Source organism: Rhineura floridana, chromosome 8, assembly GCF_030035675.1.
Source record: "Rhineura floridana isolate rRhiFlo1 chromosome 8, rRhiFlo1.hap2, whole genome shotgun sequence".
NCBI lineage: Eukaryota > Metazoa > Chordata > Lepidosauria > Squamata > Rhineuridae > Rhineura > Rhineura floridana.
The window spans coordinates 29,523,288-29,637,763 of record NC_084487.1 but is presented as its reverse complement, the minus strand read 5'-3'; the positions used below and the strand labels follow the sequence as shown (position 1 = coordinate 29,637,763).

The 114,476-nt window shown below is 44.0% G+C and overlaps 2 protein-coding genes across 3 annotated transcripts in view; one reads left to right on the top strand and one right to left on the bottom strand.

Moving 5' to 3' along the window:
- Window positions 1-11,652: 11,652 nt before the first annotated feature.
- Window positions 11,653-90,110, top strand: SLC13A4 (solute carrier family 13 member 4). 2 transcript variants are annotated; one of them, XM_061638746.1, is made up of 17 exons: window positions 11,653-12,231; window positions 43,886-44,014; window positions 46,341-46,477; window positions 47,703-47,884; window positions 47,959-48,075; window positions 48,585-48,639; window positions 51,159-51,198; window positions 54,026-54,103; window positions 56,876-57,066; window positions 61,076-61,195; window positions 72,931-73,032; window positions 73,913-74,014; window positions 74,964-75,061; window positions 82,654-82,784; window positions 84,583-84,744; window positions 86,964-87,101; window positions 89,418-90,110. In XM_061638746.1, the coding sequence occupies exons 1-17, from the start codon at window positions 12,133-12,135 to the stop codon at window positions 89,556-89,558; spliced, it is 2,022 nt and encodes a 673-aa protein (XP_061494730.1). In that variant the 5' UTR covers window positions 11,653-12,132; the 3' UTR covers window positions 89,559-90,110. The 2 variants fall into 2 exon arrangements, with proteins under 2 accessions (XP_061494730.1, XP_061494731.1); XM_061638747.1 differs by lacking the exon at window positions 47,959-48,075.
- A 17,872-nt stretch (window positions 90,111-107,982) lies between these two features.
- STMP1 (short transmembrane mitochondrial protein 1) overlaps window positions 107,983-114,476 on the bottom strand; it is a 15,817-nt gene continuing 9,323 nt past the window's right edge. Inside the window, exons 2-3 of the mRNA XM_061638749.1 lie at window positions 109,915-109,968; window positions 107,983-108,565 (exon numbers count right to left, since the gene is read on the bottom strand). Coding sequence (XP_061494733.1) covers window positions 108,488-108,565; window positions 109,915-109,968 — 132 coding nt within the window. The 3' untranslated portion in view covers window positions 107,983-108,487. The remainder of the gene's footprint in view (window positions 108,566-109,914; window positions 109,969-114,476) is intronic.

The following is a 114,476-nucleotide window of genomic DNA, read 5'->3' as shown; positions in this document are numbered from 1 at the left end:
CTGGAAATCTGGTAGAAAGTATTATTAAAGCTAGATTCACTAAGCACATAGAAGAACAAGCCTTGCTGAAGCAGGGCCAGCATGGCTTCTGCAAGGGAAAGTCCTGTCTCAGTAACCTATTCGAATTCTTTGAGAGTGTCAACAAGCATATAGATAGAGGTGATCCAGTGGACATAGTGTACTTAGACTTTCAAAAAGCTTTTGACAAGGTACCTCACCAAAGACTTCTGAGGAAGCTTAGCAGTCATGGAATAAGAGGAGAGGTCCTCTTGTGGATAAGGAATTGGTTGAGAAGCAGAAAGCAGAGAGTAGGAATAAACGGACAGTTCTCCCAATGGAGGGCTGTAGAAAGTGGAGTCCCTCAAGGATCGGTATAGGGACCTGTACTTTTCAACTTATTTATTTATTTGTTCCATTTTTATACCGCCTCACTAGCATAGCTCTCTGGGCGGTGTACAACAAAGCAATACAAATATATACAGTAAAATCCAATAATAACATAATACAAAAATACAAAAAGCTAAAAACAATTATAACACATTTTAAAACTGAATTAAGTTAGATTAAAAAGCCTTGGAAAAGAGGAAGGTTTTAACTTGGCACCGAAAGGATAACAGTGTCAGCGCCAAGCGCACCTCATCGGGGAGACTATTCCACAGTTCGGGGGCCACCACTGAGAAGGCCCTAGTTCTTGTTACCACCCTCTGAGCCTCTCTGTGAGTTGGAACTCAGAGGAGGGCCTTCGATGTGGAATGCAGTGTACGGGCAGGTTCGTATCGGGAGAGGCGTTCCAACAGATATTGTGGTCCTGCGCCGTATAAGGCTTTATAGGTCAAAACCAGCACTTTGAATCTGGCCCGGAAGCAAATTGGAAGCCAGTGCAGGCGGGCCAGAACAGGTGTTATATGTTCGAACTGTTTGGTCCTTGTTATCAGTCTGGCCGCCGCGTTTTGCACAAGCTGTAGCTTCCGAACTGTCTTCAGAGGCAGCCCTACGTACAGCACATTGCAGTAATCCAGTGGCGAGGTTACCAGAGCATGTACAACTGATGTGAGGTCCTCCCTGCTCAGATAGGGACGTAGCTGGGCTACCAACCAAAGATGGTAGAACGCATTCCATGCCACCAAGGCTACTTGAGCCTCCAGTAACAGGGAAGGATCTAAAAGAACTCCCAAACTATGAACCCGCTCCTTTAGGGGGAGTGTAACCCCGTCCAGGACAGGGTATATGTCCACCATCCGATCAGAGAAACCCCGCACCAACAGCATCTCAGTCTTGTCTGGATTGAGCCTCAGTTTGTTAGCTCTCATCCAGTCCATTATCGCGGCCAGGCAGCGGTTCAGCACATTGACGGCCTCACCTGAAGATGATGAAAAGGAGAAGTAGAGCTGCGTGTCATCAGCATACTGATGGCAGCGCACTCCAAAACTCCTGATGACTGCACCCAACGGCTTCATGTAGATGTTAAAAAGCATGGGAGACAGAACCTACCCTTGTGGGACCCCACATTGGAGGGCCCACGGTGTCGAGCAATGTTCCCCAAGCACTACCCTCTGGAGACGACCCGCCAAGTAGGAGCGGAACCACTGCCAGGCAGTGCCTCCAACTCCCAGCTCCGCAAGCCTCTCCAGAAGGATACCATGGTCGATGGTATCAAAAGCCGCTGAGAGATCAAGGAGAATCAACAGAGTTACACTCCCTCCGTCCCTCTCCCAACATAGGTCATCATACAGGGCGACCAAGGCTGTCTCAGTGCCGAAACCGGGCCTAAAACCCGATTGAAATGGGTCTAGATAATCAGTTTCATCCAAGAGCGCCTAGAGCTGGCCAGCAACCACTCGTTCCAAGATCTTGCCCAGGAATGGAACATTTGCTACTGGTCTATAGTTGTCAAAATTTTCTGGGTCCAAGGAAGGTTTTTTCAGAAGTGGTCGCACTGCCGCCTCTTTTGGATGGCCAGGGACCACTCCCTCTCGTAAAGAGGCATTTATCACTTCCCTGGCCCAACCAGCTGTTCCATCCCTGCTAGTTTTTATTAGCCAAGAGGGGCAAGGATCTAGTACCAAAGTAGTTGCACGTACCTGTCCAAGCACCTTGTCCACGTCCTCAAGCTGAACCAACTGAAACTCATCCAATAAAACCTAACAAGACTGTGCTCCGGACACCTCATTAGGATCAGCTGCTGTAAACTGGGAGTCTAATTCCCGGCGGATGCATAAGATCTTATTCTGGAAGTGTCCAGCAAACTCATCACAGCAGGCCACCGATGACTCTATCATGTCCTGAGGGCCAGAATGAAGTAGCCCTCGGACAACTCTAAAAAGCTTCACTGGGCGGCAAAGAGATGACTTAATAGTGGCGGCAAAATGTTGTTTCTTTGCCACCTTCACCGCTCCTAAATACAGTTTGGTGGAAGCACTCACCAGCTCATAGTTGCATCCATCGGGAGTTCGCCTCCATTTCCGCTCAAGCCGCCTCCTATCTTGTTCATTAATGACCTAGAATTAGGAGTGAGCAGTGAAGTGGCCAAGTTTGCTGACGACACTAAATTGTTCAGGGTTGTTAAAACAAAAAGGGATTGCAAAGAGCTCCAAAAAGACCTCTCCAAACTGAGTGAATGGGCGGAAAAATGGCAAATGCAATTCAATATAAACAAGTGTAAAATTATGCATATTGGAGCAAAAAATCTGAATTTCACATATACGCTCATGGGGTCTGAACTGGCGGTGACCGACCAGGAGAGAGACCTCGGGGTTGTAGTGGACAGCACAATGAAAATGTCGACCCAGTGTGCGGCAGCTGTGAAAAAGGCAAATTCCATGCTTGCGATAATTAGGAAAGGTATTGAAAATAAAACAGCCGATATCATAATGCCATTGTATAAATCTATGGTGCGGCCGCATTTAGAATACTGTGTACAGTTCTGGTCGCCTCATCTCAAAAAGGATATTATAGAGTTGGAAAAGGTTCAGAAGAGGGCAACCAGAATGATCAAGGGGATGCAGCGACTCCCTTACGAGGAAAGGTTGGAGTATTTGGGGCTTTTTAGTTTAGAGAAAAGGCGCATCAGAGGAGACATGATAGAAGTGTATAAAATTATGCATGGCATTGAGAAAGTGGATAGAGAAAAGTTCTTCTCACTCTCTCATAACACTAGAAGTGGACATTCAAAGAAGCTGAATGTTGGAAGGTTCAGGACAGACAAAAGGAAGTACTTCTTTACTCAGCACATAGTTAAAACTATGGAATTTGCTCCCACAAGATGCAGTAATGGCCACCAGTTTGGATGGCTTTAAAAGAAGATTAGACAAATTCATGGAGGACAGGGCTATCAATGGCTACTAGCCATGATGGCTGTGCTGTGCCACCCTAGTCAGAGGCAGCATGCTTCTGAAAACCAGTTGCCGGAAGCCTCAAGAGGGGAGAGTGTTCTTGCACTCGGGTCCTGCTTGCGGGCTTCCCCCAGGCACCTGGTTGGCCACTGTGAGAACAGGATGCTGGACTAGATGGGCCACTGGCCTGATCCAGCAGGCTCTTCTTATGTTCTTATGTTCTTATCCCCAGCACCTCAAATCAGTATAAGCCATGCCAGATCTATATAAGTAAAATTGATGTTTGGACACTTATTAATCCAGTTTGGTTAATCTGATCCTAACCCTAGTTTTAGGGTACTTTCAGTTTAAACTGAGTGAATGAATCCTTTGGTTGCCTCCAAATGTTACAGAAAGATACAAGGTACATTTTGTGGGTGTTGCTCACCCCTGGCTTATACTTTTGGTGTAACCAGAGATGGTGACAGAATTGCTTTTACAGCCACTCAATGTAAGAGACAAAAAACGAATTATGCAGACCTCATGTTCATTGGAGGTCAGAGATGGTATTAAAAGAAAGGAGGGACATCCGCACCATCCCTGCAAATTAAATAAGGTACCTTTGCAACAGTAGCTTTTGTAAGCACTTTTGCATAGATTCGGTGGAGAGTCAGCATTTATTTTCTGGGAACACTAATATTTATATGTATTTCCAGAAACAGAGCATTCACAGTCAGACTGAAAAGGCCCAAGCAGAGTCAATGTCCTGGTATGGCTCCAAGCCTAGAACTGACTCTGTGTGGGCTCTGACATCTGTTCAGCAATGGCAGATCAAAGACTCTACTAGCTGTGTAATTACACCATGCCTGGTTGTTTCTGTCTTGTGATTGAGTAACTCTATGGCATGAGTCAGAATTCCACTGAATCTCCTGGGGAATGAATAGGTTAGTTTAGGTCACATTTGGTCAGCCAATGAGAGAGACAGCAGCAGGCAGCTGATCTTGTTTGACGTGTGTGAGGGGAAGAATCCAATTATACGTGCATGGTGGGACCAGATTCATGTTGTGGAACCCCAAGGGGTAATCATCTTCAACAGGAGGACTCTCTCAATGTGCAGTACAGAGATACATAGTAGAATACTAGTCCAGCCCAGGACAACTTGCTGCTTGAGGTTCCATATGCTGACGGTCTCATGTGCTGAGTGCTTGAGATTCCATGTGCAGTCAAAGTAAGATTCAACATTGGCGATGAGACTGCATTCTCCATTGCACCTGACAGTAGTAGGCTAGCTTAGGGAGTGCAGGGCAGGAACAGCTCGGCCCTCCAACACCTCACCACCACTCTGCTTGTTTTCTGTCCACTGTCCACTCAACCAAATGCAGCAATGTACCAGCACCACCATGTGTCACAATGAGCAGAGCAATGCATCTGCACTCACAATGCCTGCTGGAGTGCATGGCCTGCTTGAGATGATTGCCTCTCTTTCTGCTCACTTGGTTGGGAGTCTTTTCCAGAGATTCTGTCTGTGGTGCATTGAGAGAAGGCAACCAGGTGAGATAGCCAGCCCAGGCCAGCAGCATACAAGAATCTCCATCACTAGGGTGCTGGCTCAGGAGGATGAGACTAGTTCAACACACACACACTGATAACCCCCTCCACCATCTGCTGCTTGAAGCAGCCACCACACTTTACCTAATGATAGAGCTGGCCCTGGTGGAATGTTCACTCAAGTTCAAGGAGTGTTACACTGGTTTTTCTCAAGCAGCCATTCCTATAGCCAAATGCACGTTGAAAATTTGGGTTTGCAACTTTGCAGGCAGAGGAAGATGGACACAAGGACTGTAGCTGTAACAGGTAGAAGCATCTGTCTCTATTTCTATTTTGCAGAGTTGTGTGAAAACACCATCAGTGAGGGACTATGGGCAGACCTGCATGCACCGGCACTTCTTACTGCCAAAACTTTGAGTGGTTTAGACATCACCAATTACAGAACATCACTGAATCCCAGAGCTTGGAAAAGTTACGTTTTTGAACTACAACTCCCATCAGCCCCAGCCAGCATGGCCACTGGATTGGGCTGATAGGAGTTGTAGTTCAAAAAAGTAACTTTTCCAAGCTCTGCTGAATCCTAGAAGGGACTAAACTGTGATTGCATCTAACCCTCTGCCTAATCCAGATTCTTCCATCCACCAAGGATCCTGCCAGAGATCAACATGTACAGTCTAGGCCAAGGAGGCTGTGTGTGCTACTTAGTCCTACTACACAAATGAAGGCAGTTGCTTCTTCAAACTCACTATTTTAGGAGTCTCTTTCTCATGGTAATTCAGTAAGGTAGCGGTCATATCCCAGTGGTAGAGCCCATGTTTTTTATGTAGAGGGTCCCAGGTTCAGTTCATAGCATCTCCATTTCAGAGGACTCCAGTAACAGGGCTGGGAAATGCCTGCAATAAGACCTTGAAGAGACACTTCCATTCAGAGTAGACAATATTGAACTAAATGAACCAAAGATCTAACACAGAAAAGATAGCTTTGTATCAACTGCAAGCCTCTGTTATATGTTACACTTAGGATGTGACATAACAGTGCACTTCCTTAAGTCATCAGAGCTAGGCGTCAGGCTCTGCAACATTTCGTGGTTGATCAGGTCAGTGGTAGGGAATGATACATCTAATGACAGCCTCAGGGGTTGAGTTGGTGGCCTCCCAACCCCATGAGTCTTTAATGCAGGGGGTTGTTGTTATATGCCTTCAAGTTGATTACGACTTATGGCGACCTTATGAATCAGCGATCTCCAATAGTAACTGTTATAAACCACCCTGTTCAGATCTTGTAAGTTCAGGTCTGTGGCTTCCTTTATGGAATCAGTCCATCTCTTGTTTGGTCTTCCTCTTTTTCTACTGCCTTCTGTTTTTCCCAGCATTATTGTCTTTTCTAGTGAATCATGTCTTCTCATGATGTGTCCAAAGTATGATAACCTCAGTTTCATAATTTTAGCTTCTAGTGATAGTTCTGGTTTAATTTGTTCTAACACTCAATTATCTGTCTTTTTCGCAGTCCATGGTATGCACAAAGCTCTCCTCCAACACCACATTTCAAATGAGCTGATTTTTCTCTTATCCACTTTTTTCACTGTCCAGCTTTCACATCCATGCATAGAGGTCAGGAATACCATGTCAGCCTGAGGGTCACATTCCTTTCTGGGCAACCTTCTGAGGGCCACATGCCATTGGTGGTAGGAGCCAGAGGCAAAAATGGAGAGAGTGACAAATGTCAATCTTGCCCTTGCACAGTAGGCTAGTTTCTACATACTCTCACACACACCTCTCTATCCTCTGTGCAGGCAAGCAAGAGGCAGGATCAGAGCTCAAGGCCACATCCCAGCCAGGCAAAAGCACTTGGGGTGTGGAGCAGGGCCAGTGAGGAGCGTGGTCTGAGGAGAGTCCTGAGGGTCAAGCAGAGAGACCTTGAGGGCTGCATTTGGCCCCTGGGCCTGAGGTTCCCCACCACTGCTTTAATGAGCGAGCCTCCTAGCAAGGCCTTAGTTAAACTCTGAAGCACGTTTTTATAGCACAGCATGATTTCTCCCACAGTCAAAATAAAGTGTTGTGGATTTAAGAGTGATAATTGCTTGCTCTCTGAATAATACATAGACAAACAAAGCATAAAACACCCTGGGGCTCCCAGTAGATCAATGAACCTCAGAAATATCTCTTACAGCCCTCTACTTCCAGCTTGTGAAATAAAGCCTTTCCAGTTTTGTGGTTTCCACCCACCTTCTGTACTGTGGGTAATGTCAGAAGCACAAAATATGGCAATGACATCCCAATAGTTCTGTTTTATTTGCTAAATAATCTCTAACAAAGAAACAAAACAGCAGTGTTTGGTGAGATACTTGGATTTGGGCTATAATTGTCAGTGGAAATAAGCAACAAGACCAGCACAACAAGAAAGCACATAATGTGTTTACAAGTCTTTATTACTAGCATCTAATTTCATTTAGAAAAAACATTCTCCAAGGTTCTATGAAAGCTAGAGAGGCAGTCAGGAGATGGTGAACTGGTCTCTGAGCTTATCTTTAGGGCGGGGATGGAGAACTTTTGACCTTCTAGATATTGTTGGACTTCAACTCACATGAGATCCAACCTGTATGGCCAATAGTCAGGGATGATGGGAGTTGTAGTCCTGCAATATCTGGAGGGCCACAGGTTCCCCAACCCTGCCTTAGAAGTATTTGCATGTTCCGGGGCCCAGAAGAGTATAACTCTTTGCAGGAACTTTTTTTATGAACAGGGCTGCCCTACCATTAGGCAAAGTCAGGCAACCACCTCAGGTGACAGATATTGGGGTGCAGGAGAACCAACCCCCTGGCTTTTCCTTCTTAGCCCCAGTGAAGGCTTATCTGTTAGGATAAATGGGGCAGTGCACCATCAGCCTCAGCCAGCCCTCACCTGCCTGCCTTCTGATGGGAAAAAATGGGCAACAGGAATCCATCTTACCCTTAGCATCCATTTTGTATTTACATATCTCATCTGCCTCATATAGAAGTGATTTCTGAGAAGACAGCTGTGCAAACACTGGCCACTTATGAAAGTAGCCAAGTGCTAGGAATGAATAGAACCATTTGTGGTCAGGCCAGTTAGCCAGGATTTCAAAGTAACTGAAAGGCACACCTGGATTTGGTATGTGAAAAGAACCTTATTTTTGGACTCTGGAAAGTCCCTTGAAATGTATCCCCATGATGCACCTCCTATAGTTTTGTTTCCTCTTTTCATATCTTTTACATACTTCATGACACTGGCTTACCATTTTGTGTATAAATACTGGGCAATCTGCTCATGGAGAGCAGAGAGAGCTTTTCTAATCCTGCAGCAATTGTGTGTGTTTGGAATAAAGTCATAGCAGTCTGTTTAGAGTGGTCAGTCTGTTTTTCCACCATACTTCTTACTTACATCTAGTCTACTGAAGCTGCCTGCCAGCTTGCTCTTCCTTAGCCTCAGTGTTGCCATTGTGGAACTCAGCAGGGAAAAGGCTGGGGACATAACCAGAATTAATTGGCTCTGGCTTCACCCACCGTTGGACCCTTCTGGTCTGTGAAAGCCCAGCCAAGGATCAGGTGTTTTGGTAAACCAAGAAATATTTATTTATATACACAGGGAATAACAAGATTACTGAAAGGTTTAGTCAGCAAGCATGTGGCTTCATAAGATGTGTTACTCTTTATGTTTCTTAGTCATCAATATCCTGCCTCACTATCTGCCTAATCCAATCCACCCAACAACCCTCTCGAAAAACCAGCCGACCCCCTCTCAACTGTCATCCTCTCATTTATACCTCAAACTCTCAGCCAATCATCATACAACACTCATCAACACTCTAACCCATGTACTCCCGCCTCTCACTCAGTCTACTTACCACATATACTCTAATAAACCCACACTTACCATATTTACAGTATTATATATACAGGGACATCACAGGCAGCTATAGTGAATGCACCAGGGAAGCAGGAGACCTGAACTGCAAACACCATTTGGGTTGGTCTTTCACAGTCCAATCCACTTCCTGTGTAGCTTGGAAGAATTTGGTAACATGTGCCTCGGAGCATATGGTGAGTGGTGGCTCCTGCTCCCCTGGTGCATTCACTATAGCTGCCCAATTTCCTTGCTTTTTAAAGTTTGATAGAAATATCTGTGGGCTATAGGTACATTCTTAAACTGCAATATTTTTTGCCTGTTATATATATACATAGTGCTTATTATATAATATATATATAAATGCACACTTTACCCTAGTGTATGCATTTTGGACACAATACTTGCTTGGAGAACCGCATTGCAAAACATTGGAGAAATCTAAATGTCGAAGGATGATTCTCTTCTGGTTCACACATTGTTTCAAGAAAGACAAGACATTTTTCTGCCTAAGGTGGATCAGCAAATGACACCCTCCACGCAGTCCATGTCACCCATTCTCCCTCCCTTGCTGTATGCAGCAGTGTGGATTCATACCTGTCAGCCTGAGGGTCTGAGCAGAAATCTTTGGTAGGCTCCAATTGGCTCTTGAGGCCTCTTTTTTCACCTACTCCATGTTCTTGGCTGCTTGAAGGTTCAATTCCTTTTTGGCTTTCCAGCTGCTATTTATTGATCACAGCTGACAAGCACTGTGGGAACCATGCATGGGAAAATGGGCTTACAAGGTGAGCACCCAAAGGTGAGCACCCAAAAGTACCTGGGGGATGGAGGAGTGTTAGCAAACTCAGTCATGATGGCTATATGTTTTTTCCAGGATCAGAGACAGGATGCTTCTGAATTCCAGTCGCTGAGGATCACAATGGGAGGAAGTGTTGTTGCAGTTGCACTCAATTTCTATTTGTGGGCTTCCCATTGGCATCTGGTTAGCCACGTTAGGAACAGGACATAGGTGTCACAAACTGGTGAGGCTCATTTTGAACTGTTGGTAACGGGTTATGGAACAGTTATGGCTCTTCTTGTTGCAGAGTAGTTTTTTTGTCTTACTTCAAGGGATACAGACATACCTGTTGTTGAGACCCACCTACCCCAAGCACATCAGGGAGAGTGGGCTGAGGAGAATGAGACTTCTGAGAGCTTTGAGGGAGGGGGGAGCATTAGCAGCCCTCCAGTCTCCCTGGACAATCCCCTGGGTGATTTAGATCCTGCTCCACCTGAAGGTGCCTTGCCACCTGCAAGCACTCCGCTAGAACCGTTGGGGAGCGATCTCGCACGCGTGCCAACTCCAACCCCCCAGGACTCCCCGCCTGGACCTTTAAATGTTTCCCCGCCAACTTGCTCCCTGCCTCGTGAAGTCAACCCAGCACCTAGCAAGCCTGTACTGTCCGATGAACAGAAGAAGACTTGCCCCCCCCTTGCCCCATGCGAGATGATGTGAGAAGTGGGACAGTCGGAGGGTGGAACCACGCAGGAGTTGGAGATTACAAGTGAATACCTTCCCTACTTAAGGCAGCACCTCCCTGTTTGAGGTGCGGAGTCAACTTACTCCACACGCCACAGAGAATGCTTAGTTAGCATAGTTAGCATCAGTAGTGAGCCAGCCTAGTTAGGTCTATGAAACGCACTGCTTTTGATGTAACCATGACTCTAATAAAGCAAGAATTATTCACCTCTCCCCCCAAAAAAGCCCCCAAAGCTTTATGTTCATGGGCTTGAGGGCCCCTCCAGACTAGTTTTATTGCAGGTGTATTCTGTAAATTCTTGACACAAAAATCGTGCATTTGTGGTAGGTTTATTATGCTTTAGCTTGCTCTGTAGTGCACCCTCAATGCTACCACATTATTGCTATCCGGAGGGGCTATAGTGCAACAAAAGCGAGACAAAAATAAACCAGAACATTAATGGTATACAAAGATATGGGATTGCAAGCAGGATGTTATGGGGTATGCTCTGATTGGAAATGAAACAAAGTGACAGTTCCAAAACTTTGGCAGGCACAAACGTTACTGAAAGTGGGATTGCGTGTGACCACCCTGGTAGCATCATGAGCATAAATCATGTTGTATGTGTAATAAAAAGGACATCTGGAGGGGCCCTTAGAAAGTGAATCCACACTGCAGGGTTCAGCATGTATCCAAACAGATAGGAACATAGGAAGCTGCCTTATACCGAGTCAGATCATTAGTAGCTCTAATCCAGAATTCTCTGCACTGACTGGCAACGGCTCTCCAGGGTTTCACACAGGGGTCTTTCCCAGCCCTACCTGGAGATGCTGGGGATTGAACCTGGAACCTTCTCCCTGTGAAGCAAATGCTCTGCCACTGAGCTATGGCCCTTCCCCAGAGATGTCTCCACCATAATCACCTCGCCCAGAGATTTAACTTCTTGAGAACCTGAGGCAGGAATTGAAGGCTACAGAATAACGACTACCAATATTATATATGCTACTCTTTGCACACACTTAATTGCAGCTGACAAAAAAAAAGTGAGGTAAAAAGTGGCATCGTTTTGTCGACGGGGGATTCATATTTTCACAGCAACTCCTTGGCCTTGAAACGGTCACGCTGTCCAGCAGCTGAGGTGGTTGGGGGAGGGAATAGCACTCCCGTGAAAGAACATTGGTTTCCTTGTCAGTCATCCTCTTTGGCTTTTGCTAGTGGAGCCTCTGCTCCCTTCCATCCCTCCCATTGGTGAGCTGTACTTACTCCCAAGTGTTTGTCTCAAGATGCAAAGTTATCTGTGTAAGAATTGCTGCTGCTCTTGTGAATTTCCTAAGAATTGCTGCTGGGTGGGAGGGGGAAGAGGAGGGGAAAGATAATCTTTAAGCAGCTCAGAAGTCTTATGGGAAAGAATGCAAAGAGCATAAAGGAAGAGAGAGGGGGAGGAAATCCTTTTTGGAAAGCAGTGGATTTTACTCCATGGTTTAATTTTGTGCCAAGCGGATGCTAACTCTTTTGTTGGGACACCCCTGAAAGCAGGTTATTGCAAGAAGAAAGTGAAACTCAAGATATTTGGGTTTTGGTCTGCCTGATCCGTACCCTGAGAAGCCATGATGGACAGTGAAAAGAAAGCCGACTCCGTGGAGGCAACCTGGTGCTTTACCTGGTTGCAATAAAACAGAAGAACATCATGCTCCTCAGGTGCTTCTGGTTTGGTGGTCATGAGGTTGAGTCAGTCCTACCTAAATGCACAGAGACTTCAGTGCATTAATACGGTTTCCTGAAAGAGAGAAGAAGCAAGAGCAGCAAAGAACTCTTAGGTGGAAGGAGGAAACGGTTTGCCCAGGGCTGGAGGAAGACCCCATCTCAGGGGTTCCCATTGGGGCATCAAGGAGATAAAACAGGGACAGCAGGATGACAGTAGTCAAGGAGCTCCTCCGGGCCAGAAATCTGCTGCTGGTTGTCCTAATCCCACTCTTGTTGCTTCCTTTGCCGCTCTTATACCCCAGTAGCGTAAGTACTTTGCATTTTTCCTCATTTTGACCACAACTGGTTTGATGTGAGCAAGGAAAAGAATCATCTGGCCTACTAGACAAAGCATTCTTGGCAAACAGTCAGCAAAGGGGGGATGGAGCAGGTAGAGTTGCCGCTCAATCCTAACCATGTCTACACAGAAGTAAGCCCTATTGAATTCAGTGGGAGTTACTCCCAGATAAGTGAGGCAAGGATTGCAGCCTTAGCTGTCAGTTTGGCAGCTGGCCTTGTTCCTTGAACTCTGCATCTTTGCCTCTCCTCTCCTGCAAAATATTGATTTGTATCAATAATGGGGGTTTGGATAGCTGGGAGAGCTGCTTTGTGTTGCCCAATGGTAGAAAGAATATTGACAGAATGAGTCAATGAAGAAATTTTAAGAACAGTAGTTTGACACGAAGAGTTTTAGCAGGGAAAGCTTTCCCTGACATGCAAGAGAGCTCACAGGAAAAATGTATTCCCCCACTAAATCGCGAAACTGATGTTCCTGGTCCCTATTCCCTTATCCAACACAGTGGTTAGGATGGCCGCTTACCCACTGCCAAAGAAGAACTGCAACAAAAAGGGGGGACACAGATCCTAAAATTTCAGTTTGTGAATGTATGTGCATAGATGCACATTTAGAAAGAATTGTTCTAATTTAAATAGCATTACAATACATCTCACCTTAATGGAGAAGACAGGTATCCTGTGTGCCTGCTCATTCTGCTGTCCATGTGCTGTTGACAGGCAACTTTAAAGGCCCCTGTTTCCCTCCCTTCTTAGGTCCTTTATTTTTAAGCCAGACTTGGACCAGACATCCCTTCAAACTGAGGACTTCTTCCAGTAGAGGATAGCCCTCTGTACAGCAGAACACATGGCCACCCTGGCAGTGGTGCCAAAGCAAACCAAACAAGGAGGGAATGGAATCTGCACACCCCTGCTCCCCAAAATAAGCTGTGGGCCAATATAGTTGTTATATCCTTGCCAGCAGGAGATTTCTCCACTACGATATGTTCTAGCACTGTATTCAGGCATCCTCAAGAATGGTGTCCACAGGCAAATCATATGCCTTCCTTTGGCAGACAGAGCTCTGAGGGCTTTGGGTCCTGACGTGTTCTGATTCAGCCAAACTCATGCATCGCTGCCACCTGGCGACTGCCCCATACGAGACAGAATCACATCTGTCCCAAAGCTTCCGTTCTGCTCAGTGAGCTCTCAAGCCTGATGGCCACCCACCGGTTATATTCTTTCCTTGCACAAAAATACTGTAATTTGACAAGGAGTGTTGTGCTTGAGAATGCCTCTGGAGAAAATAAAACTATGTGCCCTATATAGTCCCAGGCTCTGTCTCACTGGACAGTCTGCCAGAGGCTGTGGTGAATGAGCTGGGGTGAACCAAAGCTATGTGGGGGAGCAGAGATATGCTGCAATCTTCAGTTCTTCATCGAGGATATCTCTGCACCTTGCTATTGAATAAGAAACTGGGGACAACCAGGAACCTGATTCAGCCTTGATGCTGCTAAATTCCTGCTAAAGGCACTGGGTTGTTGTTTTTTTAAAGTGACAACCCTAAAAAGACAATATGCATGATGGTTGTGCTGGAGAACAGCATAGTCTCTTTTTTAAAAAAAAAAAAGGCAAGGAAAATGCTTGTCTTTAGAACCTCTGAAAAGGTAGAGGGAAATTCCCAAGGAGAACCACAAGTGTGCCTGGAACAGATTCCTCTCATTCAACATGATGAGGCGGGGGGGGGGATGTTTGGGTCCCATGGAAGTTGCCATCCCCAGCATCATTTCATTATAGCTTCTCAACCTAATTTGGCTATTAGCTATGCTACCTAACAAAGCAATGCTGGAGCGGGGGTTGGATGAGGTGGGGGCTCCACCGCCACAGAGATCCTAGCTGCAGCCAGCTAAACTATCAGCAGGCAGAAATTGCCAGCATATGTCCCAAAACGGCCAGCATATGTCCCGAAACAGGTGAAGCTGAATTGGCCAAGGATCTTCTGGGTCCTAAACTGGTCTGGTTACTGGCAACGGGCCCAATCTGAGACTCTCTGCTGCATTAGCCTGGAAACAGATTTTTCCTCCCCCCCCCACTTTCCAACCTAGCTGGCATGAGTGGCAGGGCTGTTGATGTGGCCATTACATTAAGCCCTGTTGCTGCCCACCAGGAGTCTGGATTACTCCTGAAGCCGAGCTTCCGTATTCAGAGGTAGTATAACTCTGCATAGCAGATGCAGGGGCAAAGCACAGAGGTTTATTTCCTTCATGCACTGCTTGTGAGCTGCCTGGCCATCATTGGAAGCAGAATGATGAGGCCTTGGTGGGATCTACCAATGTTCTTCATTGATTCTCTGGCCTGTGAAGAACCAGGAAGAGCCCAAGGGCACATAATGTGGAACCTTGTTAAAGCAAAGTAAATGTCCACCTGGTCAGCCTCTAGATGGGGAGATTGCTTGAAGATTCCAGATTTCCTGCCTGAGACTTCTATGGGAAAGACAAGATATTAAGAGGTGAAAATTCCTAGATTAGGCTGCAATCTGAACCCCACATGCCTAGGAGAAAGCCCTAGTAGGAATTCTGAATAGATATAGTTAGGATACCAGCCTTAACGCTGAAGTGGATTTTCCTTCAGAGATTTGTGTATGCACCACTGCAAACCTTCTGGACCCTCACACCATATTTGTAAGGTACTAGATCCGGGGGGAAAACCAGGAGCACCAACCACCTCAAATTAGGAGACAGATGGTGGTGGTACTGGAACACTGAGAAAGCCCTGTTCTGGGCTGGCCTCTCTTAATGGCCACCTTCTTCTGTGCATATGTGTAAGAGGACTATACTTGCCATGTCTTATCCATTCATAGCCAAACCGTACAAGCAAGAAGATATCCTGAGCTCTGCCCATTTGAGTCCACCACTGGATTGTTACCCCTTTGTTGTCTGGCAGGGTTTAGGTGTCTTTACCAGACAGGTTGAAATTCAATAGCTGAAGCTCTGCCTATCATTGCATCTCCATGCTGAGAAAAGTTTACCTTCCAGGTTGGTAAAAAGAGAGGCACAGGGGTGCTAATCTCGCTGCAAGTTTTATCCTCAAACATTAAGGCCAGCAGCCCCTTAGTCTCAGTTGCATGGGATCTGCACAGCAAGGTACCCAGTGATGACTTACTAAGATGATTATTATGTATTTTTTATTATTATTATTATTAATAATAATAATAATTCCATTTATGAATTGCTTTCTATAAAACATCTCAAAGCAATTTCACAAGGCATTAAAACATGTATAAAATAACAGTGTATATAAAAACAGATACAACACTTGCACATCTAAAAACAATTTAAAACATTGCAAAAATAAAAACTGCTAAAATAGTTACATTAAAACAATTATGTAAAACCAATTTCAAATCCAATACAGATATCAACTGGTGATAAGGGAAATGCACTCTGCACATGCCCAGAAACATGTTATGATTACTTGCAGGGCTGAGCTGGGGTACACCTTGCTCCAGTTACGTTGTGTTTACAGTCTTGGATTCTAGAGTGAAATGTGCAACACTCTTTTATATGTTGGGTAGAGAGGAAAACTATTCTCCTTGGTCTTCTGTGATTATCCATCAAATCATGAGGAAAAAAGGTGGATGAAATTTGCTCATCAAGTTTGGAGATGATTTTTCTTTCACAAGTGAATTTGCACTGTTGCAAAGATCCTTCAGGAAGGAAGTGTGCCTTACCTGGTGGTGTTTGTTTTAATGAAGTCGAAAGGCATCCTTTGATTAATTTGTTTGGAACTTGCTTAATTAATGGTGTCCCCTTGTTTATCAGGGTTTGACTGAACAAATGACCAAACCGGCAAATTAGACAAAGTCGAAGTCAGCTAGAATGGATTTCAACCTCATTAAACAAGTAAACAAAGAGTGGGGCAAAGGAAGATAAAAGAGATTTTTCCTTTCCTTTTGTGTCTCTTGAGGAGGCACGAGTTAAGCAATTAGAAAGTTAAAGAACTGGCGGGATGATGAAGAAGAAATTAAGGAATATTGAATTTTAAAACATTAAACTAGCAAGTAGACAATTTATTTAAAATCAAATTAGGGATATGCATCTGTTTCCAATTCATGTCAATTTTGTATATTTTTAGCAAACATTTTGTTCCATTTCTGCATTATTCAGTACTTATTTCATATTTTAATACACTGAAAGTGTATTTTCTCTCAAAATACTTGTCTAAATGCATGTTTTATTGAATGTAAACATCTAAGAACTGCATCCCAAAATTTGGAGAAGTGTGAAATCCTGTGGATTCCTAACTTTATGATCTACACATTGGTCCAACAGGTGCCAGATTGGGTAATTTCACCTTAAAAATTATCAGTATTTTCAATTGTCACCTTAACGATTTTGTTGTTGTTATGTGCCTTCAAGTCAATTACAACTTATGGCAACCCCATGAATCAGCTACCTCCAAGAGCATCTGTCATGGACCACTTTGTTCAGATCTTGTAAGTTCAGGTCTGTGGCTTCCTTTATGGAATCAATCCATCTCTTGTTTGGCCTTCCTCTTTTTCTACTCCTTTCTGTTTTTCCAAGCATTATTGTCTTTTCTAGTGAATCAGGTCTTCTCGTTATGTGTCCAAAGTCTGATAACCTCAGTTTCATCATTTTAGCTTCTAGTGATAGTTCTGGTTTAATTTGTTCTAACACCCAATTATTTGTCTTTTTCGCAGTCCATGGTATGCACAAAGCTCTCCTCCAACACTACATGTATTTTATTTTTATTTTTTAAATAGTGCCTTATGTTTTAACATTGTACACCACTCTGATATTTTATTCACTAACAGGCAAAAAACCTTGCGTTTTAAGAATGTACCTATATCCAACAGATATTTCTATCAAACTTTAAAAAGCAGGGAACTTGGGCAACTATAGTGAATGCCCCAGGGGAGCAGGAGATGTGACCTCCTTTCTGAGATATTATACTGCCCTACAAATTGTTGGATATGTGTGTACGTGTGTATGTGCCTCACATGAGTGGAAGAGCAGAAACTGTAGTTATGGGGTTAATCCAGCCAGGATGAGCACCAAGGACGTTAGCAGGCAGCTGTGCCCAGTGAGGCCAGTCTTATCTACAAAAGGCTGGAGAGAAACCGAAAGAAGCTCTGTGGGGGAAGAAAGTTCTTGCTAGGAAGGTGTTGTGATCGTGAGGGAAAGAGAAAGCCTTGTATGCTGTTTTGCTGCTTTAATGTCCACAGTAAAGGACTCTTAAACAAGTTCTCTGTCTGTGCTTGGATTTCTTGAACATCTTGCTGTTTGCTGTAAAGAGCCGGACACTCAATTCCACACGCACCAACAGGGTTATGGGCCCAGATCCAGTGCACTTTACAGCACTGTGAAGACTGTTCTGATCCAAGTCAGAGCTCCGGAAGGCAGCTTGATCGTGCATGGAAGAGGTGAGCGACAATGGCAGTGAATATGTCTGCGGGCATGCCGATGGAACATCTCACGGAGACTAACTATGCCAGCTGGAAACTACGGATGAGAGCGTTTCTGATTAAAGAAGACTTGTTTGAAGTTATCGACACCACCCCACCGGAAGTTCCTCAGGCGGCCTGGACACGTAAGGATGAGAAGGCACAGGCTTTTATTACTTTGGCACTTTCTGACTCTCAATTACTATATGTGAGAGATGAACCCACAGCAAAAAGAATGTGGGATGTGTTACAAACTGTCCATGTACAACAAACAGCAGGGAGCAAACTTTGCTTGGCGAGGAAACTGTACCAGATGCGTTTAACTGAGGAAAGCACCATGACCGAGCATCTAACAGAGTTCAGACATTTGTTTGCAGAATTGGAGGACAGAGGGATCGAGCATAGCAATCTGCAAAAGGTGTACATAGTCTTGTCTTCACTTGACGAAACCTGGAATAATCTCGTGATGTCAATGGAGGCTATGCCAGACGGTGGTCTGAATTTGGACTTTGTGGAGGAAAAACTGAACCAAGAATGCCAAAGAAGACAGGCGCGAAGGTCTGAGCTACAGGGAGCTGTCAAAAGCAGGCAATCTAACTTCAAGGAGCAACAGGGACTGAAAACATGTTATTTTTGTGGAGCACAGGGTCATATACAAAGGAACTGTGCAGCCAGGCGGAAAAACAGAGACTGTGGCTGGAAGCAGTCAAGTGTGAACTTTGTAAGTGCAGAAACATCTCGAATCATCAATACTCAATGGGTGTGTGACAGCGGTGCTTCTCATTGTCTTTTAAAGGACCTAAGCTTGTTTCACACATCGAGAGCAGTAAGAGACTCTGTTTTGTTGGCTGACGGATCCAGGAGGGACGTTCTGGCACGAGGCACGGTGAAATTGAGTAAGCTTGGAATTCTGACAAACGTTTTGTATGTGCAGCAATTAGCTAGCAATATACTATCTGTAAAGAAGTTAGTTGATATTGGCTATACTGTAGTCTTTGATAAAGAGAAATGTATTGTGCAAAGAAAGGGCGAGGTCACCTGCAGGGGTTTTATGATGAAGGGGCTGTTTCAAATGACCATGGGTGTGTTGTGTATGAAAGGCGCTAATGACATGAGGTTAATGGGGCATGACGGGAATGACGGACAGGGCTGCAAGACTACTGCTGTCAACAGCTTACTGTCGGTATTTACAGCCCGGATGGAGGTGCCTCATATGGCACATGAGGAGCCATCCTCAATCAGTGAAATCAGGCTAATGCCAGAGGCTGAGCAGCACAAATGGCAGCCGGCCATGCAAGAGGAGCTGCAGGCTATGGTGAATAATGGCACATGGACCCTGAGTAAACTCCCTATAGGTAAAAAAGGCTATAGGGTGCAGGTGGGTTTTCAAGAGGAAACGGTCCAGGGCAGAGGAGGTACAGGGCTAGACTGGTAGCTAAAGGCTTCACTCAACAGCAAGGCACAGACTATGACGCAGTGTTTGCACCTGTTGTCCGATATGAGTCTGTGAGAGTGTTATTGAAGCTGGCAGCAATGCAGGGTTTGCATATAAATCACTATGATATCAGCACGGCCTTCCTCCATGGTGACTTAGAGGAAGAGATTTATATGGAACAACCCCCTGGGTTTGTATCCGAACAGGTGTTGGTCTGCAAGCTGCATAAGTCACTGTATGGCTTGAGACAGAGCGCCCGGTGCTGGAACATGAAACTCGATAATGTGTTGCGAGACATGGGCTTCAGGAGATGCACGGCTGACACTTGTGTGTATGTGAAGGTGACAGGAACTAGGTACACATACTGTGCTGTTTACGTGGATTACATCCTCTACTTTTATAATGATGAACAGGAGGAAAAAGACTTCCATACCCACTTTAGCAAACAGGTAGACACCAAAAGCCTGGGTCCTGTGGCACAGTACTTAGGCACCGATATAGAGCGCACCACTGATGGCTGTATCATACTTAGGCAGGAGGGAAAAATCACATGTCTCTTGGAGGAGTGTAACATGCTGGAATGTAATACGGTGCAAACACCAATGACAGTAACATTCCAACAGGATGTCACTGATACACCTTGTGCTGACCCAGCCGTGTACAGAAGTGTGCTGGGGAAGTTACAGTATCTGGCTAAGGTGTCACGGCCAGATATCTGTAACACAGTCAGCATACTGAGTAGGCAAGTTGCACAGCCGTCAGAGGCCGATTGGCAAGGCATAAAAAGAGTGTTACGTTACTTGCAAGGCACAAAAACCAAGGGGCTATTGCTCTCTGCACATACGCAAGGTGGTTTAGAATGCTATGTAGATGCGGATCACGCAGGTGATATGTCCAGCCGAAAATCAACCACGGGCATAGTGGTGATATTGAATGGATCTGTGGTCGACTGGAGCAGCAGAAAACAGGCAATAGTCACCACATCCAGTTCAGAGGCCGAATATGTCGGCCTGTCGAACACCTGTAACGAGCTCCAATGGTATGACCTGCTCCTACAGGAACTAAACACACAGGTGCCACTGCCCATTCCTGTGCATGAGGACAATCAGACTTGCATCAGTATGGCAACCTCAGAGGCCCACACAAAAAGGACCAAACACATTAGCGTCAGATACCACCACGTGAGGGATCATGTGCAGAAGGGGTTTATTGCCTTAACATATTGCAACACAAAAGACATGCTGGCGGACGTAATGACCAAGCCATTGTGTCCAGAGAAGTTCAGCGAACTGGTTGCAAAGCTTGGAGTGGTTGTGACTTGTGTAAAACCTAAATTCAATGAATAAAGCTTGAAGGGATCTATGACCAAAGTTGCACAGTTGAATGTACTCTGTACTGTAAAAATGCAATGTTAAGATAAGATATGTATTGATTATGTACATGTGAGACACAGATGGGGGCTGTTGGATATGTGTGTACGTGTGTATGTGCCTCACATGAGTGGAAGAGCAGAAACTGTAGTTATGGGGTTAATCCAGCCAGGATGAGCACCAAGGACGTTAGCAGGCAGCAATTTGGGTTGGTCTTTCACTGTCCAGTCTACTTCCTGTGCAGCTTGGAAGAATTTGGTAACACATGCCTCTGAGCATATGGTGCTATGTGGAATATAACCCTTTGGACTTGGAACTCATTCTCTTAGGCTTTGAGAGAGAAATTTGATTCAGTTTGCATTTAAAGCCTACCTAACTCATACTTCCTGAAACAATAAGACAATTGAAACACAGCTAGCCTTTGAAATTTGCACTTCTTCAAATTTTGCAGTGCAGTTCTCCAGCCAAGTAGTGTATACACAAATACATATAGTAACTAAAGTGTGCATTAAAATGTATATATTAGTGAAAATAACATACAAGGGGTGTATTAAGTATATTAAGGAAAATTGCTGTAAAATGTATATTAGGCAAAATTGCATACAAAAAATGTCTATATTAGGAGAAATTTGCACAAAAATGCTGATTCTTTCCATGAGGACTTCTTTTTAAAATATATATATATAGTGAAGTGGTGTGGAAATGTGGAGAACTGAACTTAAGATTGGGAAAATGGGAAAATGGGAGAAACTGAAATTGACAGATTCACTTATCCCTAGCACCATGCACATTGATGCCACTACACAAATAACAACAAGGCCACACAAACAATGGTGTAAGGAGGAAATGATGCTCTCTGCATATAATTCTGGCCATGCTGACTGGGGCTGATGGGAGCTGTAGTCCAAAACATCTGGAGGGCACCAGGTTGGGGAAGGCTGGTCTACACTGACCAGCTGTAGCTCTCCATGGTTTCAGACAGGGGTCTTTCCCAGTCCAACCTGGAGATGCCAGGGATCAAACCTGGGACCTTCTGCATGGAAGGCAGATGCTCCCCCACTTACCCATAGCTCTTCTGGGCTTGTAGTAACTAAGTTCTCTATATATGGAGAGGGAGGTATGAGAATCTAGTCTTGCTTCCCACTTTAAATCTCCAATCTGATACACACCATGAGACTTATGTCTCAGTAGATATGTATAACATTCCATTGTTAAAAGCTGGAGGAATGTATCCCACCTCTCCTGCCCATAATCAGGTGGACTTCAGCGTTGGCGCGAGGGCAGCGGATGTGCCTTTGCACCAACTGAACTGCAGCAACCAGCCCTAGAAAATACTTTGCTGTGCACACCTCTGTATAAAATTATTCTTGGGCATGGTGGACCAGGTGACATCACCGATATGAATGTATTTATTTATTTATTAAATTTATATCCTGCCCTTCCTCCCAGAAGGACCACAAGGCAGCAAACAAAAACACTAAAAGCACACTAAAACATTTTTAAAACAAAATACTTAAATCCATATTAAAACAAAGACATTTTAAAAGCAGCTTTTAAAAAACAGCTTTAAAAACATCTTAAAAAGCAATTCCAATACAGATGCGGACTAGGATCTCTGCTTAAAAGGCTTGTTGAAAGAGGGAGGTCTTCAATACGCTACTCACCTTGTGCAGTCTATACTGTGATGTGGTTGGATTAGACTTGTATGAACTACTGGCTGTATCAAGCCAAACTCCATAAAAGTGCCAGCCAGATGCCTCTGGAAGAACCTGAGCAGGGCAGGACCTTCCTTTATTCTTTGTCAACAGCATTTGGAAGTTAGAGGTATACTGCCCCTGAAGATGGAGGTTCTATTTGGCTATCACTTTAGATAAGTGGTGGCAAACCGCTTCTCTGTGGATTTGTGGAATGATGGAATGGTCTGGAAGCTACTATGCTTGCTGGGGCTGATGGGAGTTATAGTTCAAATAGCTTAATGGCACCAGGTTGGGAAAAGCTGCCTTAGAGTTTTTTATGATTATGATTATTATGATTAAATAATAAGAGTTGAAGGACTGGGAACTGTAACTTAAGCCAGAAATTAAAAACATACTCTCTGTCTCTCTGTCTCTCTCTCTCTCTGTTTATTGTAATTCCTTTGTAAAAGCAAAAAAAATAAATTAATCCCTTCCTGGTTTTTCTCTAGTTCTGTTTAGCAAAGATTTGCATCTCTCTCATGGAGAGAAAAATAAGAGATGTCTCAATCCTTTGCTTTCCCCCTCCTGAAAGTTCAGAAGCTGAAATCAGAACTGCATGGGAACAGTTCTGTGACCTCTCAAGGAAAAGTGCTACAGAGACTGAATGCCGTATTACATAATAGAATAGGCCAGCTTTTCTTGATCTCTTGTCCCTTGCATTTATTAGGGACAACTGATACCGAAACTGGCAATGTTGTTGAAATTTGGAGTAAGAGGTTTGGGAAAGATGAACTGAAGATTCACACACACCTCTTCTACTTATTATTATTTACATTTATTTGTTGCTTACTATATAAATGTTTCAAAGTGACTTACAATTGTACAAACATGCAGAAATCAAAATTTAAACAATGTTTGTAATATCATCAAAAAGACAAAATAGCAAATGCTCATCCTGCATTATTATAAAGGTTAAATCCTTCCCCCCCCCACTAAAAGATGAACACCATAATATTATTGACTAAGAGTGCTCGTGCTGCAGTATCATCAGAAATTACCATCACAAATTAGGCCCTTTGAAGTTTTGTCTTCCCAGCCCATAATGGGCTCAACCTGATAAAAGTCTTTCCTGCTACCACTTCCCCAGGCATTGCCCTTTCCTGGTAATGGTATAGTGGAGGGCTCATGTCAGGGCTGATGTTAGGCTCTAGATCAGGGGTGGGAACCTTTTGCAGCCTTTGGGCCACATGTCCTCATTGGGAACCTTCTGGGGCTGCATGCCAGCGGTGGGTGGATTGGGTGAGACTCTTACCTTTGTACAGTACTTTACAATCCAGCTGTGCAGAAGTCAGAGATTTCAACATCACCACCACCACCACCCTACATAGATCTCCCAGTACAGGCATGCAAGAGGTATTATCACAGTTAAAGGAAACATTCCAGGATAGGTAACAGCATTTGAGGATGGCATGGCACAGGGCTAGTGAGGAAAGTTGCCTTGAAAAGAGGAAACAAAACTATAGGAGGTGCATCATGGGGATACATTTCAAGGGACTTTCCAGAGTCCAAAAATAAGGTTCTTTTCACATACCAAATCCAGGTGTGCCTTTCAGTTACTTTGAAATCCTGGCTAACTGGCCTGACCACAAATGGTTCTATTCATTTCTAGCACTTGGCTACTTTCATAAGTGGTCAGTGTTTGCACAGCTGTCTTCTCAGAAATCACTTCTATATGAGGCAGATGAGATATGTAAATACAAAATGGATGCTAAGGGTAAGATGGATTCCTGTTGCCCCTTTTCCACATCAATGTACACACACACAAAAAAATAACACCCATCCATCCCTGGGGAGGAAATGAAGGTGAGGAGTTGCCTACCAGTCATTTTAACAAAGGATATGTATTAAAAATATTTTTTAGGCTTTTCTGAATTGGTGAACTGAGGCTCTGCTGGGCAACAGGATGAGTGAGGCTACATTCCAATCCAACTTTACTTGTCATGGACAGATCATCGCCTATTGAGGTGTAGGCTCACAATGTTTTCTCCCCTCTGCAAGGGTGGAGGACCAATTAAGATGGTCCGTCCCCGGAGACTAATGAATCCTGAAGGTTTTCAGAAGGCTCTGGGGAGTTTTCCGGCTGATAAAACTGACGCTCCTGTCGAAACCCTGGTCAATCTGTGGAATACGGAAATGACCCGGGCAGTTGACACGATAGCCCCGGTGTGCCCTCTCCTCTGCAGAGCTCAATCGGCTCCGTGGTTTATCCCGGAGCTAAGAGTGATGAAGCAAGAAAGAAGACGGCTTGAGTGCAAATGGAGACGAACTCCTGACGGCTGTGGTCTTGCACTTGTGAAGGTCTCTACCAAGCTCTATGTGAAGGCGGTGAGGGCAGCGAAGAAGCAGTACTTTGCTGCCTCCATTCAGTCATCTTCTAACCGCCCAGCTGAGCTTTATAAAGTTGTTCGGGGACTTTTACACTCTGGTCCTCAGAACGCAATAATACCATCAACAGCCCGCTGTAATGAGTTTGCGAGACACTTCCAAGATAAGATCACGAACATCCGCCGGGACCTTGACTCCAATATTGTAGCAGTTGAGCCTAATGAGGTGTCCGGAGCGCAGTCCTGTCCGGTTTTATTGGATGAATTTCAGTTGGTACAGCTCGAGGATGTGGACAAGGTGCTTGGACAGGTGCGGGCGACCACTTCTGCTCTGGATCCTTGCCCCTCATGGCTAATAAAAGCTAGCAGGAACGGAACAGCCGGATGGGCCAAGGAGGTGATCAATGCCTCTTTACGAGAGGGAGTGGTACCACCCTGCCTGAAACAGGCGGTGGTGAGACCGCTCCTAAAGAAACCCTCCTTGGACCCTGAAAATCTTGACAACTATAGACCGGTAGCAAATGTTCTGTTCCTGGGCAAGGTTTTAGAGCGTGTGGTCGCTCGCCAGCTCCAGGCTCTCTTGGATGAAACTGATTATCTGGATCCATGTCAATCGGGCTTTCGGCCGGGGTTTGGTACAGAAACAGCCTTGGTCGACCTGTATGATGACCTCTGTCGGGAGAAGGACAGAGGGAGTGTAACTCTGTTGGTTCTCCTTGATCTCTCAGCGGCTTTTGATACCATCGACCATGGTATCCTTCTGGGGTGACTTGTGGATTTAGGAGTTGGAGGCACTGCTTGGCAGTGGCTGTGCTCCTACCTCGAGAATCGTCTCCAGAAGTTGGTGCTTGGGGAGCATTACTCAAACCCCTGGATACTCCAATGTGGGGTCCCACAGGGTTCAGTTCTGTCCCCCATGCTCTTTAATATCTATATGAAGCCGCTGGGCGAGGTCATTAGGAGATTTGGAGTGCGTTTCCAGCAATACGCTGATGATACGCAGCTCTACTTCTCCTTTGCATCTTCTTCAGGTGAGGCTGTTAATGTACTAAACCGCTGCCTGGCTGCGATAATGGACTGGATGAGAGCTAATAAACTGAGACTCAATCCTGACAAGACTGAGATGCTGTTGGTGGGGGGGCTCTCTGCCCAGATGGTTGATGTCCGACCTGCCCTAGATGGGGTTACACTCCCCCTAAAGGAGCAGGTCCGTAGTTTGGGGGTCTTATTAGATCCGCTCCTGTCACTGGAGGCTCAAGTAGCCTCGGTGGCACGGAATGCGTTCTACCAGCTTCGGCTGGTAGCCCAACTACGACCCTATCTGGATAGGGAGAACCTCTCCACAGTTATCCATGCTCTGGTAACCTCTAGATTGGACTACTGTAATGCACTCTACGTAGGGTTACCTATGAAGACGGTTCGGAAACTTCAGCTGGTGTAGAATGCTGCGGCCAGAGTTCTTACTGGGACTAAAAAATTTGATCATATAACAGCTGTCCTGGCCCAGCTGCACGGGCTACCAATGTGTTTCTGGGCCAGATTCAAAGTGTTGGTTCTTACCTATAAAGCCCTTAACGGCATCGGACCGCAATACCTGGCGGAACGCCTCTCCCACTATGTACCTACCCGGTCGCTGCGCTCGACGTCGAAGGCCCTTCTCCGTGTCCCAACACATAGGGAGGCACGGAGAACGATAACTAGAACTAGGGCCTTCTCAGTGGTGGCCCCCGAACTATGGAATGCCCTCCCTGACGAGATACGCCTGGCGCCTTCTCTGCTATCTTTTCGGTGCCAGGTAAAGACCTACCTCTTTGCCCAGGTATTTTAAAAATTTAAAAATTTGTATTTAAATTTGAAAATTTTAATTATGTTTCATTGTGTATTGTATTTACATCCACCTGTATTTTAGCCTGTTTTATTATGCTGTGCACCGCCCTGGGAGCTTTTTGCTATAGGGCGGTCTAAAAATGTAATAAAATAAAATAAATAAAAAATAAAAACTTTACTTGGGAATAAGCACCATTTAACAGGATGGGGACAGGGCCAAAAATGCAGATACTAATACCTCAGCCTTGTCTACAGAGAGATTTGTTTTTATATCTGGTATTTGTTCAGGGGAGGGAGACTTTGGTGGATTCATATCCCTTTATTCCATTCTCCATGGTGGCAGGCAGACCCTCCCATTGCATTTACCACTTAAGATTGTGGATGAGATGAAAGTTGCTTCTCCTTGCTGACTCAACCAGAAACCCTATGGAAAGGGGAGGTAACGACTTTAAAAGAGGATTAGACAAATTCATGGAGAATAAAGCTATCAGTAGCTGCTAGCCATGATGGTAAGTTTTCCTTCCACAGTCAGAGGCAGTATGCTTCCGAATACCAGTTGCTGGTAACCACAGGAGAGGAGAGTGCTCTTGTACTCAGGTCCTACCTGCAGGCTTCCCATGAGCATCCGGTTGGCTACTGTGAGAACAGGATGCTGGACTAGATGGGCGACTGGCCTGATCCAGCACGATATTCTTAACTATTGGTTCCACTCTTCTTGTATACAGTCAAGTAAAGCTGAAAGTTGACCTTTGTTTTTCTTTGTATTTTTAAATGGTTTATACTGCCCAGTTTTTATTTGTTGTAAATGGCTGTGATGCTTTTTTAAAAATGAAATAGTGGTATAAAAATATGTTTATAAATAAATAAAATGTACCAAGGGCAATTCTTGACCCAAACAACATAGATATTCAGGAGAACATAGCTAGTCCCACTCTAACTACGGTAGTTCTTTTCCGGAGTTACTGTTTCCAAGCAAAGGTAGATAGGGATGGGGGAGAAATTTGATTCAGTTCACCTTTAAAGGTGAATCTACCTAATTTACACCTCCAATAACCCTAATTCACACCTCCAATACGCAAACTGAAACATAGCAGCCATCCCTCAAAATTCATGCTTCTCTGAATTTTGCAGTGCAGTTTTCTATCCATGTAATATGTACCAAAATACTAGGGCAAACTGTGCATAAAACTACATATACCGGTGAAAATAACATTATATCAGGGTATTGCAAACAAATGTGCATTTTAGGAGAGATTCACACTAAAACGCTGATCAATTTTATTATTTATTTATTTTTATTTTATTAAATTTTTATCCTGCCCTTCCTCCCAGAAGGAGCCCAGGACTTTAAAAAACAAACATAAACTCATGTGGAAAAATGAACATAAGACTGAAAAATGAAAAACTGAGAGAAACCAAAATTGCCAGATTTTCTCATCCCTGATGGTTAGGCCTCACACCAGCACCAAAAAGAAGCATCTCTGTGTGCATGCACATCTCGGGGTTCCCAAACTGTGGTCCATGGACCACAAGTCAGTGGAGACTGTTGACTCCGATGTCAGTGAGGCAGTGAATCTGCTCCAGGTTTTTGTCTGAACTTTTAAGGTGCTGAAACCACCTTGGACAGCTCCTTAAAAGTTCATACTAAAATGTGGAGTGGATTCACTGCCCCACTGACATCAGAGTCACAGTCTCCACTGCCACTAGTGGTCTGCGAGCTTCATTCAGATGGTCTATAAAAATACAATTAAAAATCACACAGCACCTAGCACAATGCATCACAATTGCTACAACAGACAAAAAATAATAATTAAGTGATCTGCCAAAGCCCTCAGCAATTTTCAAGTGGTCTGTGGGAGAAAAAAGTCTGGGGACCACTGCACAATCGCAGTGGTTTCACCAAGGTTTGGGAAAGGGGTCCTCCAAAGAGAGAGGGGATATCTTTTATTGTTGGGCCACTCCCTCACCTGCAACTGAAGCTTTGCCATCTTATGCCAAAATTTTCTCAGCATCTGACTCATTGACAGAATAGAAACACAGCCACAGTGCCCCCTCCCTCTCCCCCCGCCCACCCCCCGGAGAATCTCAAAATGCCAGTTTAGAATGACTAATCAAACTGATCCTTTTGTGTTCTGCATGAAGGACAGACCATAATTTAACATTACATAACTAATTCACTAACAGGCAAAAAAATACCTTGCGGTTTAAGAACATACCTATCACCAACAGATATTTCTATCAAACTTGCGTGTAGGTACATTCTTACACTGCAAGGGAGGTTTTTTGGTTTTTTTGCCTCTTAGTGAATTTCTCTGCTTTTTAATCTGGAAGGTAAGAAATGGGATCCTGTGCAAGTTTGCTGAGAATGTATTGATCATTTGCATGCTTATTGAGTTCAGTGGGATTTCCTCCCCCGCAATCATGCTTAGGATAGGTGAAACTGACCACAGGGAATGGGGAGGGGAGGAGGAGGAAACGGGGGAGGAGGTAGTGGAGGAGGGGGAGGGCAGGAGGAATGGCAGAGGGGAGGAGGGGGAGGGCAGCAGGTGGGAGTGGGAGGGGAGGAGGAGGAGGAGGGCAGGTTTGATCATTTGCATGCTTAATGAGTTCAGTGGGATTTACTCCCATGCAATCATGCTTAGGTGAAACTGACCATGGGGGAGAGGAGGAGGAGGGAGGGAGGGCTGGAGTGGGCAGGGGAAGAGGATGAAGGAAGGGGGAGGAGAGGAATAAGGGAGGAGGAAGGGAGAAGAGAGGGGAAGGAGGGGAAAGGCAGGTCTGATTATTTGCATGCTTATTGAGTTCAATGGGATTTACTGACAATGGAGGAGGGGGGACAGGAAAGTGAAGGAAGAAGGGAGGGGAAGGAGGGGAAGGGAGGGTGAAGGAAGAGGGAGGGAAGGGGCAAAAGGAAGGGGATAGGAAGGAGAAGGAGGGGAGGGCAGGTTTGATCATTTGCATGCTTTTTTAGTTCAGTGGGATTTACTCCTGTGCAATCATCCTTAGGATAGGTGAAACTGATCTGGGGCAGGGGCAGGGAGAGGGGAGGGGAAAGGGGGAGAGAAGGGAAGGGGAGGGGAGGGAGGAAGGGAGAGAGGGAGAAGGAGGGGAGTAGATTGGGTGGGCAGGCATTGGGCAGAGGAAAAGCCTCTTTCCAAAGGAAAACATTGTGAACAGTATCATTGTTTTTCAGGGTTTCCGCCATCTATTTATTCTACAGCAGGCACATATAGATCAAACTTAAACCAAAGCTGTCACTGTCCACATCTGCACCAGACCTTTATTTCTCTTTAGACAGTAATGGCTTCCCCCAAAGAATTCTGGGAAGTGTAGTTTGTGAAGGGTGCTGAGAGTTGCTGGAGAGGCCCTATTCTCCTCATAGAGCTACAATCCCCAGAAAATGTCCTGACTGTTAAACCACTCTGGCTACTAGAGCCCTGTCAGGTGAATAAGAGTCTCCTGACAACTCTCTGCACCCTTCACAAACTACACTTCCCAGGATTTGGGGGGGGAGCCATGTCTGTATAAAGTGGAACAAAGGTCTGGCGTGGGTGTAGCCACCTGATTAGCCAAGCCAAACAACTGTGAGTCTGGCTTTTAGAACATTGACAGTTGGTTCTTACTGAGCATGCCCGACGTTACGATAGACTTCAATGTTAAATTTCTTAAATTAATTAAAAATCAACCATGCTTTTTTTTTTTTACTTTTAACCTGCAGAAGATGAAGTTCAAAGTACGGGGCAAGGTCAATAATAGGATTACAGGTACCTCTGTGAACATGGCTGATTTTTAATTAATTTCAACAAAATGAGACCACTGACAGAAAAAATCCAAGAGGGGTCTGGATTTTTTTCTCTTTACACTTTGAACTCTCAGTTCTCTCTGACTGTTGTGTGTATCGCCATGAAAACTTACAGGGTTGTTAAGCAAGAGTTTCTGAGTTCAGGACTATAAGCTTTCCAAAGTTTTATTTTGAAAGGAGCTTATGGGATCAGTAGAATGGCATGGGGGGTATTTTCAATTTAACATTGCGGAATGCGAAAAATCCATGCTGGCTATAGCATACAGCCACTCTCGTGGTTGTGTAAATAAAAACCCTCCAGGCCTTTTCTTAGTCTTTCTTGGCAGACCAAATGAAACTGAAATAAATTAGTGCAATGCCTACTCACAACAAGCTGGCTTTTAAGCACTTGTTCGTTAAATAGCCTAATTATCCAATAGCCCAGTTACTTGATCATTAAATAGCCTGACAGAAGCTGATTATGGTTTAGCTGAGATTAATAAAACAGCTATCGTGAATTCTTTTTCAGTCTGACTGCTTGCCAGTCAGTCATCAGCTATTGGTTATCATGGCTGCACAGAACCTGGAGTTTCAAAGGAAGTATGAGCTGCAACAGAGTCGCAATGGGAAGGTTCTATTGCCATCACAACCTGCTTGTGAGCTTCATGGAGGAACCTGATTGGCTTCTGTGAGAAGCAGGATGCTAGGCTGGAACATAGATGGACCTTGGTTTGGCCTGTTCCTGGGGGATTCTTCTTCTGTTTGATTATTTGAATCTTTGCTGTGCTTTACTGTTTTGTTTTGTTTTAACCATTTATAGGCTGAATTGCTATTAAAACATTCATGGTTTGCATATGGAAGATATATACTTTAAGTCTATTTCAAATCTCTTCTTAAAATCCAACTTCTGCAAGTCTTTCCTGGTTTAACATCGTCCAAACATGTCTTCCCTCTCCCCTGAATATTTGCTGCCATTTAATGCACCCTCTGACCCATTCTCAATGGTCCAGCCTTATTCCTCCTCTTTCTGGGGCTTCCTGTTGCTGCAGCCATTCCATCATGGCAGTAGAATGCAAACTATAACAATAGGGATAATGTCACATTAGGGATGGATGAATCTGTTCATTTCGGTTTCTCTCAGTTTCTCATTTTTGCAATCCAAGTTCAGTTTGCTACATTTCCAGATGAGTTTGTTTATTTTTAAAAAAGCCACCATGAAAATTCATCAACATTTGATTTTAGTGTGCATTTCCCCTAATAGGCATATCAGGCATGCAATTTTGCCTAATACACATACATCTTTCTAAGTCACTTCTCCCAGTATAATATATTTTGTACCTTATTTTCAGTAATATAAGGCTCCTGCTGGGAGGAAGGGCAGGATATAAATCAAATAATAAATAGATAAATAAATAAATATGTGCAATTTTATGCACTCTTTCCCCAAAACATATGCTTTTTTTACACATTTTTTTGATAGGAGAACTGCACCACAAAATTAGAACTGCAAACTTTGAAAGATTACTCCATTTCGGTTTGTGTATTGTTTCAGCAGGTGTGCATTAGGCAGCTTCACATTAAAATGTGAACTGAACCAAATTTCTCCTCCATCTCTATGTGGTATGTAGGGCTTCACTAAACTTTGGGACCAAAGCCTTTTGGGGTGGGGGGAGGACTTTTGATTTCGAGCTCTCTAGATATATGAAATGCTCGCCACACAAGAACTTCAGTTAATTGGATGCTGCTTTCAAATGGGCCACCTTTGCCTTAGTAACACTGACATAATCACCCAGCCCAGACTTAGCTACATGATGATGTAATTGCTGTTAGGAAGAAGATGTAGCCGGTCATGCTCTCGGCCTTGTGTTTGTCCTGGGAGAGGAGAGAAGTGCTCTGAAGTTGGGAGTGGTTTATTCCACCCCTGTGTCATGGTCATATCACTACCTGGTAAACATAGACTTCTCAATGCCACGCCCCCTCCGCAGGGGTGAAGGACCTATTAGAATGGTCCGCCCCAGGCGCCTGATGGATCCGGATGGATTCCTGACTGCGCTAGGGGAATTGGAACCTGCTGAAGGTCGCCCAGTCGAAACCCTGGTGAGGGAGTGGAATGATGGGATCACCAGGGCATTAGACCGGGTGGCTCCGAAACGTCCTCTCCCCCTGAATAGAACTCAGTTAGCACCGTGGTATACACCACGGTTGCGTACTCTGAGACAGGAGGTGAGATGACTAGAATGCCGGTGGTGGAAATCCCGCTCTGAAGATGTCCGGACACAGGTTAGAGCAGCAGTAGCTGCCTACCAAGTGGCAATAAAGGCAGGAAAGAAGGCTTTCTTTGCTGCCTCTATTGCGTCTGCGGAGTGCTGTCCCAGGAGGCTGTTCCAGGTGGTCCGAAGCCTGGTCGGTCCAGTTGCCCAGGAACCCTTGGAACAGTCAAAGGCCTCCTGTGACATATTGGCAAAGCACTTCGCTGATAAAATCGAACACTTACGGAGCTCGATCCCGTGCGCCGTGGATACAGTAAGTGAACCAGAGTTGGCCAGTTGCATGCCGGTAAGTTGGGATCGGTTTCAGCTTCTCCCTTCTGAGGATGTGGACAAGGTGCTTTCGACTGTGAAGCCTACCACTTGCCTAACTGATCCTTGCCCATCCTGGCTCCTTATGAGCTGCAGAGAGAAATTGGGCAAGGGGATTAAAGCGGTGGTAAACACATCCTTGAAAGAGTGTGTGATGCCATCAGCCTTCAAGGAGGCAATTGTAAAGCCCATCTTGAAGAAGCCCTCCTTGGATCCCCAAGTTTTCAATAACTTTCGCCCAATTTCGAACCTACCATTCTTGGGCAAGGTCATTGAGCGAGTGGTGGCCAACCAGTTGTCGACACACTTGGATGAAACGGATTACTTGGATCCATACCAATCGGGTTTCAGGACTGGTCACGGAACTGAAACAGCCTTGGTTGCTCTGGTAGATGATATCAGGAGGGCATTAGATAGGGGAGAATTCACCTTTCTTGTCCTCCTCGATCTCTCAGCTGCTTTTGATACTGTCGACCACAGTATCCTTTTACATCGCCTGGAGGGATTGGGAATTGGAGGTACTGTATTACAGTGGTTCCGTTCCTTTCTCTCCGATAGGTACCAACAGGTGGCATTGGGGGAGGAGGTTTCAGACCCTTGGCCTCTCAATTGTGGTGTGCCACAGGGCTCTATCCTCTCTCCCATGCTATTTAACATTTATATGAAGCCGCTGGGGACAATCATTAGGAGATTTGGGCTGCAGTGTCACCAATATGCGGATGACACTCAGCTCTATCTCTCGTTTAAATCTTCACCAGAGTTGGCTGTGGAGACCTTGTCCAAGTGCCTGGAATCCGTGAGTGGATGGATGGGAAGGAACAAGCTGAAGTTGAACCCCGATAAGACCGAGGTGCTACTCGTGGGGGACAAGAGAAGGTTGGGAGATGTTGACCTGAAGTTCAATGGGGTGAGTCTACCCCTGAAGGACCAGGTCCGCAGCCTTGGGGTTGTGCTTGATTCCAGGCTGTCCATGGAGGCTCAGATTTCGGCAGTGAGCCGGGCAGCCTGGTATCAACTACACCTCATATGAAGGCTGCAACCCTACCTTCCTGTTCATCAGCTCCCACTGGTAGTACATGCCCTGGTCACCTCTCGATTGGATTACTGTAATGCGCTCTACGTGGGGTTACCCTTGAAAACGGTCCGGAAACCACAACTTATACAAAACGCGGCGGCTCGACTACTTACGAATAGTCGCCGCCGGGATCACATCACACCAGTGTTGTTCGATCTACACTGGCTTCCAGTTGTCTTCCAGGCCCAATTCAAGGTGTTGGTATTAACCTTTAAATCCCTATACGGTCTCGGCCCAGTTTATCTAAAGGAGTGCCTTCAACGCCACCAATTATGCCGCCCGACAAGATCAGCCACACAGGGCCTTCTCTCAATCCCACCGACAAAAACAGCTAGATTGGTGGGAACTAGAGAGAGGGCATTCTCAGTGGCGGCCCCCACCCTCTGGAACTCCCTCCCACAAGATCTATGGCACGCCTCTTCCCTAAATGTATTTCGTAAAGCCTTAAAGACATGGCTCTTTCAACAGGCCTTTGGGATTTCCGGGGAGGGTTAACTTCTATGACTGAAATGCCTCTTACCCTGCACTAGTATTGTTGTTGCTGCTGTATTGTTTATATATTGCATTAATGTATTTTATCCCATTGTATTTTAACTGTTTACATGTACGTCGCCTAGAGTGGCCATCGGCCAGATAGGCGACACATAAATTAAATTTTATTATTATTATTTATTATGTCATTCTTGAAAAAGAAAGACGAAAGTGGTGCTGAAGTAGCAGCTTGATGTGGTTGCAAATAGGCTCATTCTGAAACACCAATGCTATATAAGGTATAACGAAAATGCTATCTGAATGAAAAGTAAAGGGAACATGCTTTAATTAACATGGAATCTTATTTGCCATTTTGTTGCCCATTCACTCTGTTTACAGCAATCCTTATGGACCTCTTTGCTGCCTACTTGGGTTTCCCCACCACTCAGTATCATCCACAAACATCTTGCAGCTCACCCTTTACTGCCAATCATTTGATAATGTTCTAAAACACCGGTCACAATACGGATCCTTAAAGCTCCCTACGCCTTACATCTCTCCATTCTTGAGAGCTGTCCATTTAACCCTGTTCTTTAACCAGTTCCCAATCCATATGATAGGACCTGACCTCTTACCCCATGTATACTAAATAGCAACGGTGCCTGAGGGGATGGAGCAGCAGTGACGCCTACCCAGTGATAGTGGTGCAGTGTTCACTGGGATGATGTGGGGCAAGGCAGTGCAGGGCCAGGGATCAGTTCTGGATTGGTAGCATTGGCGGATGTACCTGCAGGCCCCATCACCAACCTTGAGCTCCCCCAAACTCACTGTTTTGTTAGGAAAAAGAATTATCGAGGAAAGAAGTAGGCCACCTCATTAGTCTTACTCTTCTGCTTAGACCAGCAGTGGAGAACCTTTGGCCAGATGTTGCTGAACTACAACTCTCATCATCCCTCGCCATTGGCTATTCTTGCTGGGGCTGATGGGAGCTGTAATTCATCAACAGCTGGATGGCCAAAGGCTCTCCACACCCGGCTTCTACCCTGCTCTCACAGTTAAAATTTAGAGAATGATGATGACCCATGTGAAGAACAACCCTATTTATTCCTCCCCCCAGTCACTGTGATTTGAGGGCATTGGGGAAATAATTCACTATGATTAAGTTGATGCTTATAGGACTCATAGGGCAGAAGGCAGGGAGGGCAACAGTAGGTGGAGCCAGGCTGCTGGAGCAAATGGCTAGCAGAACTAGAGGCACTGATAGGCAGAGCAAACTGATTCTGCTTTTGTTCCCATCCTCCTCCCTGTTAAAGTCTACAAAAGGCAACACTGAAACTAAGGAGGAGGAGGTTGAGAGCCAGTCCCACTCCCTAGACTAGGCATGTGGTTGGCCAATGTGAGAACAGGATGCTGGACTAGATGGGCCACTGGTCTGTTCCAGCCACATCTTCTTGTTCTTATGACTGGGTGTAAGTAAGGACGTAGGCAGGTGGGAGGTGGCTGAAGGCAGACTGAACTTGGTTGGGCAGTGTCCTAATGGACCAGCCTCCCCTGACCTCTGTCAAAATTACATATCCTGCCCACACACCTCTACAACTCTCCACTCTTGAACTCTAGGTGTTTCCCCAATAAGCTTAGATTGATTTCCCAGAAAATCATTTAACTTTTGGGGAGGAAGGAAATAAGACACAGAGCTACTTTGAAGGTTAGGGACTCCCTGATCCTCCTTGACACCTCGTTAACAGCACAATCAGACTCAAGAAAGTGAAAGTCTGCCCACAGGTACCCCAATTTTCATCTTTATTTGAGGGACACACACAGAGCTGAAGCACACTCCTAGTATCTGCACCACTTCTGCAGAGAATTCATTCAGCTTCTCTCCAATCTCCCTGCCCACCTTTCACTCCCTTGCCATCTAATGGTCTAGATGCCTCTTTGCCCTGTTTCCTGTTTCTGATACATTTAATAGTGATTGGTAGGCTTAGCATTTTTATTTAATGCAGTTTTCATAGTACAAGGTGGCTTATAGATATTTTTGAATAAAGTTGTTTGCATTCAAAATATTTTTTTTTACTTGCCATACTGTCAAACTTGCATTTCTTTGGCCAGGGTTCATGTTCCTCTTTTATTTTCCTTTTTGTTCTCCAAACAGCAAACCTGCATCCTACCCCTCAACTCCATATGACAAACTGCTTTGGAAACTCTTTCAGGTTTCAAGACTTTGCTTGCAATACAGCAGAGCCAGAGGGTGTTGTTTGGAAAATAAGCACAATATTCTGCAGTGTGCACAGGTCTAGCCATGCGCTCCACTGAATCGCATCCAGTATAAACATCCAGTCGCATAACCAAATCATCAACGCTAATAGCAAGTTTAAAAGATCAAAGGAAGAAATGTTTGCAATGAGTAATTTCTATCTCCTGGGGGATAATCTTCATCAGATGTGCACTTATGGGATTTCATCATCATCCAATGTGGACATGTAGTGGAGTTCCCATTGAATTTCACTCAAGGCAGAGATGGGGAATCTGATGCCCTCCAGATATTGTTGGACTACATAAGAGCAGCCTCCTGGATCAGACTGATGGCCCATCTAATCTAGCATTACCTTCTCACAATGGCCAACCAGTTGTCCATGGGAAACCCTCAAGCAGGACCAGAGTGCAAAGAGCACTCTTTCCTCCTGTGGTTTCCAGCAACTGGTATTCAGAAGCACACAGTCTCTGCCTATGGGGACTATAACTATTATCCCCTACCGTATGGCCATACTGGCTGAGGCAGATGGGTGTTGGAGTCTAACACTATTTGGAGGGCCACAGGTTCCCCATCCCTGACTTGATGAAAAATCTGAAGGAAACAAAGAAACGTTCAAAAAGCACAATTTCTTGAGGGCAGTGGGAAAATATTTCACAGATTCCTAACAGTCACCAGGTTTATCCCAAACCAAATTGTGAGGCAGATTTGGAAGTTCCTGCTTGGGTGTGCAACCTCAGAGGAATTTTGGGAGAAGGAAAGCAAGAATTTCAATGACGCTAATGGTATACCTTAGGGACACTTTGCCTATCTTTAACATGGAGCATACCCTATGGGTACAGTCAGATAACCAGGAGCTAAATGGTAATTGTTTAAACCAGCCTTCTGCAAATTGGTGCCCTCCAGATGTTTTGGACTCCAGCTCCCATCAGACCTAGCCAACATGCCCAATGATCAGGACAGGGTGATGAGATTGTATTCCAACAAAGTCTGGTGGGCACCAGCTTGCAGAAGGCTGGTTTAAAAGGTTACCACACAGTATATATATCACAAGGACAGGTAGTCTGTGGGCTCCAGCTGCCTCTTAGGCCCAGTGTTCCATTCTGCCTGCTTCTCTCTGGATTTCTGCCTGTTTGCAAAAGGGTAACAATGATTTTGGGCTTAGTTGCTCCAGCTGGCTGACTCCACTGGAGAGGGACAATAGCTCAGTGGCAGAACACTTGCTTTATAAATTGAAGGCCCCAGGTTCAGTTCCTGCAATCTCCAGTTAAAATGATGTATTCTTTATTTGCTGAATTTGTATCCTCCCTTCCCACCAAATGGTGCTCAAGATGGCTAACAGCAGTAAAACATCCACTGATGTCCCACTCATAGGCAGCTACGGGTAAACTTGGTGACTGCTTCCAATACAAAAAAATCTGGCAGAGTCCCTTGCAGAGTCCTGGCCTACTGCCCATTGATAGTCCATTGAAAGTAAAAATACAAGGGGCCAAAAACAGGCAGATGAAAACATACATTAAACCAATAAAAACAGGATACCTGAAAGACCCTCTTATCCCTTATATACCCAGTTGATCACTGCGCTCTGCAGGTGAGGGCCTCCTGCAGATACCATCTTATCAGGAGGTTCATTCTACACAATATAGGAAACAGACCTTTAGTGTGGCAGCACCTTCCCTGTGGAATTCCCTCCCCTTACATATTAGACAGGCGCCATCTCTATTATCTTTTTGACGCTATTGAAGACCTTCCTCTTTCAACAAGTTTTTTAAGTTGAGACCTATCCCAGTCTGTGTCTGTGTTGGAATTGCTTTTAATATGTTTTTTAAAAACCTTTTTTCCCTAAACAATATGTTTTTTTAACCCTTTTTAAAAGATGTTTTGAAAGCTTTTCTAAAAAATGTTTTTAAAGGTGTTTTGTTTTAATGTATTTTAAAGTCTGTTTTTATTATGCTTAGTTTAAGGTGTTTTTAGTGCTTTTGTTTGCTGCCCTGGGCTCCTGCTGGGAGGAAGGTTGGGATATAAATCAAATAATAAACAATAAATAAATAAATAAACAAAAACATCAGCCAATAGAATAAAAGGCAGTATGTTTACAGTGGCCACAAATGATCAGCTTGGGTGAGAAAGATCTCTGTTTGAGACCTTAGAGAGCCACTGCCAGTCAGAGTAGACTGTACTGGACTAGATGGTCAGACAGTCTGGCTTCATATAAGGCAGCTCCACCAGTTTAACAAACATTCACTGCATCTTGTCTGTTGACTGAATCCTCCTTTGCCCTGATGACAATGAGACAGCGCATGTTTTCCACACACTTTCATCTTGTCCACACATATCAGAGCTTTGGGTCACAAAGCTGCTAGTTCTGTTTGCTTCTCCAGGAACTTGAGAAATGATCTCTGTTCTGTAATACAGCTGGATCCCTAAACTAAGGGATAATAATGAACCCTGTGATGGAGAGCTTAAGGTCTGAATCAGAGTTGCTTAGTGGCTAAGTACCAAAACAAAGTAAGAAATGGAGGATTGTGCCATTTTGAGAGCTGCTGTGTACATATTGGAAGCTGTAGCCACAGGAGCAACCTAGACTAGTTTTTCATCTAAACTATTTGCAATGCCACCCTGGGGGTGGGAAGCTGGGCTTTCCCCGGCACACCAGAGCCTCTGTTTCTTACAAAGCAGCATGAACCTTGAGTGAAGGAGCATCTCTCCCCATTCACTCCTGCCTGGGCTTTCAGGTCAGTTGGGGAGGCTCTTCTGGCTATACAGTCATAGCAGATCTGTGGCTTGCCAGAGGGCCTTCTCAGCAGTAGCATCCAGTTATGGAACACCCTCCCCTCCAAGCTTTGGCTGGCACCAACTTTGGTTATTTTTCAACACCCGCAGAAGACTTTCCTTTTCCAAGTGGTCTTCTGAGTGGGCCATTATACGTCCAAGAGATACTTGGCTATGAACAGAATAGATGGAGACGGTTACATTTTCAAGTATATTCCATTTTTTTTATTGTTTATTGGGTTTTACTTTGTTGTGGCCCAACCTGAGAGATGTATGACAAGGGAGGCAGATTTAGATTCTATGGATGAATACTGTTATGGGTTTGGGGTTGAGATGGATGATTTCTATGAGTCCTCTTCCAGCCTCTGATTTGGAACCCTGCACCTGGGGGTGAGAAACCCACTCCGCTGGTCAGATGAGTCCCCTTTTGTTAGCCTAGTAGAGTGGACAGGTGAGTTGAGGTACGCCTGGCACCAACATTACTATCTTTTCGGCGCCAAGTTAAAACCTTCCTCTTCTCCCAGGCATTTTAACATTTTAACATTTTAACATTTTAACATTTAATGTTTTAACTTTTTAACATTTTAATTCAGCATTTTAGTATACTAGTATTTTCGTAGTTTAGTATGTTTAAATAGTTTTCTTTGTGCTTATTGTATATTGGTGTTTTACTGTTGTGAACTGCCCAGAGAGCTTCGGCTATGGGGCGGTATAGAAATTTAATAAATAAATAAATGGGTCTATCAAGTCCCCATTAACTAGCAAATGAGCCAGGGAGATCCTATTGTTACTGAAACTCTTCAGGAGAGCCTCCCCTTCCAGAGGCCAAGGAGAGGCTTGTGTATTTTTTAGTTGAGTCTTTGGAGGAAAGGCTGGGAACTGGAGGCAGGCATAGAGGCTGGCTCTCTGCACCATGGCTTTAGGGTGTCTCCTGTAAGCTTGATGGAAAATGCAAGATCTATTGGACTGCTGATGCTTTGAACCCCTCCATCTTAAGGTCAGGTTAGAATGTGTGTAAATAAATAAACCATATTTCATAAAGACACCACAGTCTCCACTGACCTTCTTTCCGAGGAAACCAAACCCTGAGTAAGCAGAGGGATCCCTGGAAATATCTCACCACTCGGAAATTCGGGTGGCACACAACAATACCTAAATAATAATATAAACCCTGGACATGTTGCTTGGAACAGATCTTGAGTCCCTCTTTCCTATGCAGCACTATCAACTTTCAACTATTTGCCTGGTGCAGTTTCTTCTGCGCTGGCTGAATAACTAGATAGGAATCTCTCCCAGCAATAAATGAGGGGATGCCTCAGAGTCTCTCAGTGATGGATATGTTTCAAGTCCATGTCAATTTCACATCTGTGTATTCAAAAGTCTGAATATCCTGTTTCACATTAATCTGTATAACTTTTTGAAAAAGAAAATCTATTCAAAATTCATAGTTATATACACATTTTATCTGAATGTATACATTTCTAAGCACATTATATCATAACATACTATTTTCTTACTCATGTTGAGCTGAGAACTGTATCACAAAATTTGGGAAAGTGTGAAAATGAAGGACAGTTGCATTCCAGTCTGTGTATTGCTCCGGGAGGTGCAAATTAAGCCAGTTTGCTTAAAAATGCAGATCAGATAAGGTCCTCCTCCATCCTTAGTTCTCTGAGTTTCTGAAGTAAGAGGAACAGAGGCCTTGGGAGGGGGGGTCTTCTTATTTTGCAGAAAGAGGAGTACCTACCAGACCAGAAGCTGTACCCAAACTAGTAGAGAGAGGTGTGCAGATTCCTAATCTCAGTCTATAGATCTCAACCAGTCAATCTAGACAACTGAGCATATTTTCAAAATTAAGGTGGAAAGAGACATCCTTTTTTTTTTTGCCTTTTAAATTTCTTTATCCGTTATCTTCCAAAAGAATTCTATAGAGAATACATCATTACTGGTGAAAGTCCCATCAGCGTCAAGCAATAAGAGAATGTGATTTCCCAGCACTGTTTGTAACATTCAAAACAGGAATGGGCAAGAAATTTGATTCAGTTTGCATTTCAAGCCGAATCTATCAAATTTGCCCTTTCCAAAACAATATGATAACTAAAATGCAGCCATCCTTCTAAATGTGCACTTATCCAAATTTTGCAATGCAGTTCTCCAACCAACCAATTTTTACAAAAATGCATATATTAGGGGAAAGTGTGCATAAAAACGAATGTATGTAGGGCCGGATTTAAACTTGTTTGGCCCTAAGCTATAACATGAGTGAGGCCCTTCCCTCTTCAACAAATAATACAAAATTTAAATGCAACATACGGGCTGTACAATTAAATGGAATTTGATAGTCGTGTAATATAGGTATTAAAAATGCAAGTTATATGTGTGCACATTCTTTATTTAGGAGTTTGTCAAACACATAACACAATTAAACAACATAATCACCGCCGACATGCTGGCTGTTTTATGCAAGAATCCAAAAGGTCACATGTGTACGATGTTCTATAGAATTGTTTACTGTTTACTGTTGTGGGCAAGCGAGCCGTATCAATGATATTCAATACCTACCAAAAATTATCTTCATTTTGTTTGATTTTTATGGTTTCCCGGTGGCAATGTTGTAAACGCTTTTTCTTTCTTTCTTTCTTTCTTTCTTTCTTTCTTTCTTTCTTTCTTTCTTTCTTTCTTTCTTTCTTTCTTTCTTTCTTTCTAATGTGAGGCCCCCTTGTAATGTGAGGCCCTAAGCTGTAGCTTGTTTAGCTTGTATGTAAATCTGGCCCTGAATGTATGAGCGAAAATAACATGCAAAATGAATTATATGATGAGAAATTGCTTGCAAAAATGTGTACATTAGTCAAAACTGCATACAAAAATGTGTTATTAGGAGAAATTCACAGCAAAATGTTGGAGAATTTTCAAGAGGATTCTTTTTTAAAAAAAGTCACAAATGGCTGCAGAAATGTGGAGAACTGAATTTAAGACTGAAAAAATAAGAAACTGAGAGAATTGAAATGGAAAGATCTTTCCATCCCTAGCTCGAAATGAGCATGTGAACATTAGGGATGGGGAAGAACTTTGGTTTGCATTTTAATGTGAACTTACAATTTCTCCAAATTTTGTGAGGCAGCCTTCCAACCAAAGGATGCATACAGAAATGCATATGTAAGGGAAATGGTCTTACCAAAAATGTGTATAGTCATGAAAATAATGTACAAAAATGCATTGCAAAAAGTTACATACCAGGCAAAATGGAAGGTAAAAAAATGTACTTTGGGAGAAATTACACGGAAATGCATACAGATTTTCATGCACACACACACAAACAAGAATTTGCAAATGTACATGGAAATGGATTAAAACTAAAATCAAGACTGGGATAATGAGGAACTAGAGAAACCGAAATTGATACTGTAGGGCTCTCTATTCCTAATGTACACGAATATTATACAGAGCATCAGAACAATACTCCTTGTTCCATCTGTACTGTTTGTTCATATACATGTTTCCCTGGAAAAATTTCTACTAAAAATTAAAAGAAAACCAGAAATAGAAACTGGCATCCCTTCAAAATTTGTTTTCTTATTAACTATTAACTATGTTCATATACTGCCATTCTGCCAATGCATACATAGCATTCTACAGTTTAAAGTAATGCCTTGCAACTTACTATATTATATATGGTGGGAAAAGGACAGAGAAGAAAGAGGAAAATAAGCAAATTTAGGTACCATGGCCTCTGTGTAAGATCATTCAAGCTGGAATTGGGAGCATATTGAACACATCTTGGACCCACCCATTGTTTTTACAAGGGTAGAGGGCAATCTGTATTAAAATAACTTATTTTTTGATGTTCCAATAGATCAGATACTTAATCTAGGTTCAATCAAGGCAGATCAACAAATGTTATTGCAGCTCAGAATGAACATGATATAAAAACATAAAAAGAGCCTGTTGGACCAGGCCAGTGGCCCCTCTAGTCCAGCATCCTGTTCTCACAGTGGCCAACCAGATGCCCATTATGGGAAGCCTGAAAGCAGACTCTGAGTGCAGCAGCATTCTCCCCTCCCCCTTGTAATTCCCAGCAATTGTATACAGAGGCATACTGCCTTTGACACTGGAGGTAATACACAGCCATACATTCTGTATTTTGGGCTCAGTTCCGTAGAACAACCACCCAGCTGAAATCAGATAGGCCTCCTTCCTGTGGAATTTCAGTCACTTGTCAAAAAACCTTTCTTAAGTAAGTTGTACTATGCTTATTTATTGACCTTATGTCAATAACCTGTGGGTTTTTTTATTGTTTTATGCACCGTATTGTTTGGATTGATGGATTGTTTTATTGATTGTTGGGTTTGTGACCATTGATGGTAAACAGGAGTCTATAAGTAATGGAAATCAATAAAATACATAGTGACTAGTAGCCACTAATAGCCTTATCCTCCGTGAAGTTGTCTAAGCCTCTTTTAAAGCAATCTGTGTTGGTGGCCATCACTGTATTTTGCAGAAGTGAATTCCATAGTTTAACTGTTCTTTAGTGACGTTTACTTATTCTTTCTTTCCTTCCTTCAGGAAGCCTCGTGTGCCTATGTGCTGATAGTGACAGCAGTGTACTGGGTTTCGGAGGCGGTGCCCCTAGGGGCAGCAGCCCTTGTTCCTGCTTTCCTCTATCCACTATTTGGAGTCATGAAATCCAGTGAGGTCAGATCTGTGTACTTTTCTCATCAGTGCAAACTGGAGGCTGATTTGCACATGCATGTGGGTTTTTGAAATATCTGCAGAGCTGTCATGGAGAAGATGGAGCAGCCCTGTTCTCTGTTGTTCCAGAGGGCAGGGCTAGAACCAATGAGTGGAAAATTTAGGGAATCAGATTTTACCTAAATATGCAGAGAAACCTCCTAATGGTCAGAGCTATTTAACAGCAGAACAGATGCCATTAGAAGGTGGTGGGTTCTCTGTTGCAGGTATGTAAACAGAGACTAGGCGGCAGTGACAACTGACAACTCCATGGGAGTGGAGCAGTGGAATCTGCTCTGGGCTTTAGTCCAAACTTTCAAGGAGCTGTCCAAAGTGTTGAAGTGGTTTCAAAACATTGAGCACCTGACAGCTCCTTGAAAGTTTGGACTACAGCCCAGAGCAGATTCTACTGCCCCACTGACATGGAGCCATCAGTCATCACTGCTAGGCAGCCATGTGTCAGGAATGCTGAAGTTGCATCCTGAATTACAAATCCAGCATTGAACTGGAGATTGGTCTGGATAATCTCCAAGGTTCCTTCTAAAATTCTTTGATTCTGCTGTGTCACACCACTCTGTGACTTTATATTTAATGGTGTCAATGGAGGGTGAAAATCCATGACCATATGTTGAAGTGTTCCTCTATGTTCTAATGTGCATTAAGTTTTTAGAGCATTTATGCTTTTTATTTGCAATGACACACTGGTCATCAGATCATGTACATATAGTGGAAAGTGCCCAGCATTGCTCAAGAATTCTAAGAAACCAAAAAAAATCAGTGCAGTTTAGAAAGGTCCAACTGCATCCAAACATAGACAAAAACCTGCTCCTTGATTTCAGGACCCTTCATTCAAAACGTGGTTATGATACTCTAAGAGGTGTCCAAATGCACACAGAACAAAGAGATAAACATCTTTGATATACAGTATGTGTACTAGGGGCAGATTCTTTTCTACATTATTACCTTGTCATCCAATTCTTTAGCCTTCTTATCACCTCATTCACTAGGCAGATCAAGGAGGTTTCATTAAATATTTGGTGCTCTGGTCAATGATATAAAATTTCTCTTGCTCTGAAAAACGACCCAGAGATGTGTCCCCCGTATTCACCCTCCACAACACCCTTGATCCAAAATTTGCAAGAGAAGATTATTCAGGTGCCAGGAGCAGACAGAACCTAATGGGAGTATAGAACAATTATTATGCAAAGTCAGTGGATTATTTTTTCATAGTGACAAATGGGAATTCTCTAAGAGATATGAACAAAAGCAGTGAATCCTTTTGGGATGTCTTACATTTCACAGAACTAGGCATGGGGGAGAAATGTGTTTTGTTTGCATTCCTCAAACCAATATGTGATCTAAAACACAGCTATCTTTTGCAATTCAAACTTCTCTGCATTTTGTGATGCATTCTCCAACCAAAAAATGTGGACAAAAATGCATGTATTAGGGGAAAGTATGCATAGAAATGCATATATCTGGTGCAAATCACATACAAAGAATGCATTACATTAGGGGAATTACCTGCAAAAAGGTTTCTGTCAGTAACAATTTCATACAAAGTATGTTTATTAGGAGAAATCTGCACCAGAATACTGATGAATTTTCATGAGGATTTCTTTTAAAAAATCACAAATTGCTATTGAAATGTGGGGAACCGAATATAAGATTGGAAAAATGAGAAACTGAGGTCACATTCACATTATACATTTATTCCATTATTATTCCACTTTAAACTGTCATGACTTCCCCAAAGAGTCTTAGGAATTGGGGTTTGTGAAGAGTTCTAAGAGTTGTTAGGAGGCCCCTTATTCCCCTCAGAGAGCTACAATTCCCAGAGTGGCTTAACAATCAATCTCTTTTCCCAGGGAACCCTGGGAATTGTAGCTCTGTGGGGAGAATAAGGGGCACCCTTCATCCTTCACCGCTCTGCACCCTTCATAAACTACCCTTCCCACGGTTCTATGGGGGAAGCCATGACCTTTTAAAGTGGAACAATAGTGGAATGAATATATGGTGTGAATATAGTCTGAGAAAAACTGAAACTGACAGATTTGTCCATCATTACACAGAACTCCAGAAAGTCTAATTATATTGCGGCTTACCAATCAGACCGAACTGGAAAAAAACCCAGAGAATTTTAAAAAGAATTAAAATGGAGGAGGAGCAGAGGGGAATAGTATTTTCTCCACTGGCAGATTCTACAACTGCCCCAAGCTCCTAGGATGTACTCTTGCCGGTAATCAACTATACCTAGTGGTTTATCAGCCTCGTCTTGTCTTTTCTGTAGGTGGCTGGAGAATACATCAAGAACACAACCTTGCTTCTCATGGGGGTCATTTGTGTGGCAGCCTCTGTTGAAAAGTGGAACCTTCACAAACGGATCGCCTTGCGCATGGTTATGATGGCTGGAGCCAAACCAGGCATGTGAGTGAATCCACCTTTTCACAGCATGAGGAGACAGAGAGAACTATTAAAAATGAAGACACAAAACTATCATTAAAAGTGCCATGTGATCCTTATTAGCCAGCTACTGTACTGCATCAGGAGTCCAGTGGGCTGACAGAATGCTGGGTACACATCCAATAAATACGTCTCCGGATACATTCCCTGGCCTAAGGAGAGTGTGGAATATGGCCCAATAGGCTGAAAACATTCTTCCCCTTCCTCTCCCATCTAGCTTTTTCTCTCAGGTCTCTCATCTCCTTGACCTGGAGATTCTATTTTCGTTTGTCAATCCAATTAGACCAGGGTAGAAAACCACTATGTGGCCCTCCAGGCCTTTCTATCTGGGCCTCAGGACTTTCCTCAGGCCATGCTCCCCTCCCCAAGCCACATCCCCCATTGACTCTCCTCCTGCTCCATTCTGTCCTTTTGCCTAACTGGAGTGTGTCCCTGAACTGTGATAAATGCCCCTTACATGCCTGCATGGAGAGACCTGGGTCTTTATGTAGAAACCTCTAGCTTTTGCAAGGCTCAAGTGCAGCTTATTTACTTATTTAGACCATGTCTAAGCCGCTTGCGGAGAATTAAAACAACAGCAACAAACAATGTTACAAAACTGCACAATAAAACCATTACTACAACCTATGCATAGATAGATAGATAGATAGATAGATAGATAGATGATTGATTGATTGATTGATAGATAGATTAGCTTTATATCCCACCCTTAATTAATACTACAGCTGACCGTACAGAGGAGTCACATAATAATAGTTTTGTACAGCTTATTGTACAAAGTAAAGAGTCACATTTGTTGCTCCACTCACGTTTGCCTCTGGCCCCTCCCATCCCTTGCCTTTGGCCTCCACAGGGTCACCTACAAGAGAATGCTGCCCTCAGGCTGAAAAGGGTTACCCATCCCTGGGGTTAGACTCTTTCCTCTTTGACACCTCTTTGATTCTGCAGGATTAAGTTCAAACGGTCATGAATCCAGCTGTTTCCGGAAAATTCTTCCCCTCCCTTGATAAGCCAAATGTATATGAACTATGCTTTTGTTTGTAGCAGATTGTCAAAGGCCATACAGAGTGAATCTGCACTGAAGTATTTTGGTAACAAAAAGGGTCAAATGTTGGTAGGAGATTTGTTTAAAAGATTTGTTTAAAAAAAACAATGTCCCCCACCAGTACTTTTCTTTCCTGTACTCTAGGCTGCTCCTTTGCTTTATGTGCTGCACAACTATCTTGTCCATGTGGCTGTCCAACACATCCACCACAGCCATGGTGATGCCCATTGTGGAAGCAGTGCTACAGGAGTTAGTGAATGCCGAGGAAGACTGCGAGCTGAACGGTACCACAGGCAACACCATCGTGGAAGAGCGGGAGACTATAGGTACATGATGACACCCACCAACAATCCCCTGTTGTTTAGAAATTTATTATCATATTTATTTTATTTTATATCAGGGTCGAGGAGCCTATTGCCCACAGGCCAAACTTGGCCCACCAGGACTCCCCATTTGGCACGCCAGGCTGTTTTGGGCAATCCATGCCCACCCGCTCACAACCTCAAATGTGGGACAGGTAAGGGCAGGGTTTCATGGGAACAATCAGGAGCTTAAGGTGAACTTCTGATCATTTCTCTGCTGGAACAAGGTGCACTGCCACTGCCCATCAGCTGATGGGAGCACACCTTGCTTCAGAAAGGGGAAGCCATTTCCATTGAAACCACTTCTCCCTCCCGGTGCTGCTCCATGAATCTCTTAAACCCAGAGGTTCAAAGAACAGCACTGGAGCTGTTTGAAAGCCCTTTTGCAAACAGCCCTACGGCTGCTCTTTGTACTTCTGGGCTTGGGAGTTTTAAAGAGCAGTGCGGGCTGTTTGCAAAAGGGCTGTCAAGCAGCCCAGTGCTATTCTTTGGATCTCCAAAAACTAATGAATATAATATCTGTATATTTAAATCATTTCTATACCACTAGACCTTTCCAGGAAAAAAGAGGGTTGTCCAACCCTATTGTACAAAAGTTCTGAAATGAATATATAAGAAACAGCCACACACACACACACACACATCTCCTTTTCTTTTACTGCAGGTCCCAGTGAAAAACACAGGCAAACATCATTGGAGCTCATTTTCATCAACAAGGAGTAAGAACGAAGCGTGTCTAGCTCTGATGAACATTTGAACCCTTTCAGGTCACAATGAGATAACATATAAAAGCAGGAGTGTCAAATGACACGATTACAAAGATGGTTTTAAAAGAGGAGATAATGGGAAGTATAGCATGAAGCAAGAGTGGTTAGAAGTGATTGATGGTGACAGTGATGGTGATGGTGATGGTCTGTTGTTAGGGGGGAGCTGGAATGTTGTGGGCAGAGTGGCAGCTGGGAGGGAAAAAAAGTTATTTCTTGTCTTTCAAATCTTTTATTTATTTATTTATTTTAGAACTTTTGCAATCTGCCCTTCACTAAAAGATCCTAGGTTGGAGACCAGAAACATTTCTTAAAAATAATACATTAACAGTAATATTATACTGACAACATAATGCAATTATTGTGCTCTACAGAGAATGAGGTTTGTTTTACCCTCCTTTTCCTGGGACCTTAGCTGGGGGGTACCCCACCTCGTTATATACTTTTAACCAGGAGTGGCTGGTGGCTCCATGTCAGTGGGGCAGTGGAATCTGCTCTGGGTTTCAGTCAGAACTTGTACAGCTCCTTGAAAGTTTTTAACCTATATTTTATGGTTTTAATTTTTCTCATAGTTTAATTCTTTTTTAATAGTATACTTCTGTATGTTTTAATTGGTGTTGTTTTTAGTTGTAAGCCGCTCTGAGTCCTATTGGAAAAAGGGCGGGGTAGAAATACAGTTTATTATTATTATTATTATTATTGAAAGTTCAGACGAAAACCCAGAACGGATTCCACTGCCCCACTGACATGGAGCCACCAGCCACCACTGCTTTTAATTCTCTAACACATTGAAGTTACAATGGAAGGAATCCAGTTTTCCAATATTAGGAGGGAAATATATATGGATATCTGAGTGAGAAGGAAGAGCTGTTACATTTGGAGCTGCCTTTATATTTTCCCTCTGCTTAGGAGGTAACTAAACATTATCCACAAATGCATGTTATGGGTCCCCTCTACCCCTCCCCCCACAGACTGAAAACTGGTTTTCTATTAGTTTTAAGAAACAAGCAGTGAAGAACATCCTTGGCCCTTTCGCTGTCTACCATTTCTCTGCTCCTCTCCAAGCTGTTTTTCCCCCTATCAAGTGCAAATTTGCTCAATCAAACACCCACTGGAGACCCAAGGCTACTTGGGGGGATTTTGTGCGCAGATAAAGAATTAAGCACCTCTTCCCCTTGCAACACTAATCTAAATTCTCTTTTCCAAAAACTGATTTTCTTCTTTTAAAAGGACATTAAAGCTCTGTTACATATATTTGCACACAGTGCATAATTAGACCTTTGGGAACAGTTCAGATATTCAAGTACATCATTCACAGCTGAATCTGTGAACTGTCTTCTGTCTATACTGTATGTATGTGCTCAGGATGGCAAAGCCTCTGACACCAGTTGGCTGGGCTGGTATGAGGACTTGGAATGCTCAGTTGCTTACAGAATGAAAACAGATGGCAGTCCAGATTCTCTAAGCAAATGGACAGTTGTCAATTGGCTGGGACCTTTTGCAGGTGATTGCTGAAGATGGGGACAAAATCCTGCGAGATATATGGAAGCTAAGGGCTAGAGATATCATCCAAGCTCACTGGGTTTGCCCCTGAATATGAGCTTAAGGGGCTCACAATGCTCACCTTAAAAGTGAAACAAAAGAAAGAGATGAGCATCATGATTCATTTTGGCTTGGATTTTGGCTGAGAGGACTTCTCCCTCCCCCACCCCATGGGCTCTATCCCAGTTCTAAACTCCTACCCTTCCCTTCTCTTCAAAGATGACCTAGTGAACTGGCAGTGGTGAAAGCACTGTAAGCTACAAGGAAGAAAGAAGAAGGGAGATTGGTCGCTCCCGCCTTACTTCCTGTTGGGCTGGCATGCTCTTCCCAGACCATACTGGTTCTGTGCAATAGTCTACAAATCAGAGATAGGCAAACAGAAGCAAAGTTATGCTGTATCTCATGTTTTCTTTATCTGTATGATAAGAAGTGATGATCTGGATATATCTAGCCTATCATTACAGGGAAGTTTATATAAAGTTATATAAAGAGGCCTGAGAACTATAGGGGTTTCTTCTGATGTTACTCTCAGTGGTGGAGGAGTTAGTGCAGTGCTACGCCTTCCCACACTGTCCAGTAACATTAGAAGCCCCTCTCCATGTGGCAGAGCTACTGATGTGGCTATTTCCCATGCCAGCATTGCCCCTTCTAAATGCTGAGAAGACACTGGAGTGAAAAGAAGCCACAACACTCTTAACCTGTGGCACAGACACAGAGAATCAGTGATTCTCTGGCTTGTGCCAAGATCTCTGCTCAGCCATGAAACTCAGTGGGTCCTTTGGGCCAATTAATGTCAGCCTAACCTTCCCTATAGAATTGTTGCGAGAACAGAGTTGGATAGCCCCATCTGCAACATCATGGTTTCCTTTGAGTGGTATACAATAGTAGGGTGATGAATCAACATTAATTTCCCTTTTTTAATTATTTTGTAGTGCTACAACTGCTGACTTCAGCTCTCTGGTGCATTCCAAGGTATATTTTTGTAGGCTGAACCCACACTTTGTAAAACAATAACTCTGTTAACAGAAAGCAGCACAGGCTAGTATAGTAATGACTGCATGTTTTTCTCCCTCCTTCTAATGTGCCTAGAGGAGCACTGCACTCTGTGCTTTAAGGTAGCCTCTCCCAATCTTTGGGTCCTGCGATGTTGCTGGACTACAGTTCCCATCATCCCTGACCATTCCCAGAGCTTGGAAAAGTTACTTTTTTGAACTACAACTCCCATCAGCCCCAGCCAGCATGGCCACTGGATTGGGCTGATGGGAGTTGTAGTTCAAAAAATAACTTTTCCGAGCTCTGCATTGGCCATGCTGGCTGGGACTGATGAGTATTGTATTCCAGCAACATCTGGGGACACAAAGGTTGGGAAAGACTACTATCAGGAATGCTGTATTTATATACATGTTATAGAGGTCTGATGTGCCTGTAGTACATATTGAGGGATTGTAGTTTGCTCCAGGGAAGGACTGCAGCTCAGTGGTAAGAGAGCACATGGTTTGCATTCCAAAGGCCACAGATTCAGTCCCCAGCATCTCCAGATAGGCCTGGGAAAGATTCCTGCCTGAAACACTTGAGAGTCATTGCCAGTTAATATAGATAAATACTGAACTTTATGGATCAGTGGTCTGACTTGGGATAAGGCAATTATTAATGGACAATTTCTTAGTTGCCTTTATATCTTTCCTATGTAGTACTACTGCTTAACTATAGGCTTGGTGACTTAACCAGAGAACATGTGAATTACCCCCATTGAAAATTATTGTGTCTGAGATTATGTAAAAGCTCTCATAAACTTGAGAAAGGATGCCAGTTACACAATATTTTTTTAATTGGGCCAGCTAAAGTTGCAGTCACTTGGGAATAATGCCTTTCATATGGTTCCAGCAAACAGTCATCACAATTGTGGGCATTAATGTGTCAATAGATTACTTTACCTATGATCAGGTGTTGAATCCAATTCCTCCTGCACCTTCTGAACCTAATGTGCTAACAATCCTTTCAACCCATCAACCAAGCCATCCACACGGGGATAATTTTTTCTCATTTACAATAACTGATCTTAGGAGATGGAAAAAAAACAACACTCTAGTGAGTCACCAAGTGTTGAAGGTTTCAAATGATCAGATGACTACCTGATAATTACAGTAATTCCATCAGTTATATAGTCAGCTAATACCCAGTGGTTCTGTGGGTATGCTGACAAAAGTCAATTTTTACAAGGGTTGTACTGCAGACACTTGGACTGTTTAACCCTGTCTGCATTAGCACTCCAGTGCTTAAAATTAGTGTTGCTTGCTTATGTTATATTATATACTTAGCTGCAGGAATTGGATACAAAATACAGACATACTGTACTTTGAAGCAGTGGGCAGGAATGCAGATGGTGCTGAGCAGTCTCTTTCTACCTTTTCCATTGCTGGGAAAAGCCATGAAAGGGTGCACTGGAGCTGGCTGCATCATACCCCATCCACACCTCAAAAAATGCCTCCTTTCCTCAATAGCAAAGCAAAGGGAGAATCCTATGTAATGCCTTCCCATGGCTTGGTGTTACATGAGCAGGTCTTGGGCTCACATGATCCCCCCTCCTCCTCTTGTGCACTTCAGTACACCCATAGCCTTCTTAGTTGGCAGCAAACCATAGTTTGTTTTTATATCCAAACAATAGTTTGTGCTTACCCCCCCAGCCAGAATTGGAAACCGTGGTTTGACGTGCGTTTCCAATGCTGGTGTGGGGGTGTGGGAGAGTGCAAATTACAGCTTTCTTAATTGGAGAATGTGAAGGGAGGATGGAAGGGGAGAAGGGAGGATATGAACCCAAGGTTTGCTTACATAATGGCAAATGGTGTTTTGATATTATGCATGAAGCACAGCGTGCTCACTTTTATAACTCGGCTCTTCCATGTGCTAGGTGAGCAAAGAGCCTGCTATCTATTCAGCTGCATAAGTGGTAACTGTACGTGGCCCATGGATTTTAAAAGTATGAAGCCAGGAAGAACAGTCTTCACTCAGGCAGGGAAATTTAGTACCTGGAAACAGAATGCTTTGCCAAATCTCATTGCTCAGAAGGGTTTGGTTACATTCAGAGATAACCACCAACATGGGTTCTCATAGGTTCATCCTGGGAGACAGAAGAGAGAGAGAAAACTGTCGCTATGTTTAAGGGTCAAACTACATGTAGTGCTCAATGCATACTGTGAAGCTACATCTCTTTTTCTTAAATTAATTACAGCCGCAAGTGTGTGTTATCAGAATTGAAATGTGCATACAGGGAAAGTTTATCCCTTCCCTCTTCAACCCACAGATCTACGAAAAAATCCCCCAGGCATGGAAATGAGTCTTAGTAAAAAGGTTCCCATTGATGCCATTTTAAAAAAATTAAACATTGTAGCCACACTAGGAGGACGGGAAGTTTTTAAGGGCAGGGTGAGATCACACCTGGGAAGGAAAATGATAAATCTCCCCTCCCAATGGACTGGGATATGGATTACAATCCCCTGCCCCCACATGGCTGTAATTAATTAAAGAGAACGAAGAGATGTAGCTGCATGGTATGCATTTAGAATAACACTTGGTTTGACCTTAATTGTTTGGTAAATGTCATCTTGACATGAAAAGGCCTACTTTATATGAAACTGATTTTTAACAGATTAGGCAGCAGCTGTGACAGTCACAGTAATTGCATGAAATATTTCATGAAATATTACCAGAAGCATCACAAGTTTACTTCCAACTGGTCTCCTGGAATGGCATTAAAAGGGATGCTTTCTAATGAAGGGGGAATTTCTCTTCCTCTGCATAGAACATGAATGGAGTACACATGATTGCCAACACAATTGGAACGGTGAGCTCCAAAACCAATGGGCAGCATTTGCCTCAGGTAAGAACACTCTCCTGTGTGGAGAGAGGCAATAAATAATCCCAGGTTCATCAACAATTCTTGTATAATCTTGTTATCAACATTGCTCAGAAGCAGCAGAACATTTGGTAACACACATGCCATCTTTTTTGCCTACTTGTCCCATTTCTGCCACTCCAGCTATGTGGTTTAAAAGCTGTCCCATGGGTCCAGGATAAAGAAGTTAGCCATTTAGCTTGGGAGCTGCCACCAGTGCAGGGCCTCAGGGAGCGCAGTAAGATGGATGTTGTTTCAGCAATGATTAGGCTGCACCTGATCAGCTTAACGTGGCGTTCCCCCATCCCTACCTGGTCTGTCATCAGAGCCCTGATCCAGAGCATGCTTTCTCTTCATAAACGCGTCTCAGGAATATTTGACAGGCTGTCTGACAGACAATGAGCCTCCTGCTGTGGTCTCTAGCTCCAGGTCTCCACTTGGACACACCTCCAACTCTATTCCTGGGGGTGATCCTGGAGGGTACCAAGAGGGTGATGAGACTAGTGTGGTTCAAACCAAAACTTTTAAAGGGAGGCCCAAGCTAGACATCAATATTTGGACCCTACTGAGGTATTGGGGCCCCAGCAGCTGCCCAAGGTGCTAAGCCTGGCTCATGTTCCATTTGACAGATGAACACTGCATTAGAAGAGAGGGTAATGTGCCCAAGACCATTCCAGACATGATTAATTTCATGTGAAAAAGTCTGCTAGCTATTGCCCTGGCCTTCTCATATGACTTGAGGATTATACATTCCTAACAAAACCTATCTGAACTGACTCTTTCCTTGAGACTGCTTGCGGATCAGCAGCCTGATTACAGTGTTGATCTTTTATTTCTGTAATTGGCCAAGCAGTCTTTGGGGAACTAGAGAGGGCTCCTGAATTTACACTTCTGACAGAAAATAAGCTACAGGTAGAACACAGGCATCCTGGTACACAGAAAGTCTATTCATAGCAGTGCTAAATTTCTGTAATATCTGCTAGGCTAGCTAGAGTTTTAATCCAAGACAGCTAGAGAGCACAAGGTTGGGGAAGGCTGGATTTGTTAGAAGGGGGGCAAGATCAACTCCTGTTTGGTTTCTTTTGTTTGTATTCCAGAAGGAAGATAGAGTTAGGGTCCTCTAGCTGGCTAGGCTTGCCTACCTTTACCTGTACTGTTCTCTACCTAACTTCCTTCCATTGTAAACTGATATGCTCAGGGAAGCTTATCTGCCCCTCCTTCGCCTTCTTCTTTCTCTGTCCGAGGAGAGAGGAGACATCTTTGTCTTTTCTCTCTCTCCTGAGCCATGAGGGCAATACTCATATCTGGGCATTGAGCCTCCAACTTAGTTAGTTAGAACTAGGGACGCCTTTCCTATCTCATTACCTATCCAGTTTGAAGCAGCCTGACAGGAGACTTAGGCCAACAATCTGCTCAATGACTTCACTGAAATATCTGCTTGATGACTTTCTGCAGTGCTTTTGCTTTCTAGTTGCTGTAAACTGCTCTGCATTTTGTTGTTCTTGAAGTATGACGACTTAATATGTAGTGGGACAGAATTTAATTTGGTAGCCTTTTGGCCTTTCCCAGGCTTATTTCATATGTAATTGCCAACAGTCAGGTTGTTGTCTGTTGCTCATCTCTGAATATTCCCTAGACCATGGAGTAGACAACCTGTGGCCCTCTAGATATTGTTGGACTCCAGTGCCATAATCTCCAGCCAATGTGGCCAATGGTCAGGGATGATGGAATCTGTAGCCCCAAAACATCTGGAGGACCACTGGTTGTCCACCCCTTCCCTAGAAGTTGGCTGAACTCCTGTGATGTTGTGGACTGCTCATAAACATTCAAATTTCTGAGGGGGAAGAGATGGTCATAAAACTGAAACAGGGCAAATGCTGTAGAGTAAAGTGAAGAAGTCTATTTGGCAGGAAGTTAAAACCTCACAAAGCCTAAAGATAGGAGCATCTACATTTTGGCAGAGTTTGGAAGACAGGGAGTACATTGTTTGCAGTATGCTGGTGGTTTGGTTTCCATGGACTAATGAAGGCCAAGAAGATGGGAGACAACCTCATACTGCACCGGGGACAGGGGGGTGTAAGAACATAAAAGAGCCATGCTGGATGAGGCCAAAAGCCCATCTAGTCCAGCATCCTGTTCTCAGAATGGTCAACCAGATGCTTATGGGAAGTCTCTAAGCAGAGGCTGAGTGCAACAGCACTCTCTCCTCCTGTAGTTTCTAGCAACTGGCATTCAGAGGCCTACTGCCTCCAGCAATGGAGATAGAACACAACCATTGTGGCTACTAGCCATTGATAGCCTTATCCTCCACAAATTTATCTATCCCCTTTTAAAGCCATCTAAGTTGGTGGCCATCTACTACTTCTTGTAAGAGTGAATTCCATAGCTTAACTATGTGCTGTGTAAAGAAGTACTTTCTTTTGACTGTCCTGAATCTTACAACGTTCAGCTTTATTTGATGGCCCCGAGGTCTAGTATTATGAAATGGGGGGGGAGAGAATATTCCTATCCACATTCTCCACATCATGCATATTTTTATACAGCTCTATCATGTCCACACTTAATCACCTTTTCTCTAAACTGAAATAGCTATGTTCCAATCCTTGCACTGGCCAGGAGTGTGGATCAGGTCAGGATGTATCAAAATTCTCAAAGATCAAATTCCTCAAGCATCTCTCTAGTCTGTTTATTTCTCTGAGAGTTAGGTACCACCAGGGTAGATATTGGTCCAAGTTAAATGTTGTGGTTTCTTTACAGGCTCAGATACTTGTTCTGCCGTCTCAGCCTCAAAATTTGAACCTAAGTAGTAAACATCAGTACCCATCCAAGCATGATCACATGGTCTGCAAGTGCCTCTCACTGAGCATCTCCTATGCGGCAACAATTGGGGGGCTCACAACCCTCATAGGCACCTCCATTAACCTCATCTTCCTAGAATATTTCAACAAGTAAGTAATAAGTGCACAGTGCACATTTAGCAAGAACAATGTGGTTAGCTAGTCTGGTTGCAAAGTGCAGATTGTTTGTTTATTCACTCATTAGGGCCTTTACTCCAAGGAGCTCAAGATGGCATTTTATCCTCTCAACAACCTTGCATGGTAGGCTAGGCTGTTAGAGTGAGCAAATAACCCAAGGTCACCTAGGGAGCTTCATGGCTGAGTGTGCATTTGAATCCAGGTCTACCCAATCTGAATCTGAAGCTCTCATTCCTGCACCACACTGTTGCCCTCTAGCAGCCTCTCAAGCTGTTCATGGTGACCTAAGCAAACTGGCATTTAGGATACACTTCCAAGAAACACCCTGAGAAAAATGGAGCTGACCCTGATCATGCTCATTGAATATAATTAAGCCAAGAAGAGAGTTCCTTCACATACATGTTCTCTCAAGACTTTGAGCCACCTTCAAACAGAGCTCCCCTCGGCAGAAAGCGGTGGACTATCATTTAGGTGCAAAGTTACATCAGGAAGGTCCTTTTCCTCCTGTAGTGGTACAGATGTGGAGCAACTTCTGGATATATAACCAAAGACTCCGTGTATTGGTGGATGGTAGGAGAAAACTTGGGGAGTCAAAATAGCTGCAACCTGCTTTTCCCCAGCCTCATTTGTTGTTACATCTTGAGGGAACAAATTCCACAGCATAACTATGTGCTGTGTGAAGAAGTACTTTCCTCTGTCAGCTTCAGGGAGGCAATGGTAAACCCCTCTGAATACCGCTTACCATGAAATCCCTATTCATAGGGTTGCCATAAGTAGGGATCAACTGGAAGGCAGTCCATTTCCATTTCATCATGTTTCCATGTCACTTTTTCCCTAAAATGAAAAGCCCTCACTGTTGTGGCCTTTCCCTCATTGGCCTTGGGACCATCTACCCCAGTATGGTCCATTCCAGCTGACAGAGGTTCTGCATAATCTCAGATTGAAGCACCTTTCACATGCCCGTTAACCTGAGCTCCTTTTGACTGGAGATGCCATGGAATGAACCTGGGAACTCACACATTCTGACTATGTGCTCTACGTTCTGGCATGGAATCTCCAAAGAAAGTTTCTCCATGAAGACAATCATTTTCCATGTCTCCAACACTGGAGGCCTTCAAGAGGCAGCTGGACACGTGCTGGGTATGGTTTAATTTGGATTCTTGCATTGAGTAGGGGGTTGGACTCGATGGCCTTATAGATCCCTTCCAACCCTACGATTCTATGATTTTCTTGAGAAATAATTGTAGATTGTTTAATCACCGAATTCTCTCAACTGTGTAACTGTGTTGTAAACCACCCAGAGAGCTTCGGCTATGGGGCAGTATATAAATGCAATAAATAAGTAAATAAAATATACATAATAAAAATATTGATAAGACATGGCAAAATTTACAAACCTATTAAAAAAACAACTACACAAATATATTATGATTCTGTCTCAGATGCTTTACTTCAGAGGTGGGGAACCTCAGGCTCAGGAGCCAAATGCAGCCCTCCATGCCTCTTTATCTGGCCCTCAGTACCTTTCCTGGGCCACACCCATCACTGGCCCTGCTTCACACCTCCAGTGTTTTTGCCAGGCTGGAATGTTTCTGTTGTGCCCCCTCACCTTGCTAACACATTTCTTTGAGCAGAGGGAGACAAGTATTCTACTTATACACACACCAAATATAGCAATGCTATGTTAGGGATACTTTTCTGTATTCCCCCAAGCCCTGTTGCTACTTGCTATACTGGCTCAGAACCAGTGTAGTGTAGTGGTTAGAGTGTCAGACTGGGAACTGGGAGACCAGCGTTCAAATTCCTGCTCAGCAACGAAGCTCACTGGGTGACTTTGGGCTAGTCACCGTTTCTCAGCCTAACCTATCTCACAGGGTCATTGTGAGGATAAAATTGGGAGGAAGAGTGCCATATCTGTATGTCACCTTGAGCTCCCTGGAGGAAAGGTGGGTTATAAATGTAACAACAACAATAAAGTCTCAACTTCTGTGTGTCCCTTTGTCTCTTTAAAGCTCACAGCTCTGAGTTGAGCTCCTGTACCACCCTTTCAGGTCCTTGCTGCCACCATAGATACCTGTGTTTGATTCACCTTTAGCGTAGCCAATGATGAGACGTGTGTGTGTGTGGAAGCCAACAATGTTTATTAAACTACAGATGTATTCAAAAAGAGCAAGTTCACTTTGGGATCATAAGCATATGGTTTCAATATGTTTCTCTTGCTCTTTCACTTAAGTTACTTGATGCTCTTTAAGCTCTCTTAAATTTAGTGTCCTTCCCTCACTAAAATATTCCTACACCCTTTTACCACCTAATTCCAAAATAATAAACCATGTTGATCTTACACTTTCTACTCTCAGCACCCAAACAATCCAACTACCAAATTGTCACACCCTCAAATACAAGCCTCCCACCCTCAGTCACTCAGCCAATCACCATCCAGCACACTCCAGCATTCTGCCCACTCAGTTCTTCCTCCCAATGCTCACCACTTACCTTAAACATTCTAATAGAACTTCTTACCATATATAACACATAAGCAATAAATATTAACATATGTGCATGGATATCACAGTGTCCTTGAACTCTGATGATGCCTCTTGCTTCTCTGGATGGAGGATAGAGAGGGATGTGTGAGGGTGTGCAGAAATCACACAAAGGTAAAAACTTACATTTGTTATCCTGCCCACTATTAACAAGTGGCCCCCAGCAGATTGCCCAGAAAGGAATGTAGTCCTCAGACTGAAAAAGGTTCCCCATTGCTGTGTTACTTAATATTTATATATACTTTCCCTCCCCTGACAGCCCAAGTTTAGTCATATTTGCACAGCAACAAGGTCTGTTAATTTCAGTCCAAGTTTTCAAAGTATTTCATATAAAGTATCATAATGACCTGTAGAACAGCCCTGTAGGGAAGCCAAGACTGTTCCTGTTTGTTTAGGGCTTGATCTGTGTGTGTGTGTGTGTGTGAGAGAGAGAGAGAGAGAGAGATTTCTTGGTGAAGTGGAAATTTGAACTGGCTGACTTTCTGTCACAACTTTTGTAACAGTACGCTAGATGGATCAGCCTTCTTTTTCATTTCTGTTTATGTTCTTCTCATAGTTCTTTATCACTACAGGCTCTGGAACTGGAAGGGGAGTGGGGAAGGGAAAGAATCTTTTTGTTTCTGGGATGGCTCCATTTGTTCTAATGATTTGTTCCTCCTGCAAAGTAATAATCTTCCGAGTGCAACTTCATTATGCTTTTTAATGTAGCAAATTATGTTAACAATAGATGGGAAATTAATGAAGCCAAAGGCATCCCTAAACTACTTCAAAAGAAAAACGATCTGATCTTATGAATATTTTCATACAAATATACTTTTTAATGATTAATGAGAGTGGGAGAGAGAGGAAGGGAAATAAAATGCCTGAGAGGAAAAATTGAATTTAAGGACAATACTCTGAATTTCCCTAAACCCTAATATGAGTTCTCCATAATATGAAATAGGATCGTGGTTTCCAGAACTCATCTAGTTTTTCCCTGACTATGGCACGTGGGTTTTTGAAAACCCATATTCTCCTACAGAAACCTGGGTTTGGATGCAGCTTGGGATACATTGACAAATTTGACCCCCAAGACTCCCCCATCCTTTCTATGTATCACTTCACTTTGGGAAAGTGTGGGAAAGTGTTGGGGGTCATGATTGGATGCAATATGTGGTCTATATGTTGTTCTAAAGCATTTAGCACTGCTCCAATCTTTGCAGAGAAAGAAAGCACATGCTTGAAGGATGTTAAAGTTTATTTATTTATTTAATGTGTAATCTAATCTTTGAACTTTGAGGGTTTTGCTTGTTTGCTTTGCCCCCCCCCCCAGCACCCTAAAGCAGACAGGAGGTACAGGTGAACTGGAAAAAGGGAAGGAATCAGAGAGGTCAATGACATTGCCTGAAAAAGTATCAAATGAAGTGGTTGTGAGAGACATGTTTTTGATTTCTTTACAGCCATTATCCGAATGCAGAAGTGGTGAATTTTGGAACCTGGTTCTTATTCAGCTTACCCATCTCCCTTATCATGTTGGTGCTGACCTGGTTCTGGATGCATTGGCTTTTCCTGGGTTGCAAGTAAGTGGGATCTGCAAGGTCTTTGTAAGAGGGAAGGGGCATAGTTCAGTGGCAGAGCATCTGTCTTGCATGCAGAAGGTCTCAGGCTCAATCCCTGGCATCACCAAGTACAGCTGGGAAAAACTCCTGGCTGAAACCCTGAAAAGCTGTTGTGTGTCAGCGCAAACAATACTGATCTAGATGGGCCAACGGTACAAGGTAGATATCTGTGTTCCATTATTTAAAGCAGCCTTTCCCAACCAGTATGCCTCCAGATGTTGTTGGACCACAATTCCCATCTTTCCTGACCATTGGCAATACTGGCTGAGGCTGATGGGAGTTGTGGTCCAACAACATCTGGAGCCTTTCCCAATCTTTGGGTCCCCAGATGTAGCTGGACTACAACTCCCATCAGCCCCAGCCAGCCTAGCCAGTAATCAGGAATAATGGGAATTGTAGTCCAGCAACATCTGGGGACCCAAAAGTCGGGAAAGGCTGGTATAGACCATACCACAGCTTCCTATGGGCTAAAATCTTACACTCACATCACAAATTTGGGTTTAGTTGACATATATAAGCAGCAGGGCTTCATTTGAGCCAGAAATAAAGCAAGTGGAGAGCTGTAATACATTATTTTAAGGAAGGAGAAGGGAACCTTTTTTCAGTCCAATGGCTATATTCTGGGCAACCTTCAAAGGGCCAGATGACAGTGGGGGGGGAACCAGAGGCCCAAATGGGTGAAGCAGTCAATGTGAATTTTATCATTGTCCTTTAGGCTAGCATCTACACATACCTCTGTATCTTCCAGCCAGATAAGCCAGAGGCAATATCCAAGTTCAAGGACTCATTCCAGCCAGGCAAAAATCATTTGGGTTGCAAAGGAAAAGGCCAATGAGGGGGCTGGCTTGGAGAAAGTTCCTTCCAGTGGTGAAACAGAGATGCCCCAAGGGTGACATCTGCCCCCAGGAGTGAGGTTCCCTAGCCTTGCTTTAAGGCAAGGGTGAGGCAAAGGAAGGAATACAGGCGAGTCTGTCCCTCCCTCTCCTCTTCTCTTTCCACATTGTTCCAGAGAAAGGGCAAAGGGAAGGATCGAGGTCACCCATCTGTCAGTGAGGGAGTGGTAGGATTGGGAGTGACATCCCTAGTCAGTGTGGTCTGCTGTGTATGCTCAGGCAGTGGCCTCTGCCACAAGACTCTCCGGTCCTCCCATTTCTCCCTGTGGTGTCAACAGCCAATCCAGGCCACAATGTGCCACAAGCTAGAAGTGGGTGCACTACAGTTAGTGGCTGGCAGAGTAGGTCATTCCAGATATGATTTGAGGAAACATAAGAACATAAGAACATTAGAAGAGCCTGCTGGATCAGGCCAGTGGCCCATCTAGTCCAGCATCCTGTTCTCACAGTGGCCAACCAGGTGCCTGGGGGAAGCCCGCAAGCAGGACCTGAGTGCAAGAACACTCTCCCCTCCTGAGGCTTCCGGCAACTGGTTTTCAGAAGCATGCTGCCTCTGACTAGGGTGGCACAGCACAGCCATCACGGCTAGTAGCCATTGATAGCCCTGTCCTCCATGAATTTGTCTAATCTTCTAGACTAAACAAAGTACAGTAGGACCCCACTCATATGGTGGGTTATGTTCTGGACCCCCGCTGAAAAGCGAAAACCACTGAATGGTGCATGATGCACAAAAACCGCCATAAAAGCGGAACAAGCACCATATGAGTGGGGCTTTTGTCTAATTGCTTCTAATTGAGACCGCCGCATTAGCGAAGCACCATAAAGCAAAGCACCATAAAGCAGGGCCCTACTGCAGTAGTTTCATTCTCCACGTCTCCATGTAAGAACAATTTGTGATCCCCAGCTTCCGTCAGGTAGATGACTGATGATCAGCAACTTGAATTGATAGGACTAAGAGTTTAAGTCTTAACAGCATGGCCCCCATGAAACTTAGAAAGCCTTCATCCAAACATTCTTCCTTATCCCTAAGATTGGAAGGTGAGAACTTGCACTGCACTGCCTCTTGAGCAGGCGTACTGCAAGCACCCCGTTCAACTCCTTACAAGATGGTTCAAGTTGAACAGATAGTCTTGCTCACAGCCTGCAAGCAGGGCCTGCTCAACTCTAATCACAAGTGGCCATCTTTCCTACCTCTGCTGCCCCCTTTCCATTCTCCCCTTTGTCCCAAGGGCCCAGAGACATACCTGTTGCAGAAGGGAAGGCAGCAGCAATGGAGGGAGCTCCATATCCCCAGTGGTGTGCTGATCCCCATCAGAACTGGGAAGGGGACTTGTCCGTGTTTCATCCCCAGCAGGAATCAGCATGGGGATCTGGCACATCCACTGTTGTCTTCACTGGTGACAGCAAGTTGATGAGGCAGCAGGGGGCAGAAGAGAGGGAAGCACCCCCAATCATTTTGCAAGCATTTGTGTTGTGTGCTTTCAAAAGGGCAACTTTTTTTTTTGAACTGCTCATGCATCCTTCCTCTTCAGATGCAAGATTGGTTGGGATATAAGGTAGGGCCTTATCTGATTTGGTACCCTTATTCTCCTGATGCTGATAGGTGAAGATCTTTCATATACAAGAGCTGGCTATTGATACTGATATTGATTCCTTTGTTTCCTTTTTTAATTTTGATGGTTTTGCAGTCTCTGTATACAGATTATATTGGGAACTTTGCATGTATTTATTTATTTATTATTTATTTATTGCACTTGTATACCGCCCCATAGCCAAAGCTCTCTGGGTGCTTTACAGCAATCAAAAACATTAAAACAAATATACAATTTAAAACACATATTTTAAAAACAATTTAAAATTTATTTATTTTTTCTTTATTATCATTATTTTTACCCCGCCCTTTTTCCAAAACTGGAACTCATGGCGGCTTCCAGATAAAAGCACACATATAATTAAAAACATACAAAAGTCTAGATTAAAATCAAATTAAACAATTTACAGTATTAAAACCATTCATACATACAGTTAAAATAATTCAAACTCAGTTTAAAATAATACAGCGAGGCAACAGCAATGCAGCACCCTTCAAGACCTGTCTTTAACAGCTTTCAGTTCCAAAGGCTTGTTGAAATAAAAAAGTCTTTGCTTGCTGACAGAAGGACTGCAAGGAGGGGGCCATTCTTGCTTCCCTAGGAAGGGAGTTCCAAAGCCTCGGGGCAGCCACTGAAAAGGCCCTATCTCACGTCCCCACTAGTCATGCTTTAAAATTTAAAACAATATAAAAACAATTTAAAACACATGCTAAAATGCCTGGGAGAAGAGGAAAGTCTTGACCTGGCGCCGAAAAGATAACAGTGTTGGAGCTAGGCGCACCTCGTCAGAGTGTTGTCATTTCCTACACACTGCTGCATTTTAAATGTTTAATAGTGTGTTTTGTTAGAGATGGTGCTGAATATTTGCAAAATTCTATTTGGTACTGGTATAATCTGCAAATTCGTTTCATCATCGAATAGGCTCCCCCTCTTTGTGTGCATTTGTAGTTGACAGCAGCACTGTATTTTTTTAAAAAAAAAATCAGTGCCAAGAATTGTGTAATCATATTTTGTAATCAGCTGCTGTTGTATACATTATATAAATTATACAGCAGCAGAAGGAATAAAGGGGGAAATTGTTTGGAAAAAATAACAAAAAAAGGAGAACTGGGAATCACAATAGTGCAGAACACAAATGATGGTGAATCAAAACTGGCAGCTCATTTGATGAACTGAAAAACAAAATGGAATCAGATAGAGAACCCCATCCCTAGTTACAATCAACTTAGTAAGTAGTTGATTTTTAAAAATGGCAGTCTTCTGTTTTGCAAGTCACATTGAGAGCTATTTTAAATAAAGAATTAGTTTTCATGCTAGTGCATTAATAGTGGAAGATGGAAATAACTTCTGGTTGCCACTAGACGTATCTAGTGTTGAATGTGGAACTGTGCCATGTGCTTTTACCACTCAGTCTCATAAGTCTTCTGTTCCCTAATGAAAACGGTCTACAGTAAACCAGAAATTATTTATAATCCTACAAGTCCTAACATGATTCACAAAGAGCATTTACATTCCACATTGCAGTTCCAAATATTCACCCTAATAAGGTTTCTTTTTATATCCATAAGAGAATTAAAGCGTTAGCAACCTATTATGAAACATTAGCAGATTCTGAGGCTCATTAATCTCTGACTCCTACTTACTGCAGTTCATTCAAGAATATATTACACTTGAAACTTGATGCAAAATCCCAACAGAAGGAAATATGCAAAGACATGAAAGGTCATTCTTTCTAACACAGGCAGTGGGTCAAATTATATTATTATCATCATTTCACCCATTCTCTCAGAAGGAGCCCAGGGTGACAAACAAATACACTAAAAACACTTTAAAAAACACTAAAAACACTTTTAATACACCTTAAAAACAAGAGACTTTAAAACATATTAAATCAAAACATCTTTAAAAACATATTAAAACAAAACATCTTAAAAACATCTTTAAAAAACAACTTTAAAAATATTTTAAAAAGCAATTCCAGCACAGATGTACGCTGGGATAAGGGCTCTACTTAAAAGGCTTGTTGAAAGAGGAAGGTCATCTCTGGGCACCGAAAAGATAACAGAAATGGCACCCGTCTAATATTTAAGGGTAGGAAATTCTATAGCATCAGTGCCACAACACTAAATATCTGCTTCCTATGTTGTGCAGAGCGGACCTCCTGATAAGATGGTATCTGCAAGAGGCCCTTACCTGCAGAATGCAGTGATCATCTGGGTATATAAGGGGTAAGACGATCTTTCAGGTATCGTGGTCCCAAGCTGTGTAGGGCTTTGTACACCAAAACTAGAACCTTGAATTTGGCTGAAAAATCTGCAAGGCAGAGGATGGAGGCAAAAACGTCCATGGAACAGGATTCAAGCATAAGCTTGATTCTTATTGTTCCAGTGTCAGGGGTTGGTGAGATGCCTCCACACAGTCCTGACAATGTCAATATAAACTTGAGGTGACTGTGGGTACTGTCCCCCATGAGTGACATCATGCATAGGCAATAGATAACCCCAGACTACAGATGGGGGAGAAATTTGATTCAGTTTGCATTTCAAGGTGAATCTACCTAATTTGCACTTCCTGAAACAATATATGAACTGAAACACAGTCATCCTTTGAAATTTGCATGTCTCTTGAATTTTACAATGTAGTTCTCCAAGCATGCAATGTGTACATATGCTAGGTAAATTGTGCATAAAAATACATAGGTACAAACATGCATCATGTTAGCGAAAATTGCTTGAATGTGTATATTAGGCTAAATTGCATGCAAAAATATGTATATGAGGAGAAGTGCACATTAAAAGGCTCATCACTTTTTAGGAGATTTTTTTAAAAAGAGAGATTTGTAAACTGATGTGGAAATGTGGCGAATTAAAAAGACTGGAAAAAGGAGAGAAACCAAAATTGTCAGATTTGTCCATTTCTATTTCTGACCTACCTGGAAAATACCAGGAGGTGTTGGAATGGCCATCATGGAGATGCCTGGCAGAACCAGAGATGGGGCCAGGGTCCCCTTTAAAGAGAAGAGAAACTGAAAGAGAGGAGGCTGTGCAGAGTAAATGCAGCACAGGAAGACAAGAAAGCTCAATTCATCTGGCACCCAGAGACCAGGCAGACAGCCGTGGGCATTGGATGGTGATGACCAAAAAACCCTGATGAGAGAGGTCGGTCACCTTGCTGAGAAGGTCCTCTCCCTCCCCCATTGTTTCCAGATACCTGTTGGTTATGACCGGACGTTAGTATTTGGTTCCACAAAATAAGCCACCTAGGGCTATGTGGGAGGCTGCATCCAAGACCACTTTGTTTAGTTTCTAGCTGCTGCTTGTGGTATAGGGGCAGGGGTTGTGGTGGCATCCAGCCTGGAGAACTACAAAGAAGAAGCACCAGAGAAGGAAGCTACCTAGCAAAGAAGCTACCTAGCAAAGGTGTTCTTGCAACACTGTAATGGGAAAAACAACAAGGTGGAATTCTCCCTTCCACCTGCACAAGTTTTAAAGATACAGAAGCTGGCCTGCACCTGCACCTGCACTTGGCTGACTTTCTCTTCTCCTAAAAATACAGGATCAGTCTCAGGCCCTGAACCTGGCACTCCTAGTTCCCATCATCATCTGACCATTGGCTATGCTGGCTGGGGCTGATGGGAATTGGAGTCCAACATCTGGAAGGCACCACATATCCCTGAGACAGCCCTTTGTTGTTCTTAGGGTTTATAGCATGTTCTGAGGGTTTATAGTGAATGGTGAAACATTGTCAATTCCATGGGTCACCTGACTGACTCCTGAGTCAGTAGAGCTTGGAGAACAAGAGTAGCATTATCTGAAGTTCTGTCTTTTGGCCAGCTGCATCAACAATATTCAAGAATGTCAGCCAGCTGGCTTGATGTACCTTTTTTTCATAAGCTGCTTCTGCGGCAGTGGAGTCTGGTTGCTAGGGTCTCAGCTCGTGGGGCTTAACAAGATAATGTTCAGTACTGAGGTGCAGATTGCACCAGCTTTTTGTGCTATATTCAGGAACACTTATTGTAGAATGTATGTGGTATAGATGTAGGGCCAGCTCATTCTAGCTCAGAGATGAGTAATCTGTAGCCCTCCTGATGTTATTTCACTACAACTGTCTTCAGTCCTCCTGACTATTGTCTAGACTGGCTGGGGCTGGTGGGAATTGGATTCCAATAACATCTGAATGGCCATCCTAACTGGAGTTCCATGGGTAAGTGCTTCAGAAGCGTGTGGGGCTGCAAAAGAGATTCCAAGGTAGTGACTACATGGAGACCCCTTTGTATGAACCAAGAGCAGTAGCGCAAATCGTGGATACTTCATGTACAATGCACAACCCTACATACAGAGCTACCAGCTCATACAAATGGTAGCTTCTCAAGAGTGCTTTTGGCTGAGAGCTTGACAGATTCACAAGCTCCTGATGCACAAACAGTGGTCCATCTAGCCCAGTACTGAGTCAGACCATTGGTCTGTCTAGGCGAGTGCTATGTGCTCCAATTGGAAGCCACTCTTGAAGGTCTTGGACAAAGAAAAGTTTTTTCCCAACCCTGCTATTCAACACCCTTTAACTGAAGATGCTAGGGGTTGAATGAGGGACCTGTGCCATGCAAAGCATGTTCTCTCCCACTGCCACCTTAGCCTCTATGGTGCCATAGAAGTTTTGATTATTCAACTACATTATTTATTTCATTTTTTTGTTTCATGTTTAGCCCACTATTCCACCAAAGAGCTCAGGGTGGTATATATTAGTGTTCTTCAGCCTTGGGTCCCCACATGTTGCTGCCCAGCTTAGCCAATGGTCTGGGGTGATGGGAGTTGTAGTCCATCAACACCTGTGGACCAAGGATGAAGAGCCCTGTTATACATGGTCCTACCTCTCCCATTTTTATCCTCACAACAGCCCTATGAGAGTGGTCATGGACAGGGATAGTGACTGGCCCAAAGGCATCCAGCGAATTTTATGGCTGAGCAGGAACTTCAGTATTAACCACTTCACAACACTGCCATAGCACATGAATCACTGTGGCGAGCAACACAAAACCAAAATAATTGCTTCAGTTAAAATAAGATGCCCAATTCTTGGCCTCAATTCATGTTTTTGATTTGAATATATAAAGAGATTAGATTAAATATATTCAACCATATAACACACTTATTTTCTTTATTAAACAGAAGCATAAACATGTACTCATCAACATGGAAAGTTGTTTCACTTTGACTCTTACCCTCTAGTTACAGTGGGATTGAGCCTAACATGCTCTGGTTGTATGTTTCTGTAAATAATCTAGTTCAGCCTAGGTGACCTCTGATACCCCAACAGTGATATGGTGAATAGAGGCTTTCAGTATGATGGCATATTTCTACATAGTTTCCCTGGGCCTCAGCCCTCAACTATAAATTGAGAAAGAACTATATATTTGTCTAAAGATTATTGGGAATGTTTATGTATTTACCCTGCCGTTCAACAAGACCCTCAAAGATGCTCACAACAATTTTTAAAAATACAATAACATTGTAATAATAAAATGCAATCAACAACAGCTAAAGCCTCTGGTGGTATAATCCTAATTTCAGATTGTCAGTCTAGGAAGGTACAGGTTTAAGATCACTACACTGGCAGGCACTAGGGTTCTTAGGAAGGAACCAGGAAGACATGCAAGATTTCTTCTTTACTAACTTTTCAATGGGCCTTAACATCCATTTTCTTTTAATTTGCTTTTACTTAAGATGCTAGGCTGGGTGTTTTAAATGTTTGAAATAGGGATAGCCAATATGAAACCTTCCAGATGTAGTTGGATTATACCTCCCATCACCCCTAGCCATTGGCCATGCTGGCTGGGGCCAATGGGAGTTGGAATTTGTGAAGAAATCCCATTTATTTAAACTGGGTTGTAATGGGTATTGTGTACTTTATGCTGTCATTTCTGTTGTAACATACATTTAATGTATTTGATGGAGAAATCTGTCCGGTCAGATGAAAATCGGTTTAATTGTCACTGGGGGACCTTAACTGACAGCTGAGGAGGGGTTGGAGAGAGAAGTCTCCATGTGTAAAAGAAGGATAGAAGGCAAGCATTTTCTGATTGGTGGGTGCAGGTGTAGAATATTCAATTAGACAGTATGATTGGCTGTGGCTGGACTAGAGGGGCCAGAAGAAGTGAATATATGGCTGAGTGCTAGTCAGGCAGGGTCAGTCTGTGTTGGTCAGAGAGAGAGTCTGTATTGGTTGCTTCTTGGTATTCGTAGTGGTCAGCCAGAAGAAGATGACAGCACAGGAAATGAACCAAGGAAGAAGAAAGAAGACCTGAGAAGAAGGCAGAATGGCTTGCTGGGGTAGCCAAATCACTTGGCTTAGGCTAAAGAGATAAGGGGAGAAGCTGAGGGAGAAGTGAGAGGCAGCTTGGGCTGCTAGGCCCTGGTGTCTGGTGGGAGAGGCAGCGGAAGATTCCACAAACAGGACAGCAAAAACAGACCTGCCCTTCAATAGCTCAGTTTGTTGTTGTTGTTATGTGTCTTACGACTTATGGCGACCCTATGAATCAGTGACCTGAATCAGTGAAAGGGAGGCTACAAGAACAAATAATCTACTACATATTTTTGAAAGTTCTTTGGGTGGGATTCAATGCTAGTCTTATACAAAGTGTTGTTGTTGATGTTATGTCCCTTCAAGTCGATTACGACTTATGGCGACCCTATGAATCAGTGACCTCCAACAGCATCTGTCATGAACCACCCTGTTCAGATCTTGTAAATTCAGGTCTGTGGCTTCCTTTATGGAATCAATCCATCTCTTGCTTGGTCTTCTTTTTCTACTCCCTTCTGTTTTTCCCAGCATTATTGTCTTTTCTAGTGAATCATGTCTTCTCATGATGTGTCCAAAGTATAATAACCTCAATTTCATAATTTTAGCTTCTAGTGACAGTTCTGGTTTAATTTGTTCTAACACACAATTATTTGTCTTTTTCGCAGTCCATGGTATGAGCAAAGCTCTCTTCCAACACCACATTTCAAATGAGTTGATTTTTCTCTTATCCTCTTTTTTCACTGTCCAACTTTCATATCCATACATAGAGATCGGGAATACCATGGTCTGAATAATCCTGACTTAAGTGTTCAGTGATACATCTTTGCATTTGAGGAGCTTTTCTAGTTCTCTCACAGTTGTCCTCCCTAGTCCTAGCCTTCTTCTCATTTCTTGACTATTATCTCCATTTTGGTTAATGACTGTGCCGAGGTATTGATAATCCTTGACAAGTTCAGTGTCCTCATTGTCAACTTTAAAGTTACATAAGTCTTTTGTTGTCATTACTTTAGTCTTTTTGACATTCAGCTGTAGTCCTGCTTTTGTGCTTTGCTCTTTCATTTTCATCACTATTCGTTTCAAATCATTACTGGTTTCTGCTAGTAGTATGGTATCGTCTGCATATCTTAAATTATGGATATTTCTCCCTCCAATTTTCACACCTCCTTCATATTGGTCCAACACCACTTTCCATATGATATGTTCTGCGTATAGATTAAACAAATAGAATGATAAAATACATGCCTGTCTCACACCCTTTCCTATTGGGAACAAATCATTTTCTCCGTATTCTGTCCTTACAGTAACTTCTTGTCCAGAGTATAGGTTGCGCATCAGGACAATCAGACGCTGTGGCACCCCCATTTCTTTTAAAGCATTCCATAGTTTTTCATACTCTACATAGTCAAAGGCTTTGCTATACTCAATAAAGCACAGAGTGATTTTCTTCTGAAATTCCTTGGTGCATTCCATTATCCAATGTATGTTTGCGATATGATCTCTGGTGCCAACAAAAGTCCTCAGTTATAGTGTTGGTGAGGCTTAACTGGGAATGGAGTACATACAAAGGCAATCTGGCAAAAGAGTTTTACTAAGGTTCCTCAACACTGTCTTGATTTAGTAATAATAGTATAAATAATCTGTGTTCCAGTAACAGATTTACAATGTGTATACCCATTTAAAGAGACAACACTCTGTATTAAAATAACCACATAAGCTTTTGCACTACAAAAACCTGTAATAAACAAATATTAATATCTTTGTTAAATATAGTAACTATATTTAATGGGTTTGTACCATGCCTATATTCCACAATTATCAAGGCTACTAGGAAGTTAAGGGTCCAAAGGGGATAAGTGATGTTAAATGATGGTAATGGTATAGGTTTAGGTAAGCCATTGGAGTGGAAGTTGGGTCCTGTTAATAAAATAAGTAAATAAATATGCCCTTTCCCTCACCACGGAGTTCAACAAATCTGGAAGGCACCACATTAGCTACTCCTGGTTCAAACGGTGCTTTGTTTGCCGACCTGGGCTCCTACTGGGAGGAAGGGCGGGTTACAAATAAAATAAATAAATAATAAAATAAACGGTTATCTCTGTCTTAAATTGTTTTATCAGTTTTGGTGTGCTGGCCTGTAGAGTGTTTTACATTGCTATTTTAGATTTGCAATGGTAAATATATGATTTTAGGGGTATCTTATGTTTTTAATTATGCATTTGAGATACTTTGACAGGGCTGGTGCTGAAAGATGGCATAGATTACTGGAAACAAACTAACACATTAAAAATCACTAACAGCAAACCCCACTGGTTGATCTTGTGCAAATCACTTTATTTCAAGCTCCCATGTTTAAGACAGATGAGCTGCAGAAGTGTTGCTACCTATGCTTCGCTTTGGGCATGTGATGGCCTTTGTGTAAAGGGAAACTATAACCCCAGAATCATTACATGCTGCTGTGCAAATCCCATTCATTTCAGAGAGATATTCACCAGAGATGTTTCCAGTACATCTCTAGGTTGATGTAAGGGAGTGGTGGGGAACTTGTGACTCCAGATATTGCTGGAGTACAACTCCCGTTATCTATGACCTTTGGCCATGTTGGCTAAGACAGATGGGAGTTTTCATTCAGAAACATCTGGAAGTCCACAGGTTGCCATTCCCTGAAGTAAAGCCACTTATTACATTAGGAACCACACAGAAAGATCTACTCCTGTTTATTTTCATTCCTATTAAAAAACAAAAAAAAGAACAGTTTGACAAAATTTGGGGATTTTTTGTAATTGGTTCAGCTGCATCTTATATGTATATTTCAATGTGCATTGAATATGTGTATTTCAGTGTGAATAATGAAAGAGAATAATTGGCTCAAACCAAGCTAATTGTTTTCTATTTCCATGTTTCATACTCTTCTCAGTTTTAAAGAGACATGTTCAATAAGCAAGAAGAAGAAGACCAAAAGGGAAGAGATGTCTGAAAAGAGAATCCAAGAAGAATATGAGAAACTGGGAACTATTAGGTAAAACCATAGAATCATAGTGTTGGAAGACATCTTGGAAGTCACCTAGTCCACCCCCTGCTCGATACAGGATACACCTACATCATCCTGCCCAGTCACTGCTTAAATGCCTCCAGCAAAGGAGAGCCCACCATATCCTGAGGCAGTCTGTTCCACTGTCAAACAGCTCCTACAGTAAGGATGTTTATCCTAAAAGTTTGCCAAAATCTGCATCTCTGCCATTTCCACACCTTAGCTGTATTCCTACTCTCTGGATTAACCAAGAACAAGTCTTCTCTGTCTCTGGTCTTTCAAACATTTGAAGATAGCTGAAGAAAAAAAGTACAGTTTTTGCTTCTCATGCACAGGAATGGGGGGAAGAAATTCAATTCAGTAAAAGTGAATCTACATATGTTGCACTTTCCAAAACAATATGTGATCTGAAACATAGGCATCGCACTGCTCCAAATTTTGCAGTCCAGTTCTCCAGCCAAACAATGTACACAAAAATGCACTAGATTAGGGGAAATTAGTTAGGGGGAAATGAGTATATTAGAAAAAGATTATATAGAGAATGGGCATATTAGGACAAATTTGGACAAAAAGGCTGATGAATTTTCAGGAGGATTTTTTTTTAAAAAAAACCACAAACAAAATGTGGAAATGTGGTGAACCAAATTTAAGACTGGAAAAATGAGAAACTGAGAGAACCAAATGGTCAGATTTGCCCCTCCCTACTCATGCATGACTGTGTGGACTAAGGAGCTAAAAGAGCCACGAGTCTATGAAGCCCATGAAAGAGCTGGCTCTTTACTTTGAAAAGAGTAAATTGCTAATCAGCAAAACCTCTGTTTGTAGGGCTCTAGTATTAAATGATTCCCTTTTTTACTTTCCTTTCTAGCTATCCAGAATGGGTGACTGCATTCTTTTTCATCTTGATGGCTTTGCTCTGGTTTACAAGGGAGCCTGGATTTATACCAGGCTGGTCATCGTTCTTTGAAAAGTAAGTAATCTTTCCAAATGGGATTGGGAGCAACAGATTGTGTGAGAAGGACCCATATGATTTTGGTCCTACAAGTTCCATTTTTAATACTGAAAGGTCTGTGCAAGCTGCCATGCCACTGCTGTAGCATAGAAATGGTGGTAATGCTGATGGTTAGACACTTTTTTTGGAGTTTGCTAGCTGAGTAAAATAAAATAAAAAAGCAAAATATCGGCTGTTTAGGATGGCTAACAAAACACACCTACCTACAGCAAAACTGAATAAAATGGTTTTGTCACATAAAGTTGTCCTTATAAGCTATCGACATAACACTTTACACCAGAGGTGAAGAATTGGATCCAGTCAGTGGGCCATATCCTGCTCCCCTCTGGACCAAGTTTATCAGATGGGTGGGGACACCCACCTGTCAATCACTTGACTCACAAAGTTGTCAGATGACCTATTTTTGCCTACGTGGTTTGAAATCAAATGATATGGGCAAAGCCATGGCACTTTGCAAGATGCAGTGATCAGCTGATTGTTCAGCCCAGCAGTGCCCCACACCTGATGTCATGTAGGGCATGAGGGCGCGGCTTGGCCAAAGCAGCCTGGTGGGTCAAATGGAGAGGCTGGCATGCCCAGTTAGTCCTGCAGGGTGGGGGTTCCCCATCCCTGCATTACACAGTTGTTGTAACGATTACAGATAGATACTGCTTGCAAAGTGCTCTGAACACTTGCAAGCACTATAAGCATGTTAAGTATTTTTATTATTACTTCTCCTATAACATTCACAGAAACATATGGCATGATGTTTGGGGATATAACATGAAATATAACATCCACAAGAGTAAGAGCAGCATATTAGAAGCACTTGCAACAAGCCAGTAAGAGGAAACAGGATGGGCCATACATTTCCCTGCTGCCTATTTCTGCTGCCTACTAGAAAACAACTCTCCCATCTCTTCCCTAGGAAAGGCTACCGGACTGATGCCACTGTCTCTGTTTTCCTTGGGTTTCTCCTCTTCTTGATTCCAGCAAAGAAGCCATACTTTGGAAAGAAGGGGAAAGGTATGAGGGCCTTGCATACAATAGCACTTGATATATCTTTATTAGCTTCCATTGGTCCCCAGCCTCACAAAATATCTAAGTGTGAGTTCACACATTCATATGACATTCAAGTGAGTTCACACAATTAAATCAGTTACAACAGTGAGCTTCAGATTATATATTTTTTTGTTCACATATTGCTCCCGTTCGGGCCATTTGCAGGCAACTCTAGCCATTCAGACTCAGGTTCACTTATGAACTCTGAGAAAAACAGATATTCCTGTAAACTGGTCTTCTCTAAGCTGAGGTCCTCTAGATGTTTTGGACTACAACTCCCATCAGCCCAGCCAGCATGTTTGTTTGTTTATTTATTTATTTATTTATTTATTATTTGATTTGTATCCCGCCCTTCCTCCCAGCTGGAGCCCACAAAAGCACTAGAAAAGCTTTAAAACATCATAAAAACAGACTTTAAAATACATTAAAACAAAACATCTTTCAAAACATTTTTTAAAAAAGCTTTGAAGACATCTTAAAAAAAGAAAAAAGGTTAAAATATATTGGTTGTTTTTTTTAAAAAAAGTTTTAAAAAGCAATGCCAACACAGACGCAGACTGGGATAAAGTCTCAACTTAAAAGGCTGGTTGAAAAAGGAAGGTCTTCAATAGTTGCTGAAAAGATAACAGAGATGTTCATGCTTCCATTAGCTCCATCATTTGACCGTGCTAGCTAGGGCTGGCAAACACCTAGAGGGCACCAGGTTAAGGAAGGCTGCTATAAAGGAAGGTTATGTCTTCTGCCAGATTCATAACTTACTACTTTTTATAGGGGGACCATTGTTTCCCTGTGGCTTTTCTTTTCACCAGATTCTGGTTGGTGCCAGATGCACTTCTGTGGGGAGGGAATTGTTAGAAGTACAACAGCAGGGTTCATTCATTTTGTAACTTAAGGGTTAATTGCGAGTGAAGGGGTGAAATAAGACAAGGACACATCAGCTTGGGTTGAACAAGGGCCACTTTATTAAACTATACAAAAACACCTTTTAAAGTGACCTGCAGAGAGAAACCTAGGTGCGGAACTATCTATAAGCAAGCATCTTGCCATACAGCTCACGGGCGACCAGCCCCTGCTTGGGACAAGGGCAAGCCCCATCTGCTTACCCCTTCCGCCAGCCACACCCAGTAGGTAAGTAGGGGGGCCTTCTCAGATCACCACCCCCGGGGGCCGCACAACCCTCGGGTGGATGAGTTAAGTTGGCCCCAAAAGCAGCCCATATCCTGGTCTCAAGCCGCAAAGCTCTGACAGACAGGCCTCTGGAACTGCCAATCACCTCCAAAGGTGCCTAAGGGGGCCACCGAGCTGTCCTTACCTATTTCCCTTTCCGCACCTTCCCGCCACAAAAAGGGGACAAATCTCTATTTAGTCCCCTTTTACCCACTGCCGAGAAGCACCTCTTGCAGACACCTCTGCAGGTCTTCCAAAAAGACGTTACCTGCGTCAGACAGGTGAACGCCATCGGCCCTGTACAGTTCACCCATCCAATGCTGAATGCAGGGTGTGAAATAGCTAACCCCCCCTGCCCCAGAATAGCCAACTGAATTTGCCGGTTGGCCTTCTTTCGTGCTTGGTCCATCCCTATCGGGCTCCAGACACCACGCCAAACCCTTCGCGGGAGTATGTCTGACCAAAGCAGACGTACCCAAGGCCGACGTTGCCTTATTAACTGCATGCCATGCATGCCTGACAAACTGAGGGCCATGCCCTTTCGTTGCAACTGAGGGCCATGCCCTTAAGTAACCAAGGCCATCGTTGCCTCCTGTACTGCATGTCCACACATGCCTGCCAAACTGAGGGCCATGCCCTTCCGTTGCCTCCTGAACTGGATGTCCGCATTCCTGCCAAACTGAGGGCCATGCCCTTCCGTTGCCTTGCCAACTGCATGTCCGCACATGCCTGCCAAACTGAGGGCCATGCCCTTAAGTAACTGTTGGAAGGCAGAGCTGGGGTCCCAATCCCGGGGAGCTGGATCCCGGAGAGTTGGGAGAAGAGTATTCGGATGGATGGCAGAGGGAAGGGGGAGGAACTTCCCCCCTTTGGAGCGAAGACGAAACAGAGGAACTGCCAGTGATAAGGTCGCTTAGCAACGGGGAGCCTGAGCCCTCCCTGGACATTCTCACGCCTCCCCCTCTTTCAGGCTCAGAGCAAGAGGGAAAAGAGGGAGGGCTGCTCACAGCTGAAAAGCGGGGAGGCAGTTTACCATCAGCCCCTCCCCTATCCCCCATCCTGGAATCGGAAACTTCAGAAGAGGAGGGGGTGATGCTTCCCCCCTCACCGCGCACACGCAGACAGCTGAAAAGACAGGAGAGAAGGGGGGGAAGGTGGGCAGTACCTGAGGGGCAGTTAAGGAGGAGCGAAAGATTGCGCGCCCGTTTGGCCCCTTCTTAAAGAACAGGCGGGAAGAAGTCCCTTGCTCTGTCAACTTTCTCCCAATGCCGCAGGACCTGTATCCCTGTATTGCTTCATGAGAAAATGCAGTCTTTGTTTGGACATTACCCTAATAAAACACGAATTAACTACAGCCGTTGGTCTGGTTCCTGAGTCACATCCTGGGCCTGACAGTAACCAAGGCCATTGTTGCCTCCTGAACTGCATGTCTGCACATGCCTGCCAAACTGAGGGCCATGCCCTTTAGTAACCGAGGCCATCGTTGCCTCCTGAACTGCATGTCCGCACATGCCTGCCAAACTGAGGGCCATGCCCTTCCGTTGCCTCCTGAACTGCATGTCTGCACATGCCTGCCAAACTGAGGGCCATGCCCTTCCGTTGCCTCCTGAACTGCATGTCCGCACATGCCTGCCAAACTGAGGGCCATGCCCTTCCGTTGCCTCCTGAACTACATGTCCGCACATGCCTGCCAAACTGAGGGCCATGCCCTTCTGTTGCCTCGCCAACTGCATGTCCACACATGCCTGCCAAACTGATGACCATGCCCTTAGGTAACCGAGGCCATTGTTGCGTCCCGAACTGCATGTCTGCACATGCCCGTCACTTGAGGGCCTTGCCTCAAATACTGAGGTCATTCCCAACTCGGGGAATGACCACCACATGCGGAGATGTCCGCACTGAACCAAGCTGGAACAAAGTGGGTAGGAGCCCGTCCCAAAGTATTCCTCGCCAGCCAAGCCACCACACTGCAGCCCATTGACTGAGGCCTAACTGTAAGCCCAGGATAGGGTGCGCAGCTGCTCCATCCCTGTCCAGCAACATTGCCGGTCCATCAATGTTATACAGGTACAACTCCCTTCCATGGAGACATCTGATTGCTGGAGGGCCCGTCGAAACAAATCTCCCTTGGATCTGGCCACCACCTCACCTATCCTAAAAGCTCCAAAAACCAGCACAAGGGCTGCTGCCTGGAATAGTCTGGCTTCATAGCTTGAGGAGCATACTGTTTTTCACTGGCCCACCATACTCAATAAAATGTCCCGTGAGAAAGGGCAACAGGGATCGAGAGTGGCAAGGTGTTCTCTAGCCCACCCAGCTAACATATGGCAGACTCTAAAGTCCCTGGAATAAGTAGGGAAATCATCAGCCTTTACCTCGAAGTGCTTGGACTGAGAGGCCCAGTCTCCAGCCATTCACTAGGCAATCCCAGCAGGTGACTCACTGAATAGGCCACTCTGGTGCATAGCCCTTGCCGGCCCAGAAGTCCTGGGAAAACCCCCTCCTGCATTCTGATAGCTGTGGAGCATGCTGGGGCGGTGACAGACCGGCTTATGGCCATCTTTGACTCTGTTCCCCAATCTCCCAATGTGCGGTTGCACAGCACAGCTGAACCGCTCCACCTGAGTGTACCTTACCATGCCCCAAAAGAAAACATTAAAATCTGGGCACTAGAGAACAAAGGAACAGACAAGGGCCATAACCCCACCGTTCCGAAATAGAAGGAAGTCACAGACCTGTCCCATGACCATGTTATCCCACTAAAATGGATGGGAGAGTTCCCAAGCCTCACTGCCTATAAGTCCAAGCCTGCAGCCAGCACAAAACCCCGATGCATCCACGGACTTCCAGTTCTACATCCCAGCCCTACCTAGAGATGCTATGGACCTTCAGCCTGCAGTTCAGAGGCTCTAGCCCTGAGCTATGTCACGTAATTCTACAGCAAGTTAGTTAGTTCTTCTCCAGGAGTGTGGGAAAACTAGACCAAATGATTTGGGCCAGAATATAAAATGTAACCTGCAGTTTGGCTTTAATTTCTTGATCAATATTTGATCACAACAAGCATTAAATTATTATACAGCCACAAACCTGAACCTGTAGTAAGGCTGTGAAAGCCCTGCTACGACCTCATAAACCACCGGAAAAGACCTCTAATACCTGGAGGGCAGACAAGAAACACTTTTTTGGCCTAACTGGCATGAAGCCCTTACTGACTGACCACATGAGTATGATTGGTGGTGAATTAGGTGGTATGCCCAGGAAGGTTAACACCAGGCAGGATGGTCCATTGACACAGCCATTAAGATGAACCAGTTACATAGCCATTCCATAATCTGTGACATCAGGTGTTAACATGCATCCAAATTTTTTACCCTCTCGTCCCGACAGCCCCTTCAAGGAAGAAGCTGAAGTGCTCCGTGCGAGAATAGAGCAGCCTATATGTAATGCTCTACCTCATAGAATTGACTGAAAAGGCAAAAACCCAGCAGCTATAAATCTCCTTGTATCCCCACAGTAGATGAAAAAACAGATTAGATGTCATACTTTCCCATAGGCAGTGCATTAACTAACTGGTAGGAAGCCATTACTGATTGCCATTGCGTCTATGCCCAAGACAAATTTAAGAGCGCAGGCCCTTAAGGCAAGCCCTGAGACTACAATATGGGATCCAGAAACTGAAAGAAAACCCCATAACAAAACAAACCTCCCCAGGAACTGGGAAGTCTGCAAACAAGGTCCCAGTAACAGGGAGGAACACTTTCCTTGAGCAGCTACTGTTGGGTGCTTCTCCTCACTGCTGTGAGGGCCACTGGCCTCATATTTCCCTGTTTCACATAAAACAAGGAAATAATTTATGAGTAAGCACACTTTCCCAGCCACCATTTTAGTGCAGCTAACCCAGTTCCCCAAAGCACAGATACTGGAGATATGGCGCTGCCACCCATATTTGGCCCACTGCAGCGGCCTCCCCCTTGTAGGCTTCCAAACACCTATCATAATAGATGTCCAAAATGCAAAATTAACATCCTATATCCCTTTCTAGTAAATGATATAAATCCAAGAGCAGCAGATGCTGAAGATGTGTTGCTGTCACCAATATGTGGCTGCACTATAGCAGGTTTTCCAACACATATCAAAATAGATGAGCCAATGCAACAGTTGCACGCTATATGTAATTCCAGGTAATGATATCAGAAGTCCTAATGTTTTGTTGTTGGTGCCACAATCCTCAGTAAAGGGGGGAAGAGTCTGCCTGGACCTTAAAAGGCAGCCCTATGTCAATAAGAGCCTAAGATCCTGTAATATGAGGGATCTCTATTAGGCAAATCGGGCTTTCCTCTTTATTCCTATTCCCCAATCAATATGATTACCATCTGCTAAACTTTCCATTCCTAACTAAATTAAGGTAAATGCCTCTTCTGTCTCAGAGTGAACAAATAGCCTGAAATTAACACTTGGAATGCAAAAGGATCGCTCACTTAAGATACAGCGATTTAGGCATTTTCTAGCAAACTGTTATCTCCGCCCTTATTATCATATAACTATGAAAGGCCCGAAGGCTAAAAAGGCTCACTAGGCCCCACCAATATACTAGTATGTAGTATAATAATCATATAATTAAGTACTTCAAACCTCATACATGCCCGGGCCTAGCAAGAAGTTGTACCTATGCCTGGGCCTAGCAAGAAGTCATAAGCCTCACGAAAGGGCTCTGCCATCACATCATGCATCCACCCTGTAATAATATAATAAAGAACCAACCTGTGTATATCATCAGGGGGGGCTAAGCTGGATAACGTGCAGGGGTGGGCAATCCTCCCCCTATGTCTGGGCCTAGCAAGAAGTCATAAGCCTCACAAAAGGGCTCTGCCATCACATCATGCATCCACCCTGTAATAATATAATAAAGAACCAACCTGTGTATATCATCAGGTGGGGCTAAGCTGAACCTGTTGGGGGGAGAGTGCTCAGAGGGAACTTAAACTAGAAGGATTAGATACAATTTCTTTTGTTCGTCCCTTTTATTCTGATTTATTTTTAATTTCCCTTTATGTGCATGAGTCTGTCTTTAACCAGTGTATTAGCATGACTATATTTAATTTTGTTTGTATATCCAGTATAGTCTCATTTATTTTTAAACTTCCTGTGTCTTTCTTTTAACCAGCAGCAGCACTAACGTCGCGCTGCTCAATAAAAAGCCTCAATGAACCCCTCCACAACTGCTAGGTGGGGGGGGTATCGGACGTGCCGCTGCTAGGCCCCACTACGAGGCCCACTGGTCAGGTCCCTTTACGAGGCCTGCCCCAGTCGCAGCCACGCTGCAACACTACCACCCACAGCTGTTGGGGCTCCCAAAACCCTCTCTGGGGGTAACCAATTAGGCCTAATAGGCCCAACCAACGCCGACTGTCCTGCAGCTTTCTCTGCTATGTCCCTCGTCGTCCTCTCGTCGCTCGTTGAAAGAGGAGGTAGGAGGGGCGGCCTGGCCTTAAATAGGCCCATGGCCCCTCCCCTCCCTGCCGCATGTCACGCACACATAACGCTGCGACACACGACATTGCCCTTAATGAAGATGGCCGTGGCAGCATCGCTCCCTCCTCGCAACTATGCCCCACTTATCCATGCTGCGCAGGTAAGTGGGGCTTCATTTCTGTTAGTATTAAAGTCAACTAGCTAAGTGGAGGACAAATGGAGGTGTTGCTTAGCAACCAAGCAGTGACATGATCTTTAGTGAGTTAGCATGTGCTCTGACTTGCTGTGTAATTCTGGGGAAGTTTTCCTCTGTGTGTTTGGTTGTATGCCTCCCTGCTTTGTACAAGACCTGAACTGAAAGACAAAACCTCTCTGTTTTTTCACCTCAAATTATGAACTGCTTTTGTTCAGTTTGCTTAGTAAAGTGTTATCAGGACTGCTCTCTCTGGACTCTGTCTGCGCGATTTTGCTAACAGGAATTCCACAATTTAAGGACTGTTTCTGTCTTGTCCCATAACTCTCCAGGTTTGCTTCAACTGGGCATAATCAGAATTTGCACATGTTTATTTCAACTAATTGAAAGCAGAACAGGAATTGTCATTAAGATAAAAATGTTGGTCTTTCCAGGGTGTTAAGTAAAACAACTTTTGACCTGAACCTTCTCTTTCTAGATGTCTTCAGTGTATGCAGATTCATTTGAGCTCCAGTTTTAATAATTTTTTTGTGTGTGTGTTTAAAGAGTTTAAAGCACAAATAAGGTTTAGGCAGGATGTCTTTGTTCATTTTGGTCCAGTTTTAGAACTCTGTGCTTGTTTGTGAATATTTCTTAACAACACAATTTACACCAACCTGAATTTGCAAAGATATCTGGAAACATGGCAAGCTTATCTTTCTTTGTGCATTTTACTTTGACACAGGAAATGTTACAAATTCTACCGATGTTAACTCAGGAGGACCAATAATCACCTGGAAGGACTTTGAGAAAACAATGCCCTGGGAGATTGTAGTCCTGGTTGGAGGAGGTTATGCTTTAGCAGCTGGATGCGAGGTAACCCAGTTATCCCTAGATAGCCTGCCAGTGACAAAACAGAAACCCATACATTGAAATGTCAGGTCTTTTTTACAAATACACCTCTCTCTTTAAGAGAACACTGGTTTATCTCAGGTCACAACCTCTTCACTCTCATTCCCTTTGGTGCCACCTAAGCTATTGCCATTTGAGCCTCCCTGTTCCTTTTCTCCCTCTAAGTCTACAAATGCCCCCATGACAATGGACTCAAATTATACTCTGATGCTTTGATGATTTTCACTGTAATAGTGGACCTGGTCATAGTTAATGATAGGGTGAATTCAGAACTGCAGGTGTTCAAAATACCCAGTTACCTCCATTTGAAAATCCACAACCCATCTCAAGCCATCTCCGAATAAAGGTCTAGGTTAAAATATTTCTTTCTAATATTTTCCCCAAATTTGTACATCACCCTTCATCATGTTATCATGATCCCCAGGATGGTTTCTAGCAATACATAAAAATGCAGTGAGCAAAAAAATATAAACAAATGTTGTGTTATGTGCCTTCAAGTCGATTACAACTTACGGCAACCCTATGAATCGGCGACCTCCAATAGCACCCTGTTCAGATCTTATAAGTTCACATCTGTGCCTTCCTGTACAGAATCAATCCATCTCTTATTTATTTTCCTCTTTTTCTACCCCCTTCTGTTTTCCCTGAGAGCCAGTGTGGCATAGTGGTTAGAGTGTTGGACTACAACCTGGGAGACCAGGGTCCGAATTCCCACACAGCCATGAAGCTCGCTGGGTGACCTTGGGCCAGTCACTGCCTCTCAGCCTCAGAGGAAGGCAATGGTAAACCCCCTCTGAATATCACTTACCATGAAAACCCTATTCATAGGGTCGCCATAAGCTGGAATTGACTTGAAGGCAGTCCATTTCTATTTTCTGTTTTTCCCGGCATTATTGTCTTTTCTAGTTAATCATGTCTTCTCATTACGTGTCCAAAGTATGATAACCTCAGTTTCATCATTTTAGCTTCTAGTGATACTTCTGATAACAAATGTTAAAACAATCCAATTAATACAACAAAGGCATGAGGCCAAATAATCAGTGGTGGCTGCAAAAAGGTCCCAGACTCAACCCTTAGTCACTGCACCTGGCACAGCTCAAAAAGAGTTCCATCCCTGTCACTGCCAGGTTACACACACACACACAACTCCCCCAACACTTTGGGAAAGAAGAAGAGACAAATAACCAGTGGTAAGGAAGATACACTAGAAATAGGAAGGGCCTTGCTAGTCTCTCATTAAATGGAAATGATGCTCCTAACTTTCCCCAGGAGATGTTAAGGGGGGCATGGGATTACAGTTTTCTGTGCCTCTGGATTCTACTTGAGATGCAGAGGAAACAACCAATTCTGTACTCCCTGGTAGGAAATAATGATATCCTTTCCAGTTAAGGAGGGGCCACCAAGATCTCTTCTGTCTCTAGTGAGGCCTTTCTACCACTGGTTGCCCCATTCTCTTTGCCCTCATATTTGCTTAGAACTAGAGGGAATGATAGGGGAGTTTTACCCATTCCCTCCCCTCCTGAAACTTTCTCAGAAAAACCTAAAACAGGAAAATAGTAAGGAAATCATGGATTTTGAGGCAAGCTAAAGGGAGAGCACTCCTCACTAACCACACAGTCACAAATCTGTTACTAAACTATCTGCCAGCTCAGTGTATTTACATTCTACTGCATCTCTGCAGAATTGAAGGATCAATGTCTGAAAAAGATTCTGTAGGGACTGAGGATGTACCACTTCAGCTTTTTTCCCCCTTTCCCTTCAGACCTCTGGCCTTTCTACATGGATTGGACGACAAATGTCGTCCTTAAGTAGTCTCCCCTCTTGGGCTGTCAGTCTGCTAGTCTGCATCCTGGTGTCCATAGTCACGGAGTTTGTTAGTAATCCAGCAACCATAACCATCTTTTTACCTATTTTATGCAGTATGGTGAGTACAGAGTTTGGGATTATTATTTATTATTATTATTATTATTATATCACCTTTTACATATGTCTCAAAGTGATTTGCAGACATATCAAAGGAACAGCAAAAATAGTTTAACTCTACAAAAACAACGGAAAATAGGTTCTAAAACAAAAAAAAAACGAAGACAACACAGAGACTTTTTCACCAATGTGGAAAGGCATGTAGAAACAAAAATGCCTTTAGTTGTTTCAGATAGTGAGTGCCTGTCGTGTCTCAACAGGAATGCTGCTCCGCGGAACAGGGGCAATCACTCTAAAAGACCTGCTCTGAGTTCCTGTGGAATGGGCTTCCGGTATTGGAAGACGAAGGCAAGGCTATCTATGCCTTGTTCCTCACTCCCACTGCTCCCATGGACGGGTCCATGGTTGCTCATCCGCTGAGCCCACAGACCTGTGCATGCTGTTGTTTAACACCAGATCAGTACACAGTAAGACCACACTCATCCATGACTTGATCATGGATGAGGGTGCCGATCTGGGATGTATTACCAAGTCCTGGTAAGGTGAGCTGAGAGGAGCTGATCTGACCCTGCTTTGCCCACCTGGTTACGCGGTGCAACACCAGCACAGGCTGTAGGGATGGGGGGGAGGGGTTACTGTGGTCCACAGAACTTCCATCTCTGTCACCAGGAAACCACTTTCTCTTGGAGCTGTCTGAGGGCTGTGGAGGAATTTACTTGGAGGCTTTTATAACTGAAGCAGATTTCAAGTTTATTCATGCAGCGTTGAAGAGCCAAGCAGAAAACTGCAGCTGACTCTGACTCTCTACAAAACGGCACAGTCCTTTATAGTTTTTCAAAGGACAAAGACTTCAGCAGATGAAACTCTCACATTTTTAGCATGTGTAATACACATGAAATTCTTTTCGTTCAAAGCATTCTGATTATCTATAAATTGCTAGGAGAGGTTGTTAGAGAGTACCGGGCCATGTTGCTAAGGGAGTACTTGCTAACTAGAGTTGCAACACTTTGAAGCTGGTTATACTGTCACTTCAAGGCCATACAAGAAAACACAAAGGCATGTTTGCTCAGCCATCTGGTCTATTAATTGTTTTCCCACGCTCTGCAGTTTTTTACACTTTCCAGACACATGCAGAACCAATATTTTCAGATACCCAGAATCCTCTACATCCTGGTTATTTTACTTCCACAGGGCCTGCACCTGGTGTCGGGCCAAGCAGACAGTAAACTAGAGTTGCTGCTGGTGTACCATCCCCTTTGCTGCCCAGCAGCTTCTCCGGCTGAGCTGGTGGAGGCTATCTTGGCTGTGGTGCTGGAGAAGTCCAGAATGACAGTCTTGGGTGATTTCAATATCCATGCTGAGGCTGCCTCTAGTGTTCCAGCTCAGGACCTCTGGCTTCCATGGTGACCATGCAGCTGTCTCAAGTTGTCACTGGTCTGATGCATAGGTCAGGGCACACACTTGATTTGCAGTTTGCTTCAGATAGACAAAGGGGTGGTCTAGAGATGGTGGGGTGAATGTCACCCCATTGTTGTGGTGAGACCACTTCCTGGTGAAGTTTAAACATATGGCTCCTATCCTCCCCTGCAGGGGTGGTGGACAGATTAAGATGGTCCATCCTTGGAAACTAATGTAATCCAGTAGATTCCTGAATGCCCTGGGGGGGGGGTTCCAGTAGATAGAGCAGGTGACCCTGTTGATGCCCTTGTCATGCTGTGGAATGAGATGCGTTGGGTTCTTTACACAGTTGCCCCAGAGCACCCTCTTTGGAATTGTAGAGCCCAGTTTGCACCTTGGTAATGACCTACGGGTAATAAAATAGGGCGGACAATGGCTAGAACACAAGAGCAGAAGACATGCTGTGAGGCTGATGAGACATGAATAAAACAACATAACCATGCCTACTGTGTGGTGCTGAGGGTGGCAAAAGAGACCCACTTCTCTGCCTCCATCACATCCTCAAGTAGCTGTCCAGTGGAGCTTTTTTGTACTGTCAGGGGTCTGTTGACATCAGCTCCAGGAAATTCGGTTTTAGACCCTTGAGAAGCCCACTGAATGCACCATGGTGCCTACAGGTGCCACTTTGGGGGTCCTTGCCTTAATACAACACTGTAACCACTATATGACATTGGCTCTCTAATGTAATAGCTTCCTCTAGTGAATCAGTTTTATTAGCATATTTCCTTCTTTGAATACAAATGTACGTTTTTCTTTCTCTAGTCAGAAACCCTGCAAATCAATCCTCTGTACACTCTGATCCCTGTCACCATGTGCATCTCTTTTGCGGTGATGCTACCAGTGGGCAACCCCCCAAATGCCATTGTCTTTAATTATGGGCACTGTCAGATCAAAGATATGGTAAGTACTAAGAGTGATGCAATCAGAACTCATCATCAAATCAGTTAGGTGGGGTGCTGTAATAATAAGAGGATTACATTGTAACTGTTTTATTATAGGGTGGAAACTGTGGTTTCCCTAAATTTGAAATAGGATAACATTTTAAAAAATAATCATTTCAGTTGAGAGGTCAAATTTGATGTCAACATTTCTGTGAATTACTTGAGGAACATGGGATTTAGGAATAAGAAAGAGCTTCTAAATTAGATTATTTCAGTTTGGGTCAGTCCATCTGTCCATCTAGACCAGTGTGGTCTACTTAGTTGCCAGCAGCTCTACATTGTTTCAGGCCTTTTTCATCATCTGCTACATGATGCTTTTGACTGGAAATGCTGGGGATTGAACCCAGGACAAGCTATACCACTGAGCAATGGTGTAACCTGCAAAGTTTCGAGTCATTTCTCAGTCCCATTCTAGTGAAAGCAGTAGGAAAAGCACAAAGATTCACGTCTTTTTCTTGATGCAAGGGTAATGCTTCTGAAAAATATGTTAGTGAATGATATGGTAAGATTGAGTGTAGGCTCTAGAGGTGGTCGGCAGGCCAGATCCTGACTTCCTCCATCCTCAATGGGCCATCTTGACAGGTAGGCAGGGGCCATCCCCCTATCAATCACTTGATGTCACTATGGCATCAGATGAACCAATTTTCCATTCTAGCACAGCAAGATGCTCTAGAAAGGGCTTGAATTTACTGCTGATCAGCTTATCTGCTAGGATCACCTGGCTACGGTTCCCCATGGGGGACTCAGTAGCACAGCCAATCCCAGATAGCTTGCTGTAACTGCCAATCAGCTGATTGGCGTGACAGCAAGCCTCCTTTGCCAATGTACAACTCAGAGCAAACTTGAAGACTCCCAATGGTGCATTAACAACCGCACCTCCACCCGTCCCCTCACCTGAGGAGGTTCCCTATTGCTGCTCTAAAGTCTAGACTAAGCGCAATCAGTTGGGATGTTCTTCTGTACAGAACCTAGGAAGTACTGCTTCCTTCTATTCAATGTGATGGTCACACCCTCTTGAAATGAACGGGAACTCTGTAAGAATATGTTTGCACTCCTTTCATTAGCTAGGGATCATACATCTGATGTCCATATTTGTAATCATATCTCAGCTGCTTGTTTTCATATGCAGGCATCCAGACACCCAAACCAAACACAACAAAGAATTGGGATCAATATATTTATTTATTTATTTATTTATTTATTTATTACATTTATATACCGCCCCCATAGCCAAAGCTCTCTGGGTGGTTTACAGCAATTAAAACAATAAGACAAATATACAAATTTTAAAACACAAAAAACAATTTAAAAACACAATTTTTAAAAAAATTAAAAACAATTTAAAAACGCATGCTAAATACACAGTCAACTCTGTCACCATCACCTCTTCTAGTTACACTTTCCACTCATGCTGCCTGACTGTTAGGATTGTCTTGGGTGCTGCATTTGTAGCTGCACCTCACCAAACAAGGCAAGAGTGGGGAATCTTTTTCAGCCTCAGAGCTGCACTCCCACATGGCAGTGGGGGGCAAGGTCAGAGACCACAGGGGGTGGAGCAGCAGATATGACTCTTACCTTTTTATAATAGGCTACATTCTTGCCACACAAAAGTCAGAAGACTTACATGTGCACACACACACACTCCTCTCCATCCTCCACTAAGGCAAGCAAGATGTGTTACCACAGTTTGAGCACATGCTAGTCAGGCAAAAGCACTTAGGGATAGCACACAAGAGGGCTGGTGAGGGGTGTGGCCTGGGGAAGGTCCTGCGGGCCGGATAGGAATATTTGGAGGATGGCATTTGGACCCTGGGCCTGGGGTTCCCCATCCCAGAAGTAATGCTCCTTCTGGAGGAAGGGCAGAATATATATTGAGCAGGATGAGTTCCTTGGGTATGATATGATGGGAAACCAGGAGGAAAATTCTCTGTGCCCTCACTTCCAGCAGCTTCATCAGTGAAGTTACCTGCACAGTTTACAACCAAACCGGTGCAGATGGAGGAGGGCCAAAGAGGGTGTGGGACTGCCTGTGTTAAAATGGGAAATACAGCCACAATTGAAGAGATTTCTCACCTCCTATAGGATACATGATGAACTAAAAGTCTTCCCTCACCCCCAGCCAATGTTGAGGATATTATCCTAACATTTAAGAAAAATGAAAATTGATCATCTCAAACATTCATTGTATATATGTCCACTTGCTCCCCTGAGATAAGAACTCCTGCCATGTCATAGAATGATCATTATTATGGTTTGCTTGTTTTTTAATTCATAGATCAAAGCTGGCTTTGGCGTCAATCTGATTGGTCTTGTGGTTGTAATGGTGGCGATTAATACTTGGGGAATTAGACTCTTCCAGTTGAACAAGTTTCCAGACTGGGCAGCAGCAGTCAGCAATGCCACTGGTCCATCATAGTCAGCACTGGCAGAACTTGCTGAATCATGGCAAGTTGGAGCAACATATTTGCACATCTGTTGAGAAAGCAAGACACTTGAGTGTATATTGTTCCAGTAACCAGAACTAAATAAGAAGTAACTCTATTGGAAATTCTCCTGAGGATCATCATGTCTCCACCATCTAGCACTAAAGGAACAAACAGACACTTGCATTACTCTTGTTATCTTTCAGAGCCACATTGGAATGGAATTGCTTTGATTTCCCCCCACCCCCAGTCCTTTCCCATAATGTCTACAGAAAATCTGTTTTTGCTCTACAGAACACTCAGCTAATCTTTCTTCTTTACTTGATCGGGTGGGTATATGTAATACACAGTGGCAACAATCCTAACATTTAAAATGTTGTTTTAAAAGCTGTATCTACTTGTGTGTATATAGAGAGCATTTTATTTTTTAAAAAAAGACAAAGTAGAAAGTTGTATGTGGAGTTGTTTACTTTATAATGTGGAGGAACCATTTGATTAGCCAGTTGCTCTGGGTAAGAGGGATATCTGCACAGCAGCCCTATGGTTTAGGAAGAAGACACTGCCCATTTTTATAGGAGGCTCTTTGTGATGGTGGAGCGCTCTCTTCCTCCTTTGGCACCATGGCTTTTTGTATGCTTTGGGAATTGTCTCAGGGAAAGGGAAGTATCTTTTCTCCCTGAGAAATGCCCCTCATTCAAGCTTTCTTCACCTGGTGTCCTCCAGATCTCGATGGACTACAGTTCCCATCATCCATGACCTCTGTCTAAGCTGACTGGAGATCATAGAAGTTATAGTCCAACAACATCTGGGGACCCAAAATTGAAGTTGCAAAGACTGGATGGCTCCCGGGATTCATTGTAAGCTGCATGGATTATTAGCTGCACAACTTAAAAGCAATGAAAAAACTGAGTGCATCTGATCACCAAACTGACCACTATCTATAGAAGTCCTTAGAAGAGTCTTGAGAATAGCTTTGGTGAAGGGTGTTATGAGACCATTCTCAGGGACCAGTCCATACAGAAGGCTTCTTTAGCATGACCAATGATGGGGTGGCCTTTCTACTTGCCTTTCATCAGGGTATTTCCCACCTTTTCTAGTAGGAGAGCAGGCGAAACTGCTGTAGGTATAACAAGAAATGGCCATTAGATGGCTAGAGTGCACACAAATGGCCCTAAGCTAGGACATCCTATTCAGAAGAAATGTCCATGGTCATGGTTGCATGGAAACAGTTTAGGCAAAGCAGGACTTCCACTTATTGGAGGTGCTGCCATTGCAGAATCTGCAGCCATGTAGAGAGACTTGTTTGCACAAAGACTGCCTCTGTGCAAACAGGACCATCAGTCCAAGAAGACTCCCATATGCTCCTAAAAATATCTCATGCACTAGTGCTAAAATTTGGAGTTCAGGAACTTGACAGCATCCGTAGCCCAAACAGAGCCCAAAGCCATGTCACTCTGAGGAGAGTTCAAAAATGGAGGCAGTGTTATGAATTTATTAGACAAGCCTTCCCCAACCTGATGGCCCCCAGATGCTGCTGGGCTGCAGCTTCCATCATCCCTGACCATTGGCCATGCTAGCTGAGGCTGATCGGAGACCTGGGTTCAAATCCCCACTCTGCCATGAAGCTCACTGGATGACCTTGGGTCAGTCACTGTTTTCTCAGCCTAACCTACCTTACAGGGTTGTTGCAAGAATAAAGCGGGGATGGGAAGAACCATGTACACCACCTTGAGTTCCCTGGAGGAAAGGTGGGATGTAACTGTAATAATAATAAATAATAACAACAAAAAGGTCCAGGGGCACCAAGACTGGAGGATGCACCCTTGTGATGTAGTGTTACCATTCAAACTTCTGGTATGAAGAAGGAACCCAAACAAAGAGAAGGAGAAGGAAGAGTATCCAGCCTCTGTTTGACTATTTTCCTTTCTATAACTCTATCCTAACCTGTCACAGACAACAGTGAAACTTGAAAGCCTCGTCAGTACTTTATTCACTTGCTAGAGCAAGGAGAATCCCTCAGTTGTCTGGTGCTTCTCCAGATTATGTCATTGTTCCTCCCCCCCCAAAAAAATCCCAGACCTGTGTTCCCTCTCCACTATACTACCCTGCCTGTGGAGGAAACCTCGAGGGAGCAAACCAGCCTTCCCGAAACAACACCTTACATTCTGGACCTCATCCAAACTAAAGGCAAGGCATGGCACTCCATGCCTTCACAATAAACGTATTATTTTAATAACTAATAATTGCCACCCTGGGCTCCTGCTGGGAGGAAGGGCAGGATGTAAATCAAATAATAAATAAATAAAACTATTCTAACCTGAAAATCTTGGATCTGTACAGAAAATAAAATACAGAGTTTGTTAACCACAGGAATTGTACTATGCTTAATATTTTAAGTTGCCCACTCCTGCTAAAGGTGGGGGGGGGGGCTCTGTTGCTAGTCAAAATGTTTATGCTGTAGAAATGGCTTGTTAATAAATTATTCAAGCGTTGACTATTCTTGTGGTCTGTAGAAATATTAACGGAGATGTTGAAAGCCTCCCCCACTTCAAAATAGCAACTAATCCCACCCCAAGTGAGTGCAGGCATGGTGAATGGCTCCTTGCGGTGGTGATCTATCAGGGTCCCAGGCCTCCTCATTGTCAGGAGGATGAGCTGGGCTCCTGGGGGGTTGTCAGAAGAGGATTCAAATGGCTGGCAGAGGGAGGAGGGAGGAACTTACCCTCTGTGGAGCGAAGCCGAAACAGAGGACATGCCAGAGATAGGGTCGCCTAGCAATGGGGAGCCTGAGAGCCTTGAAGTTTTAGAATCCCCCCCAGATATTCCCAGGCCCTCCCTTCTCCGCAGCTCAGAGCAAGAGGGAGGGCTGATCACAGCAGAAAGGCGGAGAGATGGTTTACCCTCAGCTCCTCCTTTATCACCCATAGGGGAATCGGACACTTCAGAAGAGGAGGAGGTGATGCCTCCCCCCTCACCACGCACACGCAGACGGTTGAAAAGACAAGAGAGAAGGGGGGGAAGGCGGGCAGTACCTGAGGGGGAGTTAAGGAGGAGCGAAAGGTTGCGTGCCCGTTTAGCCCCTTCTTAAAGAACAGGCGGGAAGCAGCCCCTTGCTCTGTCAACTTTCTCCCAATGCCGCAGGACCTGTATCCCTGTATTGCTTCATGAGAAAGCGCAGTCTTTGTTGGACATTACTCTAATAAAACACGAATTAACTACAACCTCTGGTCTGGTTCCTGAGTCGCATCCTGGGCCTGACAGCTTGACAGAGCCACCTAAATCACCCTCAACGCTCTCTTCACTTGACTGGGACAAGATGTCAAAGGGAGCAGCGGGGGGGACGAACCCCACTTCTGAGATGGAAGAAGTGAAACTCTTGAGGACTAAGGTAGCTGAATTGCAGATGGATGTCCAAGCCCTGCTAGCAGCTGTCAAGGCGCTGAAGACGGATAATCAAACCTTGAAGGCCACGATAGACCAGATGCAAACAGCCCCTCCAGCTGCCGCAGTAAAGGTTCCCATTGGATTGCCCCCAAAATACGTGGGACAAAGTGATCAGTTGGCAACTTTCGTGGCTCAATGTGAGTTATATCTGGATGTCAAGCACATGGAGTTTCCAGACGATGGGGCTAAAGTGGCCTTCGTGATTAGCCTCCTGGAGGGAGAAGCTGCAAAATGGGTGACTCCGTATCTCGTGAGAAAAGATACTGTCTTAAGAAGGTACAGAGGATTTATACAGGAGATGACCGAGATGTTCCAAGACCCGCAAAGAGCTGAAACAGTAGTGCGGCAACTAGGCGCTCTGAAGCAAGCTAAAGGGACTGTTTCTGAGTACACTAACGCTTTTAAAATTCTGTCCCAGGAAACTGGTTACAATGACGCCGCCCTGATGTTTATGTAGCGGAGTGGATTAAATGCTGAAATCCTGGATGAGTTGGCCAGGACCTCCCCCCCGCTGACCTACCAGGGCTCATCCGGCTATGCCTACAGATAGATCACCGGATGGAAGGCGCCTGGAAAGGAAGCAGGAGGTCCCGAGATACTCAGCCTCGGCATCTCGCAGCAAGACCCTTCCCTCTGCAGGAATGGCAGGTAATGCAGCTGAGGGACAGGGAGGGGCTAGGTCAAGACTGTCGGAAGAAGAAAAGGAAAGACGCCGCTGAGAACATTTATGCTTTTATTGTTCAAAGCCGGGCCACGTGGCCAGAGACTGTGGACTAAAAGGGGGGAAAGCTGAGCCGTCGGGAAACTAGAACACCCAGTCCACGTGCAGGCCGGTGGACTGGGGGCAGCGTTGTATAAAGGCCCCCCAACGATCCAACCTCCCTCAAAGGGGGTGTTGGTCTTGCCTATTCGGATTACAACTTCCAGAGGAGTGGTGTTTAATTCCACTGCCTTAATTGACAGTGGAGCCTCCACAAATTTTATTGATGCAAAGTTAGTCAAGCGTCATGGAATTTCCCGGTGGAAACTGAACGCTCCCCTAGCTGTGGAGACTATCGATGGGAGACCCCTGAAGTCAGGAGGGGTGACACAAGCCACGGAGGAAGTGAAACTTCAAATCCCCGGGCACGAAGAGTTCATTTCGCTATACGTGTCAGATCTCTCGAACTTTGAGGTGATTCTGGGAATGCCCTGGCTAGCAAAGCATGAACCCACAATAAGTTGGAAGGAGGCGGTGGTGTGGTTCACCTCACAGTATTGCCAGGAGAACTGTCAACCTGAAGGAATCAGGAACACCTTAGCGGGGGCAGTGCAAGAGATCGAGCAAGTGACCCTGCCGCCAAATTATGAAGAATTCAAAGATGTGTTTGATGAAAAGGAGGCAGACACTTTACCCCCCCCCACCGCCCTTACGACTGTGCGATTGATCTAGTGCCAGGAGCCAGCATTCCATCAGGGAGAATCTACTCTCTCACAGAGATTGAGAGGGAGGCCCTGAAGGAATTCCTGGATAAAAACCTGAGACGAGGATTCATATGCCCCTCACAATCCCCTGCTGGAGCGCCACTATTGTTTGTGAAAAAGAAGGGGGGGGGACTCAGACTCTGTAACGACTATCGCGCATTGAACCAGATCACCATCCCCAACAGCTACCCACTGCCCCTGATCTCAGAGTTGTTGGACCAACTGCGCTCTGCAAAAATCTTCACGAAGTTGGATTTGAGAGGAGCGTACAATCTGATCAGGATGAAGCAGGGAGATGAATGGAAAACAGGGTTCTTGACCGCTTACGGACAGTATGAATACCTGGTCATGCCGTTCGGGCTTTGTGGAAGTCCAGGAATTTTTCAAAAATTCATGAACGATGTGTTTAGAGACTTGTTGGACACATATGTAATCTGTTACTTAGATGATATCCTGGTGTTCTCAAAGAACCAGGAAGACCACGACCAGCATGTGAAGACGGTGTTGCAGAGACTGAGAGAAAATCACCTGTATGCTAAATTAGAGAAATGTGGATTTGACCTCAAGTCTCTAGACTTCCTTGGATATCGAATCTCAGCGGAAGGCGTGGAGATGGACCCAGGGAAAGTAAGCTGTATATTGGACTGGGGCCAACCTGTCACCAAAAAAGGATGTACAACGGTTTTTGGGGTTTGCCAATTATTACAGAAAGTTCATTCCAGGGTTTTCCAAATTGACAGCTCCTCTGACTGACTGTTTAAGGGGAAAGAAGAAGTTTCAATGGACAGAGAATGCCACCCAGGCCTTTGAGGAGCTGAAGAGAAGGTTCGCTTCCGAGCCCATTCTGCACTTTGCTGACCCGACCCGCCCTTTCATCGTGGAAGCAGATGCTTCAGATTTTGCTATCAGGGGGGTCCTTCTGCAATTAGACCAAGAAGGAAAGGAGCTGCACCCCTGTGCGTACTTCTCTCGGAAGTTAAAGCCTGCAGAGAAGAATTACACAGTTTGGGAGAAGGAGCTGCTGGCCATCAAGGACTCTTTTGAAAACTGGAGACAATACCTAGAGGGGGCCCCTCATCAGATCGAAGTGCGCTCCGACCACAAGAACCTGGAAAGCCTCCAAACTGCCAGAAAGCTGAACCAGAGACAATAAGATGGTCCCAGTTCTTCACCAGGTTTAACTTCAAGATCACTTACCAAGCCAAAAACCAGAGAGCTGATGCCTTATCCAGACAGCCACAGTACAAAGAAAGTGAATCCGAGGACCAGCCTCAGTACGTGATCCCGCCAGAGAAATTAATGTTGGGATCATGCCAGTCTTCGTGGGAAGTGGAACTCAAAAAGGCACAACAAGAAGATGCAGATGTACTAAAATATGGGCAGGAGACGGGACAAAGTCAAGACTCAGAAGTAACCTTTCACTGGAGGAATGGACTATTATGGTTCAAAACAGCCAGATATGTGCCAGAAGGAGAATTAAGGCTCAGAATCCTACGCCAGTGCCATGATTCCATCACAGCGGGACACTTTGGGATTTACAAGACCATTCAGAACGTGGCCAAGGACTTCTGGTGGCCTAAAATGCGTAGGGATATTGAAAGCTATGTAAAGTCCTGTTCTGTCTGTCTGCGGACAAAAACACAAACAGGAAACCAGCAGGACTGTTACAACCGCTACCTGTCCCACATGAACCTTGGAAGGATCTCTCCATGGATTTTATAACTGATCTACCCAAATCCCAAGGAATGACAGCCGTTTTAGTCGTGGTAGATCTACTCACCAAAATGGCGCATTTCCTCCCTTGTGCAGGGGCCTTAGAGGCTAAGGAAACGGCCAAGTTATTCATCAAAGAAGTCTACCGACTGCATGGGTTGCCAAACAGTGTAGTCTCAGACCGAGGAACTCAGTTCACAGCCAAATTTTGGAGAGCAATGTGGAAACAGTTGCAGACGGAATTAAAACTCTCCTCCGCCCATCACCCCCAGACAGATGGGCAAACGGAACGCTTGAACGCCGTTTTGGAAAGATATTTAAGAAGTTATGTGTCCTATCAACAGACTGACTGGGTATCATATTTGCATTTTGCAGAGTTCGCCTACAACAATTCTCTACACTCCAGCACTCAACAAACCCCATTCTTCGCGAATTATGGATTCCATCCTAAAGTCTTTCCAAGCAGCTCAGAAGGAATGCTGGTACCGGCAGCTGAGGACTTCCTAAAAGAATTGCAAGCGGCGCAACAAACACTGAAACAGCAGTTAAACGAAGCCAAAACAGAGTACAAGCGAGTTGCTGACCTGCACAGGAAGGAGCCCCCCCCCCTTCAACCAGGAGACCAGGTATGGCTGTCCACCCGTTTCCTCCAGATGCCGGGCAAATGTAGAAAATTACAAGACAAAAGGGTGGGTCCTTTTGAAATAGAAACTCAAATTAATCCCATGGCGTACCGGCTGAAGCTACCTGACACGTTTAAAATACATCCTGTGTTTCATCGATCCCTCTTGACGAAAGCTGCCCCTCCCAGTGAGCTGCGGCCGGAGGAGCCTCCTGGGTCCCCACTCCTGATAAATGAGCAGCTTGAGTTTGAAGTTGAGGAAATCTTGGATTCCAGGATCAGACGCCACAAGCTGCAGTATTTGATTCACTGGAAGGGCTATGGAGTGGCTGACAGATCATGGGAAAATGCAGATGATGTGCATGCTCCAGAGTTAGTAAAACTTTTCCATCAACGTTTTCCTCACCGCCCCAAGCCAGACAGGGGGAGGGGGGCACAGCTTGAGAAGGGGGATGGGTTCGAGAGGATGAGCTGGGCTCCTGGGGGGTTGTCAGAAGAGGATTCAAATGGCTGGCAGAGGGAGGAGGGAGGAACTTACCCTCTGTGGAGCGAAGCCGAAACAGAGGACATGCCAGAGATAGGGTCGCCTAGCAACGGGGAGCCTGAGAGCCTTGAAGTTTTAGAATCCCCCCCAGATATTCCCAGGCCCTCCCTTCTCCGCAGCTCAGAGCAAGAGGGAGGGCTGATCACAGCAGAAAGGCGGAGAGATGGTTTACCCTCAGCTCCTCCTTTATCACCCATAGGGGAATCGGACACTTCAGAAGAGGAGGAGGTGATGCCTCCCCCCTCACCACGCACACGCAGACGGTTGAAAAGACAGGAGAGAAGGGGGGGAAGGCGGGCAGTACCTGAGGGGCAGTTAAGGAGGAGCGAAAGATTGCGCGCCCGTTTGGCCCCTTCTTAAAGAACAGGCGGAAAGAAGTCCCTTGCTCTGTCAACTTTCTCCCAATGCCGCAGGACCTGTATCCCTGTATTGCTTCATGAGAAAGCGCAGTCTTTGTTGGACATTACTCTAATAAAACACGAATTAACTACAACCTCTGGTCTGGTTCCTGAGTCGCATCCTGGGCCTGACACTCATGCAGAATTGGTTGGCTTGGTGAGGCCTAACTCACGCTTCACCTCAGCAGACAGGGAGCCACTGCAAACTGAGGGAGAGGGGCTTCTTCCCACACCACTCCACCAGTGTGTAGTATTAGGGACTGGTGAGGCCCAGGTTCAAAGCCCCACTCAGGCATGAAACTCATGAGGTAACCTTGGGCCGCTCACTATCTCTCAGCTAATCTACCTCCCAGGGTTGTTGTAAGGATAAGTGGGCAGGGGCAGGATCTTGCACATAGCCTTGAGCTCCTTGGAGGAATCACAAAGTGTGAACTGGGCTGGTGACACTTAGGCTCACTCTCCCCCACCCCACCCCACCCCACCCCCACTCTTCACACAAAAGGGCTACTAGCTCTCCAGCACTACTCACAGATGGTAGCTCAGGGATCGAGCATCTGCTTTGCGCACAGGTTCAATCCTCAGCATCACCATGTAGGGACTGTCCCTTGCCTGAAACCCTGGAGAGCAGCTGCCAGTTGATACAGACTCTGAGCCAGAATACAGACAGTACGGAGCTAGATGGACCAATGATCTGACCCAGCAGAAAGCAGTGTCCTGTGTTTCTGTTCTGGAGGTGTGCATACTTATTCTTTATGCCCAAAGGGTTTAACGGTTTTTGTGGCCCTTCCCCTAGTGATCGTAGTGCATGACTAGGGTCTTATGGGGGGTGGTCAATAACTCCACCATATCACTTTCAGCTCATTTTAAAGCTATTGCCTCCAGGATAGGGGGCTGGAGGAAGAGAGAGGGGCATATGCATGTAGCTAACCTATGTATCAGGGATGGACAACCTAGTTTCATGTGGCCCTCTGCCTGATTTAGCCTGGAGAAGAGAAGACTGAGGGGAGATATGATAGCACTCTTCGGGTACTTGAAAGGTTGTCACACAGAGGGGGGCCAGGATCTCTCCTCGATTGCCCCAGAGTGCAGGACACGGGATAATCGGCTCAAGTTGCAGGAAGCCAGATTTTGACTGGACATCAGGAAAAACTTCCTAACTGTTAGAGCCATACAACAATGGAACCAATTACCTAGAGGGGTAGTGGGCTGTCTGACACCGGAGGCATTCAAGAGGCAGCTGGACAGCCATCTGTCAGGAATGCTTTGATTTGGATTCCTGCATTGAGCTGGGGGATGGACTTGATGGCCTTATAGGCCCCTTCCAACTCTACTATTCTATGATTTCAAAAGTTCTCTGCAAGTGAACAGTTCAGGTGTCTGGCAAGAGCAATCTGTCCTCCTTTGGCAGTCTGGGTAGAGAACAAGGGGTGCCAGAAAGAGAGAAAAATGGGGGTGTCAGAGAGAGAAAGGGACTGGCCACACTAGGGATTGGTGAGAAATTCAATTAAGTTCACATTTAAAGTTGAATTTATAAAATTCACACATTCTGAAGCAATATGAGAACCGAAAGACAGACAGCCTTCGAATTCTGCATGTGTCCGGATTTTGTGATTCAGTTCTCCAACCAAGCAATGCTTTACAAAAGTGCATATATTAACGGAAAGTGTTGAAAAAATGAATACGTGAAAATATCATACAAAAATGCATTATATTAGGATAAATTGATTGCAAAAATGTGTACATTAATCAAAACTGCATACAAAAATGTATTTACTAGGAGAAATTCACACTAAAATGCTGGAAAAAATTCAGGAGGATTTTTTTTTAAAAAAAAAAAGCGAATTGCTGCAGAAACATGGAGAACGGAGAAAAATGAGAAATTGAGAGAACAGAAACTGACAGATCATTCCATCCCTAGGCCCCACCTACGTTTGGCTCTGACACACCCACCACTGGCTTTTGCCATGTCTCCCACCAGCATGTGGCCCTGACAAATTGCCCGAGGGAATGTAGCTCTCATTAGAGAAAAGGTTTCCCACCTTATTGTATAGCTTGATTCTGTGTTAAACAGAAACCTTCACTGTATTATGTGATGTGGCCTCCCTTTGAGTCCTCCAAAAGTCAATCGTTCTTTCACATTAGCCCAGAAGGGGCTGGCAGCCTTAGTGGGAGAGGAAGGAGTGGCTACCCACTGAGTAGTTATTTAAGAAGCTGATGGGCAACAATGAAAATTCTCTGCATAAATAGAACAAGTTGCAAATAAATGGGAAAAACAACTAAACTAGAAATGTCCTGGGTAATTTATGAGGACACTGGGTTTAATTATCCAAAAGTCAATAGGGGTTATTACAGTTTAAACCATCTCCAGTCTGAAAATTTGGTGCTAAAGTCCTGTCCCAAATGGATGCATGAAAAGGTGCCACTTCTGTTGCCCAAATGGACTATATAAACTTATTATTGCTTTTAATGATGCTTTTATTGTTTTTAAATTTTATTGCCTTTGTATGTGTAAAGCTGCCTTGATGTACTCCATGAAAAGTGCAGCTTATAAATACTTTAATAAATAAAATCAAATATTAAGTGCATGTGAAATAATGTTACCATTTTGCTAAAAAAAAAGAAAGCCAGGCTTAAGCATTGAATTAGTTTCAGTACTACAACTGTAAGTTATTGAATGATTGTAAGTAGTTCTACAGCTCAAGAAGAACAGCAAGCTGATACAACCATGTTGTGAAATGATAAAAGTACAATTTCTTTTTAGAAGGCTTTGGGTTTGCTGTGTGGAAGGACAAGATTATCTCCCCCGCTGCCTTTAATTCAAAGACAGGGGACCAACTCCCATCAGCTCCAGCGAACCACCAGTGAAGGATTATGGGAAATGTAGTCACAGGTTCTCCACCCATAATTTAACTAATGCTCTCAGAACATTGGAATTGTCAGAGCTTGGGATCTTCAGAGCTTAGAAGAATACGTTTAAAAAGGAATAAATTACCATTATAATTACAATTGTTCTGAAAGGAATAAATTACCATTACAATCACAATTGTTCTGAAAGGAATTGATTACTTTATCATTACTCAAAAGTAATCACTACAAATTACACTTAAGTTACTTAAAAAAATACAGTGCCTACAAGGTGCTGGCCTTGGCTGCTACACACCTAAGTCAGCTAAAACAATACTAAATATAAACACAGAGAGAGAGTATAAATTTTTTAACCCATAATATAGTGTTGGCGGTCTCTCCGCTGGTAAGGGAGGCAGGAAGGCAGGCAGAGGCCACTACTCAGATCTTTGCACGTCAAACCAAGTGCAACCCTCCCCCCCCACACACACACACTGCAGAGCTTGGAAAAGTTAGTTATTTGAACTACAACTCCCAACAGGCCCAGCCAGCATGAACACTGGATTGGGCTGATGGGGGTTGTAGTTCAAAAAAGTAACTTTTCCAAGCTGTGCTTCAGCCAGCAAGTATAATCTCTCTCACTTAACCATCTCCCAGATCCTGCCATGCCACCAACTAAGGGACACCCACCTAAGCAAACATTTTCCTGAGACGCAAAAAAGTTAAAACACTACAAATCCAGCAAAGTAGCCAGGGAGAGCAGCCGAGGCCACTTTGTGTGCCTAGTGCAAACACAGTATTCACACACACACGTGTGTGTGTGTGTCACCTTCACCTCCACTGTTCTTTATCTCCATTCTGCTGCTGCCTCCTTCTCCTTTATCCGTGTCCTTGTCCTCCAGCTTCCCCCCCATTCTTCACCACCACCGTCCATTTTTTTAAGCAATTGTTTTATCCACTCCACCCCGTCTCGCTCTCCACCTCCACCCTTGTCGCCTCCTACCCACCCACAGAGCGTGAGGGAAGAGCGACGCTGCACAGAAGCCCAGTTTGAGGCACATGATTTTCATCCACAAATCAGAGGAGCAGAAGACTTTCCCTGCTTTCCCCCTCTCAAGTAATGCCCCAAAGTAATGCTGGAAGCATTACAATTACTCTTCAAAAGTAATAAAATCACTCCTCGTTCTGTTACAATCAAAATGTAAAGGAATTGCCCACTCGTTTCTCATAAAAGTAATGAATTACAAGTAATGCTTTTTTAAAACGAATTACTTCCAACCTCTGCTCTCATTCCTCTCCCCACAAATTCCTGTTTAACTAGGAAACCATCTCATAAATTCTGGAATTGCAGTACATGCAGTATGTTGCCGTTTCCAAATCTTTCGGTCCATTGGCATCATTTCCTTATTCAGTATTACAGATACATTACTAAAACACAGAAAAAAAAGGAATCTTGACATGACAGTACAGATGAATGCATTTAGGGTCTTTTTTTGTGCGGTAGTGGTGCAGCAGTGTGTTAGGAAGATAGGAAGCTGCAATATACTGTGCCAGGTCATTGATCCATCTAGCTCCGTAGTGTTTATGCTTATTGGCAGTGGCTGTCCAGGGTTTTAGACAAGGGTCTCACCCTGCCCTACTTGGAAATGGCAAGGATGGAACCTGGGACCTTCTACATGCCAAGCATGTGCTCTGCCACTGAGCCACAACTGTTCCAGGTCTGTAGTAAATGTGGATTCCCTACTTTACTGATTCACAAATACGCTCCTGTACGTTGGCGAAACATTACTCAAAAAGAATCTTGATGGAACCATATATCCCCTTTTCCTATATGGGAAGCCATCCTGAGCATTGCTATAAATCATCCATCAATAAACAACTCTTGCAAACTCTGCTCATTGGTATTGCACTTGCTACTCAGTCTCCTGCCAAAAGGCATAAATGTGGGAAGAACCTGTGTTCACATTTACTCACATTTCATATAGATAGGTATCACCAATAGGCTGGAACAAGAGAAGCATATCTATTTTGGACTTCGAAGCAGACAAACGTTCTAAGCAGACAAAACCGGAGAACATTTATTTATTTAGTTATTGCAATGGGGAGCAGTTTGCAAGCACACACTCTTCAACAAAACTGGTACTAGCAGACGTGAAACTATAGAGCAATTGCTTGCTCGCAGAAGGTCCTGGTTTAATCCCCAGCATCTTCAGGTTGGGCAGGGAAGGTCCCCTGCCTTAAACCCTGGAGAGCTGCTGCCAGTCAGTGTAGATAGTACTGAGCTAGATGGTCCAATGGTCTGACTCGGTATAAGGCAGCCTCTTATGTTCCAGTGGACAGCGCATGGTGTTTGGTGCCTTGCACTAAAGCTTTTCTAGCCCCACTTTCCATTCAGACATCCCCCACCCCTGGCGGAAGTCACACTGAAGGGTTGGGGGACTCTAGAGCTCCCTGCAATGTGGAACCTGGGGAACAGGAACTGTCCAGCAGGAAGAAATTATTTTTGTTAAAAAGAAAAGAAAAGAAGCCTTTAATCCTGGTCTATGTTTCTACTATTTGAACCTTCATAATTATGTCACCAAGACAAGTGCATGTCCGTATAGAATATGTTCTAGCTCTTCACAAACACATTACTGACTATCAAAAGGAGTTGCCGGTGAAGCTCAAAGGAACTCAAAAGGGACATAAAAAGTCAGTTCAATTCACATTAATGAGGACTGATCAGAATGTCTTTTGGCCTTTGTTTAAAATCAGCTTTGTTGCTGAAAGTCAACTGCTTGGCCATGCTGAATGAGCAAAACTCATGAAAGTGCAACAAACACACCCACCCACCGCTAAACCCTTCTGACTTTTCATGTAACATAAACAGTATGGACACTGCATATTCCTCTGAAAGGAAAAAAAACAGGGTTTTTTTTTTAATGCTCATAAGAAATTCAAGTGATTGCAGCACAAACATTTCATACCCTTTTGAAGAGGGGATTCCTAACACTGTGCTGTGCATCTGTTTTTCATAGACAAGGGCTCAAAAAGAGAGTGCAAAGGAGGAAATTACAGGACCACAATCCAAGTGAACTGTTGATTTCAGTATGTAAGGATGTATAAATATACCTCAAGCTCCAGTCAAGGGTAGAGATGAGATCTGTTGGTCACTGCAAGTTTGAAAGCATTCCATTAACCTGATAGGCCAGCATTGATTCAAGTTCATTCTTTGTTCACTCGCTGTTGCTTCTACTGATCTTTTACTTCCCGTTGCAAAAAATATTGATATTAATGTCTATATTTTTAAAGGAAATAATATTTTCAAAGGATACACTGATAAATCATTCTTAATATTGATTGCAGCAGATTTGTTATTTTTAAAAAGTCTTTGAAAATAGTTGTAGAAAAACGCTACATAAAAATCCAATCTGCCACGACAGAGAGTAAGCAAATTAATGGAAAATCCGGTACCAAATCTGAATAGGGAGAAATTCGACCACATCCCTAGTCGAGGGAATAATTCACTGTGAAGCAAATACCTTTGATTGGTTGAAAAAGCTCACAATTCTTCACTATTTAGTATTGTAAATTTGGGGCTTTTCGTTTAGAGAAAAGGCGAGTAAGAAGAGACATGACAAAGGTGTATACAATTATCCACAGTGTGGAAAAAGCAGACAGAGACCTCTGTCATAGCACTAGAACTTGGGGACATCCAACAAAGTCAAATGTTGGAAGATTCAGGACACACGATGCATCATTAAACTATGGAATTCACTCTCACAAGAAGTAGTGATGGCCACCAACTTGGATGACTTTAAAAGAGGGTTAGACAAATTAATGGAGGGTAAGACTATCTATGGCTACTAGCCATGGTGGCTATGTTCTAGTTTTACCATCAGATGCAGTATGCCTCTGAATACCAGTTGCAGGGAATCACAGGTGGGGAGAATGCTACTGCACTCAAGCCTTGCTTTTGGGCTCCCCATAGGCCCTTGGCTGGCCAGTGTGAGAACAGAATGCTGTACTGCATGGGCCATGGGCTTTATTCAGCAAGGCTCTTCTTAGCTTCTTATTGTCATTTTTCAGATAAATGCACACCATGATAATTCAGATGTCTTCAACAAGTCCATGAGATCTGCAACAATGGCTATGGTGATCGCAAGACTCTGGTTGTCCTGGAGCTTCTGTGGTGGGAGTTCTCCAAGTCCTAGGACAGCAGTGTGACATCCTTGGACTGGAGGGACATGGGCATCATGGGTTTGACTTGTGGAAGTTCTTCTGAGGCTGGTCCTGGCTGCAATTCCCCTTCTGACTCTACCACCTTGTCCGCTGAAGGAGGAGAACCTGACCCCAAGGTCATGACTCTCTCACACTCACACCTCTCTCTCTCTCTCTATTCTCCACCCAGGCAAGCAAAAGGCTTTATCAGAGTTCAAGGACACATTCCAGCCAGGAAAACGCACACTCGTGTAACATGTGAAGCAAGAGATGTGGCTTAAGGAAGGAGGATATGACTGTGGAAGAGGTGTGGCCTGAGGAGATTCCCAAGAGCTATACAGAGGCCTGGAGGACCATCACCCATACTGATGGCCTGGAAATCTGCCCAGCAGAACAAAATGCATGCGCTTCCATGGTGACAAAACTCCTATTTGGGGCACTTAGATGTGGGGTCATGCTCATTTGCACCAGTCCCTCCCCCATATGGTTTATACGTTTGGAGGAGTGTTGCAGGGGGGAAGCCTGCCAACATGTGTGGACTGTGCCTGTGAGTTGGAATCCCAGCATTCAGGTTTCGAACTCACAGAGACCACCTACCGATGTTTGGGAGGCTGCCTTACTGCAGGCACCCACCCAAACATAGGAACACCTTTGGGGAAATCATCCATGCTGTTTTCCCAGCTCACACAGCATTAATGGCATGTGTATGTATGCCTGAGTAGTGGGGAGTAGTCCATTAGAGCTAGTGGGGCACTAACCCACCAACCTTAGTCTGCTCTCACTACCCCCTGCTTACTTATAACTAGTCCAGGTGGGTGGCCCTGCCTATCAGCTTCCTCCTTCTTAGTCTCAGGGTTGCCCTTGTAGAACTTGCATGGAAGAGGATGAGGGCAAAACTAGAATTACATGGCTCTGCCTGTTATTGGCTCTAACTCCGCCTAGTGGTGGTCTCCTTGCTTTCTGCCCTACCAGTCCCAACAAACACAAGCCATCGCTACGTCTAAATAAGGTTAAAGTCTAGGCAACGTTTTCTGCTACATTTTTCTGTGGAAAATGTCCTGTGGAAATATGTTGATTTCATATCAGTGAAACTGGGCAAACTTGTAACTAACTTTTTTTGCTGGTAACTATCTGTGAGGAGCATATAAAAATGTAGACTTCTTTGGAAGTGCTAAAATGTGTATGTTAACAGTTTTCAGTGGATCTTAATATTTAAACAATACAGAGAAAAGTGTTTGCTGCTGAACTGTCATGTCTTAAAATTTTTACAAGTAAAGCATAATTTTTAAATACAGTTTTGACTCTTCATAAAATATTTAAGTCACATTAAGTGTGCTTTATTGATATTTCCCCCCAATCAATTACTTCAGTTTAAATTCTTTTCACTATTGGAAAAACTTTTGAGATGTTTAATAATTAATAAGTGAAAAATTAATGTGGCATTTTAAAAGTGTTTTATTTACTAAATATAAATCAAATGATCAGATTCAGATGATCAGATTCACAATTGGTTTCAGGCTCTGGAAACTTTTTCTCCAACACAAAACTTGATGGAAACCTGGGGACGACTTTATTCTCCAGAATGAAGACTGGAAGTGTATTGTGTTGCACCACTTCACCTCCTAGAGCAGGGATAGGGAACCTGTGGCTCTCCAGATATCGTTGGACTCCAGTTCCCATTAGCCCTGACCATTGGCCAGGCGACCTTGACCTGATGGGAGCTCTAGTCCAACAACACCTAGAGGGTCACAAGTTACCCATCGCTGCTTCAGAGCATCCTTCTGTAATCGGGCGCCCTCTGGACGACTTGAACTGCAACACTCATAAGGCCCAGGCTGCACATTTTATCCCAGCCTTGCACTAAGGGAACAAACCTAAGAGTGCATGAAAATTCTCACATGGATATGCCTGAATAGAACATCATCAAGATAAATGTTTAGCATGCCAGACACGGAACCTATGAAAAACCTAGGTTCAAATCTTCTCTGGCCAAGAACTCCCTGTGTGATCTTAGACAAGACACTAACTATTTCTTTGTTTGTTGAGCTGGAAGAATAACTATCTTATTAAGGTTGTTTGTAGCGATGCATTGAACATGTTCGAATACAGAGATGTATGAATTGACTTATGCTCATGGATTCTCCCACTCGTGGAAGAGGAGGGACTCATTTTCCCTGATTCTCCTTTCCACCTGCATCCCCAGAAAGTCTGCTTTGGAGTGTTTAAGGACCCTCTGGAATAGTGTGGGAAATGGCAGGAGAAAGGGGGTTATCATTGAAATAGACTTCCACTGCCATTCCATGAGAGACAGCCTCTATTCGATCACCAGACCCTCTGCTTACAGAATGGCTACACTGGATTCCATGCAGTAAGAACACACTTGCCAGGTTCTCATATCACGTTATGCCAAACCATGGTTTAGTGCAAACACACAAAGTGTGCAGGCTCCAGGAGAGAGGATAGCAGCCATTTTGCTCCTTCCTAGTTGTTCTGGTGTATGCTGGGTGAGTGTGTCATCTGAAACCAGGTTCATGGTTTATCTCTCTCCAGACTAATCACAAGTTGTAATTAAGGTCTGGCCTATGATTTACAGCCCGCAGTTTGTCCAGGACAGTTAAACGACACACTAAACCAAATCAAACCATGATTTAGCTCAGTGCAGTAGCAGAATGAATGGAAAGGAGCAGTGCAGCCACAATATTCTCTTTGGGAGCCCACTTGCTCATGTGTTCACGCTAAGCCATGGCTTGGCTTAGCATGACACATCAACCAGGCCACTGCAATCTTTGCACAGCCCAATTCAAAAGCTTTGCCAATGACAGACAAATACAGACTCCTAACAACTGTTAATATTGCAAAAGAGTAATAATAGCATACAACAGGTACACCAGTCCTCCACTCTCACCAACTACTTGGATATCCAGGGTTTGAGGCAGAGGACCTTTTCCAGCCCTATCCAGAGATGCTGGGCTTGAACATGGGACCTTCTGCATGCAAAGCAGATGCTCTACCACTGAGGCATGCCCTTTCCCTGAGTTGCCTAACAAAATGCCTATGGTGAAAGCAAGACATGAAACTATTTCAGAGTTCCCTGATTTGCGTAAAAATTCACACCCATTTTGCATGGAATAACTGAGTACACATGGCACAAAATTCAACAAGGTTAAAAGAAAAAGAAAACTTCTCACTTCAGAGAACAAAAAGACAAGGACTTTTATCAATGATTTGGTATGTTACAAATCAGCTGTACAAAAAGTACCGTAAAGCTGTGTTACTGAATAAATTAATATTTCTATCTGTGGGTGTACTTTTAATTTCTTTCATGAGTCAATGTAACAACCAGACCATTATTGACTGTTGTGTTGGAATAATTATAGGAATTTCATTACTCTATGCCAAAATCACATGAATACTGAATACAAAATATTATTCAACAAAAACACTGAGAACAATAGTCCAATCTCTCTGTCTCTCTGCTTTGTTTTTCTTATTACACATGGGTTAAAAAAGAGAGAGAAGAAGCAGTCAAATATACAGAAAGCATTGGAAGGTCCCATGGATCTGGTAACACTTCAGCTTGAGGGCAGTCTAGTTCTTCAAGACTAAACCTGGAGGAAATCCACAAACACCACTTTAAGGTTTGGCATCTGCAAACTACATCATCTACACAATACAGAGGTGGCTAGGCCAACATCATTTGTCACTAGGAGGCTTTTTTCTAGCTTCCACATCTCTCTTGATGTCTTCTATCTTCTTTGCAATGTTCGGAACCTATTTAAAAGCAGAAAAGACTATCAGAATCTTTTAGAATTTACTGCAGATGTGGGGAACCTTTGGTCCACCTGATGTTGCTGAACTACAACTCCCATCAGCCTTAGCAAGCAAGGCCAATGGCTATGGATGAAGGAAGTTGTAGTTCAGCAATATGGGGGGGGGAGAAGGTTCCCCACACCTGGTTTGCAGGATTCGTACCTTTATGATGCCAACCAAAATATCACAAAGCAGCGAACAAGCTTTCAATTTGTCTGGAATTCTTCACTGGTCTCAGTGGTATGAAAGGGCTAAAGAGATGTTTTGGATTGGTTCTGAAACGCTAAAGCAGAGATTGCCAACCTTTTTGGTCCAGTGGATGCACTTCAAATTTTGAGAAAGTGCTGTGGGCACCAGTGACAAAATGGCTGCCGTGGGGATGTGGCATAACACAAAATGGCTGCCACATTTAAAACAGCAGAAAAAGAAGCATGAGCACATCAGTGGGAAAAATGCACCTACATCAGCCACTGCCACACTAGCTCATACAGAGAAGCTCTTTGTACCTTTTCCTCTTGTTCAGACTGGAAGGGCGGGTGGGTGTTCAAATCTGGCATCCAATTAAATGTGGGTATGTTTAAAGGGAGTTTATTTATTTATTTAATAACCCGGTCTTCCTCCCAGAAGGAGCCCAGGGCGGCAAACAAAAACACTAAAAGCACTGAGGAGTTCTGAGGACATATTTACTGTGAGTTTTCACGGGCACCACTGAAGGTACCGGTGGGCACACTGATGCCTGCGGGTGCCACTCTGGCAACCTGTGTCTTACAATCCGCACTAGTACCAGTCTTAAGACAGAGTATGGGCAGAGGTAGCAGACTTCATAGATTAGGCTCTCCTAGGTGCTATTCAGATTGCACCTAGGGATGCTAGGTTAAAGAAACACACGAAGGCTGACCCTCAGTTTGAAAATATAAAATCCAGCAGTTTTCTAGATCTGTCTCCAGCCTTACACGGAACACACAGGTTCCTTGTGGTACAGAACAGCACGAAACACAGTAATTTGTATGATAACAAAGATTAATTTTAGGTGTTTTTTAAAAAAGTCAGTGGAAGCTGAATTGGATAGCTTTCCTTAGCGGTTGGAGGAAAGACACCTTTGGAGAATAAAGTCACACCTTCAAGTGGTATCAAATTCTCTTCCTCCAGTTTAGGATCTCGCTTCTGAACAGCTCTATTGACCCTATATAGGATGAACTTGAACTACAACTAGTTCTCTTTTAAAACGAACATTCCAAACTCTGCCCCTACCACAAAAGCAGTGTTAACAGAAGCTCAACGGGAGGAAAGCAGCAAAAAATAAAACTCACATCATAGTTCTGCGCCAAATACATCCCAACTACATTGCCAAGTGCAAAACCAACCTAAAGAAGAAACAAAAAAGACAGACAAGAAGGATTACACTTTTCTCCCAGATGGTGAATGAACTCAAGAATATAGCTGCTTTTTTAAATAAATGAATAAAGAAATCCTTTTGCCAGCTTCAAAACAAACCTGATCCTCATTAAAGTGTTTGTCACATTCTCAGCCATGCCTTTTTTTGCCAAGTGGTTTCCACTGTTTAGAATGCTTGCTGCTAATATAAGCTACATATCAAACAATTAACTCCTCCAGTCACAATTTTCAATGTGAATGCAGGGATTTTGCAAATTTTTAATACCCCATAGCATTTGACAAGTGCCAATGGGATTGGGGTGTGTGTGTTAAGTAACATGCTCACGGCATTGAGGGGTCTCTCCTTAAGTGGTCCCCTGTCTTCCTCCTTACTGCCATTGCTGCCAGCTTGCCAAGGAGAAAGGTGGTGGGCAAGCAGGTGGTGCTGTTCCACATCCTCGCTGCAATTGCCACTCACTGCTCATCTCCAAAGGGCCGGAGAGTAGGTGAGCAAACAGGTGGCCAAAGTGAAAAGGAGGGGCAGCAAAACGAATGCTGTGGTGGGCCCCTCCACATTTGTGGGCCTTGGTGGATGCCTGGCCATGCCAAACCTTGACACTGGACCAGATGGTCAACAGAAGACCATTATGAAGTTGCCTTAGAACAGCTGGAAGTACAACAGCAGGGTTCATTCAGTCTGTAACTTAAGGGTTAATTCTGTTAGCAGTAAGCCAACCACATAGAGAGTTGTGGTGATGTTGCTTGGCAACAAGGCAGTGTCATGATCTTTGCTGATGTAGCATGTGCTCTCACTGGCTGTGTAGTTCTCAGAGAGTTTCCCCCCCTGTATGTTTGGGTGAATGTCTCCTTGATCTGTACAAGGCCTGAACTAAGGAAGACAAAACCTCTCTAGTTTTTCTCTTCAAATTATACACTGTTTTTGTTCAGTTTACTTAGTAAAGTGTTATCAGGATCTTTTCTCTCTGGACTCCATCTACATTATTTAAATGACTCTGACAAGAAGAGCAGGGATGGGGAACCTCAGGCCCGGGCTCTGAATGTGTTCCTCAAGCCCTCTCTGTTTGAGTCTCCCCAGATAACATCCCCTCTCACAGGGCACACCCTGCTTAAGTGCTTTTGCCTGGCTGGAATGTGTGCTTGAACTGTGATAATGTGTTGTGCTTCCCTGGAAGGAGGGTGGAGAGATGTATGGTGTGCATAGAAACCATGACTTAGGTATGGCAGGAATGTAGCCTACTGGAGAAAGGTAAGAGTCACATCCATTGCTCCACCTACTTTTGCCTCTGGCCCCACCCACCACTGGCATACAGCCCCCAGAAAGTGGCCCATGGGCTGGAAAAAGTTTCCCCAATCCTGCCTTAGACAAACCAAAGGCTTATCCTAATGCAGCATCGTCTACTCTGGTTTACAGCGGCCTTCCATCCAAAAAGATTTAACCACTTCTAAATCCACTTTAACCACTTCAGCTGATTTTCCACATTCAACATTTAAGAGTTGGTGCTTCGTAAACCTCTTCCATCTGGATAATACAGCCCTCAAATCTTGTAATGTAAAAAGGGTAAATAAAAACATTGCCAAGAAGTGAAAATATTTCAATGCCTGTGGTTTATGGCTTTACTGCAAGAGGATCTATTTTTCAGCCACAAAAGAATTGCAGATTTTATTGCCACTGGGGATAGAAAGAGCTGTTAAAAAAATACATACAGTGAAGTTTAAATTGTTTAAATGCACCACCACCATATGTTCTCTTGAAAAAGCAGGGACCTTATTTATTTCAGGAGCTGAGAATTCATTTATCACTCTCTTTAGGATATAATAGATTTAGCGCTTGGAAGAGGAGAGCAAAATCAATTTCAGATTGTGCACACCATGATAAACTCATTTTCACAACCCCCTTAGGAGGTAGAGATAACATATTTTTTGATCCCAAGTTTTTGCAAAGACATTGCTTATTTATCTCAATTACTCACAGCTGAATACACACAAGCCATTTAAATAGTACTGAGTGGTTTGAGGTGATAGAAATGCTCTGTCTGTGACACTTGATCTAGGATCATTCATTCACCCGTGCAGATCATCACTTGCTCTTGTAGTAGTCAAGCATGTGAGAGTAAGGGCGCATCTGTACTACACATGAAAAGCATTATCATAGCGCTTTAAAGTCATGGCTTTCCCCAAAGAATCCTGGGAGCTGTAGTTTGTTAAGGGTGCTGAGAGTTCAGAGACCCCTATTCCCCTCACAGAGGTACAATTTGCATAGTTCCCTGGGAAAACCTATCAAAGGTCCTTTCTTCCAGTCCTTGGGAACAGCGGAAATAGAGGAGACAGGAGTTGCATTAGAAGGGCAATAAGTTAAGGCACCAGGAAGTATGCAGGACATTGCTGGCCATGTCTCATCTCCCAGGTGGTACTGGCATGGAAGCCTCAGGATCTGGGAACATCTAATCCTGTTGGCCTAGCAAGCAGGCTCCCATGTTGAGCACTCGGGAGATGGCATTCCAAAAGAAGCCACCCAAAACGTGCATGATTTGGGAAATGTGGATGTATACAATATTTCAGTGCTACCATAAAGACCAAATTAGGCATGGCAGGAATCCTAATTTGTCCTCCGATACCATTGTCCTCAAACAGCCCCCACACCTGATGTCATATGCGTGGGGCAGGTAAAGACACAGATGCGAAGGAAGAATTGGGATCTTAAAGCTTAATTAACTTAAAGCTTAATTAACAGCTTTTGTCTAATTCAACACTAGATCCAAATTACAATCTGATTCTTTGCATGGTGACTTGTTTCCCTTGCATTCAATGGGATATACTTTCAAGCATACATAAGTAAGGATCGAGCCTTAGTTATGCACTCTTTGAGAAGTAACATTACTTGCTGAACAGTATGGCGATATATAGGCATCACACTAAACCATAGTTTAGTGTGATGTGAACAGGCCTACGCAAATCTTGGGCTTGTGTTCTACTCCTCCAATGAGAATACAAAGAGGAGTTCAAAGGAGTTCCACTTCTAGCTTGTCATGATATCCAAATCAATAAACTGAAACATTAACCAGTTTGCCAGTTCAGTTATGCAAAAGCAGGAGCAAAAGCTTCTGAACTCCTTGTGGACGTGCCAGTGGAAGGGAGGGAAGATGGGACCACATGAGACTAATCTGGGCTCATTCATGTTATGCTAAACTATGTTTAAGAGTACTGCCCAAATGTGGGCCATGTCTGCACTGGCAAAACCTTGTAGGCTTCCCATGGGCCACAAGGAAACAGGATTCTGGATTAGATGTGTCTTTGGTGTGATCCAGAAGGGCTCTTCTTCTGCACTACACATTTAAAGCAGTTTTATACTACTTCAAACAGTCATGGCTTCCCCCAAAGAATCCTGGGAAATATAGTTTGTTAAGGGTGCTGAGAGTTGTTAGGAGACCCCTATTCACAGAGCAACAATTCCCAAAGTTGTTTAACAATCCATCCCTCTTCCCACAGAACTCTGGGAATTGTAGCTCTGTGAGGGGAACAAGGGTCTCCAAACTCTCAGCACCCTTAAGAAACTACAGTTCCCAGGATCCTTGGGGGAAGTTGTGTCTGTTTCAAGTGGCATGATACCACTTTAAATGTATAGTGCAGATGGGGCCTGTGCCATGCAACTCATCTGCTGCAGATGGGTGCAATGGAAGTGCTGACACAGTCTGCATGCCACGGCAAACAATGCTTTGCATAAGGGTTCTCCTAGGCTGCACCAATCCTGCCAAAACGGGAGCACTGCTCACAGAGCATGAGAGTCAGAATTGCTGGTTCTGTGCTTTGAATACAAACTGCAAGGAAACATTCTCCATTACAAACCTTTGGGTTAGCTCCAAGTAGGGCTGGTGTGGAGAGCACCCTGTTCCTCTTTCCATCTGTGCTCAAACTATTTCAAGCTGCCGAGTTCCTGCATCAGACCCCCAACCCAACTTGTTGGGGGGGTTCAAGAGCTGCCCTCCCCATTCAGAATACAAGCACAGTCACACAGATGGAAGGGACTGGAAGGCAGAGAAATCACTTTCACTTAGGAATCCCAGATGTGTGTCGGGGCAGTCTTGGATTCAACGGTGGATTTCTCAGCAAAAAAGCCACCCTCTTCCAGACAGGAAAAACACTCTGAATTTCAAAGGTAAATTGTATATTTCTAAAAAGCCACTGGCTTCTTTTACAGCCACATTAAACAAAAAAACACTGCCCTGTTTATGATTTGCCGTATTCGGTAGCACATGATGTGCAGTCACAAACACACAATGTGTCCCAAAGTTATTTGCTGCATTCTTTGCTCCAAAATTGCGCTCTGCCTGAAACACGCCAAGACATTTAGTCTACTTGGAAGCTAAGATATCCTTTGCTTCTAACTCCCCTCCCCACAAAAAAACACCAGTCATTCACATCAACACCATATCTGTGTCAACTAACATCTAATAAGATTTCCATCTCACGATCCAGCTCC

Bases quoted from the DNA above. Each gene is read 5' to 3' on its own strand.
- SLC13A4 (XM_061638746.1), top strand. From the start codon at position 12,133: ATGACAGTAGTCAAGGAGCTCCTCCGGGCCAGAAATCTGCTGCTGGTT. The intron at 46,478-47,702 runs GTGAGTGAATCC...CCTGTACTCTAG, and splicing joins GCTGGAGCCAAACCAGGCAT to GCTGCTCCTTTGCTTTATGT. The intron at 74,015-74,963 runs GTAAGTAATCTT...TCTCTTCCCTAG, and splicing joins TGGTCATCGTTCTTTGAAAA to GAAAGGCTACCGGACTGATG.